Consider the following 144,179-nt stretch of genomic DNA (forward strand, 5'->3'; position numbering starts at 1 on the left):
TCAGCAATGCAGACCTGAAACAGACTCTACATGTGAACAATTGTGTTCAAGCCTCGTTAATCTGGTTGTTAATAAATGCTTGGCAAACCTGTGTTGAATAGTTGAAATTCCTGAGAATCTTGTAGCTATGATGCGTCATTATCTGTGGAGCATCAGGTACCTTGCATAGTGGTAGGGGACCGGGCAGCTCGCATTACTTCTAGCAAATGAGGATGCAGGGGCCCCAAATGAGATGCTGCCAAGTGACTGCTTTGTGGAGGCAGCAAATCATCAGGAAAAAGAAACACGAGCAACGTAGCAGAGAATCACTCCGTCTGTTCTGCTCTATTCTCTATCCAAGATCATAATCAATATCTTTTCACACTGAATAGCCTATCAATAGCAGGAATGGGGAAAAAAAAACACTTCATTTCAGATTCATCTTTCAAGAACCTCCAGCGCAGGAGATTTTGATAAAGAAGAGCAGTAAATATTCTCTGCACTGTGGAACTGAAAGAGGACAAACTCTGTTCACGTTCTGTTACAAGGGGGAATTAAAGCCTTCGGTGGAAGCAATATTTCTATGAAATCCTCCCAGATCATTTCCACCAGAGTCTACCCTGATCAAAAGCCACACTATTTAAAAAGAAATAAGAGCGGATATCACTGAGAATAATGTGAGCGTGTAAGGGGAAGTGCACCAGAGAATAAGTCAAAGAGATAGCATTAAAATGCCTTTTCATACTTGACACAGAAGAAACCTTATCTCCAAAAAAAAAAATAAATAAAAGAGGCTGATGAATATATGAGCCACTGATACTCTGCTAAATCTTAGATTCCATCTTGGAGAGAGAAAGGAATGGTTTCATTATGGTGTTTTGAAAAGAAACCTACAGAGAATGAGGAAGTATCTTCACTTAAAGATTGGACGGCATGATACCACATTCTGAGAAGTTGTCTCCTGTCAGAAGCCATCATAGCTTCCCTGATTTTCATGGGACTCGACACAAACTGAAGGGGGTTTGCAAATAAAGTACTTACTTTCTCTCTCTCCCCCCGGCCCCCGGGTTTAAAAACAATGCAAAGCGTGAAGATGTTGTCGCCATCACAGACAGAGTGGAGTGCTGGGTTTTTGCTTTTTTGAGACAGTCTTGCTCTGTCACCCAAACGGAAGTGCAATGGTGTGATCATGGCTCACTGCAACCTGGACCTCTTGGGCTCAATCAGTCATCCTGCCTTAGCCTCCCTAGTAGCTGAGACTACAGGCATGCACCACCATGTGTTGCTAATTTTTTGTAGAGACAGGGACTCATTATGCTGCCTAAGCTACTTCCAAACTCCTGGGCTCAAGCGATTCTCATGCTTTGGCCTTCCAAAGTGCTGAGATTACATGCGTGAGCCACAATGCCCAGCCAGAGTGCTGTTTTTAAGTTAGTGGTTATTTCAAAGTCATTAGGGACAAAGAATAATGAAAGAAGATATATCACTGAAGACCTTGCCCCTATAGCATAGCAGTGAAGTAGCTATCAACCCATCAGAAATGAACAGGCTGAAAATGGCTTCATTCATTTTAAAATAATTTAAATCCAACTCATTGAAAATAATGAAGTGAAAACAGTTGGCCACACAAAGAAAAATCCGGGCAGTGAAATGGACCATTCTAAAGTACCATTCTCCTACTCTGATATCTTCGGATCACCCTAGCCTACGGCTCCTCAGCCTCACGCTACTGACATTTTGGGTGGGATGAGTCTTTGTTATGTGAGCTTTCCTGCTCACTGTAGGATGTAGAGCAATAGTTTTGAATTTTTACCTCTAGATGCTAGTAGCAACCTCCACTGAAGTTAAGACACTAAAATGTCTCTGGAATGGTCACCTGTTCCCCAGGCAGGGGGAAGGAAGTACAAAATCACCCGTGTTTGAGAACCACTGCCTTGAAGCAGGGGTCCCCAACCCCAGGCCATGGACCAGTACCAGTTCCTGTTAGGAACCAGGCCACACAGCAGGAGGTAAGTGGCAGGGGAGTGAGAGAAGCTTCCTCTGTGTTTACAGCCGCTCCCCACGGCTCACATTAGCACCTGAGCTCCACCTCCCGTTAGATCAGCAGCGCATTAGATTCTTACAGGGGTGTGATCGTATTGCGAACTGCACATGCATGGGATCTAGATTGCATACTTATGAGAGTCTAGCCGGACGCAGTGGCTCAGCTCTTTGGGAGGCCAAGACAGCAGATCACCTGGAGTCGGGAGTTCAAGACCAGTCTGATCAACATGGTGAAACCCAGTCTCTACTATAAATACAAAATTAGACAGGCGTAGTGGTACATGCCTGTAATCCCAGCTACTCGGGAGACTGAGGCAGGAGAATTGCTTGAAACTAGGAGGTGGAGGTTGCCGTGAGCAGAGATCATGCCGTTGCACTCCAGCTTGGGCAACAGGAGTGAAACTCTGTCTCAAAAAAAAAAAGAGAGAGAGAGAGAGAGAGAGAGTGTGTAATGCCTGATGACCTGTCCCTGTCTCCCATCACCCGCCCATGGAACTGTCTAGTTGTAGGAAAACAAGCTCAGGCCTTTCACTGATTCTACATTATGTAATAATAATAGAAACAGCCAGGCACGGTGGCTCCCACATGTAATCCCAGCGCTTTGGGAGGCTGAGGCAGGTGGATCATGGGGTCAGGAGTTCAAGACAAGCCTGGCTAACATGGTGAAACCCTGTCTCTACAAAAAATACAAAAAGTAGCCAGAGGCACCTGTAATCCCAGCTACTCAAGAGCCTGAGGCAGGAGAATAGCTTGAATCTGGGAGGTGGAAGTTGCGGTGAGCCAAGATTGTGCCACTGCAGTCTAGCCTGGGTGACAGTGAGACTCCACTGAAGAAGGAAGGAAGGAAGGAAGGAAGGAAGGAAGGAAGGAAGGAAGGAAGGGAGGGAGGGAGGGAGGGAGGGAGGGAGGGAGGGAGGGAGGGAGGGAGGGGAAAGAAAGAAGGAGAGAAAGAGAGAAAGAGAGAGAGAGAGAGAAGAGAGAAGAGAGAAAGAAAGGAAAGAAGGAAAGTCAGACAACAAATGTAATGCACTTGATCAGTCTGAAAGCAGTCCTTCCCTCTCCCCACCCAAATTGTCTTCCACAAAACTGGTCCCCAGTAGCAAAAGGTTAGGGACTGCTGCACTAGAGCTCATTCTGGTCTTCACTGCTGTGCAGTCTGCAGTCACTCAGAAAGCCCAAAAGACACAGCTGCCATCACCACCAACTTCTCAAATATCTCAGGATTCACCTCTGAATGTGCTAACCCACCCTATTCTTTGTCAATTACCCTAAGCATTATTCCCCCTACAGGGTCCCTCCGCAGACCATTTTGTGTTCTCAGGCTCTTGGCTGATAATTCCACTACTACAGAAGAAATGTTGGTGCCCCTCCCAAAATTCATAGGTTGAAACTCAATCCCCAAGGCAATCAGGTCTTGGCGATCAGGGCATGAAGCATTCATGAATGGGATTAGTGCCCTTATCAAGGTGACCCCAGAGAGCTGCCTCACTCCTTCCACCATATAAAGACCCAGGAAGAAGATGGCCATTTGAGAACCAGGACACTGGATCACTCAGAGCCTTGACCTTGGACTTGCCAGTCTCTAGAACTGCAAGAAATAAATTTCTGCTATTTATAAGCCACTCCATCTATGAGAGTTTGTTATAGCAGCCCAAACAGACCAAGACATCCACCAAAATGCTTTCAGGGACTCTATTTAGAAGACGTGCCTTACAAGAAGGAAAGAGCACTTATTGCAAAGTTGGCCAGCCCTGGGTTCAAATCCTGCCCCTTCCACTTCGCAGCGATGAGTTATTTATTATTATTATTTTTTGGCAAGTCATTTTCCTTTCTGAGTCTTGGCTTCTCATATGAAAAAAATTAGAATAATTATAACTTCCATATGGAAATGTTGCTGCTTAAATGATATTACATGTAAAGCCCCTACCAGCATCCGGAAGTACTGTTTTCACCAGAAATTGAAAATGTATTGCTTCCCATTTGAACGGAATGACAGAGGGCCAGTTGGAGCCAAAATAGCATTTGATAAACTAGGACGAGAATCAAAATTGATGGCACTGAGATGGAAGGAGTGGTCAGGAGAGGCAGGCAGGAACACGGTGGGCACAGATCACCTGGCTCTTGCCAGCAGCTTAATGATCATGATGGTCAGGGACAGGAAATACCAAATTATGAAAGTACAAAGATGGAAACGAAAGTATGTGTGCCTAAAATAAACACAAATGAATCAACCAGTCATCAATCCTTTTTTGCTTCATTGTGTTTTGCTAGCTGACTAATCTCACCTCATTGATCTTCTTACTAATTTCGAAGTCGTCTTCTGTTTGGAAAAGAACCCCCATCTCTTTCAGGTTAATTCGTATCTGCTCAGATTTGTTCATCCCTTAAACAATCAAAATTTATTATTAGTTCGATGTGACATTTCTATAGCATCTATTTTTGTAATACAAGAAAAAAAAGGTACCTACAAATGCCTTTGCCAGATATAAAGTTATTCTTTCTAGCCTACATTTTTAAAGGGAAAGTAAGAGTTAAAAATTCAACTAATTTAAGGAATTCTATTTCAAAAAACTAATGAACAAAATGCATTGCATTGTTAAATCCATTTGTAAAGTGGACTTCTTTATGTCTAGAATAGCACATTAATGATAACGGGGCAAGGTTTGAAGATAAATGCAATCTTCAATACAATCTTCCCTTTAAATCCAATATTAGTATAAAATTCCATTGTTGCTTAATTAGGGTGTAAGATGGTGGGTCGATATATCCTTTTACTATAACAACGGTCAAGAGAAAAATTATTGTATAGCATCAAAATAATAAAGCAGTAGCTGACAATTGCATTTTTCTATCAGATGCACTCCTAATAGTTCCATACAATCACTATTAGACCAAGTCTCGGTGAGGAATGTCGGGAAAATTAAAACAGACAGCCATCTCTTTAAGACACTTGGAACAATTTAGTTTGACTTAATAGGGTCTTTCTCTGGGAGTCTGAATAGACCTATAAGCAGTTCGACCAACATCTTCAGATCTTATTTGCGTTAGAAATGGCAGCTGCTTTTGATCATGGTAGTCACAGAGTCCTTTCATTTGCCTTGCACATAAGGTTGGGGGTCCTACCTGAGAGTGTCTTGTTTCTCTACCCTCTTAAATGTTTTCTCCGCTTTTCTTTCAGTTTAAACAAATGAGCATCTGGCAATAATCCATCAAATTGTGTACTTACCGCAGTCGGCATTCTCTGCACGTGTCTTCAGCCCTGGCTTCTCAGATCCTGCGTGTGTCCCCCTCTGTGTCTATTTTTAGGCGTCACGTATGTTATCTCTGTTATATCCAGCTTTGTCACTCTATTTTTGAACAACTACAAAGGATGTCTTGACACTACAAAAATGACAAAAGGAGACAACTTCTTCATGTTAATAGAAGAGAAATCCTAGACATTTTATGATCAGATGCTACCTCTGTTTTAAAGGGGTACAAGTGAAGTGAACTTCACTTTTATTGCGTCGTCTATTTCATTTTTGAAACAGTTTAGGGTGCATATCTCGACCATGAAACTTCCCATAGCAACAAGGCGTATGAAAGGATATGGCTTTCTTTTCCATTTTCTAGGATAAATGGCTATGAGCTTCTTTGATTCTTGCTTTTAAAATGTATTCTCATAATATTCACAAGTAGGACACGCCCCAAAATGGACTGTGTGTCTCTCAAAACCAACTGGGTAAATTATTCCTATTTTCTCACTTTAATTTTAACTATGACTAGTGTTATGGACTAAATCTCAAAAAAGCAAAATTCTTTTTCTGTGTACTCACATGATATACAGCCCAATACTTTGGGAGGCTGAGGCAGGTGGATCACCTGAGGTCAGGAGTTTGAGACCAGCCTGGCCAACATGGCAAAACCTCATCTCTACTAAAAATACAAAAAAATTAGCTGGGCATCGTGGCAGCTGCCTGTAATTCCAGCTACTTGGGAGACTGAGGCACGAGCATCACTTGAACCCAGGAAGCAGAGTTTGCAGTGAGTCGAGATTGCACCACTGCACTCTAGCCTGGGCAACAGAGTGAGACTCTGTCTCAAAAAAAAAAAAAAAAAGGGGGAGGAAAAAAGTTATCACTGTGATTAAGGAACCAGCACCTGCATGCTCACTTTAGCTGTCTCCCCCCTCACCCCACCCTGACACACACGGCTGTATAATCTGCAGAATCTGAATTATGACTGGGATTTGGTGAAGGAGTGAAGGAAGGGGTGAGGTAATATGATTGTATGCTGGGAAATATTGTAGCACTGTTAGATACAGTGAACCCCAAGTTTCTCTTCAAAGAATCAGTATGTCAATATGTTCAGCTCTCTTATTCTAATCCTCCATTTTAAAGTTTAGCGTCCTTGTAGTTTCAGTAAACAACCTTTCCCACGAGTTCTAATCAGTAGTTCACATCTGTTCCCCCAGTCCCCTGCTCCATCCTGACTCATTCCAGTAGCCTGCTCCGGTCACCTGCTTTGACCCCTGGCTACCTGCTCTGGCCTGCCCATAACCATCCTTCCCGCCAAACTGCCCACCCTGCCACTCCAGCTCGTACCCCTGCTCCCTTTAAAAACAGCCAGTTGGGATTAGTCTACACTGTGGTCTAACCCTAGCTAATAGGGAAATGACACAGCAGTAGGGGCGACCCTCCATCAGGCATAAGAACCCCTCTCCCTCCCTTGTCCAGTGTGCACTCACCATTGCTCCATCTGTGAGCCCCACCCTTCCATAGAAGTAAATTGCCTCGCTGAGGAAACTTATATTCAAATGCCACTTCTTTTGCAGTATTGATAATTCTACTTAAAACACATTGTTGATGGTGAAGTTCCTTAAACTTAGGGAAAAGTTCACAAGTTTTGAAACCTCAGCATTAAATGTTGTTTCTTTGTTTTCCCTACCTCATTAAACATCTTATCTCCTATGAGCTGAAAAGCCTGACCAGCTGCAGTAAGAGAGTGACCTGGACAATTTCACATTTCCTAAAGCCTCACAAGCTACCGATCTCCTGGTGGAAGACTCCTGTGATCCACAGTGTGCCCAGGACATCCACATTCAACATTCATACAACCCGGTGTTCCTTCCAAGAACAGTTGCTGCAAAGCAGCGCCTGGATGATGATGTTTTAAAATGAAGAGTTGCATTCGTGATGGAGGAATTAAGAAAGAGGAAGCCCAAATTTTCAATATTTGTGAATTTTAAAAATATGTTTGCTTTTTTCAAATGGAGGGGAGTAATAATAGATCTAGAGGGTGATGCCATGGAAATCTGGCACGAAATTTCTGTGCTTGCAGGAATGCATACCTCGCGCAATCCCTGTTTATATAGTTCTGGTTTACATTAGCAAAGTACCCGTTACATATTTGTTGATGTTCTGCTACCTTCTGTTTTGTTTTATATGAAGAACCACAGAAGTAAGAGGTTCTGTGTCATGTGTCTCACGAAACATCTGTTTACTTAAACATGGAAGTCTGCAAAGAAATAGAGAGGGAGCATGAAAACGCGTACAACACAGGAGAGAGATTCATTATATATTGAGATATCCATGCCTTGGCCAGGTGCCGTGGCCACGCCTATCATCCCAGCACTTTTGGAGGTCGAGGCAGGCGGATCACTAGAGGTCAGGAGTTTGTGCAGATTTGTAGCTTAGAGCAACAGGCTCTGGCATCTAGCCTAGGTGTGTAGCAGGCCACACCATCTAGGTTTGTGTAAGTATTTTATAGTGTTCACACAATGATGAAATTGCCTAATGACATATTTCCTGGAACCCATCTGCATCATTAAGTGATACATAATTGTATATAACATTTAAATTTTCATGTCCATAAATCAGTAACCTGTACTTTTAACAGCTACGCAGATGACAGACACAAATCACCCAGTAACTTCCTTGAGAAAATATACATAGCAAATGAGCTTGTGCTTTCTATTGGAAAGTGGTTATGAAGATTTCTCGTGGTTGCCAAGAATGCAATCCTGGCTAACACCTTGAAACACCATTTCTACTAAAAAATACAAAAAGCCAGGCATGGTGGCATGCACCTGTAGTTCCAGCTACTCAGGAGGCTGAGGCAGGAGAATTGCTTGAACCCAGGAGGAGGTTGCAGTGAGCCAAGATCGCACCACTGCACTCCAGCCTGGGCAACAGAGAAAGACTCCATCTCAAAAAGAAATTTTTTTTTAAATAAACAAAATGAGGCAAAAAAAAAAAAAAAAAAAAAGAAAAGAAAGGAAGAAAGAAAAAAAAACCAGGACCAATTAGAAGCTTTATTTCTAAACACGTACTAGAAGCCGAGAACTGTGGGAGCAATAGCAAGTCTCCTGGTAAGATTTTTAAAAGAAAAGTGATCAATATCTAAGCATACACCAGCCATTCCTACAGCAACATCCTGTCGCTCACATAGCATGATGTGAATTACAGGGTGCAGCAGATTTGTGTCATTGCTTCATTTTGTCTCATTTCGCTGTTTTGGTTGCCTACATGATCTGGTCCTTTTCCTATACGTGGGTAATAGGCACCATTTGGGAACTGGTAGAAGGCAAAGTCCACCTTCTCCTATGGAAGCCCCACAGTACCAACCCCCTTGCAGGCAGGCACTGGGTCTACACATATCCTTGATCTATCAATACATAAACTCTTCACTCATTGAGATCCAAATGACTCAAAATTTTTGGTAGCAGCGGCAGTAGCCTCCAATTTCCAGAGACGATAATGGCAGACTAGACTTAGGTATTTACAAATTTAAGAGTAACGTGAATTTTCATGCCTGTAATCCCAGCACTTTGGGAGACAGAGGCAGGCAGATCACGAGGTCAGGAGTTCGAGACCAGCCTGACCAACATGATGAAACCCTGTCTCTACTAAAAATACAAAAATTAGCCAGGCATGGTGGTGCACACCTGTAATCCCAGCTACTCAGGAGACTGGGACAGCAGAATCTCTCAAACCCAGGAGGCAGAGGTTCACCTGAGCCGAGATTGCACCACTGCACTCCAGCCTGGGTGACAGAGTGAGACTCCATCTCAAAAAGCAGTAACATGAATTCATAATGCAAAAATGTCCTCAACCACCACATGTCACTATAACAAAGACCACATTAATTTGTGAGTATCACCAGGACTGCAAATTAGGACATGAAAAGAAGCAGGAAAGTAGATGTTCAACATTTCTTTTTCTTTCTTTCTTTCTTTCCTTCTTTCTTTCTTTCTTTCTTTCTTTCTTTCTTTCTTTCTTTCTTTCTTTCTTTCTTTCTTTCTTTCTTTCTTTCTTTCTTTCTTTCTTTCTTTCTTTCTTTCTTTCTTTCTTTCTTTCTTTCTTTCTTTCTTTCTTTCTTTCTTTCTTTCTTTCTTTCTTTCTTTCTTTCTTTTGTACAGACAAGTTTCATCATGTTGCCCAGGAGGCTGGTCTCGAACTCCTGGGCTCAAGTAATCCACCCACCTCAGCCTCCCAAGGTGCTGGGATTACACACATGAGCCACATGCCTGATCCTTGGATACTCAACATTTCTGCTAACAAATGTTGTTTCCTTTGTAAGAATAAATTGCACTGATAGTGTCTGAGATGGATCTGCCTAGTTAATTCCGCACTTCTCCTGCGTTAGTTCTTTTGCTCCTGTTTTTCCCAGTGCTCTGAAGCAGTGCTCATCCCTAATGTTGTCAGGGATGCTGCCTGCAAACATTCACAGCATTGGGTAGAGCAGCCTTTTGTTTCAAGGATGGGGAGAAAAGAGATGTCCGGAAGTGTTTTCCTGGGCCTGATGGCATCAGGAGCATAGCATTCATTGGTATAAATGGCTGTTTGCCTAACAGCAGCAGTGACAATGAAAATGAAAATGTGGACCGGGTGCGGTGGTTCACGCCTGTAATTCCAGCACTTTAGGAGTTCGAGACTAGCCCAGCCAACATGGTGAAACCCCATCTTTACCAAAAAATACAAAAATTAACCGGGTATGGTGGTGTGTGCCTGTAGTCCCAGCTATTTGGGAGGATGAGGTAGAAGAATCTATTGAACATGGGGGGTGGAGGCTGCAGTAAGCTGAGATTGTGCCACTGCACTCCAGCCTAGGCAACAGAGTGATATCCTGCCTGGAAAAGAAAGAAAGAGGGAAGGGAAGGGGAGGGGAACGGAAGGGGAGGGAAGAGGAGAGGAGGGGAGAAGAGGGGGAGCTTTTTAGAGAGAGGGGGACTTGTTGTGTTGCCCAGGCTGCTTTTGAACTCCTGAGCTGAGCTCAAGTGATCCTCCCACCTTGGACCTCCCAAAGTGCTGGGATCACAGGCATAAGCCACCATGCTGGGCCCCCGGCTCTGTTGTCCTGTGTGTGGCTTAGTCTCCTTCTCCCCTTATTCATGGACTTCTTCCCTGCCTTCCTGACAGTTCTTGTTACTGGATATCCATTCATAAAAATGGTTACTTTACAGCTAAAATCCACCAGGGTTTGACACAAGTTCCATAACCCACCCCGATATAGCACAGGCGCTCTTGCATTTGCTAAATCATAGGGTCCAAGTGACAGAATTACTTCCACTGCAGCTTTCATTAGCTAGAAAGTTTCTCTTTCCTTTTCCCCCTGGTAAATACGAGGGAGAAAGAAAACTTCCCCGGATTTTTGCAGTGTTTCTGTAAGAAGTCCTAGCCTCCATCTGTAGCCATTTGTCCAGTTAATTGTTCTGATCTGAAACAGTACTAAGTTCTCATCTCCCCAGATGAGCCAAAGTAAGGCTGTAAGCCTCAGTAGATACCTTAGGCTGAGCCCAAGCTGCAAGAGAAGCAGCCATGCTATCTCCCAAGGTATTTGCATTTCAAAGAGAAACAAGGCTGGACAATTTTTGTTTGTTTATTTATTTATCCGTTCATTCTGAGACAGAGTCTCTGTCACTCAGGCTGCAGTGCAGTGATACAATCTCACCTCACTGCAACCTCAGCCTCCGGAGTTCAAGAGATTCTCATACCTCAGCCTCCCAAGTAGCTGCAATTACAGGCGTGCACCACCACGCCCAGCTAGTTTATGTATTTGTTTTTAGTAGAGACAGGGTTTCACCTTGTTGACCAGGCTGGTCTTGCACTCCTGGTCTCAGGTGAAACATCACCTCGGCCTCTCAAAGCGCTTGGATTACAGGTGTGAGCCATCACATCCTGCCCAGGCTGGGAATTTAAAGAGATCTCAAGGTAATAAAGGCAGAGACACCCAAGATATCTAGCTTCTGGCTAGATTTTATTTACACTCAAAAGGACTGGATATGAAGGAGACTTTCTCAAGAGACAAGGGAGAAACTGCCTCCTACCCTTTTAGAAAAAGAAGAAATCATTTTCCTTGTTCTTGCCTGCTCCTGTAGGACAATTAACCTGGCTCTCAACATGTCATCTCAGGGGTAAGACTGGAGCGAGGGGTCCCAGCTCACTTATTACATTTACTACGAGGTGTTTGATATTATATCTGTTGGGAACAGATACTCAGCGTCACAAAGAAAAATCAGCACTGAGACAAAGGATCTCTCAGCAAGCAATTTTTACTTCCTGTACTGCAGGAAAGGTACCCTCACTAGCCATCTTGCCAGGAGAGTACAATGAACAAAGGAAGAGCAGATGTCTTTATCCCTTATGCATTTGGGATCGTCTTCACTGCTGTGTCTGATCTCCATTAGCTGGAGCCAGAACTCACAATCTAAACTAAAACCCGATTGGCTAACAACTTAAAACTTTTCTAAACAGGTAAGGGGCATAGGCTGCAAGCTGGGACATGCCTGTGAGCATGTCCAGCACAGATATTTTGGTTAAAGTACAAGTACATAGGATGTACTACGTGCTTATAAGCATGGCATGTGTAACAGCCACATAGGATAGGGCTTAACAGAATTATTAGCATACTTATGATTTGTTCTTTTTATTTATTTATTTTTTGAGACAGTGTGTCACTCTGTTGCCAGACAACAGGCTGGAGTGCAGTGGCACAATCTGAGCTCACTGCAATCTCCACCTCCTGAGTTCAAGCAATTCTTCTGCCTCAGCCTCCCAAGTAGCTGGGACTACAGGCGCGCACCACCATGCCCAGCTAATTTTTGTATTTTAGTAGAGATGGGGTTTCACCATGTTGGCCGGGATGGTCTCAATCTGTTGACCTTGTGATCCACCCTCCTCGGCCTCCCAGAATGCTGGGATTACAGGCTTGAACCACTGCGTCCAGCCAATTGATTCTTTAACAAGAAAGGAAACTTTAAAGAGGAACTTTTCTACTTTCCACAGATCTCTGATCCCGAACTCTGCATGCATTTAGGATATATTAGATCAAGATAAATACTAACAACCTGGCAGTATGATGGATGCAGAGTTTCTGGAAGTGCATTTGCAGACCTCTTGCATGGAAACCATCAGAGGGAGTTGGGGTGGGGGTGAGGATAGAAGAGATAGAGTCATCTGTCTTGTTTTTTGGTTTTCTGGCTGTGTTTTTTGGGACAGGGCCTACCTCTGTCACCCAGCCTGGGGTGCAGTTTCCCAATAATGACTCACTGCAGCCTCTGTGGCTCAAGCAATCCTCCTGCCTTGGCCCACTGAGTAATTGGAACTATAGGCATGCATTGCTGTTCCTGGCTAATTTTTGTATTTTTCGTGGTGACAAGAGTGGGAGGTGAAGGCAAGGGTCTCACTATGTTCCCCAGGCTGGTCTCTAACTTGGGGCCTCAAGCAGTTCTCCTGCCTTGGCCTCCCAAAGTGCTCAGATTACAGGCATAAGCCACTGCCCCAGCTAGGGGTCATGATTTTTTTTTTGTTTTGAAATGGAGTCTTCCTCTGTCACCCAGGCTGGAGTGCAGTGGCACGATCTCGGCTCACTGGAACCTCTGCCTCCCGGGTTCAAGCCATTCTCTTGCCTCAGCCTCCTCAGTAGCTGGAATTACAGGCATGCACCACCATGCCAGGCTAATTTTTTTGTATTTTGTGTAGAAACAATGTGTCACCCTGTTGGCCAGGCTGGTCTCGAACTCCTGACCTCAAGGGATCTACCTGCCTCAGCCTCCCAAAGTGCTGGGATTACAGGTGTCAGCCACCTGCCAAGGGGTCATGATTTTAGACTGGGAAAATTCCTAAGCCTTATCCTTAATCAACTGGATCAGAATCTCGTGGTGTGGAACCCACTTATCTGCATTTTAACCCCTACCCCTAGGTGATTGTACGCCCACCCTTTTTCCTATGGTATCCTTTTTCTGCAAGGTCACTGCTCCCCTGGGTGAGCATAAATATTCACCAGAAGAAATCGTGGTCAGCTTGAATGTGGTTGGTAATTTTTAACAATGATAAACTTCTGTTTAACTTTGGGTTAAACGGAAAACATTTTCATTTCAATCCTTGTTATTGAACAACTTTCCAAAATGCATAAATTCTTTACTTAGAAGGTAGAAACTATTCTGTAGCTTGTTCTTATGAATCTAGGGTCAACCAGGGTTTAAGGAAGAGCATTCAAAACTCCATTTCTTGCACTGGAGCGTGGAGACAGAGGCACCGGGAGGCCTGTTGGTATACTGGCATGGGGCCATAGTTATGTTTTTGTGTTTTTTTTTTTTTTTTTTTGAGATGGTGTCTCGCTATGTCACCCAGGCTGGAGTGTAGTGGCTTGATCTCGGCTCATTGCAATCTCCACTTCCCGGGTTCAAATGATTCTCCTGCCTCAGCCTCCTGAGTAGCTGGGATTACAGGCATGTATCACCATACCCAGCTAATTTTTGTATTTTTAGTAGAAACAGAGTTTCACTATGTTACCCAGATTGGTCTCAAACTCCCGGCCTCAGGTGATCTACCCGCCTAGGCCTCCCAAAGTGCTGGGATTACAGGCATGAGCCACCACACCTGGCCTTTGTTTTCTAATCAGAATAGCTTGCTTTCTTATAACTCTTCCCCTAAAAGTAATTTGAATTACTATATAATAATACTAATTTGATCTGCTTAGTATGTGTGTTATATACTTGCACACTATTATAATCCATAAAATTTACTATATGTCCACTACATTTTCCCAGTAAACAGATTGAGTAGAGTTTATCAAAACACTTAGCAGAGTTTAACCTGTACATCTTTAAAATTATAGTTTCTATGAGCAATATTTGAAAGTTCTGAGCAATATTTTTTAAGTCATGTTTTATTTATATATTTACTGATTGATTGAGACAGAGTCTCACTCTGTCACCCAGGCTGGAGTACAGTGGTGTGATCTCAGCTTACTGCAACCTGTGCCTCCCAGATTCAAGTGAATCTCCTGCCTCAGCCTCCCAAGCAGCTGAGATTACAGGTGTGCACCACCACATCTGGCTGACTTTTGTATTTTTTGGTAGAAAGTAAGGTTTCACCATGTTGGCCAGACTGGTCTCGAACACCTGACCTCAAGTGATCTGCCCAAAGTCCTAGGATTACAGGCATGAGGAAAGTCATATTAAAGGCCAAGGAAATACAGACAAATATAATGCTTTTACTTTGTTTTAGGACAAAATTAAGTTTCTAATGTGTGCCATGTTTAACCATTTCTTGTTTGTTGTGATTTTTGGAGAACAGTATCTTCCTTCATAAATTCTTAAATAATGTTCAAGAAAAGCACTATGTGATGGATGAATCTAGTTTTCTTTAGTAAATTATTCCATGATCACTCCTTTGTAAAGCAGTACATACTATTTACTTTTCACCAAAAACTACACACACTAGAGTAGTTGAAACTAACGAATAATTGAGCTTCTATTAAGGTTTTTCTTTCCTATCTCTTCCCAGCTTATAGAGGAATAAAATTATTGCTGCTGTCTTAAGTGAGGTTCAAATTCACCAGGTGATTCTAACTCCCTTAAGAGTGACAGTGTATGTCAGACGGAGTTGCTGATGAGAGAATGTGATATTATGAAATATACATTTGGTCTTCATCCCTGTTTCCTGCCATGCAACTACTGAAATCCTTGAAATCTCCAAAGTGATGTCTTTTTTTTTCTTTTTTGATAGAGTCTTGCTCTGTTGCCAAGGCTGGAGTGCAGTGGTGCAATCTGGGCTCACTGCAACCTCCACCTCCCAGCTTCAAGTGATCTCCTGCCTTGGCCTCCCTAGTGGCTAGGACTACAGGCACACAACACCTCAACCAAATGATTTTTATATTTTTAGAGTAGAAACGGGGGTTTTACTATGTTGGCCAGGCTGGTCTCAAACTCCTGACCTCAAGTGATCTGCCCACCTTGGCCTCCTAAAGTACTAAGATTACAGGTGTAAGCCACTGTGCCCAGCCAGATGGGTTTTATTTGACCCTATATATCGTGACTTACTTTCCAATCTGACTGTGGCATAACACTATGAGACAAGGAAAAAAAAATCAAAATATTTAACCTCAAAATATATTTCCTTGCCATACCTTGAAATTGCCCTGCACATTCTGTTGTGGGAAAAAATCCACATTCTACAGAGAATCCCCTTTCCCCTTTGCTTTCCTTCCTTCCTTTCCAGATCCAGGAGATAATCAACTAAAAGCAGGGACCCTTTTAGGTCCATTAAGAAACATTTTGCAACCTGCTCTTTCTGAAGTTGACTGAGGGTGTCCTCTGCACAGAAAAACTTGGTCTCTACAATTCTCTATCTTCACCTGAACATTTCCTTTCTATTGATCCCAGGTCTTCGGATGAACTCAACCAATTGTCAACCTGAAAATGTTAGATACAGTGAACTCCAAGTTTCTCTTCAAAGACTCGGTATGTCAGTATGCTCAGCTCTCTTAATCTTTAATTCTCCATTTTAAAGTTGAACTTCCTTGTAGTTTCAGTAAACAACCTTTTCCACCAGTTCTAATCAGTAGTTCACATCTGTTCCCCAGTCCCCTGCTCTGTTCTGATTCATACCAGTCACCTGTTTCGGTCACCTGCTTTGACCTAGGTCACCCCTGGCTACCTGCTCTGACCTGTTCTGTAACTGTCTTTCCCCCCAAACTACTGACCCTGCCATTCGGGCTCCTACCCCTGCTCTCTTTAAAGTAACCAATCAGAATTAGTCTAGACTGTGTGGTCTACCCTAGCCAATAGGGGAACGACACAGCAGTAGGGGCGACCTCCGAAGGAATAAGAACCTCTTTCTCTCCTTTGTCCAGATGTACACTTGCCATTGTTCCATCTGTGAGCTGCACCCTTCTATAGAAGTAAAGTGCCTTGCTGAGGGAATTTATATTTGAGTGCTATCTGTTTTGTGGCACCAAAAATTTGCATTTAACAATGTTTAAATGTACCTGTATCCTGGAAGCCCCCCACTGAGTTGTCCTACCTTTCTGAACCAAACCAATGTATTTTTTCAATGTATTTGATCAATGTTTCATGCCTTCCTGAAAATATTTAAAACCAGGCAGTGCCCTGATGACCTCAAGCCCATGTTCTCAGGGCCTCCAGAGGGCTGTGTCACAGGCCATGGTCACTCATATTTGGCTCAGAATAAATCTCTTCAAATGATTTACAGAATTCCACCCTTTTCATCAACACTGTACATAGCTTCTCCATTCCTAATCCCAAATTATATGAAGAAATGGCTCTAAATAAAAGCAAGCCATTTCCTATGCAGACATGCTTGGACAGTGTACCTTTACAGTGACAACTGGAGACCTTGAGACAGCTCCCAGCTCACATGCACAGAGCATCTCCTGCAGAGCTGATCCAGGGCAAAGAGAAACAGATGGCCTGTCTCAGTCTTCCAGATTCCAACAATGACTGTTGGTCCTTCAGAGTTATGTTTCATGGGAGTGACACATTCTGAGCAATGATCCTTGTTATTATGGATTGTCTCCTCTGGGTGTAAAGAAAGGATCAACATTTGGCTGGAAGAAACATGATGAGCCTTTTCTTTGTGGCAACACAGTCCTCTGTCTTGAATGAGCAGCTGAAAAAAGGGGGTAAAGGATATGTAAATGATTTGTTTGAATTAACCAAATAAACAGAAGTGATTATTGATTAAGGTAAACTGGATAAGAAAGCTAACATCTCATTTATGGAATAGAGAGATATTTAAACAGCTGACTTTATAAGTATTGAAAGATTCTCTAACTTCAAAATACTTTATTTTGGTGGGGCACGGTGGCTCATGCCTATAATCCCAGCACTTTGGGAGGCCAAGGTGGGTGAATCACCTGAAGTCAAGAGTTCAAGACCAGCCTGGCCAACATGGTGAAACCCTGTCTCTACTAAAAATACAAAAAAAAAAAAAAAAAAAAAAAAAAACAGCCAGGCATGATGGCACATGCCTGTAGTCCCAGCTACTGGGGAGGCGGAGGCAGGAGAATTGCTTGAACCAGTGAGCCTAGATCACACCACTGCGCTCCAGCCTGGGAAACAGAGTGAGACTCTGTCTCAAAAAAAAATAATAAATTAGCCAGGAGTGGTGGCACTCACCTGTAATCCCAGCTATTCTGGAGGCTGAGGGAGGAGAATCGCTTGAATCTGGGAGGTGGAGGCTGAGAGCCAAGATTGTGTCACTGCATTTCAGCCTGGGTGACAGAGTGAGACTCTGTCTTAAAAAAAAAAAAAAAAAACTTTATCCCACTGGGTGCAGTGGCTCACACCTGTAATCCCAGCACTCTGGGAGGCTGAGGCATGACTTGAGGTCAGGAGATTGAGACCAGCCTGGCCAGTATGGTGAACCCCATCTCTACTAAAAATGCAAAACTTAGCCAGCTGTGGTGGCTCATGCCTGTAATCCCAGCTACCTGATATGCTGAGGCAGGAGAATTGCTTGAACCCAGAGGCATAGGTTACAGTAAGCCAAGATGGTGCCACTGCACTCCAGCCTGGGCAACAGAGCAAAACTCCATCTCAAAAAAAAAAAGAAACTTTATCTCAAGGTGCCATCATCTGACACCTATACCATCAGACAAATCACTACTTTGAATGAAGGCAGTAGATATCCCTAACTGGGCACTCCATGGAACATTAATCTATGTCATACTAAGAAAAAAACCAGATATACACACAGATGTTCATTAATGTTCATAAATCTAAAGAAATACCGGATTTAAACAAATAATTTATTTACCGTAAATTTACTGGCGTTTGGAAAAACTAAGCATTACGAACCTCCAAATAATGCGACACAATAGGCAGCAGTTCTCAAACGTGACTGGCAATGGGACACTGTTTTACAGTGCATCTTATGAGATTGGTTTTACTCAGATGAGACAAGGCGTCTTTCCCAGATGACAGCTGAATGTATCGTAGTCTGCTGGGGCTATTTTAACAAAAGCAGCATAAATAGGGGGGCTTATAAATAAACAAAAACATTTATTGCTCACAATTCTGGAGACTGGAAAGTTCAAGATCAAGACACCAGCAGATTTGGTGTCTGGTGAGGGCCCGTTCTCTAGTTCATAGATGGCACTTTCTCACTGTCACCTGCCATAGTGGAAGGAGCTCGCTAGCTCTCTGGGGTTTCTTTTATAAAGGCACTAATCTCATATGAGAGGGCTCTAGTCTCATGACCTGGTCACAACCCATCGTCTCCACCTTCTAATACTATTGCACTGGGGACTAGGTTTCAATGTATACATTTGAGGGTGGGATGACACAATTATTCAGACCATGGAAATATACAAAGGTCCTAACTAGATGGGCAACTCCTGAATCCATTATCATGCATGAATAACTGAGCAACGATTTTTTTTTTTTGTAGATATGGGGATCTCACTATGTTGTCCAGGGTAATTTCAAACTACTGGCCTCAAGGGATCCTCCCACCTCAGCCTCCCAAATTGCTGGGATTACAGGTGTAAGGATTTTTTTTTCCCCCGTCAAAAACCTTGAAACTTGCAGCAGCAGGGGATTTTCATGTTGGTGTGATTGAGAGAGAATGGTGATACCTAGAGTGCTAGGGCCTAGATGAGAAAAATTGCTGGGCAGCTGAACTCATGTACAGCTCTACTCAGTAAGAATCACAAGAAATCTCAGAGTGAGGAGAGTGCGTAACAGGGAGAACAGACAGCATGTGTGAGAATCATCAGAAAGACAGAAATGGGAGTGAACTGGGAAAACGGTGGGAGACATTAAAGGCATTTTTTTTAATAGAGACAAGGTCTCGCTCCATTGCCCAGGCTGGAGTACAGTCGGGGTGTTCATAGCTCATTGCAGCCTCAAACTCCCAGGCTCAAGCAATCCTCCCACCTCAGACTCCTGAGTGTCTGGGACTACAGGCCTGTGCCACCATGTTCAGCCATTTATTTATTTATTTATTTATTTGTTTTTTTTGTAGAGACAAGGTCTTGCTCCATTGCCCAGGCTAGAGTGCAGTGGGGTTATCATAGCTCATTACAGCCTCAAATTCCAAGGCTCAAGCAATCCTCCCATCTCAGCCTCCTGAGTAGCTGGGACTACAGGTTTGCACCACCATGCCCAGCTAACTTTTTAAACAATTTTTTAGTAGAAACAGGGTCTTACTATGTTGCCCAAGCTGGTCTCGAACTCCTGGCTCAAGCAATCTTCCTGCCTCAGCCTCCCAAAGAAGTGCTGGGATTACAGACCTGAGCCGCCACACCCTGTCAAAAGACATTTTTTATTTATGGAAATCTTTTGCCTGAACTACCCTTACCAGAAAAGTAAAATCCACCATTTTCCATTTCCAGAGGCAGCCAGCCACTGTAGGCTGCCTCTAAGGAAGTCACCCAAATGTAATCCTTTCTGCAGCCCACTGAAAATGAATATAATTACAATGTGCAAAATAGTGGAGAACTTCAGAAATACGAAGTTGCAGCCTAACACCCCGTGCTCTGTGACTCTCCAGTGCTCTGAAGTTTAACAGTCACATTTAAATTCCCCCACCCCTCTATGGAAAACAGGTTAATGTCCTCATTTTAAAACCATTATTCAAAACTACACAATTTTTAATTCTATATTTGGAATTTATTCTTACGACAAGAGTTTCAAATTTGCCTCCAAGGGAAAGTACCTGTAATAAAACCCCTATAAAATATTGATTTCTTCTGTAAAGTGAAGTTTCGGTCAAGACCCTGAATTTACATGTATATACCATTCCAGTTTTAAAATTAAGTTTCTCGTTGTTAACAGATTAGGGACTCTCTTGATCCTAAAAGAACTTTCCAACATCACCTCTCAGTATAACCAAAGAAATTCAAAAGAAAGTGGTGACAGCGCTCTTATTTTGGGAGATAAGCAGATCACGTCAGTGTCATAATTCAGCAAAGACGCTACACACGTGGACTGTTATTTTGAACTGTATCCTTTTCCAAATGAAGGGAAAAATGTGTCTTGCTTTAGAAAGAGGTTTTTTCCCTTTCTTCCCACCTGAAGTCATGTTTTCCACCTTAATACTCACATTCGATGAAATATTTTCATGTGAAGTTTCTGTCACCTGTCAAAAGGCGCAATTTGCCTGTTACATGATGTGCTAACATATTTGTACCTTATCATCTGTTAATTAGTGTGACAGCCTGAGACTTTTTTTTGTTTTAATTTATGGCAGCCCTTGGTCTCTCGGCTTAGGTTAGAAGTGCAGGCTGACATAACTGCTATCCTTTTACACTTACTCTGTGTTCCCTGGATGCTGACAGAAATGTTTTTTTATGCTGATAAGTCAGGCTGCCCTGTTATCTAAAAGGGGAAAGAAGGCAAGCAAAAAAAGTTAGGGAAATAAACATTTCTATGACTTCACCCATGCCAGAAGGAAAGCAATAATGCCATCTCTGAGGGGTCCAAATGACGTCTTATTCCTACAAGATTTCTTGTAAAATATTGAATTTGCCTGATGTCCAAAAAAACGAGGTTGTCTTCCATGACTACCATAAATAACGTGAGTAATTTACCTTGCCCTTTTAAATAAGTCCCTGATTAATTTCAAATATTGTCTTTTCCAACTTTTTCTCTCCTTGCCTTTCTGTCCATCCCCCTACCAATCAGGAAGTCGTCTTTAAATAAGGCTGGTTAAGGATGTTGAAGGTGAAGAGAACCACAGGAACCGCTCAGTACAGGTGCAACTGCAAGGTCAGGTGTGAGCCATTGAAAACCACATTAGGTTTTCATGCAATTCATTAGCAAAGTGCAACTCTCAACCCAGGCAAAGGGAATTCATCCAGTCTGGTAATCAGGCACAGGAATTCTACCGCAACACTCAGCAGCTCATGGTAGCATTTCAGCAGTGCACAACGTCAACAACTGTCTCAGGGCAGGCACATATTAGCCACCGGCATCTCCATTCTGAGACCTTTGCCAATGTTATTACTGGAACACCGTTTCCAGAACACAGAACTAGAGGCAGAGAGAAATGTCCCCAAATTAGCTGCAAAATAAGACACACCAATATTCCTTTTCAAACCATTGATATTAAAATACTCAAAAGAATAAAGCAAGTTATTTAACATCATCGTCTTTATTTAGTGACTTACTTTTTGGAGAGAAAAACAAAGCCAGGACTGCCTTGCATATTCTTCTCTTCTTCATTTCCACTCCACTCTCTGAGAGTCACATGCCTTCTTATCCCAAATCATCATTGGCTCTGGGACTCTAATTCCCAGGCTTCCTTCTTTTGAATGACCTGAATCAAGATGTTTCACTGGGAGAGCCCAAGCAGAATGAAGATGGAAGGTCTACTATCCATGGTATTCCTCGGGCACCATGGGGTTAACTGAGGTTCGGAAGGTTCGCTGTGGCTGGTGGTGGATCCCCTAGATCCTGAAGTCTTGGCGCTTAGGCTCTTTGTCTGCCCCTGTTCTAATTTCAACAGGGATGCCAGTGTGGCCAGAACTGCCCCCATTGAGGTCTTACCCTCTTTGAAGGACTTCCCCAGCCCATGCTGTGCCTACAAAAATAGTCATTCTGAGAAGTACAATATAGAGTTTCACCAGGAAACCCTTGGGATCTCTAATTTAAAGAGCAGAGGAGTAAGCCATGAAGTCTATTCCATCACTCAAAATCTGCCAAACATGACCAGGTGCCCTGGTTGGCACCTGTAATCCCAGCACTGGGAGGCAAAGGTGGGAGCATCACTTTAGCCCAGGAGCTCAAGACCAGCCTGGACAACATAGTGAGACCCTCATCTTTACCAAAAAAAAAAAAAGACAAACACAGAAAAGTCTTTTAATAGGTAAGTACTGTAGACATTAGCCCTTTGGGAATTATTATCCCTAGAAAGCTTAGACAAAGTCAGGCGTACTGATTTGTTATAGCATCTAACTGACACACTATGTGTTGAATATTGTTTATTCTAGTGCTTGGGGGAACTTTCATAAGTGACTTTTGCCTTATGTTCCATGTCTGAAAAGTACCATCATTAATTCTAAAGGTGAGTTAAATTTAAGCAAAACTGCATTAAGAAAAATACCATTTGCCATCACTTTGCAAGTCTGATTCTCAAGAGTGACACTTTCCCACTCTTCTGTATCCTGTTGGAGGTGGTAGTGGTGAAGGGCCTGGTGAAGGGCCTGCAATACTGGTTGTCTCTAAGAATAACAGAATAATAATTAACGTAGGCCGGGCACAGTGGCTCATGCCTGTAACCCCAGCACTTTGGAAGGCCGAGGCAGATAGATCACCAGAGGTCAGGAGTTCAAGACCAGCCTGGCCAACATGGTGAAACCCCATTTCTATGAAAAATACAAAAATTTATCCAGGTGTGGTGGCTCATGTCCGTAGTCTCAGCTACCAGGGAGGCCTAGGCAGGAGAATCGCTTGAACTCAGGAGGTGGAGGTTGCAGTGAGCCAAGATCATGCCACTGCACTCCAGCCTGGGTGACAGAGTGAGACTCCATCTCATAAAAAAAAGAAGAAAGAAAGAAAAAGAATTAACCTAGAATTCAGGAGGGTGGCTGCCTGCAGTGAGGAGGCAGGAAGAGTAGGGGTTGGGGAAATATGCAAAGAACATCAATGGCTTTGAGGATGCTGGGTTGGGTTCAAAGCTGTTTACCTTATTACTAGGCCTTATAAATTACATAATATATATTTCATTATTCTTCGGCATCAATTAAAAAATACTGTGTGCTTGTACTCAAATAAGAGCTACCACATTTATGCTCCTTAGGTTAAACAAGATAATCTTTTTTTCTTTGTCTTTTGTTGAGACAGTGCCTTGCTTTGTCACCCAGGATAAAGTGCAGTGGGCGATAGTAGCCCCCTATAGCCTCTAACTCCCGGGACCCAGCCATGCTCCCACCTCAGCCTTCCCAGTAACTGGGACTACAGTAGGCACCCCCATACCTGGCTAACTATTTTGTTTTGTTGTTGTTGAGATGAAGGCTTGCTCTGTCACCCAGGCTGGAATGCAGTGATGCAATCTCAGTTCACTGCAACCTCCACCTCCCGGGTTAAAGTGATTCTCCTGCCTCAGCCTCCCAAGCAGCTGGGATTACAGATGTGTGCTACCATGCCTGGCTAATTTTTCTATTTTTAGTAGAGACAGGGTTTTGCCATGTTGGCCAGACTGGTCTTGAACTCCTGACCTCAGATGATCTGCCCAGCCTCCCAAAGTGCTGGGATTACAGGCATGAGCCACTGCACCTAGCCTGGCTAATTATTTTATTTGTATTTATTTATTTGAGACAGTCTCTGTCTCCAGACTGGAGTGCAATGGCATGATCTCGGCTCACTGCAACCTCCACCTCCTGGCTTTAAGCAATTCTCCTGCTTCAGCCTCCTGAGTAGCTGCGATTACAGGTGCCCACCACCATGCTCAGCTAATTTTTGTATTTTTAGTAGAGATGGGATTTCATCATATTGGCCAGGATGGTCTTGATTTCCTGACCTCATGTTCTGCCTGACTCAGCCTCCCAGAGTGCTGGGATTACAGGTGTAAGCCACTGCACCTGGCTATGTTTGTAGAGATGAGGTTTTGCTATGTTGCCCAGGCTAGTCTCAAACTCATGGGCTCAAGCCATCCTCCTGCTTCAGCCCCCACAAAGTGCTGGCATCACAGGTGTAAGTCACCACGCTCAGCCAAAGATAGTTCTTTATGAAAATTACCCAATCAATCTCACATCCTATTACCATCTAAATATTAAAATAATGAAATACTCTATTTTTAAACAGTTTAAGGAATCTTAAGAAAAAGAATGCTAAAGCCTAATATGAAAATTTTCCTATTACATCTGTTCCTATTAACACATATTCTAACCTTAATCTCACACATATGCTGTGATTATGAAGTGCTTTCTGACTCACCCTGCTTCTCTGAAACCTCTCTCTGAGACTTCAGATTCTTTGTGTTAAAAACCCTTTGAGTTTGCTTATTTCTCCGCAGATGGTGATTTTTTAAAATCCCAGTGAATGTCCTTTACCTATTTTGAAGAGGAAAAGGTTGGACACTAGATTGTTTTTAAGATCTTCTTCTGGCTCTAAACATCTCTCATCCTGTGATAATCAAGAAGAGTATTAGCTTTTCTTTCCAGCTTCCCTGTTACGAAAGCATCTGGTTCCTTCTTTGCACAAGAGAAAAAATAATACTTGGTATTAGGAATACCTTTGCTTTCTGACTCCTCACTTCTTCACTCCGATGTGAGTCAAGTTTCCTTACTCACCAGAACACCTCCCACTGTGTCCCTCCACCTACACACTGGTCTCCCCTCCACACACCCATGCAACCACACTTGTGTGCACGCGCGTGCATGCGTACACACACACACACACACACACCAGTATATAAGGAGCCTGGCTTCTAGCTTCACTGGGTCTCCAGGTGAGCTCCCACTTTGCTTCTGCTGATCTGTGGCTGACAATCCCTTGTCTAGATAACAGCTAACATCTGTTAATTCCTTTGCTATACACTGTGCTAAACCCCTCACTTAGATTACTGGGTAGTTTGTTCTGTTCTGTTTTGTTTTAAGAGACAGGGTCTCCCTAGATGCCCAGGTTGAAGTACCAGGGCATGATCACAGCTCACTCCAGCCTCAAACTCCTGGGCTCAAGCAATCCTCTTGCCTTAGCCTCTTGAGTAGCTGGAAAAATAGGAGTCTGCCACCACACCCATCTAATTTCTTTTTTTTTCTTAGAGATGAGGTTTCACTATGTTGCCCAGGCTGCTCTCAAACTCCTGATTTTGAGCGATCCTGCCTGAGCCTCCAGAATAACTGGGATTGGATTACAGAGTAGTTCTTAGAGTTTGAGGTGTAGAGTCAGCTCATCCTAGACTTACTGTCTTAGTCTGTTGTCATGCTACCATAAAGCACTGCCCAAGACTGGGTAATTTACACAGGAAAGAGGTTTAACTGACTCACAGTTCTTAGGGCTGGGGAGGCCTCAGGAAACTTACAATTATGGTAGAAGGAGAAGCAAACACCTCCTTCTTCACATGGTGGCAGGAAGGAGAAGTGCTGAGCAAAAGGGAGAAAAGCCACTTATAGAACCATCAGGTATCGTTGAGAACTCATTCTCATGAGAACAGCAGCATGGCGGGTAACTGTCCCCATCACTCAGTTGCCTCCCACCAGGTCCTTCCCACAACACATGGGGCTTATGGGAACTACAATTCAGGACGAGATTTGGGTGGGGACACAACCAAACCATATCACTTTGAATCTTAACTTTGCCATTTATTAGCTATGAGACCTTGAGACAAAAGACTTCACATCTCTGAGCATCAGTAAAATGGGGAACATGTACCACTAATCTTTAAAATGTTTAAGAAGCACCACTAGAATGGCACACAGACTGCCAATAAATGATAGTTATTTTTGTCGCTATTATTATTGCTATTTCCACTATATTGGCCAAGATTCCTAAATCATTGCGCCTAGACTCTCAGTCCAGGGCACTGATAACTTGGTTTTCCTGCCCCCAGTCGGGTTGTTGGATCTCTTCGCCTGACCTTTGGATCCTGGGTTTTTGGCAGATGCTCCCTGCATGGTGATCCCTTAGGCTACTGTACCCTGAGGCCCATCTACCCTCCTGTATAAAAAGCACTTTTTTTTCCTTTCTGAGACAGTCTTGCTCTGTCACCCAGGATTGAGTTCAGTGGTGCAATCTTGGCTCACTGTAACTTTGGCCTCCCAGGTTCAAGTGATTCTCCTGTCTCAGCCTCCTGAGTAACTGGGACTACAGGTGCGTGCCACCATGCCCGGCTGATTTTTGTATTTTTAGTAGAGACAGGATTTCACCATGTTAGCCAGGCTATTGTCAAACTCCTGACCTCAGGTGATCTGCCCACTTTGGCCTCCCAAAGTGCTGAGATTACAGGTGTGAGCCACCACACCCTGCCTTTTTTTTTTTAATGGAGTCTCACTCTGTTGCCCAGGCTGGAGTGCAGTGGTGTGATCTCGGTTCACTGTAACCTCCATCTCCAGAGTTCAAGCAATTCTCCTGCCTCAGCCTCCAGAGTAGCTGGCATTATAGGCACATGCCACCACACCTGGCCAGTTTTTGTATTTTTAGTAGAGATAGGGTTTTGTCATGTTGTTTAGGCTGGTCTTGAACTCTTGACCTCAGTTAAAAGCACATTACTGACTCAATTCTGTTTGCTCTTTCTGACTTCTCTGTACTTAAATTCTAATTACCCTCTCGTCTGGCAAACTCCACAGTGTTGTTCTAAAGACCCCAAACAAGACACTTTCATATTGTCAACCCTACACGCCAACCCTACGAATATATGGGGTTTCTGCCATCCTCAACACTTAAACTCTGGTTTCAAGGCAGCTTCTTCAGTTCTCATCGTCTCTCAGTGGTGTGGGATATGCGCCTAATCTTCTCAGTCATAGGGCCATGCCTAGCTGCAAGAGAGGCTGGGAATGTCATCTTTAACTGGGAGGCCATGAACCTCACTAAATTAGTAGTGTGACAGAAAAGGGAAAAGGATCTTTGGGGCAACCTGGAGTTGACCAGAGCGATGTAATGCTATCCCCGCTTTACATGAAGACATCATGGCTTACCGATATTAAGGGGTCCCCTAGCAAGAAAAGAGAGGAGCAAGGAATTGAAGTCAGGTTTGTCTGACTGCAGAGCTACTTTCCAATGGGCTGGTCTACACCGTCTGGTTTCCCGTGTTCACAGAGAATGCACGTGTTGCAGCATACCCTGGCAGAGGGAGTCATTCCAAGACAAGACTCTGATATTTCCCCCTTATTCTAGCTAGGAGATCGAATCAAACTCTTCGGTTATTTTAGCGGCAACATAATCTTTATGTATTGTATATATGATTTTTATTTTTATGTATAATTTTATATTTCTTAGATGCTTTTATATATCCTAGATATTTTTATGTATCCTGGTAATATTTACTAAGTAAGTGACACAATTTTGCAAACTACACATGCAGAAAGAGTTCTTTAGTAACTAAAGCTGGAAAGGCATGTGTTCCTTACATAGTACAACAAAAACAGTCCTTTTTCTTATTTTTCAAGAGACAGGGTCTCTGATCTGTTGCCCAGGCTGGGGTGTAGTGGCAGAATCACAGGGCACTGCAGCCTTGACCTTCCAGGTTCAAGAGATCCTCCCACCTAAGTCTCGCGAGTAGCTGGGATCACAGGTGCGTGTCACCATGCCCTCCTAACGTCTAATTTTTTAATTTTATAGAGATAGAGTCTTCCTATGTTGCCCAGGCTGCTCTTGAACTCCTGGACTCAAGTGATTCTCCTGCCTCAGCCTCCCAAATCACTGGGATTACAGGCATGAGCAACTGTACCTGGCCTCAAAACGATATTAAACGAAGTTTCTGATTAGAAGTTTTAACTAACTCCATGGCAGAAAAAAAAATTTAAGAAGACCTTTAAGTGAAAACAAATTATTTATACTACTTAAAGAAAAAAGTCAAGTAATTAGATTTTAAAATTCAAGTTATCCTTGCGACGTTTGGTTCCAGGCCACTTTGTTTTTCAACACTGAGAACACCACCATTTGGCGTTCTTCACAAACACACACATGCTTGAGCTTCCAGTTAATAAACTGCTTCCCGGCCATCTTTCTGAGAGTTTAATTCCTCCTGTTTAATTAATACAGCTCTCAACACTGTATTTATTAGAGACCAATAATCACATTATTGTGTGCTAAAAGATGCCTCTAGTATTTAAATAATTCTCCCAAGGATTTGGAAGTCATCCTGGGACCTATTTATTGTTAGTTATGAATTGCTGGCTAAAGAAAGGTGGTTTTCAGTTTGCACATAGGTTCTTCCAATTCTCTGACCAGGACAAATACCATATTAATTAGGGTAGGCTCTCTGCTGTAACAAATAATCCCCATATCTCAGTGACTTATGACAATAAAACCACATTTTTCTTTCTCTTTTTCTTTTTTTTTTTTTTTTTTTTTTGAGACAGAGTCTTGCTCTGTTGCCCAGTCTGGAGTGCAGTGGTATAATCTCAGCTAGCTGCAGCCTCTGCCTCCTGGGTTCAGGCAATTCTCCTGCCTCAACCTCCTGAGTAGCTTGGATTACAGGTACGCACCACCACACCTGGCCTACATTTTTCATTTATATGTTACAGTTGGTAGGAGGGTTCTGCTCCACACAGCTCTTCAAATATAGCTCCCTGCCCTCCTATGGCTCTGTTCTACAGGTCCTAGAGAATCCTCTTTAGCCAGCCAATGGATGGACAAAGAGAGGAAGGATGGTTGTTGATGGGCTGGTTCTGGAAGGAATATGTCTACTTCTCCCATATCCCATTGGCTGGAATGCGGTGGCAGGAACACATCTAACTGCCAGGGAGACTGGGAAATGTAGTATAATAGTCCAGGAGTAGTGGGAAATGGGTTCAGTGAGCACGGTCACCAAATACCATTAAGTCTCTGTCACAAATATCAAAATAAATTGCTAAGCTAAAAAAATATATGGACTGAGATTACACCTGTAATCCCAGCACTTTGGGAGAGCAAGGAGGGTGGATCACTTGAGGCCTGGAGTTCAAGACCGGCCTGACCAACATGGTGAAATCCTGGCTCTACTAAAAATGCAAAAATTAGCTGAGCATGGTGGTGTACGCCTGTAATCCCAGCTATAAAGGAAGCTGAGGCAGGAGAATTGCTTGAACACAGGAGGCAGAGGTTGCGGTGAGCTGAGATCATGCCTTGTATTTCAGCCTGGTTGACAGAATGAGACTCTGTAGCAAATATATATATAACTAATTGAGAAAACTTATTAATTGAATCACCTTGTTGATATGTGTGTATCAACGAAGAGGAGCTGTTGTCAATTTGGGATGATAAAAACGTTCTAGAGAACAGAGGATATATATATATATAGATATCAACAAGATAATTTGATTAACAGGCTTTTTTTTTAAGTATGGTGATATAATTTAAAATTCTGAACCTTTCTTTAACACTAGCAAATATTAGTTCAAGTAATAGGTGTTCTAATTCAAGTGATTGCTGCTTATCTACACAGCCATCTAAAGTCAAATATTTTTTCTTGTAACAAAATATACACAGCATAAAATTTACTATTTGACCCTTTCATTTTTTGGATTTTTGATTTTAACCATTTTTAAGTACAGTTCAATATGGGTACCTTCACACTGTTGTACAAGTGTCCACACTGCTCTCCAGAACTTTCTATCATCCCAAACTGATACCAACCCCTCACTTTCTCTTCCCTCAGACCCCAGTAACCACTATTCCCTTTTCTGTCTCTATAAATGTACTACTCAAGGTATCTCATAGAAGTGAAATAATACATTGCTCTGTGTCTGGCTTATTTCACATAATGTCTTCCAGGTTCACCTAAGCTTCAGCATTATCAGAATTTTATTCTTTTTTAAGCTTAAATAATATTTCATTGGCCGGGCGCGGTGGCTCACACCTGTAATCCCAGCACTTTGGGAGGCTGAGATGGGCAGATCACCTGAGATCAGGGGTTCGAGACCAGCCTGGCCAGTATGGTGAAACCTCGTCTCTACTAAAAATATAAAAATTAGCTGGGCATGATGGAGCATGCCTATAATCCCAGCTACTTGGGAGGCTGAGGCAGGTGAATTGCTTGAACCTCTGAGGCAGAGGTTGCAGTGAGCCGAGATCAAGCCACTGCATTTCAGCCTGGGCAACAGAGCAAGACTCTGTCTTAAAAAAAAAAAAATTAAAGTAATATTCCATGGTGCCTATATGCCATGTTTTGTATGTCTGCTCATTTATTGGACATTGGTTTGCTTTCACCTTTTGGCTATTGTGAATGATGCTATAAATGATTGTTCAGGCTTCTGATTTTACTTCTTGGGTGGAATTCCACCAAAAGTGGAATTGCTGGATCACATGGAAATTCTATAATGAATTTTTTTTTTTTGAGGAATTGCCTCCCTGTAATCCACAGCTGTTATAAAGTCTTTTTTTTTTTTTTTTTTTGAGACAGTCTTGCTCTGTCACCAGGCTGGAGTGCAGTGGTGTGATCTCAACTCACTGCAATTTCCACCTCCCAGGTTCAAGCAATTCTCCTGCCTCAGCCTCCCGAATAGCTGGGACTACAGGTGTGTGCCCTACGCCCAGATAATTTTTGTATTTTTTTTTTTTTTTTAGTAGAGGAGAGGTTTCACCATGTTGGCCAGGATGGTCTCCATCTCTTGACCTGGTGATTCGCCCACCTCGACCTCCCAAAGTGCTAGCATTACAGGTATGAGCCACCACGCCTGGCCACGTCAAAATACTTTTTAAGACAAACTTGTAATTGGCTTCTACAAAAGGGTTGTAAAAACTTGTTGATGAAGACATAGTCCTGGATGAAAGGTTCACTCAGCTGGGGGGTTATGTGTTTCAATGTGGCTCTTTAAGATCTAGAATGATTTTAATTTCACCTTTCCTTTGTTTCTGAGTGAAGTCATAATATATATTGAACGGTTAATTGTATTTTCTTGGGGGTACAGATAATAAGAATTTGATAGCAAAAAGTAGAAAGCCAGGACCCAGTGGCTCATGCCTGTAATCCCAGCACTTTGGGAGGCCGGGGTGGGCAGATCACAAGACCAGCCAGGCCAATACGGTGAAACTCCGTCTCTACTGAAAATAAAAAAATTAGCCAGACATGGTGGTGGGCGCCTGTAGTCCGAGCTACTCAGGAGGCTGAGGCAGAAGAATCGCTTGAACTTGGGAGGCGGAGGTTGCAGTGAGATCACGCCACGGCACTCCAGCCTGGGAGACAGAGGGAGACTGTCTTAAAAAAAATGTGTGTGTGGAAAGTTCTGTTCTGGGTCTCTTGTGACTCTTGTGACATTAGTATCTAATAGATTTCCTATAAATGATAGGAATGGCTTATCACACCATGACTCAAACCAAGAAAATCTCTGCAGCACTGCACATTTCAACTTCCAATTAACAATTAAAATCTAACAGCAACATCGTTGATAGAATTGACATCACAGGTCCTGCTTTTTATTTTTGCTGCTTATCTGATAATGATCTGGATTATTTCATATTTTGTCCTCTGCAGATTGTTTCTACAGACTTCTTTTGTGTAAATATTTAAAACAACTAACTAGGGTGATGAAAACCTGGTGCGTTCTAGAATTTTAACGCAAACAGCAGGGGCTTTGGATGTTTCACTTTGATTTCATTCTTTTTGCCAATTTAGTGTTTCTGGGTACAGGTACTGTCAAAATTCAAAGATACTATGAAAATGAAAAGCAAGTACTGTAAAAACAAGAGTGCATTTGAACTAAACCTTTAACTGAGAGATTGATTTGGAAACTCTCGGTTTCTTAATGTGATTTTCAACTTTGCTATTTCATCACAGACATATGACAGTACATTGATATTCTCGGTTTCAAAAATTATTTCCAACTTAAACTTCTCTAGGAAGAAAGACTGAAAAATGAGTTTGTGCACAAGCTTGATGCCAGATTATCATGTTTTATAGCAGAACATCATAAAGAACCCTTTTCACCCATTCTTGTCCGCCTATCCCAAGGCTGGTAGATTTTCAGACCAGTAGCAAAGAATGTTTATTTCACTTTCTAAAAGATACAATAGCATGTGGTGCCTAACAATAGTGCTTAGTGAAATAGGATTACAGTGTGTTCACAGATGCTATATGCTAAAGAGTTTTCCATTCTTGTGCATTGGATTTACATGATTTTCTCTACTGTTCTTTGCTTGTGTTTGTTTTTGTTTTTGCTTTTTTGAGATGAAATCTTGCTCTACCACCCAGGCTGGAGTGCAGTAGGTTTATGCAATCTAGGCTCACTGCAACTTCCACTTCCCAGTTCAAACGATTCTCCTGCCTCAGCCTCCTGAGTAGCTGAGACCACGGGCACATGCCATTATGCTCAGCTAATTTTTTTTTTTTAATGGAAACAGGTTTTTACCATGTTGGCCAGGCTGGTCTCAAACTCATGGCCTCAAGTGATCCGCCATCCTTGGCCTCCAAAGTGTTGGGATTACAGACATGAGCCACAACACCTGGCCTCGGCACCTGTTCACAATAATTTCAGAAAATTCCTGAAATAAATCTCCTGTGATTAATTTGAAGTTTCTTTGTAGCTGCTTCTTTCAAAAGAGAAATAAAATCTCTTCACCACTATCTTTTAAGTAAAGCTACAGAAATAAGAGCCTGAATATGAAATCCATCACCAATCTTGCTCAGTGGATTTAATGTGGGCAGTGGTGAATGTAGTAACTTTCCTAAAAACTGAAGTCATTTTTTTTTCTCGAGATAGCAGGATCTCTCTCTGTCACCAAGGCTTGAGTTCAGTGGTGTGATCGTGGCTCATTGCAATCTCCATCTCCCAGGTTGAAGCAATTCTCATGCCTCAGCTTCCCTGGTGGCTGGGACTACAGGCATGCACCACCACACCTGGCTAATTTTTGTATTTTTAGTAGAGATGGGGTCTTACCATGTTGGCCAGTCTGGTCTCCAATTCCTGGCCTCAAGTGATCTGCCTGCCTTGGCCTCCCAAAGTGCTGGGACTATAGGCGTGAGATACCGCGCCTGGCCTGAAGTCATTTTTTGACAAGGACTTCGTGTATAATTTAACATCTGGCAGCATGGACTACTAAAATACGTAACATTATAAATAATGGACTTCAAGCCTCTCTTTAATACCCACTGTCAGGTACACATTTATATGGCTCGGTACTTGTAGCACACACGAAGTGGGAGCCAGCCCTGAAATCACTCTAGAAGCCTCCCTGGATCCATCTCCTCATTATAGAATCTCAGTGTGAACCCCAGTCATTGCTACTAATATCCAACTCTCCCAGCACTCACGTCTCTGCAATTCTTAACCACTACATTTATTCTTGTCTCTCCCACTCTTGGGCCCTATTTTTTTCCCTTCTCTGTTACTAGGATTTATCCAGCCACCTTCCTTAAGAACCAATTTTTTCCTCAATATCTTCTCCCTGACTGACCCTTTGCTAAATAACTTCTTGTACTTTTACCGTTAAAAAAAAAAAAAAAAACCAGAAATCAAGACCTGTATATCCTTTTCTCCTCCTTTTTTTCTGATTTAAATGAATTAATTCATTTCTATTAATCTCGTATCAAAGTGCTCCATTCTCATCTGGTACAGTGGGTGGCTCACAATCCCAGCACTTTGGGAGGTCAAGGCGGGTGGATCACTCGAGATCAGGGGTTCGAGACCAACCTGGCCAACATGGCATAACCTTGTCTCTACTAAAAATACAAAAAATTAGCTGAGCATGGTGGTTCACACCTGTAATCCCAGCTACTCAGGAGACTGAGGCAGGAGAATCGCTTGAACCCAGGAGATGGAGGTTGCAGTGAGCCAAGATTGAGCCACTGCACTCCAGCCTGGGTGACAGAGCGAGCCTCCACTTCAAAACAAACAAACAAACAAAACAATAACAACACCACCACCAACAAAAAGTTCCCCATTCTCTACTAAGAAGGTATAGTGCAGTGACTAACATCAACTAGTCTGGGTCCCTCGGCCTGTCTTTGAACAAGGCACTTGTCTAACTCTGTTTTCTTGTCTGTAATTGGAGGGAAATAGCTCAAAAACATAAATAGTTTGCTTAAAAATGTAAACAAAATAAAATACGCTCATTACAAAACCTGGCAGCGTTGGCCCCGATAAACACCATCTATTATTATTATTAAATCTCTACTTTCCTTTGAACTGACATCTGTAGCGTCTGCCCACCTGCATACCTATTTGCTTTTTTCTCAGGATTCAGGATAAAATTAATTGACTAGACCATGTGGTATGGCTGTATTATCCCAACACTTTTAGCTGAGCATGGTGGTGCACGCCTTTTAGCTTGGGAGGCTGAGGTGGGAGGATCCTTTGAGCTCAGGAGTTTGAGACCAGGCTGGGCAACATAGCGAGAACTCCATCTCTACAAAAAATAAAAATATTAGCTGAGTGTGGTAGTGCACACCTGTAGTCCCAGCTGCTCAGGAGGCTGAGGCAGGAGGATCCCTCAAGCCCAGGAGTTCAAGGCTGCAGTGAGCTATGACTGCACCACTGTACTCCAGCCTGGGCAACAGAGCCATTTCAAAATAATAATAAAAACTGATTACACTGTGATATTGTTGGGGTTCAGAAAACAGTACCCCAAAATGAAGGCCTGAGAAGCAGCTCTCTCTAGCCTCATGTCCTCCTGCCTCTGGCTCTTCATTCTAGAAATTGGAATCCCTCTTTTCAAAGGTGATTCACAAAAGCCAGAATCCCATATCCCCAAAACCAAGCATAAAACCTAAAGAATAACTCTACTCGTCCTCTGCCTTTCTGTGTCCAAACTGGCCTTAAAGAAATTCTTTGGCCTGCTTTGTTTGACTGTAGGTCATAAGACCCCCCACTCCAGAAAGGGTCCTACCTTATACCCAGAAGGAGGGAACACTGTACAGAAAAGCCAAAAAGAATCTAAACAGAGTTTGCTCACTCAATTGGCATTCGATCAGACCCATTTGGTCCAATCATAGTATCTATTAGATTGGTGCAGAAGTAATTGCAATTTTTGACATTAAAAACCGCAATTACTTTTGCACCAACCGAATACACGGTGGTCCATACTTTGTTGAACCTAAACATTAAAATGGACCGTTTCCCGGCTCCTTTGGGTTTTCATTCTGAAGGCTCCTGGATCACATAAAGCTACGATCAAGTATGTTTGTATGCCTTTTCTACTATGAAACTGCCTTTTGTCAGTTGATTTTCAGCAAACCTTTGTAGGATGGAGAGGTTTGTCCTTGGTCCCTACAATACCTAACGGTATGACTATTGTAGCAGCTGCTCCAAGCATCATGTTTTGCCAGCAGGCTCACACACACTAAGTTTATTTCAGTCACAGCAAGTACCAGGGCCAGCTATGGAATGTTCCCTTGTTCCAGGCTATTCTATGGAGAATTGGGACCTGGGGGAAATGCAAGTTTTCTTTCCCTTTAGGGTAGATCTCAAATTTTTTCCATTCGGGTTAGATGCCCTGAGGTTTTTTCCATTCAGCCAAACTAGAGAACAGTCAAGACAGCGCCTGCAGGCGGGCGTGGCTGGGCAGAGACCTGTGGGGCGCGGCCCTGGACCAGGTGGGGCGTGGAGAGGATTTGAAGGGCGTGGCCTAGAAAGAGATGGGGCGTGGCAAGGGCCCACGGGGCGTGTCCTAGGAATCCGTGTGAGCGTAGCCTCGGGACGGGGGCGGGGAGAAGACCAGAGGGCGAAGTGGGAGGGAACAGGCAAGACAGAAAAGGCCCGAGAAGTTGGCCTGACGGAAGGTCTCAGGGTAGAAGGCGGCGCGTTGTGACCCGAGGTAAGGCGCCTAGGAGTCAGAGCGGGAGCTGGAGCTGTGAGCCCAGCAGGAGGAGTTGCGCCCGACGGCGCGCTCTGCGCGGCCGCGGCTCGCTGCAGAGTTCCTCGCGAGATTCCTGCGGGAAGGAAGGATTTTTCTGGCCGCTGGCGCTGAGGCCCTGCCGCCTCTCCCAAGTGCTTGAGGGAAGTTGCAAAGAGCGCCGGTCCCGTGCGGCGCCAGCTCCCTGTGGCTCAGTGCAGTGCCTGGGGGGCCTCATCGGGTAGCTGTGCTGGGTGAGGGTGGTTGTTCCCTGCTAAGTCTCCTTTAATAATCTTTTTTTTTTTTTTTTTTTTTTTTTAATTCGGGGTTCTCGCTTTGCTACAGAGGAGGGAGTACATTTGGCGCTTTCACAGCTCACTGCAGCCTCGACCTCCTGGGTTCAAGCGAACCTCCTGCCTCAGCCTCCTGAATAGCTGCGACTACAGGCATGTGCCGCCATGCCCGGCTACTTTTTGTATTTTTTGTAGAGACTGGTTTCGAGCCCCTGGGCTCTATCTGCCTGTCTCGGCCTCCTAAAGTGCTGGCAGTCCAGGTCTATATTTTTTGACAGTAAAAGCTAATCACCAGGGGTCATATGTCTGAGTCCTGTGCACTCTCACTTAATCCACTCTGCAGCTCTGTGAAGGATTCTCGTGATACTGACAGAGCTTAGGTACAGAAAGGCTAAGCCACACTGCTGGAAAGTTTAGAGATGGAAAGAAAGTTTAGAGGTGGAGTCTTTCGGACTCCACAGCCTGTGCTGTTACCCTCTTAGACCACCCCATTCTTTGTACATCACAGGTCAGTGGGAACTAAAGGTATACTCTTACATAGTCAGTAAGAGGGGTTGCCGATTTAAATAATTTTGAACCCAGAATGAGTAGAGCCTAATTCAAATTCTGGTTCCAGCTCAGTGACTTTCAACAAGTTGCTTTTCTTTTGCTTTTTTTTTTTTTTTTAAGACTGGGTCTCACTCTGTCACCCACGCTGGAGTGCAGTGTTGCCATCACAGCTCGCTGCAACCTTCAGTTCCCCGGTTCAAGTGATCCTCCCAGCTCAGCCTCCTACAGATGCACACCACCAAGCCTGGCTAGTTTTTATTTTCTATTTTATTTTTTGTATTTTTGGTAGAGACGGGGTTTTGCCATTTTGCCCAGGCTGATGTCAAACTCCTGGGCTCAAGCATCTGCCTGCCTGGTCCTCGCAAAGTGCTAGGATTACAGGCATGAGACACTGCGCCTGGCCTGCCTGTCTTTTCTAGACACATTAAGGTAAGTGGTCTCAGGCCTGTAATCCTGGCACTTTGAGAGGCTGAGGCAGGTGGGTCACTTGAGGCCAGGACTTCGAGAACAGCCTGGCCAACATGAACCCCTTTCTCTACAAAAAATTAGCCGGGCATGGTGGCAGGTGCAACTATAATCCCAGCTACTGGAGAGGCAGGAGAATCGCTTGAACCTAGGAGGCAGAGGTGGCTGTGAGCTGAGGTTGCATCACTGCACTCCAGCCTGGGCAACAGAGCAAGACATTGTCTCAAAAAACAAACAAAAAAAAAGGTAAGTTGTCTCTAGGTCTCTAGTAGATCTAATAATCTGTGGATTTATGACGATAAGATTATGATTTTATCATGTAATGATACTTTGGGCTATTTTTTTTTCTTTTTTAATTGGGCAGCCCTCAAACCAGAATAGATTCAGAGGGTCTTCCTATTTTGGATCCAATTTGGTGCTGAAATTACAAGGTAGTCAGGAAGGGTCTGTGTATTCAGTTGAAAAATCAACAAATATGTATGTTAGAGGTCAGTGGGGGAGGATCCACCCGAAGCGTGGCTAGTGAGACAGGAGGAAAATCAGGACAGCGGCTATTTTGGAGGGACTTACTGAAAGATGAGTTTCACTGGGCAAATTTCCCCTTCTTGGTGAATAACAGAAGATACCTTAAATATGGCTGAAGTGAGAAGCATTTCTGAAAAAGAATGCAGTTTAATACACTTTGAAGTGTCAGTAAATTTTGAGCCAAATAGGATGGGAGAGCAAGAGAAGACAAAAATAGATCATTTAGAATCTGGAGAAGCACATGCCTGTGTACTCAGTGCCAGGGCTTGGCCATAGGGTCCCTGTGACTATTTTAAGTAGAGTAAGTGGCCCTGATGCCAGGGGTTTAGAGACTGCTCTTGGATTGAAGCTTAGAGACAAAACGATGAACTGTATTGCATGAAAGGAGCTTGGTAAATGTCCACCTTTGCTTCCATGTGCTCTAAAATGTTAATATAGGAGGAATGTTTATCCTCAAATATCTTCTTTTTGAAATATGTATTTATTCATTTATTTTTGTAGAGATGGGGTTCTGGTTTTGTTGCCCAGGCTGGTCTTGAACTCCTGGGCTCAAGTGATCCTCCCACCTCAGCCCACCAAAGTGTTGAGATTACGGGCATGAGCCATGGCACCTGCCAACTTCAAATCTATTAAATGCCTCAGTAAGCCATATCATAACAATACTGAGAATTTCTGATCAAGCTCTAGTCTGCTCAGTATCCCTGTGAATTTGACTGAGATAGTTGTTGAATATTTTTCATACATCAAATGTGGCTTCATTCTGTTTTCTTTAGCTGCTGTTTCAAGTGTATTTTCAGTGGTCCAGGTTTTCCTAATAAGCATTTTTTGTTGTTGCTTTTGGTGGCAAGGTCTCACTCTGTTGCCCAGATTGGAGTGCAGTGGTGCTATCTCTGCTCACTGCAACCTCGCCTCCTGGGTTTAAGAGATTCTCCTGTCTCTGCCTCCCGAGCAGCTGAAACTGCAAGCACACACTACCACGCCCAGCTACGTTTTTTTTGTATTTTAGATAGAGATGGGATTTCATCATGTTGATTAGGCTGGTCTCGAACTCCTGACCTCAGATGATCCGCCCACCTCATCCTCCCAAAGTGCTGGGATTACAGGCATGAGCCAGCACAGCCAGCCCTTAATAAGACTTTTATAACAAAAGGCTTCTCATTCATAGACATCCTCTCTTACTTAAAAAAGAAAAAAAATATCTAGTTCCATTTGGCATAAACCGGCTCTGTGGTTCTGCCTATTCTGTCGAAACAGTAACCACTGAGGAGAAATACCTCTGCCTGCTCAGCGTGGGAGCTGTGTTAGCTATTTTCCCTATCCCCTTCCAGGTAGGTATGTCCATGTGACTTGTTTGGCCAATGAAAGACAAGTGGAGTGACCTGTGTCACTTCCAGGTAAAAGCATGTGAAAAGCCAGTGAAAGATCTGTCACAATCACTTTCCCTCTACCACAGTGACCACCCAGATAGAGGCAGCGCTTTTAGTTCATGTCATAGAAAGAGGACAGTGAGCGGAGCCCCCTTCCATACTGTGTTAGACATATATGATGAGCTAGAAATAAACTTTTGTTGTGTTCAGACCCTGAGATTTGGGGATTTGTGTGTTACTGTGGCCTGCCTGGTCAAGCCTGCATAGTGAATATTATCAGCTAAGCCACGTGTTTGGGGATTTCTGGCTAAGGTTTACCAGACACCTTGGGAGCATCAGGGAGGGTGCTGAAAGAGGCTTGTCCTATGAATCATGCTCCTTATACTGTGTGAGAGTTGGCAGGTTTGCTGTTCCCATCATGCCCCAGTCCACTTTGTGATTTTAATCGAAAGGGGCAAAAACGGCATTTAGATGTTTAATTATATTCTGTAAGGGCAGACCGTGTTAAAGTGTAAAATACGTAAAGCCTCGGTGCGTGGAAGGGATAGGAATCAAGGCTTTCATTTTTACTTTGAAAAACACAATTTATATATTTTTAACAATTTTCAGTGCACTTCCAAGTTTTCCAATACAGAGGAATGTTCGTGGGTGAGCTGTGAAAAGATGATTCTTCCCAAATGCAGTTATCAGTGGATGCATTTCAGAAATTATTTGTCACTGAAGGACATTTGAAATGAATCATCCATACTTACCATTGACTAATACATTTTTTTTCAGGCAGTTTCAAGGAGTATTTTAAATATGATTTCCCGGCTATCTGATTTTGGGTCTGAGTATCAGACTTAGGTTTTGCTATGAATGTCCTGGGGCGATGTGTTCACTCTTTTATTCTGAGTTAAACAGAAGTGAAGCAGGGAGCATTGTGCTTTGGGCAGAGCTGTACTGCATTCTTAAGGGATGCTGGCTATAAATCCAGTCTCCCTAGAGGTTAGCAGTCAAAGTTCTCCCCCTCTCATACTCAGGCAAGTGATATGATGATGATAAATTGCTTGGACATGACTGCCCCAAGCACTAGTGTGATGAATTGTGTTGTTCAGGGCAGGACCGAAGATCTTCTGTTGTCAGTCTGCAATGCTAAGTATTGGCAGAATTCGTAAATAGCCTTTTGCCAGTGGTGGTCTCTGCTTTACATATTAAATTCTCTGTTTTCACAGGTTGTGGTTCGTAGTCATCTGTGTCCCCCACTGAATTCACTTACATAATCAGCCTTTCTTTTTTTTCTCCTGTTCCCTACTCCTTAAAAGGGTGGGATGTGCTCACTTGTATATAGTAAACGTTCAATTCTTTCTTCACAGAAACTGTTAAAATAGTAATTATTAGTTCTTTTCGTTAAATCAAAAGTAATATCAGCTTATCTTGCAGTGGCTTAACTGGGTAATTATTTGGCATTTGAAAAGCACTTTGAAGAGAATATGGGTAAATATTGTTAATTTCATGCTCTTTTGTGTACCTGAAATCCCATTGAGACCACAAAATTCTTGGTTTACTGTGTACCCACAAAATTTCTTCCGTGATGTGGCTTACTGTTTTCAAAATTATGTGTGTATTGATTTTTAAAAGTATTTTAAATATTTTCATAAACTCTCAAAGTTATCTCATGTTTATACCTTCCCAATTCTACATGTCTCATCTCCTACATTCCTTGTATACCTGAAAGGTTAAATGTTATCAGTCTTGCTCTCTAAAAGTTTGGAGCACAGATAAAGCCTGACCATGTAATTAAATAGTTGAAATAAAGATTTATTTGGTCAGAGTCCATACACTGAGCTGTCATCTGATTGTCATCAGAATTTGTTTAAAAGGGTTAGGTTGGCCAGGCATGGTGGCTCATGCCTGTAATCCCAGCACTTTGGGAGTCCAAAGTGGGAGGATTGCTTGAGCCCAGGAGTTCAAGACCAGCCTGGACAACATAGTGAGATGCTCCCATCTCACTAAGTGATTCTCCTGTCTCAGCCTCCTGAGTAGCTGGAACTACAGGTGCACACCACCACACCCACCTAATTTTTTTTTGTATTTTTGATAGAGACAGGCTTTCATCATGTTGATCAGGCTGGCCTTGAACTCCTGACCTCAGGTGATCTGCCCACCTCAGCCTTCCAAAGTGCTGGGATTACAGGCATAAGCCAACATGCCGGGCCCTTAATAAAACCTTTATAACAAAAGGTTTCTTATTCATAGATATCCTCTCTTAAAAAAAAAAAAAAAAAAAAAAAAAAGAAGAAGAAAGGAAGAAAAATCAAATGTCTATTAAATAAGTAAGTAAATAAATAGATTGACTTTCATGTGCCTGCCCATCTCTTTTGACAGATTTTCTTCTCTCTTTATGTGCTGGGTCTGCCCTCTCAAAGTACCACAAACTGGGTGGCTTAAACCACAGAGTTTTATTTTCTCACAGTTTTGGCAGCTGGAAGTCCCAGATCAAGGGGTCAGCAGGGTGGCCTCTCCTGAGGCCTCTCTCTTTGGCTTGTAGATGGCTGTTTTCTCTCTGTGCATGTCTGTGTGCTAATCTTTTATGGGGACACCAGTCCTATTGGATTGGGACCTACCCTAACCATCCCATTTTAACTTAATTACCTCTGCAAAGACCCTATCTGCAAATACAACCACATCCTAAGGTGCTGAGGGTTAGGGAGACAATACACAGATTTTGAGGGAGACACAATTGAGCCCATAATGCTACTCTACAATAGTAATGATCTGTATGGAAACAATGTTTTTGGAGTTATTTTCATTGATTGTGAAATTTGACCTTGCAAGTGACGACTAGGCATCTTTGGAGAATCTCTTTGGTTCAGGAATTTTTTTTTTTAACTAACATTCCTTGGAGGAGAGCTTAATGCTTGTGACTTTAAACATTTATGTAATTGGGTTAAAAGGGAAGCAACCTTATTAAATGAATTGGCTATAGTTCATCGAGCAGTTAAGAAAAAAATGTACGTAATCAAGCGTACCTTGCAGTCTGAACGACAAACATCCAAATATCTGTTGTTAGAACTCACAGATATTTTTACCCAAAATTTCCTCACCGAATCAGAAGCTGACCATGATTAGTCCATGTCCTTTCTTGTACCATCAGAAAGGGTAAATGGAGCCAAATGATGCTGTGGTCCTATCTCAGCTCTTGCTATAAGGTGGTATCTTCTGCTCATCTTGCTTAAATATATTGTGTCTTATTACTGTCCTGATATTATCGACTGAAAACAGAAAGGTCTGAGGAGAGATGTGAGCCTAAGAAGCGACAACAGCTCTTTTCTTTTCTTTTTTTCTTGAGACAATGTCTCACTCTGTCACCCAGACTAAAGTGTAGTGGTAATCATAGCTCACTGCAGCCTCGAGCTTCTGGGCTAAAGCGATCCTTCTGAGTAGCTGGGATTGCAGGAGCTCCACACTGCCTGGTTCATTTAATTTTGTTGTTGTTGTTGTTTTGGATAAAAGACCTACAGGGAACTTTGTTATCTTGCTTTTATCTTCACTAGGGCACTACCCCTTGAGAAGACCAGGTTGGCTCCTGGCACAGGTATATACCTGGTTAATTAAAAAAAATTTTTTTTTGTAGGGATGGGGTCTCACTCTGTTTACCAGGCTGGTCTCCAACTCCAAGGCTCAAGTGATCCTCCTGCCTTGGCCTCCCAAAGTGGTGGGATCTCAGGCATGAGACGCCACACCTAGCTAGCAAAGCTCCTATATTCAAAGAAATATTGGAGTATGTGAAGGCACAGAAGGCCTCAGTTTGACATTATCTATCCATTCTATGATGCATACTATCTTTGATTCTGACAAGCTTTTATAGTGTTCTTTCCGAATAGAATAATAGGTTTTTTTTAGTCCTTAAAAAAATGTTTTGTAGTAAATTGGTAGTTGGAACTATTAGAGGGTTGTTACATGGGTATATGAGTATATAGGTAAAATTTGGGGTTTTGAATGGGCTGTAAAACACTTTTCCCTTTAAAACTGTTTTAAGTGGAAATTTATTGTTGAAGCTATGTGATGGATGCATAGGGGTTCACTATACTATGCTCTCATTTGTGAATTTTTGAAAATGTCCATATTAAAAAGTTTAAGTAGAAGGTTTTTTTAAAGGAGAAGAAATGAATGAAATATATGGCCTCCTGTGATGCAAAATTTGATAGTTATTTAAGGGACAGATTAAATGAGGTGTGCATACCTATGTTAGACAATAGTAAGTTGAATATGGTTTTGACTACCAATCACTCTGGAGAAAAGTATTATTGATGCTGGGCATGGTGGGTCATGCCTGTAATCCCAGCTACTCAGTACGCTGAGGCAGGAGAATGGCTTGAACCTGGGAGGCGGAGGTTGTAGTGAGCTGAGATCATGCCACTGCACTGCAGCCTGGGCTAGAGAATGAGTGAGATTCTCTCTCAAAAAAAAAAAAAGAAAGAAAATTACTGTTTAAACCCTTATCCAAGAGTAGCTGGAAGACCATCTTCCCCAGTTTTGGCATAGATTATTTAAGACATGTTTTTATTTATCCTTCTCTGGCATATGACATGCCTATTACTTCCATGAGTCAGTGCCTTTTTCCCAGTTAGCATTTCCAGGCTCTCAGGCTGCAGTTTCTCCAAGTTCAGTCTTTGATTTCAGAGCCTGTCTGTTAGCTGTGACACAAAGCCAGTGAATATAGAAACTTACAAAGAGGCCACTTGCCTCCAACGCACCAGTACACCATGCGTGTCTAGTGCCTTCTGCCCAATACCTTCTCTAAAATCATTCTCCACTGTTCCAGGAAGGATCCTACAGGCTGACATCAAGGAAGCCATACTCTGTCCTTGTTCTTCAAAGGACAGTGCCTCCTGAGGGGCTGGCATAGCCAGAGCCCATCCAAGTCCTCCAGCCTCCACTTCTAGGATTAGACGTTGTCTTGGGCCTGTGAGTTTCGCTCACATTTCTGCATAAGTGTCGGGCCTGACATAGATTCCCTTTTGCTTCTGTGCTGCTTTGAGCTCGCCCCATTATCATTTAGTAAAGTGCATCTTCAACTGTGTGCCAAGTATTTGGAGCAGTTCAGTGCGTAAGTGGCAAAGAATTTGCTATTTCAAATACTGACATTACTGAGACTTTGACTTGCAGTCATAGTTGATCTTGAATGTTTGGGGGTGGGGAGAAGGCTCTTACAAATAGAGTTGCAGTGCGCCGTGCCCCGCAACTTTTTTCTGAGACGGAGTTGCTCTGTCACTCAGGCTGGAGTACAGTGCTGCAATCTCGGTTAACTGCAACCTCCGCCTCCTGGGTTCAAGCAGTTCTCATGCCTCAGCCTCCCAAGTAGCTGAGATTGAAGTCATGTGTCTAATGCCTGGATAATTTTTTGTATTTTTGCTAGAGACATGTTTTCACCATGTTGGTCAGGCTGGTGCAGTGATTCTTGCTGATGTTCAGATGTTAACTTTTCACTCTTTGCCTGTTAGTGTAGTTGGATAGACAGATGAAAATATTTCAAGTTAAAAGTTCAAGTTTAAAATATTCTCCATGCAGATTCCACATAGTTCCATTTGTTTATTGAATTTAGTTGTTAGATTTGTTATATAAAGAACGTATACAGTTTCTTAGCATTAGGAATATTTCATGGACCATTGCTACTAGTTATTGTTGCTATGGTAAGGTCAAAAGGATTAATTTTTTAATTCTTTTTTTTCTTCTGATAGACCATCAGGATTGTAAAATATTTTTTTGTTTGAGACAGTGTCTCCCTCTCTTGCCCAGGCTGGTGCAGTGGCATGATCTCAACTCACTGCAACCGCTGCTTCCTAGGTTCAAGCAATTCTCATGCCTTGGCCTCCCGAGTAGCTAGGATTACAGGCGTTCGCCACCATGCCCAGCTAATTTTTGTATTTTAGTAGAGATGGGGTTTCACCATGTTAGCCTGGCTCATCTTGAACTCCTGACCTTAGGGACAATCTGCCTGCCTCAGCCTCCCCTAGTGCTACAGATTACAGGTGTGAGCCACCATGCCAAGCTTTTTTTTTTTTTTTGGCAAGGTCTTGCTCTGTTACCCAGGCTGAAGTTCAGTGGTGCTATCATAGCTCACTTCATCCTTGAACTGTGGGGCTCAAGCAATCCTCCCACCTCAGCCTCTCAAATAGCTGGGGCTACAGGTGCATGCCACCACACCTAAATATTTTTATTTCTTTTTACTTTTGTAGAAATGAGGTTTCACTATGTTGCTCAGTTCGGTGTCTTGAACTCTTGGCTTCAAGTGATCCTCCAGCCGCTGCCTCCCAAAGTGCTAACATTACAGGTGTGAGCTACTACAACCAGCCTGTAAAATATTTTTTATGTAGAATTTTCGTCATGCGTTATGTAGTGACACCAGTTTTCTTTAACCTATTTTCACTTCTCTTTTTTTGTGTGTTAGTAATACCTTGGTCAAAATAGGTTTACATTAATTATTATTATATAACATAACACTTTCACTACTTTAGCATTAAGGGCAATTTTTTTATAAGTTGTTTCTATACAAAGAATGATGTATTAAATTTAAGAGTTGTTATCTATAAATATGGGAAATCTCTGTAAGTGGCTATATTATCTCTGAATCTAAGGTCTTGGTCCATATTCTTAACGCCATACATCATATTTGTATATATGCCTGTGTGTTATTCATGTCTGCATATTGGGCAGAACCATCTGTGAACCAGGCCCTTGCCTTCTCTTCCTCTGTCAGCTGATCATAGGGAATTCTCCATGATGCCATTGATGCAGGCTTGAGAGAGAAGGCAGGGTGGCAGGAGTGGAGACCATGGGCATTTGAGCCATTTCCTCATATAACTTACTTGTGTCTTCAGGACCTGCTTGAGCCCAATCACTTATATACCACTTCCATTTGATGATGGAATGCTGCTGTGCACACCCCGTGTTCCTGCTGGGTGCCTCAGAAAGCACCCAATTCATGATAAGCAGTTCAGGTCACATGGTGACTTGAAAACCCAGAGTCAAATGTTCAGTTTCTACCAAGTAACAAGCCAAGAGCTGTCTCTCAAAAGGAGACTAGTTATCTACAGAAGATGGCAGGGCCTTGCTCCAAAATCCTAGAGGCCTCCGCTGTGATTCACCTCTGGGGGCCTGCCAAAGGCCCCAAACAGGGTTCCTATCTGCCACTGACACCCCAAGCACCATTGGATCTGCTGGGTCATATGTCCCAAGTGGCAGAGCAGCTTGTACAGCAGCCCGGACCTGTTGCAGAGCCTTCTCCTGTTCTGGACCCCACTCAAAACTGGCTGACTTTCAGGTCACTGGATAAATGGGCTGGAGTATCACACCCAAATCAGGAATGTGTTGCCTCCAAAAATCCAAATAGGCCCACTAGGCATTGCCTAGTGTACGAGGGGCCAAATGCAGCAACTTACTGTAATAGCTCTACAGGCCCCACACCACTGGACCCCTAGACATTTTACTGAGGTAGAAGGCCCCTGAATTTTAGTCAGATTTATTTTCCATCCCCTGGCATGCAAATGTCTCACCAATAAACCCAGTGTGTTTGCTACTTCTGATTCACTGGGTCTAATCAGCATTATGTTATCAATGTCATGAACCAGTGTGATATCTTACAGAAGAAAGAAGCGATCAAGGTCTCTGAACAAGATGATGACACAAAGCCAGAGAGTTGATACACCCCTGAGGTAGGACAGTGAAGGTGTATTGCTGGCCTTGCCAGCTGAAGGCAAATTGCTTCTGGTGGACCTTTTGGGCAGGCATTGAGAAAAATACATTTGCCAAGTCAATGGCTGCATACTAGGTGCCAGGAGATTTATTAATTTGTTCAAGTGATGAAGCCACATCTGATATAGCAGCTGCAATTGGAGTCACCACTTGGTTAAGCTGATGGTAATCCACTGCCGTTCTCCAGGATCCATCTGTCTTCTGCACAGGCCAAATGAGAGAGGTGAATGGGGATGTGGTGGGAATCACCACCCCTGTGTCTTTCAAGTCTTTGATGGTGACATTAACCTCTGCAGTCCCTCCAGGGATGCAATACTGTTTTTGATTTATTTTTTTTTTCTAGGTAGAGGCAGCTCTAATGGTTTTCATTTGGCCATTTCCACCTAGTAGCCCTCACCCTACCAGTCAGGGAGCCAATGTGGAGATTCTGCCAGCTGCTAAGTATGTCTATTCCAATTTTGCATTCCGGAACTGGGGAAGTGACCACAGGATGAGTCCGGGGACCCACTGGACCCACTGTAAGTCAGACGTGAGCTAAAATTCTATTAATTACCTGACCTCCATAAGCTCCTACTTTAACTGGAGAACGAGAATGATGTTTTGGGTCCCTTGGAATCAGTGTCAGCTCAGAAGCAGTGTCCAGTAGTCCCTGAATGGTCTGGTCATTCCTCTTTCCCCACTGCACAGTTAGCCTGGTAAAAGGCCAGAGGCATCCTTGGGGAAGGATGGGAGAAAGATTAACAGTATAAATCGTCAGTAGTGCAGTGGTGTACTTCCTTAAGCGACCTGGCCTCCCCTTCATTCAAGGGGTTTTAGGTTTGTAAACTGATTCAAGTCTGGAATTGATTGAGGAGCTGTGAGTCTCTGTTTTTGTAATTCACATTAGTCATTTGTCCACTTGACCTGGAAGTTTTCTGTTTATACAAATTAAGTTAGAACGCGGTAGGCTTCCTATCAGTTTCACTTCTAGGAACACTGACTAATTAGCCAATACCAGAGTTCTATGCAAGTCAGACTATTCTGATTGCTGCTTTGCTTCTGTCCATTTCAGTAACAATGCCCACCTTGTCTTTGATGGTTGGGTGTCGCCACTTGGCCCCTGCCACCTTGAGATCCAATTATTCCCACTGCATGTAAATTTTGTAGTTAAGTGATTGTGGTTCTCACTGTAAGATCTGGCGCACAAAGAGCAGTCACGGGGCTCTTCAAGGATGCAGATGCTCCTCTCACAAATCTATTTCACAAGCTATTATGGTAAAGGGCATATCTTCTGGGCCCTCCCAGCTGGGATGGGTATGTCTAAAGTGACAAAATCGCGATAGCATCTTAATCTCCCTAAGCCCTTGGATCCCTTCCTCTACATTAAACCAAGGGAGATCAGGCATTTCTAGCTCACTCACGGTGGGCCATCTTTTGATTCACATTTCAGCTAACCAAACAAATAAACTATTAGAATCTTTTCTAACTCCCTGAGTTGCAACATTAAATGCAGAGTCCCTGCTTAGTGGGTCCAAATCAGTAAGTTCAGCCTGATCCAACTTTATGTTCTCTCCACCATTATCTCACACCCCTAATATCCATTCCCATGCCTGTTCTCCAGATTTCTGCTCATATAAATCAGAAAGCTCAAGCAGTTCTTTTGGAGTGTAGCACATCTCCTCATGGGCCATACTAGGGGCCTATTGGGATTTTAATCTAGTTATAGGTCTAGAAGCAAACAGGGGTATTATGGGTGGGTCCTGAGAAGAATCAACATTGTCTTGCCTAGCAATGGCCTCAGGAGAGGCCATCACTATTGTCTCAGGTAGTGCATGCTTAATCTCCTCAGACAAACGTGGAAAGACTGATGGCAGTGTGGGTGGTAGAGGGAATGTTGTCACCACTGGGGATGGGGAAGCTGTTTTCTCTGGCAAAAAGACTCATCAGAGTTTACAAGATCAGTGTCCCCAGCTTCATCAAGATACTCTCACACATCCCCATTCCAAGTTGCAGGGTCCCATTCTTTTTCAGTCAGTGCCCTCACTTTGACATAGACGTCTGATGAGACTGAGGGTGCACCTTTTATTGCAGGTCAGCCACTCACAGGATAAGAGCTTGTGTCTGATTTTCCACAATTTCAGCCCATTGTCTGTAGAGATAAGACTTTCACTCTGGGCAATCTTAGAAGACTTGCGGCTCATTATTTGCTTCTGGAGCTGGAAGTTAAAATCTCTAATCTCATCCTTTGCTTTCATTACCTTGTCCAGCGAACATGGTAGCAACCAACCAACTTTATTATATTCCTTGGTTCTCCACATATGGTCAAAGATACTATGTACAGAGTCAATAAACCCCTTCCCCTACCCCTTAAGTGGTGAATCAAGAGTATCAAATGCATTTATTTTGCATAACTCTCTAATCAGTTGACACTAAGGATTCTCAGTGTTCTCCATACTTTTGGAAGTAGAGTACTTAGCATTCTTGGGTGTCATCAGATTAAGCAGTCAACTTCAGAAACCCCAAAATGAACTAAAGAACCCCATCCTTAAGATTCTGTCTGTGGCCAAAGGCCTGAGAGCCCCTGGTAAACCACTGGTGTAAGTCCAAGAGTCCAGAAGCTGAAGAACTTGGAGTCTAATGTTCAAGGGCAGGGAGCCTCCAGCATGGGAGAAAGACGAAGTCCAGAAGGCTTAGCAAGCCTGGCCTTTCACCTTCTCCTGCCTGCTTTATTCTAGCCACACTGGCAGCTGATCAGATGGTGCCCACCCAAATTGAAGGTGGATCTGCCACTCCCAGTCCACTGACTCAAATGTTAATCTCCTTTGCCAACATCCTTACAGACATACCCAGGAACTATACTTTGCATCCTTCAGTCCATTCCAGTTGGCACTCAGTGTTAACCATCACAAGGTCTGAGAGTTAAAATTGGACAATAGGCTGAGCATGGTGGCTTACACCTGTAATCCTAGCATTTTGAGAGGCTGAGGTGGGCGGATCACTTGATGTCAGGAGTTTGAGACCAGCCTGGCCAACATGGAAAAACCCTGTTTCTACTAAAAATACAAAAACAATTAGCTGGGTGTGGTGGCATGCTCCTGTAATCCCAGCTACTCAGGAGGCTGAGGCAGTAGAATCGCTTGAGCTTGGGAGGTGGAGGTTGCAGTGAGCCAAGATCGCACCATTGTACTCCAGCCTGGGTGACAGAGCAAGATAAATCTCAAAAATAAATAAAATTGGATAATAGCTTTGTCTGCCTCATTAAAAGTTAAGTTTATATATCTGATGTGATGGGAGGGCTGTTACCCTCCAGAAAAGGAGTTAGTTCTTTAACAGATGAAGGAAAATGAACATTACAAGGCATTGTGGAGATGTTGCTAAGCTCTTTAATATTTGGAGACTCAGTATAATTTTCATCTATTCTTGTGAAACTTGATTTATGCTCATATCATCTTCAAGGGTGTTTGCTATGCCTAGATACTACCTTTACCACTAATTACTTCATAGTTTTTCTTTAAACCAATCCATTTTGCTTTAGGTCCGCCCTAAGCAATAATATCTATGAAATCACAGGCTTGCAATATTGATTACTTTCTTTTCTGAAACACATTAAAATAAATAAAACAGTTTTAAATGCCCATATATCACCTAAAATCAGTTTGAACCACTGGTGGGTTTTATATATATATATGTATATATATAATACACATATATAATATCACAGTTTTTGAAAGCACCGAAAAGAAAAACCAAGCAGATTATTGACTTTTTTTTTTTGAGATAGAGTCTTGCTCTGTCAACCAGGCTAGAGTGCAGTGGCATGATCTTGGCTCATGGCAGCCTCATTCTCAGGCTCAAGCAGTTCTTCTGCCTCAGCTTCCCAAGTAACTGGGACTATAAGTGCATACAACCACACTCAGCTAATTGTTGTATTTTTAGTAGAGATAGGGTTTTACTATGTTGGTCAGGCTGGTCTTAAACTCCTGACCTCAGGTAATCCATCTGCCTCAGCCTCCCAAAGTGCTGGGATTTACAGGCCTGAGCTACTGCACCCAGTTGTGACTTTTTGTTTCTCTTCTTTTCCTCCTCCTCCTCCTCCTCCTCCTCCCCTCCTCCTCCTCCTCTCTTCCTCCTCCTCCTGCTCCTCTTTCTCCTCCTTCTTCATTTATTAGTATTGTTATTTTGAGACAGTGTCTTACTCTGTGGCCCAGGCTGGAGTGCAGTGGCATGGTCTTGCCTCACTTCAACTTCCACCACCCAGGTTCAAGGGATTCTCCTGCCTCAGCCTCCCAAGTAGCTGAGATTACAGGCATGCCATCACACACGGCTAATTTTTGTATTTTTTTAGAGATGGAGTTTCACCATGTTGCCCAGGCTGGTCTCAAACTCCTGACCTCAAGTGATTTGCCTGCCTTAGCCTTCCAAATGACTGGGATTACAGGTGTGAGTCACCGTGTCCAGCCATTTCTTCTTATTTTTTTTTAATATAATAGAGGTGGAGTCTCACTATGTGGCCCAGGCTGCTCTTGTATTCCTGGGCTCAAGTGATTCTTCTGTCTCAGCCTCCCAAGGTGCTGGGATTATTGGCTTGAGCCACTGCACCTGGCCAGGTTATTGACTTGTTTTTTTTTAAATACTTATTTCACCATCCACTAAAGAGTAAAATTAATTTTGGTTAAGTTGGCACAAAATTTTCAGAGTAGTTTCTGTAGTTGTGTTGCGATTATTGGAAACTAAAAATTATACACACACACACACACACACACACACACACACATATATACATCCATGCTTAGACAGATAGTGGGTTATATAAACTCTAATTTGGGATAGAGCCAACCATTTTCAGTTGCTTAGGCAGTCAGCAATATTTATTTGAGGGCTACTATGAAGACACCATTATTTTATATTTGTGCCTCTATTCTTACAAGCGGTATGAAAAATGATAATGAACAATCTGGAACTTCTGGGTTGTGAGGTATTTTTATTTTGTGCATCTGTTAGTAATAATCTGTTGTTTATACTAAGTTTATAATAAAGTAAATACTGTAATATGGTCTGTTTCAGTATGGTTTGCCTAATGGAACATAGGAAAAAGACTTCATGTAGAGAAAGAGATCAGTAGGTTTCACAGTCGTAACAAAATGGTCTGTCTGATTTTCTATTATACATCCATCCCCATTCACTTAATATTTAAACAAATGTGAACAAATGGAGAAGCTTCTGGAGAGGACATTTAGAGCCCATGTAACATCTCTCCACGTAGACTCAGAATTTGTATCTGGAAGGAAGTTGAGAAATCGCTTTTTTCAACTCCCTTGTTTTATTAATGAGAAAACTGAGGTCCTCAGACTAAGTGATTTGCCCAAAGACATGCTTCTGGCCTATCTGCTTTGTTACATTTATGCAGTTGGTAAAGTTTTACCTTTTCTTCGTCTTGGGAAAATTGGGATATGTTAGAAAGCATTATGTTGTCCCACCTGTGTCCATTTTTTGGGGGTAGGGTGGACAATGAAACAACATCTATTTTATTTTAAAATACAGAAATCCCATGATCAGCCAACTCCACTTTGCGTCATTTTTGAAATACAGTAAATAAACATTAATTTTTGCTGACACAGAACATACTTTACTATCATTTGTACCAATAAAAAATTAACCTGCCGGGCATGGTGGCTCATGCCTTGCATCCCAAAACTTTGGGAGGCTGGGGTGGGTGGATTGCTTGAGACCAGGAGTTTGAGACCAGCCTGGGCAACATGGCAAAACTCCATTTCTACTAAAAATACAAAAAAAATTAGCCCGGCGTGGTGGTGCACACCTATTATCTCAGATACTCGGGAGGCTGGGGCATGAGAATCACTTGAACCCAGGAGGCAGAGGTTGCAGTGAGCCAAGTTCACACCACTGCACTCCAGCCTGGGTGACAGAGTGAAACTGTTCCAAAAAAAAATTTAACCTATTGAATTAGAGAATTAACCTATTGAATCAGGAAGTATTTATGTTTCTAATATACTTGAATGAGAGAGGAAAACATTTCTAAGCAATGTCAAGATATATTATATATAATAAATATTTCTGTTTTTATGGCAAGTAAGTATATGTACATTTAAACATTCCAAGTTCTTGATTTTTAATCTATAATTATGTCTAATAATAATAATAGAACAATACAAATACATATTATAAAGTGATAAATAATAAGTACTATATAGTAATGAAATGAAAGCTGATAATCAAATGTAACATAAAAATAAAATTTTATATTAAGGCATAATAAAAACTGTTATGAAATAAGTTACCTAAAGAATAAGCTGGCCAGGTAGAGTGGATCACATGCACCTGAAAAAATCGCTTTAAGAAGTGATTTTTCACTTCTCAGCACTTTGAGAAGCCAAGGCAGGTGGATCACTTAAGCCCAGGAGTTTAAGACCAGCCTGGGTGACAGAGTGAAGCCCTGTCTCTACAAAACATACACAAATTATCTCTGCTATTGGGAAGGCTGCAGTGGGAGGATTGCTTGAGCCTGGGAGTCAGAGGTTGCAGTGAGCTATGATCATGCCACTGCACTCCAGCCTGGGTGACAGGGAGACCCTGTCTCAAAACAAAACAAAGCAAAAGAAGAAGCGGAGTTGTTCTCCTGAAGCATCAGACCAAGGGTCAGAAAACAAAAGAAACTTCTGTGCAGAAAAACACTGCCCAGGCCCCAGTAGTCTTCTTGGTTTGCTTTTCATAATTGCAACCATAGTATAAAATGACTGTCACATGACAATGACAAACATAAATTAACAGGTGCAGTGACTCATGCCTATAATCCCAACACTTTGGGAGACTGAGGCAGGAGGATGTTTGAGCCCAGGAGTTTGAGAGCAGCCTGGGCAATATATCAATACCTCATCTCTACTAAAAATAAAAAAATTAGTGAAGTGAGATGGCATATGCCTGTTGTCACAGCTTCTCAGGAGGCTAAGCGAGGTGGATCACTTATATCTGGGAGGTTGAAGCTGCAGTGAGCCGCGATCATGCCACTGCACTCTAGCCTGGGCAACAGAGCAAGACGCTCTCAAAAAGTAAAAATGAAGACTGGGTGCGGTGGCTTATGCCTGTAATATCAGCACTTTCGGAGGCCAAGGTGGTGGATCACAAGGTTATGACTTTGAGACCAGTGTGGCCAACATAGTGAAACCCCCGTCTCTACTAAAAATACAAAAATTATCTGGGTGTAGTGGTGGGCGCCTGTAATCCCAGCTACTCGGGAGGCTGAGGCAGGAGAATCATTTGAACCCTGGCGGTAGAGGTTGCAGTGAGCCGAGATTGCTCCATATCACTCTAGTCTGGGTGACAGAATGAGACTCCATCTCAAAATAATAATAATAATAATAAAATAAATACAAATAAAATGAGCAAGCCAAGAAGTAAAGGTTTAATTTCATCTGATACCTAAACAAGAAGTCAAAGAAGAATAGGATAGCAAGTGCCATACTTTACCTAGGAAGTTAAAAATAACTTCAAAGGAAGGACAGCTAATTTTGTTTTTCTAATAGGTTTATACTGGATTGCTCCACAGCCTATTGGTAAAAGTCACTTTGAGCACTTAGAGAACACATCTTTATCCTTAGTGTGTTCCAATTTAAAAAGTGTTATTACTTCTTTTTGGAAACTGAGCCTCCGAGTAGTTCTGAGGTCTCCCAGGCCAGCAGAAACTGAGACAGGGAAAATGAGCAACCATTATCCCCAGGATGCGGTGATTTGCCGTAACTGAGAAGGCAAGTGAGTTTTCACAGTACAAAATGCGTTGCCAGTTGTTAATTCTTCTGTTAATGTTACCAGAGAGTACATATTCTAAATCTCTTCACCTGTGTTTTCAGACTCAAAGCAGCTCTAAAACATGTACATTCTTTCCAGTCAAGTTCACTTATCCATCCATCCATAAACGTTTATAGAATCCCGCTATGGGCCATCCACTGTGTAAGTGCTGGCTGTGATGCTGTTCTCTCTTCAACATTGAGAAGAGATGATTCTCTAAGAGTTATGATAATCCTTTTGCTGTTCTCCTGTGGTGACCCCAGAAAATGCCAGATTAGAGGCCTCTCAAATGAACACAATATCCTCCCAGTCTCTGCAGTGTGTGTCATTTGTCATTGACACAGGATAGTCATTTTATACCATGGTTGCAACTATGCAAAACAAACCAAGGAGACAACTCTTGGAGCCTGGGCAATACTTTTTGTTTGTTTGAGACAGAGCTTCACTCTCGTCGCCCAGGCTGGAGTGCAACGGCGCAGTCTCGGCTCAGTGCAACCTCCGCCTCCCGGGTTCAAGCAGTTCTCCTGCCTCAGCCACCTGAGTAGTTGGGATTACATGTGCCGTCACCATGCCTGGCTAATTTTTGTATTTTCAGTAGAGATGGGGTTTCACCATCTTGGCCAGGCTGGTCTTGAATTCCTGACCTCATGATCCACCCTCCTTAGCCTCTCAAAGTGCTAGGATTACAGGTGTGAGCCACCATGCCTGGCTGGCAATGCTTTTCTGCACAGGAGTTTGCTTTTTTCTGACTCTTGGTCTGATGCTTCAGAAGAAAAGCTCTGCTCATTCCTCTCTTAGTAATCAAGAACAAGGTCCCACCTTCCAGTCTCTCCAGTGACAGCAGCAAAGGTACCTGCAGAGGAGAAGAATTCTGCGCATAACCTGTTCTTGCTCTCTTCTTGGATGGGGCTGTGGCTGTGTCCATTGCTAGTGTCTTTGGTGGCTGATATGATTTGGCTGGATCCCCACTCAAATCTCATCTTGAATTGTAGCTCCCATAATTCCCAGGTGTTGTGGAGGAATCTGGTGGGAGATAATTGAATCATGGGGGCAGTTCCCCTATGCTGTTCTCATGGGGAGTGAATAAATCTCATGAGATCTCATTATTTTATAAGGGTTTCCCCTTTCACTTGGCTCCCATTCTGTCTTGCCTGCCACCATGATTGTGAGACCTCTCTAGACACATGCATCTGTGAATCCATTAAGCCTCTTTTTCTTGATGAATTACCTAGTCTTGGTTATATCTTTATCCACACTGTGAAAATGGACTATTGCAGTGGCCTTCCCTCTTCCCAGAGTTAGTGAATACAAAGACTTCAGCCAGTTACAGGCACTTCATTTCTGCCTCATAGTCATTGTCTTTAATATGTTTAACCCTTTAGTTGATCATTAAGCATTTCTTCTTTAGGAAAGCCTTGTTTAGTTACTCTCACCACTACGTAATGCCAGTGACTTCAGAGCACTTCGGTTTTGTTTTTTTGAGACAGAGCCTCACTCTGTCACCCAGGCTGGAGTGCAGTGGCATGATCTTGGCTCACTGCAACCTCTGCCTCCCAGGTTCAGGAGATTTTCCTGCCTCAGCCTCCCCAGTAACTGGAACTATGGGTGCTTACCACCAAGCCCAGATAATTTTTGTATTTTTAGTGGAAATGAGGTTTCACCATGTTAGCCAGGCTGGTCTCAAACTCCCAACCTCAGGTGATCCACCCACCTTGGCTTCCCAAAGTGCTAGGATTACAGGCGTGAGCCACCACGTGTGGCCCTCTAAGTACTTTGTTGATCATAAATGTATTCATTCTGTTTACTAATATGCCCTATACAATTTGTTATAAACCCGATTAAATTGCAAACTCCTTGAAGACAGGCACCATGTCTGCTTTTCCTGTCTCTATGGCAGAGAAGCTACCCAGTTTATTACTGTTATATGACATAAGCAAACAGAAAAACAAAACAACAGAAACCGTAATGTCTTGTGGAAAGACCTTATATTCAGTTAAGGATTGTAGGACGACCTCACTGCAGAATGCACTGACCTTTTGAGAAGTGCTTTGCTGCTTACAGCAATTTTTTTTTCAAGCTCTCATATCACAACAACTTGGCTCCATCACAATTAATCTTATATGGTAATGCAGTGACAATGAGATGATTTCTCTGGAGAATCTATGCTAATACTATTAAAATGCTCTTACAATGTCAGAGTAAGAGCAAGTGGGGACTGTGCTTATGCAATTATGATATTATAGTGATGGGCGATTACCATAGGAAACTACTAATTCAAGCCTGCAGGGACTTGCATTATGAAGCCATTATAACATGAGATTATAATGACACAATAACTTGGCTGCACCTTCGTGATGTGAAAACTAAAAGCTAATTTGAATGCAAGTTGTATTTCCATTAAATTGTAATTAAACACTGAAAGCCATGCTTGTTTAAATTGGAGCCGGAGACTTGCAATCCAGAAATGGAAGTTGTGGGGAAGGAGTGCATGGTGAGTGCAAGCTTCGAGGGGTCTAGAAACCATTTGCAACTCTGCCCTTTAGTATTTTCTGGGTGTGAAAGCTGTCATTGAAGGTGCTTCTCCAGATTTCCTCCCTCTCTGCTGGTCCTCTAGAGCAATCAAAAACAGTACCAAGACACAGGAAGCGTGGGTCCAATTTCCATTCCTATCATGACCACCAACTAACATTTAGAGCCTTTTTCGTTCATTTTTGAAGTGGGCATAAAGCACCTTACCTCCCTCAATACAAGAGACTAAAGCAAATTTTTTTCCATGAAAAATTACCTTTTGTTATATACCACAAAATTAATCCATATTCAAAATCAGACAGAACAGATAAGTACAAAGGGAAAAAAGATTTTTTTAAAACTTTAAAAATTCCACCCCCAGAGATGACCTATATTAGCATCTCTGGGTATTTTCTTTCAGACTATTCTCTGTGCATCGTATCAACATACTATTCTTCAGAAATTTGCATTCTACAACACTTTTAAAACCTACTTACTGATTCTTCTCACCCTTTCTAGTTGCAAGATCTATTTCTTATCCAAGAGATTCCAGTTGATAAGTTTTGTTTGTTTTTTAAAGGTCAGCTCAAGCTGGACGATTTTACATGTCACTTGGGAAAGTATATTTTACTATTAGAGAATCATATTTGGAAAGGTTTATGCTCTGCATATATCAGTTATAGGGTGGATCAATAGTAAATTCTTCAGATTCTACTAGCTGTGCTGTAGGTAATCCATATTTCTCTCTGTTTAGGAATCAGTGGTGCCTTTGAGAAATCATAGGGTTCTAATTTGTTCTCAAACAGATTATTATGTGGTTTAGATAAACATAGATTATTAAAAAGAAAAACTAGAAAAAGTTAGGAACTACAGAACTTGTTAGATACACCCCTACATCTGCTAGTTCAAATCTCCTAGGGTCACACAGCAGCTTGTATGTATTCCCTCCTAATTATGACTCAAAGTAGTTACTGCTCGTTGTTTTCAATATAGTTGAGTTTTTGATATTAGGTATTTGGTTTGCACTTAGATATGCTATATACTTCAGAGTTATTTTTATTACCACTTTTCGCAATGACCAAATGAAGAAGACAAGTCTAAATTTAACTAGAGTTTTTGGTTTTTTTTTTTTTTTTTTTTTTTGAGAAGGAGTCTTGCTCCGTTGCCCAGGCTGGAGTGCAGTGGTGCAATCTTGACTCACTGCAACCTCTGCCTCCTGGGTTCAAGTGATTCTTCTGCCTCAGCCTCCCAAGTACCTGAGACTACAGGTGCACACCACCCACCTGGTTAATTTTTGTACTGTTTTGGTAGAGATGGGGTTTCACCATATTGGCCAGGCTGGTCTTGAACTCCTGACCTCACGATCCACCCCCCTCAGCCTCCCAAAGTGCTGGGATTACAGATATGAGCCACTAGAGTCTTATTTTTATCATTAGGAAAAGGAAAGCACAGTGCAGTTAAAGGGCTTTCTTCATGTCACTCAGTGAACAGTGAAATCGGCATTAGGTCTTCTGTTCCTGGGGAATTACAGGTGTGATTTTAGGCTAAGATATGATGTTACCTTGGGTTAATACTTCCATACGAATGGAGACAAGAATAACTAATTTTGATGATCATGGAAAATATCTATGTAGCTTAGTGAAACAAACACTGGACAAGCTGAGAGACTGGGATCTAGTTTAGGCTATCTGACCTTCAAAGATAAAAGATTCTATTTTAGCATCTTAAAATGAAGTCACCAAATTAAACAATCTCCATGGTTTATTCCAGCTCAAAAATTCTAAAACCAAGTAGTATTTAATATTAATTGAAATGCAAACATTTTAAGAATTATACATTTTAATATTTAACAATATAGTTTACCTACTTTAAAACCGTTAATCTAAATTCAAAACCAGTCCTTACTTGGATGGCATTTAATAATTTGACATTTTTTAGCAGTGATTTGAAATTTATTAAAATTATTAAATTTGCAGATATTAATCTAATCCAAAAAAGAGATGAAAATTACAGTTTTCTTTCTTTTTTTTTTCTTTTAGAAACAGAGTCTCACTTTGTTTCCCAGGCAACCTACTGCAACCTCCACCTCCCAAGTTCAAGAGATTCTCTTGCCTCAGCCTCCCAATTTCTGTGAATTCTTAGGAAGCAGGTGATAGTAATGCTTGAGGTGTGAAATTTAGCTATGGTGCCAGACAAACCTTTCCTGCCTTGGATTATAGGTACCCACCATCACGCCTGGTTATATTTTTGTATTTTTGGTAGAGGTGGGGTTTCACCGTGTCGGCCAGGCTGGTCTTGAACTCCTGACCTCAGATGATCTGCCCACTTCAGCCTTCCAAAGTGCTGAAATTACAGGCATGAGCTACCCTGCCGGACTGAAAATTACAGTCATTTGATATATGAGCAATATTGTTAAAGTACAGTTAAAACTACAGTGAAAAGAGATTTTTGCTTGTATAACTACATAAGTGTATAGATAAATCATTGTGTCAAATAATTTTTAAATATATGATTTTCCTGTGAATTCTTAGGAAACAGGTAAAAGCAATAATTGAGGTGCTTTTAAATTAAGCTATGGTGCTAGACAAACCTTCTAAATATTTTAATGCAGCTTATTTTTATGGGGACAATATATAAGCAAATTAAATATAATTAAATTTTCTTTATATTATATATATATATATGTTACTTAAAATTTGTTATTTGATGGTAGAGATTTTTTCTGTTTTTGTGAGTTTTTTTTCTCTAGAGAACATAGAATTCAGAGTATTTTCTCATTCGTCTCAAAGCCTGGGAAAGAGTGATTATTGCTCTATGACACGTGTAGTCATTATGGATTTGCCCTTGACCCCATTGTAGTAAATCAGCTTTCAGGAGTTGAAATAAGCTGTTTGTTACTTTACTTTTAGTACTAAATATAAAGTAGTAAAATGCCATCAAATACTGGTCTCCCCAAAACACTTCCTGTGTCAGGTGCTATGCTCCCTTAGGACCAGACAAAATTTGTTACCTTGAGTTCTTTCTTAGATCATTAATAAAGGCTACCTCTAAAGCAATTTTTCTCAAACTTAGAGTTCCAGAAACTTTCAACAAAATTTTTTATTCTGTCTTTCGTTTGTATAATCATCAAGCCATGTAAGCATATTCTGAATCAATATACCTATTTTATAACTGTATATGGCCCTAGGATTTCATTATATGCATTTCCATTACTTTTTAAGACTTGAGCGATACCAAATTATTACCTAAAATAACAACATTTATCTTTTTCATGACTTTTTTTTTCAGACTGGGATCTCTGTTTTACTGGGAGCCATGACTGTGTTTCCAAGGACTTTTTTTTTTGAGATGAAGTCTCGCTCTTGTCTCCCAGGCTGGAGTACAGTGGCATGATCTCGGCTCACTGCAATCTCCACCTCCCGGATTCAAGAGATTCTCCTGCCTCAGCCTCCCAAGTAGCTGGGATTATAGGTGCCTTCCACCAAGCCCATCTAATTTTTGTATTTTTAGTAGAGGGAGGGTTTCCCATGTTGGCTAGGCTGGTCTCAAACCCCTGACCTCAGGTAATCTGCCTCACTCAGCCTTCCAAAGTGCTGGGATTACAGGCGTGAGCCATGGCACCCGGTCGGTTGTTATACTGTTTTTAAAGATCTCCCACGTGATGCTTACAGAACTTACAGCAGTGTATTCTGCCTTTAGTGAAAGTGTAATATAGCTCACCATCCTTGTCTAAATAATAACCCCATTTCTTCATTGGTGAAATGGGAATAATAATAATAAACGTGGATTTCATCTCAAAGTACATCCTATGGTCCAGTCTTCCACTGTTTTTGATGACTCGCCTTCTGTTGATCCCTTGCCTACTTCACTGGGACATTAGGAGATTTAATTAAAGTGTGTAGATTGTCTAAGCTCTTCAGAGAAACACACAGCGTTATTATGGTAGATAACACTTCTGATCTTCCATAATCTCTTGAAGGTAATGAAACCAGCAATATAGAAAGCTGAGGCTTGAATGTAGTCAGAATTTTATGAAGACACATCCATACAATGCTTTATTAATAGTGGTCATCGTTGTGGGCTTGAGAGTTCAGAATTCGGTTCCTGTGAACTTTCTAATTGTTCTAACCATTCTGATATAACTTTTTTCCTGTCAATAAATAACACGTTTGAGAGATGAGTTAAGTATTTAGGTCCTGCTGGTTTTACTCAACTTTCAAGGGTTTACTATTTTGTTTTCAAACTATGATTATTACAAAACTTCTGTAAGTTGGAGCGGCAGGGGCTGAGGAGTAGGGGAGGCAGTATTTATCCAGGCTTGTGTTTGCCCTGAAACGCAGTCCTGCTTTTAAGATCCCTGAGGAACAAGGAAAATTGCTTTCATTTCCTGACTTGTCTCCTGGTCTCCGGTTTCTCCAGCTTTCAGCCTATACTCCAACTGCCTACTTAATGATCTCCCTAATATAGTCCTCATCCTCTGGGCCAAGTCTGTGTGTCAGTATTTTTCACTGTAAACTAATGTGCAACCTACAATGAGCCTTTACAGGATGCTTTAAGGTCCTGAAACATGCTCCTCATGGCTCCTATCATCAGAAAGTCTCTGTGACATGTGACCTCCAGGAAGCCTTCTCATTCCTCCAGTATCAGTGAATGTTGTCCATACTGATCTCACAGGGCACTTGCTTTGTACCTGTATCAGTCCATTTTCACACTGCTGATAAAGACATACCTGAGACTGGGTAACTTATAAAGAAAAGGGGTTTAATTGACTCAGTTCCACATGGCTGGGAAGGCCTCACAATCATGGTGGAAGGGAAGGGAGGAGCAAGTCACATCTCACATGGCAGCAGGGAAGAGAGAGCTTATGCAGGACAACCCCTCTTTATAAAACCATCAGATCTTCGGAGACTTATACATTATCACAAGAACAGCATGGGAAAGACCCACCCCCATGATTCAGTTACCTCCCACTGAGTCCCTCCGATGACACAGAGGAATTGTGGGAGCTACAATTCAAGATAAGATTTGGGTGGGGACACAGCCAAACCATATCAGTACCTCTCTCCGAACATTTACTACACTCTGCTTTATACCCTAAGTATCATATTAATATATAAAAACAATCAGTGTCTCATTGCATGCTTACCATGTATGTGCCATGCACTGTGTTGGGGGCTCCTGTCTTAGGGGCAGGATTGTTTCTTTTTCATCTTTGTTTCCCTGCATATCTTCTGTTGGAGTTAGTAGATTCTCAGCTAACATTTGCTACAATAAATTGAAATGTATGCAGGTGAAATTAGCACATGCCTGGAAAGCCGACTTCCTTGTAGTGCCTTCTTATGCCCTGAGAACTTAAGATCCAAGTTGCCCCCTCAGATCTGTCAATCATTGCAGTTTTTCTTAATATTTCAGGAACTGTAAAGATCATTGGTCAGAAGCCTATAAAGAGGACCTAATACCAATGAAAACATAGGTTTGCTTGTGGCTGAAATTACATTCCATCAGTGTGGTGACGGGTGAGTAGAACAGAACTAAATATTTGCTCATTGGTTGAGCAGACATTTATCTGCCTCTGTGCAATCACTGTTTGTATTAGTTCATTCTCACACTGCTATAAAGATACTACCCAAGTCTGGGTAATTTATGATGAAAAGAGGTTTAATTGACTCGTAGTTCTGCCCAGCTAGGGAGGCCTCGGGAAACGTACAATTATGGTGGAAGGGGAATTAGGTATGTCTTACATGGCAGCAAGAGAGAGAGAGGGCGGGCGAAAACAGGTAAAACTGCCTCATAAAACAGTAAGATCTTGTGAGAACTCACTCAGGAACAGCATGGGGAAAACCGTCCCCATGATCCAGTCACCTCCCACATGGTCCTTCCCTCAACATGTAAGGATGATGAGGATTACAATTTGAGATGAGATTTGGGTCGGGACACAGAGCCAAACCATATCACTATTACAGCTGGGAGTTGCACTTACTGATCCCAGTATGGGAATGGAGTTAGTTATCCAAACAAAGTCTAGTTACAAGTACCCCTCTCCTTTTCATCAGTTACGTTGTCGAGTTTCCCAGACAGGTGTCCAGGCAGGCAGCAGACCAGAGCAAGGCAAGGGCCAGAGGCAGAATGGAAAAGTCTCAGCTCCCTGCAAGTGGCTCTCAGGACTTTTTCTATTATAACTACCATTGTTTACACCAAACAGGCGAGGTTAGACCATCTAAAAATGGGTACCTGCACTGATCATTTGTTTGTTTGTTTAAGACAGAATCTTGCTCTATCACCCAGGTTGCAGTGCAGTGGCACCATCTCAGCTCACTGCAACCTCTGCCTCTCCAGTTCAAGTGATTCTGATGAGTCAGCCTCCCAAGTAGCTGGGATTACAGGCGCATGCCACCACACCCGGCTAAGTTTCGTATTTTTAGTAGAGATGGGGTCTTGCCATGTTGGCCAGGCTGGTCTCAAACTCCTGACCTTAAGTGATCTACCTGTCTCAGCCTCCTAAAGTGCTGGGATTAGAGGCGTGAGCCACTCCACCTGGCCTGATTCTTTTAAACTCTGGATTAGCAAAACCTAGTAGCCAAAATCAAGACTATTCTCAGAGAGTCTAGTGTGTGATCTTCAAAGGACCTCAGGAAATTTGTGGGGAAATACTTTTTAGATATAGTGTATAGTTATTTGTGCAACTGAATCACACAGCCTTTCTGTGATTCAAAGTTTATTTCAAAATTAAACAGCCTTAGAAAGAAATTCCTGTGGATGGTCTGTAAATTTACAACATTTGCCGAAGAGCCACTATCGTTTTACTTCTTATAAAGGAAGAGCTATGGCCATGAATTACCTGCAGTAATTTTACTAAGTATTTTTAGTTTTCTGATTTTCAGTTGACTTCCACCAATGCAGATAGAAAATGTCTATGGTGATGAAGTCACTTGCTGTTATTTTTTATATGCTCAAGATTCTGGCTCTTACACTGCTCTCCCCTTGTCCATGGTTTTGCTTTTTGTGGTTTCAGTCACCCGTAGTCAACCACAGTCTGAAAATATTAAGATATTTTAAGACAGACAGAGAGCGAGAGAGAGAGAGAGAGAGAGAGAGAGAGAGGAGAGAACCCATATTCACATAAGTTTTATTATAGCATATTGTTACAGTTCTTCTATTTTATTATTAGTTATTGTTGTTAATCTTTTACTGTGCCTAATTTATAAATTAAACTTTTTCATAAGTTTGAATATATGGGGATAAAACATAATCTATACAGGGTTAGGTACTGTTTGTGGTTTCAGGCATCCAGTGGGGGCCCTGGAGTAGATTCCCTGTGGATAAGAGGGCACTTCTGCAGATAGGAAGGAAAATTGTTTTTGGTTTTTTTTTAAAGGCTACGTGTTTTTATGTAGTTGGGTACAGAAGAATAATCTAAAGTAGTACATTTGTGGCCGGGCGTCATGACTCACGCCTATAATTCCAGCACTTTGGGAGGTCAAGGAGGGTGGAGTTCAGGAGGTCAGGAGTTCAAGACCAGCCTGGCCAGCATGGTGAAACCTTGTCTCTACTAAAAATACAAAAATTAGCCAAGTGTGGTGACATGCACCTATAATCCCATCTACTTGGAAGGCTGAGGCAGAAGAATTGCTTGAACCCGGAAGGCGGAGGTTGCAGTGACCAGTTGTACTTCAGCCTGGGCGACATGAGCAAAACTCCATCTCAAAAAATGATAATAATAAAGTAAAATAAAATAGGATAGTTGCTGCCTTCTGAGAACTTGGAGTGTGAAGATACAGGCAAGTTGAAAAACCAAACACAGCTTCAAAATCCAGAGCCCAAAAACTTGGAAAAACATTTTCCATGCTTTTTAATAATTTTAAGCTCTTCCAACTTGGGAAAATAATGTGATATTCCCTAAAAGGACTGTGCTGTGATCTCAGAATTATTGATTTTCAGAAATATGTTAAAATAAAGATTCCAGGAAAATGGCTAGGCCTGGTGGCTCACACCTGTAATCCAAGCATTTTGGGAGGTTGAGGCAGGCAGATCACTTTAGGTCAGGAGTTTGAGACCAGCCTGGCCAACATTGCGAAACCTCATCTGTACTAAAAATACAAAAATTAACTGGGTGTGGTGGCAGATACCTGTAATCCAGCTACCTGGGAGGTTGAGGCAGAGAATCACTTGAACCTGAGAGGCGGAGGTTGCAGTGAGCTGAGATCAAGCCAATGCACTCCAGCCTAGGTGGCAGAAAGAAACTTCATCTCAAAACAAAAAAGATTCTAGGAAAATGTTTAGCCGTTTTTTTTTAAGCAACTTTTAATCTCTATTGACTACACATTTATGTTTTTCTTTTCTGGTGCTAATTCCACTATTTATAATTTCTTTGATTCTGCATTAATTTTGTTTTCTTTATTATATGCTTCCTTTGTTAAAGTCTCCTCAAATCCTTTGTGGATAAAGCTGGACTAAAACAAGCAAGCATCTAGATGTTCATTAAATACATGCTACGTAGCAGGCACTGGAGGGAACAGAGGACTGCGTGGCAAAGAAGTTGTGACTCACCCCAACAAGCTCAAAGTCTGATGCAAAGGCATAAAACAGAAAGCAGCTGGGTGTGGTGGCTCATGCCTATAATCCCAGTACTTTGGGGGCCAAGGTGGGAGGATCACTTGAAGTCAGGAGTTTGAAACCAGCCTGGGCAACATAGGGAGATCCCTTTCTCTATAAAAAAAATTTAAAAATAGTTGGAGGTGGCCACGTGCACTTGTAGTCCAGCTACTCAGGAGGCTGAGCTGGGAGGATCGCTTGAGCCCAGGAGTTTGAGGCTGCAGTGAGCTGTGATCATACCACTGTACTCCAGCCTGTGTGAGAGTGAGACCCTGTCTCATGAAAAATAAAAATCAGAAGAACAGCATTATTAAGGTGAAACTTGGGATGCTATGAGTGTACCTAGAATTGGCATCTTACCTGTATTGCTTGAGCAACGAGGAACCACAGGACAATCTTCTCGTTAGGAAGGGTGCTGAAGGCCAAATAGAAGTTGGCCAGGACAGGGTAAGGGTTAGGGAGGCAGAGTGGGAGTGGGTCAGATTTGCAAGCTGAGAGCAAAGAAACAGAAACCGGCTCAGAGACCTTGGGACAGGGGAGAAGATGTAAAGTCCAGGAAAGGGCAGGCTTTTTAAAGTGCCAGAGTAGAGCAGGTTCACAGGGTACCATCCAGGCTCTCCATTCAGATTTGTTTTTTAAGGTCAGAAGAAGACTCAGGGAGAGACATGTTCATGTCCGCGTTTTAGAAAGAGTACTGTATAGGCTTCCTAAGGTGGATTGGAAAGGCAGAGAGACGGCTGAGAAGCTTTTACTGGAATCCATCTGTGAGATGACGGTGGTTCCCACTAAGGTCGTGACTGTGAGAATGAAGAGGAAAAGATGAATCAAAGAGCTATTAAAGTGGTGGAATTTACAGGGTTTAGAAACTGAGTGGATGTGGGTGAGGCAGGAGTCTTGGATGAAACCTGTTTGTTTTGTGTTCTTGTTTGTTTCTGAGAGGGTGAACATGGCTCGCTACAGCCTTGAGTCCAGGCACAAGTGATCCTCCTGCCTCAGCCTCCCGTGTAGCTGGGACCACAGGTGTGTGCCACCACACCTGGCTAATTTTTGGAATTTTTTTCTAGAGTCGAGGTCTCACTTTATTGCCCAAGCTGATGGCGAACTCCTGGGCTCGAGCAATCCTCCTGCCTCAGCCTCCCAAAGTCGTGCTGGGATTACAGCATGCGCCACTGCATCCGGCTTTTTTTTTTTCCAAAATGGAAGCATTTGTAGATGTTGCATCAGAGAGAATGTGGAAAATGTAGACATGTCATGTAAATTACCGAGTGCTGGGCTTGGCACATGGTAATTATTCAATAAGGTTGCTATCTATTATTGCCATTGTCAGGTAAACTGGTCTAATTAATCTTAACAGAACTGTGTATGAAGTGCTATTCATAGTCAATATTTGGCATTCTCTATGCAGATTCAGATTGGAATTGCAGCCTTTCAGCCCAGTGGCAAGTTTCTTAACATTTCTTGGCCTCAATTTCCTTATAGAATATCAAGTCAGCAATGCATTCGTGAGAATTTGAGGTAAGAGATGTAAAGTGCTTTAAGCAACACATCGTAGGAGCTTAGTCAATGAACAAAAGGCATTATTGTCGCTTCCCAGCCTCCAAGTGAGGCCACGGGACTCTCTTATTTATCTTTGTAACTCCCATAGAACTTACCTGCTTAACATAGCACCCTATACTTATTAAATGCTTCCTATGTATTTATCAAATCCAGAATAACTTTTTATTTCATCTTGTTGTCAGTGTTGGTGCTCCATTAAAAAGGCTTCTTGGGCCAGAAGCAGGGGCTCATGTCTGTAGTATCAGCAGTTTGGGAGGTCAAGGCAGGCAGATTGCTTGAGGTCAGGAGTTCAAGATCAGCCTGGCCAACAGAGTGAAACCCTGTGTCTACTAGAAATACAAACATTTGCTGAGTGTGGTGGCGGGTGCCTATAATCCCAGCTACTTGGGAGGCTGAGGCAGGAGAATTACTTAAATCCAGAAGGCGGAGGTTGCAGTGAGCCGAGATTGTGCCACTGTACTCCAGCCTGGCCGACAGAGTGAGACTCTATCTCAAAATAAATAAATAAATAAATTTATTCTTTGGTTCTTTTCTTTAAAAAGGTTTCTTTTTATGGTTCTATTTTTCTAGTTTATCCTTACTTAAAATTTATTGTTCTTGATTCTTTTTTTTTGAACTTACAAATAAATGATGACTCACACTTCCTAATTTCTGATACTTTTCTATAAAAATGTTCCCTTTATGATGCCCCTGGCTCCATTTCTGCTCCTAACCCCACCCATGAGTGTGTTCAGATGAGATCTTGTTCCTGGTCTGGCTTAACTATGATAAGAATTATTCAGGCCATGGAGCTTTTTCCAGAATTGTCACTGGGCTTCAAGACTTCCACCGAAGTCAAAATCAGTCAGCTATGGACTGCCTCAAACAGCTTGAATTGAATTAAAATGAACCATAGCACTAGAAAGGCATGTAATTTGATCTGAAATATTGCACAGGAACATATCAAATCTCAGGCAGGACAGGCAATTAGCAACTTCGTGATAATAAAGAATTTGAAATAGCTCTTGAGTGCATAAATCTTTGCCTGCCTGTGTGTTTCTGTTGGAGGATTCAAAAATCTATATTTTACTATTTTACCTGTGAGTATCTACATATAAGTAGGACTTAACAGCCAGAGATATTAAAATGTTGTGTTTATCTTTGAGCAGGAGTATCAGAAATTAGAAAGTGTGAGTCATTTATTTGTAAGTTAAAAAAAAAAGAATCAAGAGCAGTAATAGTATAGGTATCTCATGGATTTATACTAGTAACATTGATCTTTTCCCATTTTACTCAATTTACTAATAATACATTTTATAAACATTAAAAACTGGAAAATACATCAAATTGTAATAAAGGAAAAAATGGTCTATCTTTACTTCTCCTGCTCAAAGATAAACGTAACAGTTTAGTATCTCTGGCTGTTAAGTCCTACTTACATGTAGATACATACACTCTGTATAAATTTTTATCACACTCAAAATATTTAATCTAGTTTTGTGTTTTGCTTTTTCATATAATAAAAGCATTTTTCTTTATTTTCCTTTTTTCTTTACATCAAAGAGCATTCAGAATATAAGAGCATGTTTCTATGTCATTAAATATAATATAACTGAATGGTGGCATGATGTTCCATCAGTATAGATATAAACATTCCTTCGGTTTAAGACATTTTGTTACCATTCTATGTAATGCCATAATGGATCTTTGAGCATAAATCTTTTTTACATATATCTAAATATTCCCATAAGACAGATTCCCACCAGCAGAGTAACATGTTTAAGACTCGGGATACTTACTGCTAAATTACTTTTCAGACAAGTTGGGCAAATCTGTGCTTTTGCCATCATTGTGGCTGGGAGGTTGTCATATCACCACGCTCACTGCAGTCTTCTTATTTTCACAAACTAGTCAATGAATGGGCTGGATTTGTAGTAACTGCCTCCCAAGTGATGCTTTCTATTGGATTCCTGCAGTATGACTACTGCCAGCTTTTAAGGACTAAGTTACCATTTTAAATGGAAAGATTTTTTTCTTGAATGTGAAGCTGGATGTCTATACATAAGAATTTCAATTGGTTATTTGGTGTTTCTTGCATTTCTGGTATAAGTTCCTTAAATATTATATAGATATTATTTTTATTATTTAGCATTTATCCCATGATAAAACTGGAATCATGTATCCCTGATATGGATTGAGTGTGTCCCCACCCAAATCTCACTTCGAATTGTAATCATCCCCACGTGTCAAGGTTGGGGCCAGGTGGAGATAATTGAATCACGTGGAGGTTTCCCCCATACTGTTCTCATGGTAGTGAATAAATCTCACAAGATCTGCTGGCTTTATACATGGGAGTTCCCCTATACAAGCTCTCTTGCCTGCTGCATTGTAAGTCATGACATTGTTCTTCATTCGCCTTCAGCCATGATTGTGAGGCCTCCCTCACTTGGCTTTGGCATATGGAACTATGAGCCCATTAAATTTCTTTCCTTTATAAATTAACCAGTCTCAGTTATATCCTTATTAGCAGTGTGAGAACAGACTAATACAGTCCCTCTCTCCCACCATATTTTGGAACTTATCTGGGGATAGAATTCCTAATAAATACTTTAGTTCTTGGGTATTTTGGACTTTTGAACAGCTTATTGGAATATGAACAGTTTGCTATGATGTTGTACCCTCTGAAATTTATAAAAATAAAATACACCATGCTTCAGGTTTAGTTTGTAGGCATGAGAACTTTATGTATGTAGCTTCTGTTCTCTTCATTTTTCACTAAGAAGTCAAAATGTAAACCAGACTTCATCTTTGGACATACAAGAAAAAGAAATTATTTGTAGAGTATTTTAATTGAGTGAGCCTTGGGGCATAGCTCTACATATTACATGCCCAATTTCCTTGCAAACTTCAACAACAACAACAAATTTTTTTAGAATTTTAGAGTTAGAGCACATTGTACTTTTTTTTTTTTTTTTGAGACAGAGAGTCACTCTGTCACCAGGCTAGAGTGTAGAGGCGCGATCTTGGCTCACTGCAACCTCCACCTCCTGGGTTCGAGTGATTCTCCTGCCTCAACCTCCCATGTAGCTGGGATGACAGGCACGTGCCACCCAGCAAATTTTTGTATTTTTCATAGACATGGGATTTCACCATATTGGCCAGGCTAGTCTTGAACTCCTGGCCTCATAATCCACCTGACTTGGCCTCCCAAAGTGCTGGGATTACAGGCGTGAACCACTGCGCCCGGCTGAGCACGTTGTACTTTACTCACTTTGGGATAAACCATTTGGCTCTTTCATTCTTTAATTAAGGTTTAAACTAGTCATTATGCTTTTCTCTCTATTCAGTTCAATTAAGTCTTACTGATACAAACAAAACACTAGATACTATATAGCTATCGGGGATAAAGGAGACCTTCTACCCACCCCACCTCTAACCTGACAAAGCCTCTGATGAAGTCAAAGGAAGACAAATCCATGCTGTGATAGGATATACTGTGGAATCTCATGATGTATTCAACACGAGTCCTCCTCTCCACCACACTCCTGGTAGTAAGTTACTTGGAGAAACCAAATCTTTGCACAAATGAACTTACCATTAAAAATTACTTTTCCCCAGCCGGGTACGGTGGCTCACGCCTATAATCTCAGCACTTTGGGAGGCCGAGGCGGGTGGGTCACAAGGTCAAGAGATCGAGACCATCCTGGTCAACATGGTGAGACCCTGTCTCTACTAAAAATACAAAAATTAGCTGGGCATGGTGGTGTGCACCTGTAGTCCCAGCTATTCGGGAGGCTGAGGCAGGAGAATTGCCTGAACCCAGAAGGCAGAGGTTGCGGTGAGCCGAGATCATGCCATTGCACTCCAGTCTGGGTAACAACAGTGAAACTCCATCTCAAAAAAAAAAAATTACTTCTCCCGTAAAGCATTCCTGTGTCGTTAATATCAGTTTCTGTTCCTGCTTTGCCTCATCGTATCTTTTTCTTCATCTCTGGCTGAATGCTGTAAATGCTCAGAAATATCAAGTAATATGATGCAAAGAGATTGCAAACTAAAACTGAAAACCTTAAAGAGGCAGTTTCTCATGAAGCTGCTGAAAGTGATATTGGAGAAATGCCAAAATACTTCCAAAGCCAAGTGAAGATATGGCAGAGTTAGAGCCTTAACAAACCAGGAGGAGAAATCGGTAGTAGTGTTATCAAGACAAGTACTTCCAAAGAGAATAAGTTGCATAACTACTAGTTAACAGAGGAACTTGGTAAAAAAACGACGAAGCCTTCACAAATATTTTTGCAAAACCTTTTTCATCACTGGGGTACAAAAGTCAAGTAAACAGTGTTGTCTTACATAATTTCATCTGAGAAGTGATCTTACCTCCCCCCAAATCTAGCACTCAACTAATTCTTTGTTTTAATCATTAGTATGTATTTATAATGATGATTTATTTTGATTTTTCTTTTTTGTGTAAAATCTTAAACAAGCCCTTTAAAAATGATGTATTATTCGGTATTGGTCTCTATATTTTGATTGTCTATTGCTGTGTAACAAACCAACTACCTGTGCGGGCCGCTCTAACAGAATATCATAGACTGGGTAACTGATAAAAAACAGAAATTTATTTCTCATCCTTCTGGAGGCTGAGAAGTCTAAGGTCGAAGCGCTGGCAGATTTTGTGTCTGGTGAGGGCCTGTGTCCTGGTTTGCAGATGGTCACCTTGCTGTGTCTTCACATGGTGGAAGGAAGAAGGGAACTCTTTGGGGTCTCTTTTATAAAGGAACTAATTCCATTTATGAAGCCTGTACCCTCATGAGCTGATCACCTCTCAATGGCCCCACCTGCTAATACAAATTTTCACCATGTGAATTTTGGAGGGACACACATTTAGTCTATAGCACCATCCCTAAGCCAGAGGTGGCAAACAACCAGCATTTGATTGTCTCTCATCATTCTGTGGGTTGATCAGACTCTGCCAGTTGCATTCATCTGGGCCTGAAGTCATTTGGGATCTTGGCTGGACTAGAATGTCCCAGATAACTCACTTCTCTGATATTTTCACAGGGATAGCCGCAAGGCTTAGATGAATGGGGACCCTGGAATGGCTGGGGCCTCTCTCTCTCTCTCTCCATATCATTTCAGGGCCTCTTCTTCTCCGTGTAGGAAGGAAGCCAGACTTCTTACATTGCAACTCAAGATTTCCCAAGGCATTAAAGCAAAAGCTACTTCCAATGATATGGGTCCCAAACCGGCATGGCATCACAGTTTGGGACCCATATCACAGGTCAGCTCAGGTAAAGGGTGGAAGGGTCTACACAAGGATTTGAATATTGGAAAGCACTGAGGGCCATCATCACTGTAGGAAGCACATTCTTGAAAAAGTCATTTCCAGTACTGGTTATCCCTGGATAATGAGGACCTACTGCAGCTATAGTCACTTTGGTACATCATTTCCAAAACCCTAATGAGTTGTGATGTCAGTTGCAGCTGTCAATCTACTTTTAATAATCACGGGCCTCAAGTGAAGAAATTCATTTACAGGATAAGCAGATTACAGCTTCAGTGTGGTTCATACGCTTTAGCCCCTTCTTGCTTATTTTCTGAAAGAACAAGCTCAGATTGATTTGTCCAAGGATACTCAGCAAATATTTGGAAAATAATTCAAAGTTTAATGTATAGTAATTATAATTCTGGACAATTGTATGGTACTTTATTATTATTATTATTATTAATATTGTTATTATTGAGGCACAGTCTTGCTCTGTCACCCAGGCTGGAGTGCAATGGCATGGCCTTGGCTCACTGCAACCTCTGCCTCCCAGGTTCAAACAATTTTCCTGTCTCAGCCTCTCACAGAGCTGGGGTTACAGGCAGTGCCACCACACCTGGCTAATTTTTGTATTTTTAGTAGAGATGGAGTTTCACCATGTTGGCCAGGCTGGTCTCAAACTCCTGACCTCGTGATCTGCTGGCCTCAGCCTCCCAAAGTGTTGGGGTTACCATGTCCGGCCCAGTACTTTATTATTTAAGTAGTACTTTTAGGTATTGTTTTACTTGCTTTTTATGTCAAATCTTATGTGGTCAATCAGGCAAATGTTATTCCAGTTTTCAAATAAGGAAACTAAGTCATGAGAAGCTTTTAAATGTTCCACAGTCACACAGCCAGAAAACACTGGAGCCAAGACTCCAAGTTTTGGGTTCTTCCATTTTTTAAGACAAGGTCTTGCTTTGGAGTGCAGTGGTGCAATCAAGGCTCACTGCAGTCTCAGCCTCAACCTCGCAGGCTCAAGTGATCTTCCCACTTCAGCCTCCAGAGTAGCTGGGACCACAGGAGTGCCCCACCATGCCCAGCTAATTTTTGTAGAGGCAAGGTGTTGCTGTGTTGACCAGGCTGGTCTCAAACTCCTCGACTCAAGCAATTGTCCCACCTCAGCCTCTCGAAGTCCTGGGATTACAGGAATGAGCTGCTGTGCCTGGCTTTGGGGTTCTTTCAAACCACCCATCTGTCCTAGAATTCTTTCTCTCTCTCTTTTTTTTTTTTTTTTTTTGAGACAGGGTCTCACTCTGTCACCCAGATTGGAGTCTACACTCCAGTGGTGTGACTTTGGCTTACTGCAGCCTCTACCTTCCAGGTTCAAGCAATCCTCCCACCTCAGCCTCTCAAGTAGCTAGTACTATAGGCACACACCACCATGCCTGGCTAATTTTTGTATTTTTAGTAGAGATGGGCTTGCCATGTTGTGCAGGCTGGTATCAAACTCCTGAGCGCAAGCAGTCTGCTTGCCTTGGCCTCCCAGAGTGCTGGGATTACAGGCATGTGCCACATGCCATGTCTAAAATTCTCTTTTAAACTTTGAAGGACATGAAAGGGAAATTTGTTCTGTCTTTTCTCTCTCTCTCTCTTCATATATATATATAGAGAGATGTTTGTCTGCACATGCGTATAAAATATGCATTTTATTTATTTATTTTTAATTAGAGACAGGCTTTCACCATGTTGGCCAGGCTAGTCTCAAACTCCTGACCTCAAATGATCTACCCACGTCAGCCTCCCACAGTGCTGGGATTACAGACACGAGCTACCACACCCAGCCTAAAATAGACATTGAAAAATCCATTCTTAAAGTGTAGCTTTCATTGTTAGTTAACGATCTATAGGTGGTCAATAACAATCCATTTCAAGTCAAAGGAGTCGCAGATGCATGGATGCCATCTGGAAGTTATCTGGTCCAACCCCTTCATTTCACAGATGGGAAAAGCAAGTGTGGACTGGATAACTTAGTTGCCCAAACCCACACAACTGTCTAGTGAAGAGCCGTGCATTCTGGACTCCAAACCCATCGCTTTACCAACTAGACCACACCACCTCAAGAATAGCCTTCCGGATGAAACTGTGAGAGGAATGTAGATATTTTCCATGTTTAAAATATTTGTCTGTGGTTCTCCAGGACTTAAAAGTAATACAGCTTTTAAGCTCTTTACTGGCCAAATGCAGCTAAGGACCAGCTGTGCATCTGGCTCAAAGTATTGCTATTTCTGGGAGGCAACCTATGGCTAGGGATCCATGGGACGGAAAAGCCCCTCTAGAAAAAGCTGAGGACAGACTTCAATGTGGAGAGTTCTTTGTGAAGAAAAGGAGGTGACAACTGTTGTATTCCAGTAACTCGGCGTATGTTTCACTTGCAGGAATAAGTGGCTAGCAAAATCAAAAATTTTACATCAAACATTCTCCAGGCATTGAGTGTGGAACCTTCTGAGAATGAAAAGGGCAGAGATGAGAGCTCAGTTTGTCAAATTAAGTAAAATTTAAAGGTCAGTTATTCAGACAGTGTCTTGACAATAATATTGCACTTGTCCCAACTCTGGTATGTTACTGTAGTGAGTAATGTTGCATTTTGATCTGTGTTGAAATACAGTTATCGTCCCCCCCCTTCTCTTTTCCTTTCTTTTTTTGGGGGAGCGGGGAGACAGAGTTTTGGTGTTGTTGTCCAGGCTAGAGTGGAATGGCGTGATCTTGGCTCACTGCAAGCTTGCCTTCTGGGTTCCAGCAATTCTCCTGCCTCAGCCTCCCAAGTAGCTGGGAATAAAGGTGTCTACCACCACACTTACCTAATTTTTGTATTTTTAGTAGAGATGGAGTTTCACCACATTGGCCAGGCTAGGCTCAAACTCCTGACCTCAGGTGATCTGCCCACCTTGGCCTCCCAAAGTGCTGGGATGATAGGCGTGAGCCACAGTGCCTGGCCCCCTTTTAAAGTGTGTATATCTATATATACTGTTTAGTTGGCCACTAAACAGAGAAATTTGGGGAGTGAGTGGTACTAGTTACAAGTTTGTAGACCACAGTCTACACAAAGGCCATCTGCTCAACCCTGCTGACTTGAGATTGACCAGATGGCCCATGTTAAATTGAAGAGTTAATGAAGCCACAAGCTGATTTTTTTCATTCAAGCAGCCTCATGTGTTTCCTGGCTTTTTGAATGGCTTCAATGGATTAACTTATCAGTTTAAGATGAACTGCTCACATCAAGGTGTGCAGGATGGTGAAAGCCTGAGCAGACACAGAGGAGGGGACTTATCCCACGCTGACCTGTCTGCAAAGGCCTTTTTCCAGCACGGTCACTTCCTGGGTATGTCACTGCCATAGTCCTCATAATCGTTTAGAATTTGCACACATCCCCAGGTTTTCTTATTACATTCTTTGTCAATTTGAAAAAAAAAAAATGCTTGGCAATGAAACCCAACATTTTCTTCTGAATACAAGCTGCTCATTTGTATCTCTGAGCAGTTTTGCTTTATTTATGTCACAGTTGAAAGAACTTGCTCGGTCCCATTATTGCTCTGTATCCTGAAGTGGTGGGATTTCTTTGTCTTCATTCAGGCATGGCTATTGATTCTTTTGACAGTGTTCAATATTAAAAGTTATAAATCCACATGCAGTAGGACCATTACGCCATAAATATCTGAGAAAGTAGAAGTGTGGTGGTGGTGACTGTGTCCAAGGAATGACTCCCGGTGTCGCTGTTGATTGGTGTCCAGGCCCAGGCTGCTTTAAAGAAAACACATTGCAGGTCTGAACCTGTATGCACCGTGGAAGTATTCAAACAAACTTTAAAAAAAAATGATGCATTTAAAAAATATTTCTGTCGCAAATCAAATGTCAGTGTTAAATGCAGTGTTTCTAGAGTGCAGCCGCAATCTGTGATGTAACACATCAAAAAATAGACGTGCTGATATATTTGGGCCAGACAGCACTTTTTTCTTAGAAGTCCATTTATTTGGAGGAGACTTTTATAGTGCCAGCAAGTCCAGTTAGAAAGTTCCATCTGCTCTTCCTCTTACTGCTTCTGCTTCCTTGCCATCTCCACTGGTGTCATCTCAGACAAGACACTACCTGACTTTTTCTGGATAATAGCGACATCCTATGGGGCCCCCTGCAGGTACAACGGGCCCCTCCCTTCATCCATTTGTCACACGGCTGCCAGGCTCTTCACTTCCTATTGTCTGCATCAAACCCTGAGGTCCCTTCCCCTTTTTTGTCAGTTAGGGTTTGTGCAGAGCCACAAAACTATTAGATTGGTGCAAAAGTAATTGCGGTTTTGACCATTACTTTCAGTGGCAAAGACCGGGATTACATTTGCACAAACCTAATACTATGAGTAAAATGAAATAAGCGATGTGTGCTAAGAATTAGACCTTTCATGCTTGAGGGAGGAGTTGAGAAAGTCAATTGAAAACTGATCCACCAAAAATCAATTTTCTAATTTGACCATTGCATGTGTTTTTTTTTTTGAGACAGAATCTCACTCTGTTGTCCAGGCTAGAGTGCAGTAGCCTAATCCTGGCTCACTGCAACCTCTACCTCCCAGGTTCAGGCAGTTCTCCTGCCTGTGATGACAGGCACATGCCACGACATCCAGCTAATTTTTGTATTTTTTTATAGAGACGGGTTTCACCATGTTGGCCAGGCTGTTCTTGAACTTCTGGCCTCAAGTGATCTGCCTGCTTCAACCTACCACAATGCTGGGATTACAGGTGTGAGTCACCGTGCCTGACCTAATTTGACCATTGCATTTAAACTTGTTAGATGAGTACCAGGTCAAGGGCTGGGTGTAGCAGAGTCAGGGGTGGGAGAAGAGCCTATGTTTATGACATAAGGACAGTGCATTGCAGTTAAGAGAAGCTATCCTCATTCACAGGTAAAGTAGAGTTCTGGAAAGTCCTGCCCTCTAAAATTCAAAATACCACTGAATAAATATATTTAATCTGCATAGACAGAATCATCTTAATTATAATGGCCAGGGTGAAATAGCTGTGAGGAATTCTCAGTGAAACTAAACTAAAATTGCCCCCAAACTACCCTCCTGCACACCAAATTTTCAACAATTAGGTGAATTTCCTAAATATTGCATAGAAGTTGATTTATGCACATATTTTTTCAAAATATGCATAGTTTAAACATGCATATTTGAAATAAGACAAATCCTTTTTATCATCTCTGGCTTTCGGCTATGCTGGAGGACTGTCCTCTGATTCTCTTCTTTTGTCCCTTTTATTTTTTGTCTTTAAAGGCTCTGTTCTTTTGCAATTCTAGATCCATCAGAATTAGAAAGGTTGTTTCCCTTGGCTAGACTGTAATAGTAATTGCAGTCTGTCCTCCGTCTCTCAGATTGTTCACATTTCACATTTTAAGTGCAACAGAACTTTTGACCAATGTGTTTATAATAAGCTCTAGCTACTCCCTTTTTCACTAGCTTCTGTGCAGGTACCTGCATGCAATGCTGAAGCTTCTCGGGCATACTCTGGAAAATACCAGAAGCCTGCTTTGTTTCTTGGTAGCCACTCCTGTTTGCACCATGGCGTATTGCTGCTGTCATCAATCCTTACCTTCCTCCTTGTTCTGTGAACTCTCTTCTCTGTGAATAGCCCCTTGCCTGTATGTGGAGAAGAGAGCAACCTCCAGGCTGAATGCAGACCGAAAAGCACTCCTTCACTGCACAGGAAGCATGTATTCTAGATACACTTTCCACCCCACTCAAAGACATGTTCCACCTTGGAGCAATATTGGCTACAGTTTGTTCTTTAATCGTTTCTTATCCTTTGAGTGGAGGTTACAGTGTGTGTGATCATAGAAAGTGCCAGCCAGTTCTGCCTGAGAGCATTAGAGGTATTTCCCAGAAGGGATGACATTTCTTTAGTGATTTTTTTTTTTTTTTTTTTTTTTTTTTTTTCAGAAAGACTCACAGCTTGTGAGCTTGAATCGTACCAACATTGCTCTTTCAAATATACATCAATTAAATACGCAGTTTGGTACTTTTCAAGCAAAAGTGATAGAATTTATCAGTTTAGCTCAGTTTCTGCCCCTCTGTGACTCTTTGGAACACGTCTGTAAGATCATCAGCCAGAAGGAAAGAAATGGCAAATTAACTCATGTGGAAGATTGCATCTATTATTAATGGTATTGTGATTTCATCAACAGAAGGCACAAACTACATATTCCTTGCTCTTAGTAGCAAGGAATAAGATACTGAAGAGTAAATTCCTATCCATCATCAACGAAACATATTGCCCCATGTAGCACGTGGCAGCTGTATGGTGATTCCCTGAGCAGATACTGCCTGTTTTTCTCATAGCCACCACTGGAACTGCCTAGCTGATAGAAGCTTGGCTTGCAGAAGGACACTATCAAACAAAATCAATGGCCACACTAACCACAAGTCCTATGTTCTGTCCAAAAGTCTAAATCCATTGTTTATGCCTTATGAGCCAGTACATCTCAAACACCTGAGTTCCAGATAATTGCAATGGCTGGCTATAAATTGGCCTATAATTCTGTCACCCTCTGACCTGTGACATTGTTTTCACCTTATCTTATGTGTATACTATACCCTTCACAAATTTTCCCCTGGTTCTGCAAAGTCATCTCCCCTCTTATCACCCACTCCCTCTGAAAAGAGATAACCTTGGAAATACATGAATGGTTCCTAGAATTCACATAACAAAGCTACTGTTTGTTGAATATGGGCTGCGCGCCGAACCCATCCATCTACAGGTATTTTTACCTATGGTATCTAATTTATTTTTATGACAGTCTACGAAATGTGCTTTGTTATTTTAACTTACAGATGAGAAAAATGTGCTTTCAAAGGGATGTGGGGGGAAATAGTGACTTCAGAACATCATCTGAAGGAACAGTTTGAGAGCTTGGAAACACGTGATGCCCGTTTTCCTCAGTTCCCAGAGAGTGGGACTTGAGTCCTGGCTTTGCTCTTGGCAATGCTGCAGTTTTTCCTCGCTACTTTCAGTAGTTCTCATTCGTTTAAAGCCTTCATTTAGGAAACGTACTTTCTTTCTTTATTTTTTTTTTTGAGACACTGTCTTGCTCTTCTGCCCAGGCTGGAGTGCAGTGGCATTATCTCGGCTCAGTGCAACCTCCACCTCCAAGGTTCAAGCAATTCTCCTGCTTCAGCCTCCCGAGTAGCTGGGATTACAAGCATGCACCACCACACCTGGCTAATTTTTGCATTTTTACTAAAGACGGGATTTCACCATGTTGGTCAGGCTGGTCTTTATGGCTTCTTTATGGCTCTAATTTCTGGCACATAATGGGCCTTCAACCGAATTTTGTTTGCTTGAGTAGTGAGTGAATAGTGGAAAGATCAGGCACAGTGGCTCACACATCTGTAATCCCAGCACTTTGGGAGGCCAAGGTGGGAGGATCACCTGAGGTCAGGAGTTCGAAACCAGCCTGGTCAACATGGGAATACCCCATCTCTACTAAAAATACAAAAATTAGCCAGGTGTGGTGGCTTATGCCTGTCGTCCCAGCTACTCATGAGGCTAAGGCAGGAGAATGGCTTGAACCTTGGAGGTGGAAGTTGCACTGAGCCGAGATAATGCCACTGCACTCTACTTGGGCAACAGAAAAAAAAAAAAAAAAGGAAAGAGCCATTGCTTCGGGATATTTAATTTAGCTAAAAAGCGACAAATGAAATTTTAAATTATAATTATTGTTGATTTATTCAAGAATACATAGCTGGCCAGGCGCAGTGGCTCAAGCCTGTAATCCCAGCACTTTGGGAGGCCGAGGCGGGTGGATCACGAGTTCAACAGATCGAGACCATCTTGGTCAACAAGGTGAAACCCTGTCTCTACTAAAATTACAAAAAATTAGCTGGGCATGGTGGTGCGTGCCTGTAATCCCAGCTGCTCGGGAGGCTGAGGCAAGAGAATTGCCTGAACCCAGGAGGCGGAGATTGCAGTGAGCCGAGATCGCGCCATTGCACTCCAGCCTGGGTAACAAGAGCGAAACTCCGTCTCAAAAAAAAAAAAAAAGAATACATAGCTATGACTAAGAGATACAATTAAGTTAAAGAAAAATGCAAACTGAATATCAAAGAATTTGCCCAGTAGATAAGGTTAGCACTCACTCAGGAAGAGGACTCCCAGTGGAAGTGGTGGGAGGCAATTAACACCATGCATGTCACTTAGATCTGCAGTGGGGGTAGATTCTGACTTCAGCAGGATCATAAGTGAGATCATCTCTCTAGTTTTATTGATTTGCCTTCTTACATGGGTGTATGTTCACAGCCTCCCACCCCTTAAGGACGAGAGTTTATGCATGTGTAAAGTTTTCTGATTGTAGTTGTTTGTTTTTAGAAAAAAAAAAATCCTCCTTTTAGAACTTCTCTTGGTGATACCGTCAGAAATGTCTTCCTTAAGTGGAAAAGTCCAAACTGTTTTAGGCCTTGTCGAGCCAAGCACACTGGGCCGCACCCTGACCCATGAACACTTGACCATGACCTTTGACTGCTGTTACTGTCCACCTCCTCCGTGCCAGGAAGCTATTTCCAAAGAACCTATCGTGATGAAAAATTTATATTGGATTCACAAAAACTCTTATTCCCATAAAGAAAACCTTCAACTGAATCAGGAGACAGAAGCCGTAAAGGAAGAACTGTTATATTTCAAAGCTAATGGTGGAGGGGCTTTGGTGGAAAACACAACCACTGGGATTAGCCGAGATGTGCAGACATTGAAGAGGCTTGCGGAAGAGACTGGCGTCCATATCATATCCGGAGCTGGGTTTTACGTGGATGCAACTCACTCCTCAGAGACCAGAGCCATGTCAGTGGAGCAGGTAAAAAGCCTAAGCTCTTTGACGATATCTGTTCATAAATTCAAAACAGCCAGAACTTTGAAAAATGCCCTGGGCCTGGAGGTAACTGGGCATACTATGGAAGTTTGCTAGCTAGCAAAGACATCTGTCAGTTGGGACCCAAATTAGTAATACTGTATTTCACAGAGAAAGTGCCAATTTTGCAAGCAAGCCTTGTGGTAAGGAAAATAATAATATTAATAAATAAAGTGTCAAGGAAGAGATCTTAATGCAGTGGTCATTGAAAAATTCACCGTGGTAATAGATTGCGTATATCATATCTGTCCTCAGTATTGGTGCCACAGTCGGTTTGTAAACCTCACTTTTCCGTCTTCAGTCATGCAACGTCAATTTTTGTCCCCCTGGATTTTATAATAACCAGCAATGAAGATTCACTGTAGGGTGAAACTTGGCAGGCAGAGACTTGGCACGTTTGTGAATGTGTTTCACTTTCCTTTTACAAAACACGAGAGGTGGAAGAAAATTCGTTCTCCTGTGTGTTTTCATAATGTGGTCTCAAACAAGAATGGGCAGAAGGAAGCAAATTGTTTAGGGACAAAAAGAATAAGCTGCAAAACATTTTTGTACGTGTGTGTTCTCTTTCTAAACACACATGTATCTGTTTATACCTGTTTATGCATATATGTATATATTCATATGTATCCTCCATTGCCTGCATAACAGGCATGGGGTGTCAGCTCAGTCTTTGCAAAAGATCACTTACTCTCTAGAATATTTTGTATTTCAAAATTTTGTCTGCACTGCTTTCCAACCAGGGCTTTATTTTTGTAAATATATTTATGGTATTTAAAGACTCTGCTGATGACGAGCATTATACACTTTTCCAACCACTCTGAGCAGTAACTATACACATGAACCAAAAAGTGTAATAGTGGTACTGTGTGCGTAAATTTTCCATGCTGTCTTCGGTAAAACACTGAATAAATAGGAGAGAATTAAAGCATTACTGGAAGCCTTGTGCAGTGGCACAAGCCTGCAGTCCTAGCTACTTGGGAGCCTGAGATGGGAGGATTGTCTGATCTCAGGAGTTCAAGTCCAGCCTGACTTGGTTAGACCCCTGCTTCTTTAAAAAAAAAAAGAAAAAGAATTACTGGATACAGGAGACACAGATTCAATTCATTGGCAGTTTTTCTATATTCCTCTTTTTTTTCTTTTTTTTTTGAGACAGAGTCTCGCTCTGTTGACAGGCGCCAGGCTGGAGTGCAGTGGTGCAGTCTCAGCTCACTGCAACCTCCGCCTCCCTCGTTCAAGCAATTCGCCTGCCTCAGCCTCGCAAGTAGCTGGGACTACAGGTGTGTGCCACCATGCCCAGCTAATTTTTTTGTATTTTTAGTAGAGATGGGGTTTCACTATGTTGGCCAGGTGGTCTCCATCTCTTGACCTCGTGATCCGCCGGTCTCGGCCTCCCAAAGTGCTGGGAAGTTTTTCTAAATTCTAGATGCTGCTCCCCAGGTTAAATTTTAGATTTTTTTCCCTTCACTCTGAATGCACTGTCATTAAGCCACTTTTCCCCACTCCAGCTTCCTAAAGCTGTCAATGTCTCGTTAAATAAACACTTATTGTTTAATCTTGGATTTAGTGTAACTTGTTGATTTGCGATTTGGCCAGCAAAATGCCTTTTTCCTTGGCCAATATTAATTGATAAATATTGAATACATTTTTAAAAGAAGGAAGGACTAAAGAAATAAATTCATTCACATACTGTCACGGATCTATTTGGATACATTTCACAACCTTTAAAATATATTCCTTCTCACTCTTCCTTAGCTTACCGATGTCCTTATGAATGAAATTCTCCACGGAGCGGATGGAACCAGTATCAAGTGTGGCGTTATTGGAGAAATTGGTTGCTCCTGGCCTTTGACTGAGAGTGAAAGAAAGGTTCTTCAGGCAACCGCTCACGCCCAGGCTCAGCTTGGTTGCCCTGTTATTATCCATCCTGGACGGCACTCCAAGGCACCATTTCAGATTATCCGAATATTGCAAGAAGCAGGTGCAGACATCTCCAAAACAGTCATGTCACACCTGGATAGGTAAGCAGGCTATCTTACATGCCATATAATTAATGCATGATCAAATGAAGAATCTACAGTAATCAGGTCAGTGCAATACTAATCATGTAGAAAGAACCACTAACTACATGGAAGATAGTATTTAAAAAGTTTTACAACTGACATTAATTAAAGTTGTTGCTGGCATTTTTGTGTCCCTCCTCCATGTCAGTTAGTATCCTAGGTATTTTGCATAAGTCATTTCCTTTCATTAGCTCAATCCTTTATAACTCATCATAAGAGGTGTCACTGTCTACTTCATTTTTGTCTCATGGGATGATATCAAAGTAGCTGCCAATTCCCCTCGCTCAATATTTCCCAGTAGTTGGAGTAATAAAGTTACACAAATAGAAAGGGAGGGGAAGTCAATGGTTTCACCCAGAGAAGAAAACCACAAATATGAAAGTTCACATTTGTATCACTTGTGGTTTGAATCATCTGAATTTTGGAAAATGCAATTATAAAAAAGAATAGTAAGAAGTAGAGTATTTGCTTTGGGAGGCCGAGGTGGGTGGATCACAAGGTCAAGAGATCGAGACCATCCTGGTCAACATGGTAAAACCCCGTCTCTACTAAAAATACAAAAAATAGCTGGGCATGGTGGCGCATGCCTGTAATCCCAGCTACTCAGGAGGCTGAGGCAGGAGAATTGCCTGAACCCAGGAGGCGGAGGTTGTGGTGAGCCAAGATCGCGCCATTGCACTCCAGCCTGGGTAACAAGAGCGAAACTCTGTCTCAAAAAATAAAAACATAAAGAAGTAGAGTATTACTTCTTTAATGCATGTTAGGTGGTATCATGCATTAGTTCCCTACGGCTGTTGTAACAAATTATAACAAACTGGGTGCCCCAAAACAACAAAAATTTAGTGTCTTAGAGTTCTGGAGGCCAGAAGTCTGAAACCAAGCGTTGTCAGGGCCCCGCTTCCTCCGCAGGCTGCAGGGAGAATGTTTCCTTGCTTCTTCCTGAGTCTGGGATCCATGCAGCGTCTGGCTGCATAACTACAGTTTTTGCCTCTGCCTCCGCATAGCCTTTTCTGTGTCTATGTGTTCTTCCCTGTTTCTTACAACACCAGTTGCCATTGGATTTATGGCCCACCCAGATCAACCAGAATAATCTCATCTCGGATCCTTGACTTAATTATGTCTACAAAGACCATTTCAGCAAATAATGTCACTTTCAGAGGTTTCCAGAGTGAGGATATGGGCATATCTTGTTGGGGTTCACCATTCAATCCCTACATATTATTTTAGATGCATAAGGGCCAGTAAAACAAATCACTAAATGAAGAAATGCCAGCTGCTGTTAATTTTATGAACAAGTCTAACAGTGTTGCTAAGGCTACTCGTTAGCCTTAAATTGAATTTATTACAGAATTAATACAGCACCAGTGAGACTACTAATATATTACAGTTACTCCTATCTTGCCTATTAGAGTAAAGCCATATTAACAAATTGATAAATCCTGATTATCAGACCAGGCACATGCTGTTTAATAAACTAACAGTCCTATAGAATGTATTGATAAAATGCCTCTCCTTTTGAGGCTGCAGTGAACTATGATCTTACCACTCCAGCCTAGGCAATGCAGCAAGACCCTATCTCAAGATGAAAAAAAAATCTTCAACTTAATAAAATATTGTAAAATCATGTGCAGGAAATATAAAAAAGTTGTAGTTATAGCAGAACAGAGAAGTCAGTATTAATGGGCATACTGAGGCACAATAGAATAAAGGCAATTCTCCTGGCCACTGGGTTGATATCAAGATCCATACTTGGCTACCTTCAGGAATCTTCTAGTTGCACTGAGAAAATAGAGGCATGCTTCCTGTATACTGGTCATAGAGGAAATGCATCAGACTGTGAAGACTAGACTCTTTGGACACAGAGAGAACTTCAAATTATGACTCTCATTTGCTCTAAGATCTTGGACAGCCTCATTTGAATTTAAAACAAGGTATTTTTTAATGTTGCCTTGGATGATATGGGATATATGTAGCACATTTATTCAGTGAGTATGACCCTTTTCAAACATTGTTAAATATGTCATATCTTCAAAACGGTATAATACTAATATTTTAAAATTTTATTTAAAAAAATTTTTGCTCTTCTTTCTTTTATATTTTTTATTTTTTAAATTTCTTTTTTCCTTTTTTTCTTTTTTATTTATTTATTATACTTTAAGTTCTGGGGTACATGTGCAGATCATGCAGGTTTGTTATATAGGTATATGTGCCATGGTGGTGGTTTGCTGCATCCATCACCCGGTCATTTTTAGATTCTTAAAAACATTGTGTTCTGCAATTATTATACAGTGTAAGTGTTCTATATGTCTGTTAGAACATAACTGTTTATCATATTGTTCAAGTATTCTGCATTTCTACTAGTTTAAATATATTGAGACAAGGTCTCTCTCTGTTGCCTAGGCTGGTGTGCAGTGGCATGATTTTGGCTCCCTGTATCCTCAACCTCTCAAGTTCAAGTGATCTTCCCATCTCAGCCTCCCAAGAAGCTGGGGCTACAGGCATGTGCCTCCACACCTGGCTAATTTTTGTATTTTTTTGTAGAGACAGGTTCTTGCCCTGTTGCTCAGGCTGGTCTCAAACTCTTGACCTCAAGCAAGTCACTCATCTTGGCCCCCTAAAGTTCTGGGACTAAAGGCATGAGCCACTGTTCCTGGTCATGAATTTCTTTTAATTGTGTGCTTGGCATTCCTTGGAATTCCTGAATGTGAGGATGTTATCTTTCATTGTTTCTGAAAAGCCTCAGCCATTTCTCTTTAAATATTGTTTAACTCACATGTTGTTTATCACCTGTATCACAAACTTCAATTTGATATATGCAGGACTTTCTTACCTGTACTCCGTATCTCTCGTATTTCCATCCATGTGCATCACTGAGCTGTCAATTCTTCAGCTCGATCTTCCTATTTACTACTTCTCTTTCCAACAGAATCAATCTGACACTTAGCCAGTCTGTTTGGTTTATAATATTAAGAACTATATGGTTTTTTTGTTACCCATTAAGTTCTAGTTGGTTACTTTTCAAATCTGCTTGGCTAATTTTGATAATTGATTTTCTCTTCCACATGGTTCAATTCAATCTTTAAAAAATGTTGAGCACACAGTGTTTAGCTTGTAATGGATAAATCTAATTTCTACTATCTTTTTTTTACTGTGATATAGTTTACTAGTTCTTCTGGCTGTCATTGATATGAGGCTATTTCCTTATGTTTTAGAGTAAAGTTTTTTATTGTGAGATCAGACTTCTTGGATATTATGAGGGTTAGGTTGGTTTCCCCTTACCCCTGTTTTTTTTGGTTATTTATTTATTTATTTTTTTATTTCTAGTAGGCAGAAATAATGTCTGAAAAGGCATGTCTGAAACATTTAAAAAATTTTTTTTAATTTTTTACCACAATTAAAATTAAATGTCTTAAAAACACGTTAAATTTTTAAAAAAATTTTTTACCACAATTAAAAAGTTTGGTATAAAATGTTTCAGGTAGGTTACTGGAACATTTTATACCAAACTTTTTAATTGTACCTACATGGAACATTTTATACTAAGCTTTTTAATTGTGGTAAAACATTTAAAAAAATTTGTCATCTTTTAAACATTTTGAAATGTACAGTTCAGTAATGTTGAGTGTATTCACTCCTCATGGCCTGTGGCAACCACCATTCTATTTTCTGTCTCTATGAATCTGACTGCTCTAGGTAGCTCATGTAGATGAACTCATGTAAAGCTTTCTGTGAGTGTTTAAACTAAATTTTAGACTTAAGATACTTAGATCCACACAGGTGCTATGAATTTTGACCCCTCAGCTTAGCAAGTGCAGGATCGTGGCTATGGATTCTCAAGGCAGACTTTTTCTCAACTTACCTTCCTTTCACTAGAAGACAAGACTGAGAAAGATACATGTATACAGAGACCCTTGACTTCTGATGGGTTATGTTCCAATCAACCCATTGTTATTCAAAAATATTGTAAGCTGAAAGTGCATTCAATACACCTAAGCTACTGAACTTCACAGCTTAGCGTAGACTAGCTTACACATGCTCAGAACACTTACATTAGCCTACACTTCCACAGAATCATCCAGAGCAAAGCCTATTTTATAATAAGGTGTTGAATATCTCATGTAATTGTTGAATACTGAACTGAAAGTGGAAAACAGAATGTTTCTCTGGGTACTTGAAGTACGGTTTCTACTGAATGTGTATTGCATTCACATCATTGTAAAGTCGAAAAAGCATTAAGGTGAACTAGGCAGGGACCATTTGTAATCTCCAAAAACTGTTTGTAGGCCAAGTTTTTACCTACTTCATCCTCAAGGGTGTTGCCTTCCATATGAAGGGAGTAGCCCTTTATGTGTCTCCAGTCTGATCTCCCACTCAGTTCAATCCCAAGCTCTGTCTTACTTGGCTTATTAAAACCTTTCAGGCAAATGCTAGCTCTAGGTCTCACCTTATTCCTTATGTTCTCAGCTGTCTTGTTTCTGTCCCCTGAGCAAGTAAGTCTTACTTTCCCACCAGCTGAACCAAGCATTTCAAAATAGGGTTTTTTCCCCCTCTCTTCAATGTAATGTAGTATTTTACATGTACTCTGCTGGAAAGGTTTTCTGTGAACATCTAGTCTGCCATACTGCTTGAAACTGACTCAAGATGATTCTTAAAGAGGAATCTTTCTGTCTCCATCTATTTACAGTTAGACATGTATGTAAGTTAGAAAATTATGCTTGGCACAAACAGAAAACAAGCTTTCATTGGAAAATGTGAAATAAACCTTTACTTCTACCACAGTAGTATTTCCCTGCTCATAAAATCAAACAATATATAAATTGCAAATGTTTTCTTTATTGCCTAGTGATATACATATATGTATACACTACACCTATATATACACACATATGTATATATTTATATATACACACACATATGTATTTTTTTTCTGTTAAACAATACAGATACATTACTAGATTTCCGTTTGGATGCAGTTTCAGTATATCTCTCTAGAATGACTCAGAACAGAATGGAAAGGTTGACCTGACATTAGACAAACTCAGGACATTCTAGAAAATTCTGAGACCATCACTGGAGCAGCCATCCATTCTGTACCTAGCGGATGGATTACTCAGTGTTCCAGTGCATGAAAAAGGCATACATGGAAATATGAGCATTTCAGTAGGGAAGCAGCTAGGGAACATGGCTTTAGAAAAAGCAGTGCATTTGGAAAACTATACCGAATAAAGTAACAGAAAACAATAATCAGGGAGGCAGATGCAGGCATCGTTAGCTCTTTGAAGTGGCTGTTCACAGCAAGACAGTGGCCATGCTGAAGTTTGACTGGGTCAGACTGTGAGGTCTGCTGGGCTATGCATACAATGTGAGCCGTGCTGGAAGGGCAAGGACTTCAGCTTTCTGTAATGGGGACACATCACAAAGGGCATGTATTTCATGCAACGAAATGCACAGAAGCCTCACATCAAAGCGTCACAAAACAGACGTGTGTCCCCAAAACAAGGCCTCCAAAAATTAAAAACCAAAACAAAACGGCAAATCATTTCATTTCCCCCATCATGCCTTTTCAGACATTAAGAACCAAAAAAGGCTCTGAAGCTACCTGTGATTGAAGGTAATAAGGTGGCAGCTATGCCTCATAGCCCCTTCCAGAATGCTCGGACTCTCCAATGAGACTGATGTCAGTCTTACCTACCCATGATCAGTTTATTTTTCCCCTTTATAGTAGTATTTCCATCATTTGAGTATACAAAAATAAAATATTACAGTATACCCCAATCACATTGAAGCAGGTAAAATTTTTTTTTGAAATGGAGTCTCACTCTGTCACTCAGCCTCCCGAGGAGCTGGGACTACATGTGTGTGCCACCACACCGGGCAGATTTTTGTGTTTTTCATAGAGACGAGGTTTCACTATGTTAGCCAGGCTGGTCTCAAACTCCTGACCTTGTGATCCGCCCACCTCAGCTTCCCAAAGTGCTGGGATTAGAGGCGTGAGCCACATTTTTGAAGATATACAATCTTCATTACGATTCATGCATTTGCATGGGTGCACACACACACACACACACACACACGCACACACATACACATACACACATTGCAATAACAACAACAAATTGCTACATGGCTGTCCAAAAGGGTCATCTGGGACCCTGAGAGGGAAGAGTTAATGAATGGCCATTATCTTAGGAGACCTCTGAACTACTTGTCATGTGACCACTGGTGACCTGCTTAAGGTCATTTGCTAGGAGATAACAGCTTGAGGAGATAAATCTGCTTCTGTGGCTAGGTCCTCCCCTAACCATCTGTTCCCTTTAAGAAGCATGGGCCTGTTGACTGCTGTGAATTTAACCCTAGGGAACATTGCAGGGGGCTGCCCTTGATGGTTACAGCCCCTGAAAGTCAACATTTATTGGAAAAGAGCACCAGCGCTTAAGTGTTCCTGCTTGGTCTTAATCTATGAAGGCTTTCTGCCTTTCAATCATTTATTGTTATTCTACTACCTGTTAAAACTCTACCCACATTTCCAGGTGACGTGTAATGATGGCACTGCCTCAGCCTCCGGTCTAAAACAGGCTAGATGTGATTGAAAAAAACCACCCCACAGATATCCTTTGTGCTGTTCATCTTCAAGGAGATTTTATCCTTAATGGACTATTAAAGTAGCTGTAGGTATTTTTATAACAGCCAAATTCTTTACCAATGAAAGCTGAGGAGAACAGCATGGCTGGCAGGTATTTGGGAAGCAACTACTTACTGATGAAATGTTTGAGCCCCCTGGAGAGGCCATAGACACGGGCTGTGCCTGAATTTTTTTTCTACTTGGTTGTCTATTTAACAAGCCAAAGGGCTTTTATAGAAATCCAGGGCCTAGAGTTTGTTTAAGGGCCCAGTGATAATTAAGTGAAGGAAAATAGCACATCACTGTCTTTGAAAATTCCTAGCTGAGGAAGGTAGAGAAATTCTACCTAAGGGTTTCTGAAAGACAAGAGGGAAATGTTTAGGGAACGGGCCAACAGCATATTTTATTCCCTTTGCCTCTGATCATTCATGCCAAATTGGCACAACTCTAGGAAAGATATAATTTTGATATTTTCTTCATACTCTTAATTAGATGAAATAAGAGGGTAGACTATCACATCATTCATTCATTCCACAAATATGTGAGTGTCTAATTACCGTATACCAGACGCTGGGCTGTAGCCTGAAGAACAGCGCACTCTCTGCCTTCAAAGTCATTATTTCATTATAATTATGGTGATTTTTAACCTTAAGGTTTTCTGTGTAAAGCCACAAAAAATAATTATGTGGTTTCCTTGGAACTTGTACACATTGAATCCCTGTGAATATTAGTGAATTAATGTGAAGTCCTTCAAAAACAATTCCAAGCAAATGTTTCACAAACTGAAATTGAGCAAAACATCTTTGTATATTTGAATCCTACAGTGGTGTTTAAGAACAATTGGAATGCTATGTGCTTGTATTTGTTTTTAACATCTAGAATCCTGTGAATATGGCACTGTTTCTTTTTTTCTTAAAAACAATTTGAAGAAAACTGTTAAGAGTAAAAGAGATAGCAAATTGCTGTGTTTCCCAAGCTGATTTCAAACTCCTGCCTCAGCCTCCCAAAATGCTGGGGTTACAGGCGTGAGCCACTGAGCTGGCCAGAAAACTTATTTTCAACCCTAAAGTGCTATGCAAACTTCCCCCACCCCTGCCCTAAAACTTGCTTACTGTGTATTTTCTCTAGATGTGTAGAACCTATGGAAGGAAGAAAGGGAAATGGGGAGGGAGGGAGAAAGGAAGAAAGGGGAGGAAGGGAGAAAGAAAGGAGAGAAAGAGGAAAAAAGGAGAGAGAGAGAAATCCAGGCAAACATTTGACAAAGTGAAATGCACCAAAATTCTTTATATTCATAAATAGTGCCAAATAAAATGCAATGAAATTATGGTGATAATTAATAACAAATTGTGGAGTATCTCAAATTAGTCTTTTGGGCAGACCTGCCTTCTGGGTGAAAGGGAAGCATTTGCCATGTGCTCTATCCAGTACATTGTACCCACCAAAGCCTTCCACTAGTAATTTTTTTTCTAAAGCAATTTTTCATGACTCTGACACCATTCCCATGAAATGTGACATTTTAACAAATAGGATTGCCATGTCTATGAGATTTATCTTCCCTCTCCTCAATACCGTCATTCCTCGAACTCTGTATCGCCCTACATGAAAAACGCAACCTCTTCTGTGCTCTGTGGTAGCTGAAGAGTTCATATGGTAAAAAGCTCTTCCCGGGATGTATAAACTGTGAAATGCATTCTAAAATAAAGTTTTAATTACACTTTGTAATTCAGAGCCAACTTCTGGGTTTAGTCTAATTTAAACAAGGGTTTTTCTCTCTTGCAGCCATCTGTTCCTTTTGCTTAAGCCCACACTTAAGTCATAATATTGAAAGGGTGACGTCATTCCTTCCTATGATGTCATTAAACATTTCTGTAGCGACCCAAGCAGTCAGAGACCTGAATCAAGTTGTGGGGGGAGATGCTTGTAAAAATACAGAGAATAGCAAACTGAATTGTTTTTCTAGTATTTTCCATTTCCAGTTATTCTCCAATATCAGAAATATTTTTCAATAGTCATGCCTTCATGCAAAAAGAATCCCATAAAGAATAAATCTTTAAAAGCCCTGTATATTTGGCATAAACTAGCATATTAATGCAAACGTACCATTCTATTTCATGGCTTGAGTCTAGATCAAACTAAAATTCTTGACAAATTGTTCTTGGAAGTAGCAAATTATATATTATTAATTATAGGCAGTGTTTAGCCCACACATTAAAAACTTATATCGTCTCTATTTACTTCCTATTTTTGACATTTAAGTTTATGTTTAATTAATTGAGATCAGTTAAATTCCATCAATTAAGAATTTTTCAGATCTTATAGTTGCAGTGGAGCTGTCATGAGAGCGGTGTAAAAATGTACATGCATAATGTTTTAAAATTATGTTAATTTCAAATTAGAGTAGAGTCAATTAGGTTATATTCACTTGATTACAGTAATTTTTTTTAAATATTGCATTATAAACATTTTAAAATTAATTATTGGTTATTAAATGTATAATTCTAGTTGGGTTTAGTAATTATTTTAAACAGTTATTGAAAAACTTAAAATTAGAGTTCCACATAGTTGTGTAAATATTCATTGGTTCTAAATTGATAAACTTAAGGGAGAGGAGGACAGAGATTTTTTGGAATTTTTTTTTTTTGTTTTCCGAGACGGCCTCTTGCTCTCTCATCCAAGCTAGAATGCAGTGGTGTGATTTGAGCTCACTGCAACCTCCACTTCCGAGGTTCAAGTGATTCTCGTGCCTCAGCCTCCTGAGTAGCTGAGATTATAGGTGTGCACTACCACACCAGGCCAATTTTATAATTTTAGTAGAGACGAGGTTTTGCCGCGTTGGCCAGGCTGGCTTCCAACTCCTGACCGCAGGTGATCCACCCGCCTTGGCCTCCCAAAGTGCTGGGATTACTGGCATGAGCCACTGCACCCAGCCTAGAATTACTTTTTGGTAAACAATTTTTATAAAGATCATTGAAATTCGACTGTTCTCAATAAATCAGTTGTATATATAAGTATTCTGTTGTTATTTTATTTGTATGCCAATTTTTAAAACAAACTTGATCAAGTCTGTAAGTTGTATCAGGGAATGCGGCTTATGTTTCTTTGGATATCAGGGTCTGAGTTCGCGGTATGAGCCACATAGAGCCGCCCTCGTGGGTCCACCACTTGCCCTAGGGATTCACAGAGTGAAGTGGCTGATGAGTTACAATCAAATCAAAGCTCAGCACAGTGGAAAGCGCACTAGATTAGGAGTTGGAATATTGGGTCGTCGATCCCTTTAAAGAAGAGCCGTGTTTTAGTTTCTTTATTTGTGCAATGACATTAATATGTGACATAATTATTTCACCAATCTATTGTGAATTTCACAACCTATTCATTGTTCTTGTTCTTGTTATTTAATGGCACCAACATCTAATCAATTGCCCAAGCAAGACAGGCTTGTGATCCTCCTCCTGCATGGCTGTCCCTGTGGTGCCTGTGCCCCATCCCCATCCTTCACTCTTGCTGCTTTACTCCATACCCCTCTGGCTAATTACAGTGCTATTCACCCAGCTGTTAGCCTAAAGACCTGTGTACCTCCCTCACATCCCCAAATACAAGCTCTTCTCTCCTCTCCTCTGGTGTTCTGTGAATTCAGCCCCCCATTTATCATTTGAATTATTGTAAGTCTCCAAACATGAATTCCTCCCTTAGTTTTGGTCCCAGATCTAGCCTCCACAATCTACCCGATCTTTCCAAAAGCAAATCTAATTATATCCCTGATCCTGACCTAAAACCCTCCAAGGGGTCACCTTTGTCTGAGGCACAAAATCCAAAGACCTTGGTAGTCCGGTTCCCTCCTCTCCCTCCACCCTATCTCTCCTTACTCCCACAGTCTCTGGGCCAAAACTACACTGAGCATGTCTTTGAGTGCCCTGTACTGCTTGTTCTTATATGCATCTCACACGTGCTATTCTCTCTGCTGTGAATGTCCTATTTCCCCTTATCTGTTTGGCAGAATCTTTCTTCAAAATGCAATTCACCAGGGGTTTTCTTCTCTATGAAGCTTTTCCAGAACTAGCCAAGCACTGTTTGCTATCTCCTTCTCTTTGCCAACCTAGTTCCTAGTAGCACTCTTACCACCACATTTGGTAAACTCTGTACAGCAAATATTTGTTCCCGTGTCTCTTTTCTGTAGTTGAGATTGAACTCCTTCCAAGATGGAACTGGTGTTATTTGTCTTTGTTTTCCCAGCTCATGCCTGATTGCAAGTAGGTGATCAACAATTTCTTGCTAAATGGATGGATGGATAGATAGATGGATGATTCCCCTCTCTTCTCTCCTCCTCTTTGATAAACTACACCCTTATATTCAGTAATGGCAAGCTCCCTTTTTGCCTCTCGGCAGGTGGGTCTCTGGATTTCTTCTTCTTTTTTTTTTTTGGAGATGAAGTCTCACTCTGTCACCAAGGCTGAAGTGCAGTAGCGCAATCTTGACTCACTGCAACCTTCACCTCCCAGGCCCCAGCAATTCTCCTACCTCAGCCTTGTAAGTAGCTGGGATTATAGGCACCTGCCACCCCACCTGGCTAATTTTTGTATTTTTAGTAGAGATGAGGTCTCACCATGTTGACCAGACTGGTCTTGAACTACTGACCTCAGGTGATCCACCCACTTTGGCTTCCCAAAGTGCTGGGATTACAAGCGTGAGCCATGTGCCTGGCCTCTCTGGATTGTTCATCTTGAACGCTACCAACATTTGTCTGAATAGTGTCCTTTAAGACACAACTCAAGTGAATCAAAGTGTATCAAGTGAAAAAAATTAAGTGCATCATTCTTCTTTTGTAATACTTCGTATTTATTTGTACTTAAATGTTTTGACACATTTAATTATAATTATTAGCTTAAATATCTCTCTTCTGCAGACTTTACGTTCCTTGAGACAGCGTCTTAAATTTCTTATTCATATCTATATTCCTAACGCAGAAAACAGCACAAGATAGGTGTTAGTAGATGTTCACTGAATGAATTTATGAAGGTGTGTTTCAATGTGTGAAATGAAATAATGTACCTGAGAGTTATTTGAAACTGTAAAGCCCAAGACAAATGGTAGGTGTTTTTGTTATCTTGCTCCTACCCACGGATCAAATTCTTGCCTCTGCTCCTTAGCTCTTTCTACCTAGGGAGCTCACAGACCCTTGTCTAAATTATCACTTCGTGCAGACTTCCTTTCTCCACTCAGAGTACATTTTGACATTAAACTAAACCCCTCAGCATATGGATAAGATCTGGAGTATAAAAGGGGGTTGAAAAATAGAATCGAAGGTCTTGCATTTTAGTACCAGCCTTAAGAAACTGGGTAAATGATAACTGCATTCTGAAAATAAAGAGCCAGATCACTTTGGACACCCTATTTATTTTAGCCGATGGCCATATATTTGCCCTAAATTTATGCCTGTTTCTTATATACAGGAAAATTACTTATTAGTTGAGCAAAAGTATAAAATATGCAGAAGAAAGGACACCATAGGAATGACATGAACAAGTACTTATTACAAAATCTCATCTTCCTTCTGGGAAATCCCAGGATATTTTGTAAATGACTTTGCAGTCATTTCATCCAGCTTGAAGAAGGAACTTTTCTTCAGTGTGCAGTGTGGTAGCTGTTCTGTGTGTCACAGTCACTTTACTGACTTTTCAGGAGAGGAAGCGAAAAATACCTACCTTAAAAGCTGGGAAAGATTGGAGTAAGAAAGAATAGAAGTATTCATGGATGGCCAGGCGTGATGTCTCACACCTGTAATCCTAGCACTTTGGGAGGCCAAGGCAGGCAGATCACCTGAGGTCAGGAGTTCGAGACCAGCCTCGCCAACATGGTGAAACCCCATCTCTACTAAAAATACAGAACTAGCCGGGTATGGTTGTGGGCACCTATAATCCCAACTACTCAGGAGGCTGAGGCAGGAGAATCACTTGAACCTGGGAGGTGGAAGCTGCAGTGAGCCAAGATCACATCACTGCACTCCAGCCTGGTGACAGAATGAGACACCATCTCAAAAAAAAAAAAAACCTCTCAAGAATTATTCATGGATATAGAATGCAGAATGAGGAAAACTGGCTGAGGTTAGCACCTCTACTGTTCTAAGATGTGCTATGAGATCACTGGTGACTGGGAGGGACAGGACCTCTGTTTAATCTTCAGCTGCTGGGCGGCACACAGATTTCATTTTCCTATGCTGACATACTGACATTCGGGGTCAGTCCTCTCCAAGTGAAAAAGAATGTCACTTGCATAAATGCAACTTGAGTAGCATTTTGTTAGTCCCTGGAAGCCATCCAGCTGAATGTCAATTTCACTTGGGTAAGTCACCTTGTTAGACGTTCATTGTGCCAGGTGCTTGCTCCTGGATGTCATTGCGATGGTGAGTGTGTCTCCGTAGAGTGAGTGCCTTGGAGGAGGAAGGGAGCTGCCATGGTGCCTGGGTGCTCTCACCCCTAGAGGGGCAGCCTGGTCTAAGAACATGGCCTCTGAGCACAAAAGCAGTTTGGGTTTCTTTGAAGCTCTTCAAGTTGAGAGTTGAATTTATCTTTTCTGAGACTTGAAGACCTCATCTGTAAGATGGGGACAGTCACACTTTCCTGATAGAGGTTCTGTAAGGATTAAACAAGCTAGGGCCGTATTACATACCTGATGATTATCAGGTATTGATCTTCCTGTTTCCCGTTCCACCTCTCAGTAATATCTCATACCACAGTCTACTTATTTTCAGGACTTTGCTTTGAAAAATATGTGTGATCACTCACACTGTCTTCGCCTGGATTTTCCACTCAGTTTGCTTTGTCAATAAGAAGAATTTAAATGAATTCATTTCCTTTATTTTTAAATCTAATTTATTTATTTATTTATTTATTCATTCATTCATTTTTTAGAGTCAGGGTCTCACTCGCTGTGTCACCCAGGCTGAAGTGCAGTGGCTTGATCATGACTCACTGTAGCCTCAGCTTCCCAGGCTGCAACAATCCTCCCACCTCAGTCTCCTGAGAAGCTGGGACCACGGGCATGCACCACCGCACCTAGCTAATTTTTGTATTTTTAGTAGAAATGGGGTTTTGCTTTGGCACCCAGGCTGGTCTATACGCTTGACCTCAAGTGATCCGCCTGCCTCAGCCTCCCAAAGTGCTGGGATTACAGGTGTGAGCCATCATGCCCAGCCTCCATTCCTCTAGATGAGGGTTTTCAACACCATTGTGCCCCATAAGGCCTTGGCTTTTACTCTTGCGGGAAATAGAAAGTCGTTGGTGGGTTCTAAGCAGGGGAGGGACCTAGTCTGACTTAGGTATGGAAGTGGCACTTTAATTGCAGTATGTAAAATAGACTGTAATTGAGCAAAGGTAAAAGCTGAGAGAATAATTTGGTATCTATTGCAGCGATTCTACAACGGACGAGGGTGATTTGGGTCAGGAGGGTGGTATGGGAGCTCATGTTATATCTGGATTCCGGTCGTATTTTGAAGGTAGAGCCAAAATACTCTCCTAATAGATTAAATTTAGAATGTCAGAGGAAGAAAGCGGTCAAGAATGGAGCAGCCAGTTTCAAGGGTAGATGAAAGGTCCAGTGTGGGCGATATGAAGGTTGAAGTTGCTTAGGCATCCAAGTAGCGATGGCAAGCAGACGGCTAGATTTCAGGTCTGGCTTCAGGAGAGAGGCCTGATCAAGTGATCGCAGTTGCCTCTGTGCCTCTTAATATTTGTAATATTCATTTCTTTTCTTTTTCTTTTCTTTTTTTTTTGTATCAGAGTCTCCCTCTGTCACCCAGGCTGGAGTGCAGTGGTGCTATCTCGACTCACTGCAACCTCCTGCTCCTGGGTTCAAGCAATTCTCCTACCTCAGCCTCCCAAGCAGCTGGGATTACAGGCATGTGCGACCACACCTGGCCAATTTTTGTATTTTTAGTAGAGACAGGGTTATACCATGTTGGCCAGGCTAGCCTTGAACTCCTGACCTCAAGTGATCCATCTGCCTCGGCCTCCCAAAATGCTAGGATTATAGGCATGAGTTCCCATGCCTGGCCAATATTTGTGATATTCATTTCTTAATTGACTTCACACTAGTGTTTAGTTATCCAGAGGGGATCATATCACTAAATGTCAGTTAAAAAAAATGAATAACTACATACACACATGCAGACACACACACACGCATATATCACACATATATATAGCCCACAGTAAGAAAGTAAGCAGTTGTCATGATTACCATAATCCCTTTCTCTTTTGATTATGTCACTTAAATTGTCAAAAATAACTGTAAAGACTTAATCCTGCTTATTATATGGAGTAACCCTCTGACTTAGCAACTAAAAATCTCCACAAGTGAATCCTTTCTTACCTCTCTGGGATTTTCACTTTCTTCCCCCCATACTACATTTTGATGGTAAATTCTCCATTTTCCAAGTGCAGTTTGAAGGTACCATGGGGAGGAAATCAAATTTCAAGTTAAAAATTAAAACACACTCTGTACACATTCAGTCATTGTAATTCTGGAAAATGTCCTTTGAGTTAAAAAGTACATATATTTAACAATAGGAGAAGCCATATAATATGGTGGTTAAGAGAGTAAGTTCTAACCTGGAGATGAATTTAAATTCTAGCACATTACCTTGAGTCAGTATCTAATCTCTTAAGTCTCAGGTTCTTGGTCTTTAAAATTGAGACATGCTAGGGTTATGGAGAGTATTAAATGAGATAATAAATGTAATGTCCTTTGCACAATGTCAGACACATGGTAAGTTCTTACAGTTGTCAGTATGATGATAATGTTGCCAAGTGACTTTATTTTTATTTTCAATTGGCGCTAAGGGTAAAGACTTTTCTATGACTTTACATTTACCGTGGACTTTTCACTAAGTATATGCCTTGATATAGCACTGAAAATTTAGAAAACTTAGTCTCAAGGCATTGGGCCAAAAGAAAGAAAAAGACATTAGGAACAGATATAAGAGTATGCTCCAACCTGTAACTGGTGGCCCATTTCCGTCCTGACTCCTCCCCTCCCCCCCTACCTTGCCCATATTGGGTAATTAACACATTGAATTTACTCAAAAGGAAAAATACTAAACTTACCTCTTCCAGCTTACGTTACTTTGTGTATATTTTGTTTTTTTTTTTTCAAGAATGGTTCTTTGGGGAAAACAGAATATGTTTTCTATGGAAAAACACATATTCTTTCAGCCTTGTAATTTTGGAAGCAAAAGATGGTCTCCATGGTAAGAAGATGGAAAACGAGTAGTATTAATAGAAGATAGCACAGAACTAATGTACATTTTATAGTATAAAGGAAAGATTTTTTAGCCTCCCTGCCTAAAACAACATCATGAACTCTACGTTATGCTAAACTGGTGAATAAAATGAAAAGGAGCCAGCCAGGGTATGATAGCTCAGAATGAAAGTCAGTAGTCAACTCCCAGGAAAGGAGAAACCGCTCCAACCCATGGCACATGGAGGCTTAATTAGTCCTCCTATGATCTGTAAGAAAAGCTTCGAAAATTCTTCTGTCCTCTTAGAAACAGATCTATAGACACATCATAGTGCTTTTTTTCTTTTTCTCTTTGTATTTTTAGTAGAGATGGGTTTTCACCATGTTGGCCAGGCTGGTCTCGATCTCCTGGCCTCAAATGATCCACGCACATTAGTCTCTCAAAGTGCTAGGATTACAGGCAGGAGCCACCACGCCTGGTCACATAATAGTGCTTTTTTTTTGAGACAGAGTCTTACTCTGTCACCCAAGCTGAGTGCAGCAGCACAATCTCAGCTCACTGCAACCTCTGCCTCCCGAGTTCAAACAATTCTCATGCCTCAGCCTCCCAAGTAGCTGGGATTACAAGTGCCCGCCACCACATCCAGCTAATTTTTGTTTTGTTTTTGTTTTTTGAGACAGTCTCACTCTGTTGCCTAGGCTTGAGTGCAGTGGTGTGATCTCAGCTCACTGCAACCTCCGTCTCCTGGGTTCAAGCAATTCTCCTGCCTCAGCCTCCCAAGTAACTGGGATTACTGGCACCCACCACCATGCCTAGCTAATTTTTAGTCGACATGGGGGTTTTGCCATGTTGGCCAGGCTGGTCTTGAAATCCTGACCTCAGGTAATCTACCCACCTCGGCCTCCCAAAGTGCTGGGATTGCAGGCATGAGCCACTATGCCCTGCCACAACATAATGCTTTAATCCTCACGTTGTGGAGTTGCCGATGTACTAGAAATATCAGTGTGGATGAAAAGCCAGTAAGACAATGACTGTCTAATGTTCTCACCTCATCTCCAGGCCAGTTTCAGATCCCAAACAATCCCTTTCTTTCTCTAGGTCCTTCATTCCCTCCATGAAATGTCTAATGGGCTATATTTTTCCTTCATTCCCTTCATGCAGTGTCTAATGGGCTATATTTTTCCTTCACATTTTTTTCCCATGTTGTCTTCTGCTAGGATGTTTTCATTTCTTCTTAGCTCTCTGCGTGATTGGATCTCTACAGTGGTATTTTGGGGTTACCTTAATGCATCTCTTTTTACTTGTTATAATGTAAATTTCTTGAGATAATCTACTCTTGCTCTATACTCTACTCTCGTCTGTAGCCTGTACTTGTCTTACATTTCTCTCCTTTCCCATTCATTTACATAATCTTACATCCTAAAATATATTCTTTATCTGATATCTATTGAAATGAGAAGATATCCATAAAATTTATCATAAAATAATAAATTTTATTTAAAAAATAAGTACTCCAGAACTTAAATGTCTATATGAGTGTTCTGCCTTAAAGAAAATGTTGGAACGATGTTCTTTAAAGGCTTTAGAATTAATTTTAGAATCCCTTTACAATCTTCACAAGAAAATCACCCTGCTACCATAAGGCAAAGCTTCATGCGTTACCCAGATTAGCATTACTCACCTAATTCACCAGACCTGAGGCCAGATTTCCTTCTATAGTTTTCATAGTTCATAGCAGTCCTTAGAGGATGAAAATTTACCCCATTAAGGAATCTCAAGAGTGGGGGGGCACATTCTGAACACGGTTCTGAGGGAGAATTTCAGGCTTGCTTTGGAATAATGGAAGCTTCATTAAACTAAGTCTGTAGTACCCACGTACTTTAGAGGGGAAATCTCCCTTTTCGATGAGTAAGTTCTGTCATTTCTGGTAACAAATTGAACCTACTGTTTCATAGTCACATCATTAAGAGCCATTTCAGCAGTTTCTGTTACTTGACTTCAACTGTGTTCTTGTACACAGTGTGCTTAAAACTTCTCCTCTGAACACGTGGGACATGGGCTCTTCATAGTAACAGTGTGTCTTCATATTATCTCCAGGACTATACTTGATAAGAAGGAGCTCTTGGAGTTTGCTCAGCTTGGCTGCTACTTGGAATATGATCTCTTTGGTACTGAACTACTTCATTACCAGCTCGGCCCAGATATTGACATGCCTGATGATAACAAAAGAATTAGAAGGTAAATATGGTGAAGTCTCCTGCAGCATTCTCTTTCCCATGCCCTTTTTGATTGTCATATCTGGGGAAGTATTAGCAGAGATTCAGAAAACAGTAAGGAGACTGAACCACAGACTTGCAGAGAAAAATATATCTATGCTGTTTCAGGGAGAAAAATCTCTCTATATTATTTTAAGGAGAAAATGAGTCATCCTAAGTAGGCTAAAGCTTAGCAGAGCCTTAGAAGTTCAGTGCAGATGGGCAGCTGACAGGAAACACAGATAATACCCAACCCCTGCCATGAAAATCAGAGAACAAAAGACATTTTCCTCTATCTACCCCTAATGAAATAAGCTGTTCTTCTCTCAGGTTGACTACACTACAGCCATAACTTCCTACAAGTAATATTTAAAATGCTTTATTAAAAGGTTTTATTAAAAAGGCAATCTCAAGTTAAATGCTAAAATATAAAGTCTAAAGACCAAACATCATGTAAAATGTGCAACCTTCAAAAACTGTGTAATGTGTGATGCTAGTAGATAATTGTAGGAGTCATTCTTTGTAATCAAGTAGAAAATTTTAGGCATCAAGGATAGCTACCTACTTTTGTCTTGGTCACATGGTGATATGAAGATTGAATGAACCAAGTTAGAAAATCTAGGAGGAGAAATAAACTGGTGATTGACAAGGAAGACTTTTGTTTGGGAATATCTATTTGTTACTATCCAGTGAAGCTGTAAGATAAGGTTTGTATATGATAGTTGAACTGTGGGAATGAATGACATCACTCAGAGAAGAGGGTGAGGACAGAGACCTGGGGACAGAGACTTTTAAGGAATGGAGTAGGAACCACCACTGAAGGAAAGCTTGAGAAGTTTTCGAAGTGATAATATCAGGGATATGTGTTGTTATGGAAGTCAGTAGAGAGGAAGGCTCAGGGCAGAAGGGCTTGAACACGTGTAATATGTGACAGATATCTAGGGAAGTAAAAACTGAAAAGCATCCATTGTTTTTCACAATTAGGAAGGTCACATTTTATAAACAGTAAGTGCAGTCTCAGGAGAAAAGCCTTGAAGAATGGGTGGGCCATGAGGAAGAGGAGAGGGATGTTTAGGTGACTCTTTCGAGACACATGGCAGTGGAGGGAAGCAAGGAGATGGGCTGGAGCTAGAAGAAAACAAAGGGTCAAGGGAAGTTTCTAGTAAGAGTTGACCAGTGGTTATGTGACTAAGAGCAAGAGCAGAGCCAGAGCCAGATAGAATGAGTTCAGGGAAGCAGTGCCCATTCCGCAGGGCACTATAGAATTTACATGAAATGACACATGCCAAGTTTTTATCTGAGTGGTGCAGAATATGGAAGTGTTCAATAGATGCTGATTTTTTAAAAATCTGGATAGATAAGAAATACAGAGCAAGGCTTCTAAGGTGGCAAATTGAGGGAATCTAGGGAACAGACAGCAAGTTGGTTGAAAGGATGCTTTCTCCATCGAAATGAGAGGGCACGACACAAGCAATGGGGTGAATGCAAATAAAAGTCTTAGTGAGGGGAGCAGGAGACTGAGGACACATGGCCACATGTCCTCTAGTGTCTCTGTGAGGTAGACATAATTATCTCTCGAGAAAAAAAGAGTGGCTTTAGGGCAGGACCATGTAGAGCAGGAGGAAGGCTGGGGATGGCTCTCAGGTCAATGAGAGAGAGATTGACATGGATGTGTTATGTGTGAGACCTCGTTGAGTGTAGAAATCATGATTGCATGCCTGCATACTGGCACCAGTGCACATGATTTGGTGATTATTTTCCAAAAGCTAAAATGTTTTGCATTTCGGTAGTGGAACCAGAGAAGCTGTATGCATACAAGCAGGACATGGGAACAGTTCAAAAGATTGAAGGTTGAGATTCTATCTGAAAGAAATGGGTAACAAAGGAGGGGTTGAGATTGAGGGTCATGGAAGCCAAGCTGGAGGGAAGAAAATATACAGAGGAATGGGCAGATCGAAGGGAAGTATAGCAGGGCAAATAACTGGACTGCAGGCTTTAATGAAGTAGGTGGAGTATGTGTATATGCATATGTATGTGTATATACTTGAAGAAGTGAGTGGAAAAAATAGTAAGAGTAACATAATCGGAATAGGAAACTGAAGATTGAGATTGCAGAGGGGGAGCAGTAGTTCCCTTTGATGACAAGAGCTAGAATTTGATGGTGAGTACAGAAAAAATGGTTACAGTGGAAGGAGCAAAGCTAGAATTGAGAAGTGATGTCCAGGAACTGTGAGATTCAAGTATCGATAGTTGAATAAGGCACACTGGGTTGAGGGGAAGATCTTGAGCCAGTGGCCATAGTTGGGACATCCTGAGGATCTTCGCTTGAGAAGTCGACATTTTTGTCTGTATGCCTTCTGCTGTCTCCATGTATTGGCATTCTGCCGTGACCACCTCATTAGTAGGAATATGTTCAAGTTTAGTATCATTAGGGAAAGAGAGTTAATCAGTGTTGCACTAGTTATGTAATATGGCGACACTCAACTCTACATGAGCAAATGACTTCAACTGCCTTGACCAATGAAGCGCCGCCTTTTTTTTTTAAGACTCAGATCAGTTATTTGACAAGTAGTTGTATTGTCTCTTTGTTTATTTTTATTTTATTATTTTAATTTACTCACCCAGGAACCCCATTCAATACAGGTGAACCAGTTTCCCCAGAGCCCTTGTAGTTAGTTTATACTCAGAGGACACTACTCCTTGCCTAAAGGCATCTGGAATTTAACATAGGGCAGTGCATTCAGTCATTCTCATCTTTCACAATCTCAAAAACATGATTTCCTGATCAGTGTCCTCAACACATGTCTTCCACATTGTCTTGGAAATGGGAACTTTGCACTCTGAATCGGCTTCCTTTTCCCAAGCCCCTTTTTGGCAGTGAGGTGCATCTTTTGTACGCCTGTGTCTTACATGAGGCTCCCAGACCTTCCCAAACAAGAGAAAGAAGGTCTGTAAAAGGTCGTCTATGAAGGAGATAGAATGGTCGGATGGGCCGGGCACGGTGGCTCACGCCTATAATCCCAGCACTTTGAGAGGCCGAGGCGGGTGGATCATGAAGTCAAGAGATCGAGACAATCCTGGTCAACAAGATGAAAACCCATCTCTACTAAAAATACAAATATTAACTGGGCATGGTGGCTCAGGCTGTAGTCCCAGCTACCTGGGAGGCTGAGGCAGGAGAATTGCTTGAACCCAGGAGGCGGAGGTTGCAGTGAGCCGAGATCGTGCCATTGCACTCCAGTCTGGGTAACAACAGCAAAACTCCATCTCAAACAAAAAGAATGGTTGGATGACCGATGGCTCCCCAGCATTTCTTCTTAGCTTCTTTTGGCTATTTGTTTATCTGTACTGTGCTACATATAGCCATTCTGGATATATGGAAATAATAAAAATTATTATAAATATGTTTATACACACATTTATGTGTATATAATTTATTATAATATAAATGTGTGTGTGTATTTGTGTGCAATCTAGTGAAGCCCTAAGATAAGGTTTGTATGTGATAGTTGAACTGTGGAAATGAATGACATCACTCAGAGAAGAGGATGAGGACAGAGACCTGGGGACAGAGACATTTAAGGAATGAAGTAGGAACCACATATATTATAGATATAAATGTATGCATGTATATATTCACACATTTATATCTATAAAATGCCTGTGTGCTATTCCATGCATATGTATATGTATGTGTGCTTAATCTTCCTTAAACCATGCATTAGGTCACTTGACCCAAGCGCAGCCCGTGGTAAGCACAGAACACCCTCTTGGGTTGCACGTGTTCCAGTGCCCCACGGTCTTACACACTTGGTGTTCATCATGCATCTGCGGTCCTTTTGTGAGCCATCGTAGTCTTAAACCTCTGAAGTGCAGGAGCACAAAAGCACGCTTCTGCCTACCTCTGGTGCTCAGCACCAGAAATTCTGTGTCTAACACCTGTTTTCAATCTTCTGCTCCATTTCTCAAATCTTATTATATCTCTGCCTTTTCACACTTTGTAGTCTCTCTCTAATATTTGTTTGCAAACACTAACTCATTTGTATTTCTATAATTACCGTGGTTTTTTGTCTTCTCATCTGTAGTGGCTCCCCCTTTCTGGCAGCATCTCTGTAGCTCCTGTTCTTCCGTATAACGGCACAACATAAGAGATGATCTTTTAGTGTAAGCGGGACGGGGCAGGTTTTCTTGATAGTCAGGATATAATTGTGTGTCCAGAGCTGTAACGTTATCTTTCTCGTGAGACAGCTAGTCTCTGGATACTTGACTTGATGGGCTCTAAGGATTCCCAGTTTTAAATATGAGTATCTTGTCCTCTGCATTCTTTGATTACTACTTCACGATTTGATAACGTTGTGTTTCAAGGTCTGACACAAGACATCTTAGAGGAATTTGTTTATCCACATGATATGCCTTTATAATATGAGAAATCATATTTCTCAGATAAGAAAGAGAGGCGCAAATTTTAGAGAATGCCCAGAAAATATCAGGGAGAAATTGTTTCCTCAAACCTCCTATACCATGATGCTTCTTTGCAGCTGTGGTCACACTAAGGTTCAGCATTGTGTATGCATTCTGTCAAATTGTCCTTTTTTTGTGTGTGATCATATAACTTAGATAATTCCCTTAAACTGAGTATGTTCTAAAAGTAACTGCAGATCAGAACTTTAGGATATTACACAAATTTCAATGAGGCAGAAAGTCTTAGTAGCACAAAAGTCATTCCATGCACTTAGAGGACAGCCATGTCTGTTGGCACTGGCATTCCCTTTACCTGCAGATACAAGGCCTATTCTTCCATTATTATTTATTTTAAAATATATGTTCTGTGAGGGCAGGGCTTTGTGCTTGAGTTTTTTTGTGTGTGTAGTGTCCCACATTTTTCTCACTGTAGTAGTTATTAAATATGACTCATGTACTAGGACACCAATAAACGCTTTAGAAACAAAAAAGATGCCTTTCAAATAATCAGCTTCTGGAGGAAGGCACTGTTCATCCATCTAGATTCGCTTTAGAATCTAGATGCTGAAAAACTATTCAGAGAATCCCAGAGAAGAGCTATTGTCTGTGAGTGGCATCTTCCACCATCAAAGACCCATGGAAGTCACGACAGACAGTGCCCAGAGTCCAGACACGTACAGATGGTGGCTGTCAGGAGGTGACTCACACTACAGATTCCAGCATTCAACAAAGCAAAGAGGAGTTCATTTTTAGAGAATAGTCAGGAAACTGTCCTTTAGTTCACCGACTATAAATTTAAAGAAATAGCTTATTATTTTAGCAGTCTCGCTGACATGGGAGGAAGACAGAGTACATTTGTATTGGTCGGTTTAATCCAATGCTCAGAGACTATAACTAAATCAAAATTGCCATAGACTTCAAAGGGGAAAATGGTTAAAATACTGAGGTACCCTTACCAGCCTTTTTCAGTGGCTTGCTTTGTGGCTTATCAAATGTCCCTCACTTCCAAACCGATTGATCTTGCTCTCAAAATATTTTGCTTGTAGTGAGACTCCTTTTGTTTCCCTGTTTTAATCGCAAATAGTCATTGATTTTTTTTTATGCTAGATAAAAGGAGAGAGAAAGAATGAGATCTGAAAAATGAGCCCACCAAAGAGGCATTTGAGAGAGGAGAGCTGAATACAAATCCAGAACAAAGTTATTTAGTGAAATGCTAAAGTGGTCCTTGGTTCAAAATGGCACATCTATTAGAAGCTGTCTTTAATGCAGTATTGCCAGGCATTGTCATAAATATCACCGGTTAGAAATTTCTGTGTGTGTGGAATACGGCTATGTTCCTACCAGGATGCAGCAATATTTTTATCATCACCACACAATATTTATTGAAGGTCTCTCAGTATACACGCCACAGTAGAAGGCAGTATCTTTACCACAAGCACAATACGTTAATGACTAAAAAGTCAAAAGCACCCTGAACAGAGAAAATGAAAGACAAATGACATCTAATGAGTTAACATTTTTCACAGGGTGCGTCTTCTGGTGGAGGAGGGCTATGAAGATGGAATTCTGATAGCACATGACATACATACGAAAACCCGGCTGATGAAATATGGAGGTCACGGCTATTCTCATATACTCACCAATGTCGTTCCTAAAATGCTACTTAGAGGTATAACTGAGAATGTGCTTGATAAGATTCTAATAGAGAACCCTAAGCAATGGCTGACTTTCAAATAGGATGGTTGCTTATGAATTCACACCTTGAATATACAACTTGCGGAGAACATTCAGCGATTTTCAATCCACTGTGAGATATTCATCAGTTACCTAGGACTAATGACTGATCATTTCCTTCTTATGAGAACTAGGAGAATTTGCCTTCTCTGAGACCAGCTATTACACCTGTGCCTCTAGGGATTACTCAGCCTAATTGAGCCCTATTATTGTGCCTTAACAAAATAAATACAGAAGTACCTATTTCAAAACAGTGATTTAAAGTCTGTATCCCCTAAGTGGAGTTGCTGTTTTTCTCCCTAATCTATCAGCTGCACTACTTGAGAAAATTTAAAGTGTTTCTAGTTAAATTATTCCCTTCTTGAAAATCTAACGTTTCTTGTAATATTGATGATCCTACTAATTACCCTGCTGTTCTTTAATTAATGCTTAATGAATAATATGGCACTTTAAAATAGCTTCTGCAACAAGGGAAGTTAAATCTTGAGACTTTTTCCCCAAAGGATACTGACTGTAATATGGTTACCAATTCACAATGATAAAAATATTTGGAAGGTCATTTTATGCTGTCCACCTAGCTATATATTCTTCTAATAAAATGGTTTTAATATCTTTGGCTTACTGGTATCCATTTTTGCCATAAATTTTGCTGTTTTGCAAAGTTTGTGTAAGAACACATACCACTACTGAATTATAAAAATTCCATCATAAAAGTCAAAATATATTACATAATATAGTTTAATGAATCATTACATTTATAATAACAAAGGCCACAATTTAATTAATTGATAAGATATAATGCAAAAAAAAAAAAGAGAGAAATGTTTGCCTTTTATATATTCCCTTTATTTCCTTTACCTTTTGTTTTTCCTTGGCCCTACACAGAGAAAATCATGCTTATTTATCTGAAGAAAAGGTCAGATCTATTGGAAATGACAGCTCGATGCTAGAGCCTACTCTTTAAAAGGTATCCAGCCCTAATATTTTGTGTGAATAAAGCATCTTTAAAAACTCTTAGTTAAAACACTTAGGTCATGGGCACTGACTGCTACTTATAAATTAATCTTTTGGTTAAATCCTCACTATGCTATCTGGAACCTACAAATATTATCCAAACCCTTGCTGCCAATTCCTCTTGGATAAATATATATTGTTCATTTGAAATAAAACCCATTGTGATCCATTTATGAGTTATCTTACCTATCACACAGGCCAATTAGAATTAGTCATTATTTTTGATGAAGTGTCTGTTTTTAATCCTATAAATCATGACAGTTACTCAGACCCAGGCATTTCAACAGAACTCACATCACCTTCAGATAGGAACACCATCATACCTCTTGGAAAGTTGAGCTTTGCTAAATAAAATATATTTATGCTGCTCAAACATGATCAAGCTTTCTGTGTATCGGAATAGAAAGTACCAAAGAGGAAGGAGCCAGGAGAACAAATTAATTCCTTTAAATAAAAAATGCAAATGTCCTTACCAGAAAAGCAAGCAGATTTTTTTTTTAAATCTCTGTTTTTGAAATCTACATGTCAAAGAGTCTTCAAAGGCAATTGGAAGGGGAACAGATTTTTCATTGTAATCGTGGAAGTTGTGTGATAGTTAGGAGATATCAACATGCATTTTTAATCTTTTCCTTACATGAAAGAGATGGCTTTTGGCAGTGTGTTCTAACCAGAAAGAAAGGATTTGTATTACTCTCCAAATCTACTGTACTGTCAGCTTCAATCCACCTGAGAAAAAAGAAAAAAATGGATAGCTCCCATGCATGTAATTCATAAACACTGTGAAGGAGAGCCACTTGGCATCTGCAGTCCTCGTATTAAGTCTGCCACGGAATGCAGTTACAGTATTGATTGGCGTATGGTCATAGAGCGACCATAGCTTACCTTACAGACCTGTGAAATCAAGGGCTTTTTAACCTCATAAAATTAATTTTCTGGAGAACTCTTAAAGAGAAGACATTGTAATTGTTTTTGCTACTTCACATATTGCCATTCAAAATATCTTTCAACCCAAAAGAAGTTAAATAATTTATGCAGGTTTTTGTGTGTATATATGCATATACTTTTTATATTAAAATTTTGAGGCTGTACAGCCACTGTACCCTATGGAGTAAAGCCATATATGTATATATGTTTTATGTATATATAAAACATTTCATCTAACGTGTGTGTGTGTGTGTGAGTGTGTGTAGCAGATATTTGTATAAAATATAAGCACTCTTGTCATATTGGTTATATGTGAAATTATTAATTTTGAAATAACCTCAGGCCACAGACTTGTAGTAACCATTTGAAGGCTTTACCTAGTGTCCCCTTGGTGACATATGCAGCAGCTCAAATTAAACCTTTGTGAATTGGGTTATGAATAATCTTTTGTTCCAAAGATGGCAAAAGCCTCGGTTTGATTTGATACTGAAGAATGCATTTCTCTGACTTTCCCAGTGAATCTAAATGTATTCAGTTGACAAAATGGACACATAAGGGCTTTTTCTAAATACCGTACATAATTACACATTTTCACACTTGCAGGGTAATCCTATGATACACTGTCAATCTCTATTTTTAAAGACTATCACCAGAAAAGAGAGAAAAGAAAATTCATATAAGAACAAGAAAATGTGAAAATGATCATAGGCTTGGGAATTCCCTCAAATCCAGAAAATTCCAGGTTAAGGCTTGAAGTTGAATCATTCCCAGGTCTAGCTCTAAAGTTAACAAGAGTACAAGGCAAACAATTTCTTTGGGGACAAGCAGCATTATTTCAATTAGACCTTCTCCTGCAGGGTAAAAATCATTCTTCCCCACACTATGAATGGACTCCAAGTATCATAATAAGCAGGTAAACTCACAAGAACCAAAGCTGACATATGGATAAAAGCAGCAAGATCACAGTACACCAAAGTATCATATATATTGAAGAAATAATTCAGTGTCTCAGATTTGTCTATAAAAATTTGTGATCTATATAGGACTTCATTCACATGGACACTAACGATAAGGAGTATTTGCTTTGGCGGTAGTGGGTCACACATCTGTTTATCTTGCTTTGATATTTTTTACATAATGTTTCTGAGTGATACAGATGTGAGTCAGGTAGCATTTGATTTCCCCACATATACACAACTGAGGTGCCCCGCAATCGGCATCCCTTGGGATCCTTGATTCACTGACGTTAGCCATACGAATCCATTGTTCAAACTCAGAACAATAAGCTTAGTTTCTGCATCATCATCAGTCAGCATAAATAATAAATCCAGAAAAGGTGCTGTATTTGTTGTTGTTTCCTCCATGGGCTTTCCCGCCATCTAATTTGATATAGACTTCGTCTCCCGGCTCCAAATGAAGAACCACACTGTTACTGGCATAGTCGTAATTCTGATCAGCATCTTGAGCAATCGCACTCGCACGCACCTATGTGAAACAGACAAGAATTAGGATGTGTAAATGAGAATTCTCAAGTTTTCTTTTCTGCCATTCATGTAGCATCCCAAGCTGCCATGCAGCCATAGCACAGAATTTGGCACAGGAAAGTCCATGTTGACCTCAAAGCTTTGTGAGGACAGTGCTGTGGCAGTTTCAGCTATGTTAGTGAGAAGGAGGACAGAAAGGGAGAAAATAGTGCTTCAGTGGGAACCGTTCTAGCAGTCTTATCTAACCATAGATTGTAAACTGTGCATATAATTTATTCTCTTCCTGTATCACTCATTTTTCTAACTCCTTCAATCCCTGTGCCCAATCACATTTTGAAATGAAACGAACAGTATTTTTTTGCATTTTAATTTAAGCCAAATTACAGTATTCTAATCAGCTGTTAATGAGTACAGAAGTTCAAGTCTAACTTCAGCTGTTCACCACAATTATTAGAAAACTGAGGTAGGTAATAGGTAAATATCGGGAAAATACCAATTACTCTACTACCTAGAAAGAAAAAAAAAGAAAGAAAGTCCTTTGATTTAGGGCTTTCCAAATCTAGTTCATGTAAAGCCCCCTGTACCAGGCTGGTTCAGAAGCTTAGCTCATTTATACATCTTTGATTATATCATCTGAGTTTTCAGAGTTCTTTTTTCCATTCATGTCTTTTTCTTACTTAACTACGATCTATGCATTGAAATTAACAATTTAATCTTAACATATCTAAAAGTTAAAGAAGGAACTAAATTTTCATGCTCTGAGGCTTCTCCAGTTTCAAGAATTTTTAAATGATTTCATTGAATATCCATTTATACTTAGGAGATTGTAAATACATGGCTTGATTTGAAGACAGAGGCTGCTTATAATCTGCCCATGTTAAGCCTGTGATCTCATTAGTGAGTTCATAGACATTTACAAACAGTCAAATTGCCTATCATCTCATGCAGTGTGGACATTCTGTCAGATTCTTAGCTCAAATTGGGCTTCATATTCATTTAGATGTGTTTTGATTCTGCCTTGGAAAATCTTTCAACAGGCAGACTTAGATTTGATTTATTTCAGTAAAACATCTTGTTCTTTGGCTTGTTTCATTTCTATGCCACTATAATGATATTTCCCTGAATAACATAGCAAGTGATTTAGTGGTTTTTGTAAACCTGCACTATGTAATAATGCATGACTTGGGGTACAATATGCTGGATTTTATCACTTGGCAAAAGGAGAGAAATGAGACAGAAGTCAAGAATTTCCATGCATTTCTTTCAGAATTTAAATGATAGGTTTTCCAATTAAATTTTCATGTGATATGTTCTCGCATTAGTGCTGAAATGTTAAAAAAGGAGAAGGCTCTTTGACACTGCTGAACTTGTAAAGTCATTTGAGTAGTATCTTTAAAATTTCTTTCTGGGTATCATATAGCAGAAGGAGAAAATGGCTTAAAGGATTTAGAATTGCTTAACACTGTGCTACAGGCCCTAATATAATGAAAGCACTATACCATGTAATTATGCTCGGAATCATTGACTCCAATGTATATACCGATTTAGTAAAGTGGTCTGTTTTGACCATTAAATAATAATGCAATTTAACTTCATATCATTTTCTGAAAATTAATCATGAGTTTGTAGGAGTTGGATGCTTTGATTCATTAATTTCATCTAGTCACTAATTCCCAGGGAAACAAATCTACAAGGAGAATATTGCTATTATGATTGTGTTTCTTCTAATCTGTGGATTTTTAATGGGTGAGAAAATTTTAAAACAAAATATTTATGAGCTACATTAGTAATACATTAATTATCAACCCATAATATACTCCTCAGCTATTACTAACAACCAGACACATTTTATTTAGTGCTGTGGGTTAGGACATGCTCTGTGGTTATTGGCCTTTAACATGGTGTTCTACATGAAGGTACTGGAGAAACAGAACACATTAAAATCACTTGATTTTGACACAGTAATCTTTTGAAAAATATAGTGCCATTTTTATACTCCAGGGTGTAGCCACAAAACTAAGTAAACGTCACCATTTTTATTCAGCAGGTGTAACCACAAAAACCTGCAAATGCATTAGAATGGTTCCACAGACTGAAAGGTTCCCCTCACCGTTTCTACCACCTTTGTTGGATAAAGCCAGTGCGGCTGCTTTTTAATGAATGTAATTCTCTGAGATTTTAACCTATACTGTACAGTAAGGCTGTCCCAATTAAAAAAATGCTATACTCTAGTGTAAATACATGATTTCGGTATGCCTACTCACCTGATCATATTCCAGAGATATAATAGGGCTTGAAATTTCAAGCTCTAGTACCCAGCTCAGTGACTTTAACAATTCTTTCAAGCCATCAAACTATTGAGGAAGGTAATGCATTCACCCTGGAGGCTATCTCCAGGTTCCTAAATGTACCCTGATTTCAGCATTTTGTCTGGGAACACGATCCATCCTGTCTTCAGCGCAACAGACCCATGGCTAACTAAATTTTCTCTAGTATCTTTTTCTTATTACAAGATAACTATTTAGATTCTGCTTTATCTTTAGTCCATGTTTCTTTAACCCCAAAAAGATTATTAATTTGATGTCATTAATCTCGCTAATAAATGAATACCAACCCACAAACTACTCATTCTTTTAAAAATATTTACTTTCATTGGTGCCATAACTAATACATTTTTAAGAGTACCAACTGTTCTTTAATTATTTTATGCTTTCAATCTTGAACCAGCTTTAGTTTTCCTTAGAGTGGCTTATTTATTATAGTGGCATTAGACTGATTATATTCAAACAGCAGTTTTTCTTCATGTTTCCTGTTAAAGGGATTACAAACATTAAAGAGATTTCCTCTTTCCAGATGTAAAGCTATTTGAGTCTAAGTTTTACCTTTAATATGCACTGCCATGGGCTTTCAACAAACGGTGAGATTAAATTTAGGCTGATGGTTTCATGGGGAATAGGAGAGCTGCGGTCCTTTTAGGGGTATGTTTCTGTGTCTGTAATAGGTTGTGTAGTTTTAGCATTATCTTATTAGTGAGGATTTATCATTGGAGACAATATTTATGGTGACATTTGTAATTTAATTAATTGCTACTGATGTTCTCATAATTTCATTTTCATTGTACTTCTGTGGAATCATAAACAAAAGGTTAAGTGGCACATCAGGTTAATTTACTGGTCTTTGATGTTTCCATCTGTGATCCTATGTTCTACACAAAGCATAAATAAAATGGCTCTCCTATGGTTACGATCCAGAGCATTTCTCTCTCTTAGAGGGAACTGCATTTTTAGTTTAATTTTTGTGCTTCTCAAAATCCACTGAATCCATAGAACATTACACTGACATGGATCTCCAAGTTTGTGTTTTATGAAAACAAATTAGGTCAGCCAGAGAGGGAACCTACCACTCTGAGAAGTGATCAGACAAGAATATAATTGAAAAGCAAGAGTGAAGTGTTATTTAAAATTAATGAAAAGATTTTATAAGATTTCTCATTTGTAACCACCTGCAGACTGGACTTGACGAAATAGTTCTAGTCTAGAGATAAAATTCCTAAACAGTAGTAGTGTAGTAATCATTTTCCAAAATAGTCCACACCGAACTAAGAAAAAAACATTGTTTACAACTATAGACCTATTTTCTGAATTACCTGTTGCATACCTTTTTGCAAAAGTAGCAGCTTAATATTACCCACGAAAAGCATTATACACTAGAAGGTCAGCTGTTTCACCTTGTTATTTTTCCTGATCTTCATGGAATATGTGTGCCAGAGTGATACAAAGAAAGATTTTACACCCCAAACAATGAGATAATTTTAAAAACAAAATGCACATAGAACATCTACATGGTATTGTCTGTTTGGAATCAGTATAATATACACAGGCTCAGCAGTCTAGACATCAACATTTAAACTAATTTAAATGTATTAATCCCTGCTTTTTTCCTGCGATTGCAATTTCCAGATATTTAAAGATGTGAGCGTTTTTATACATTTGCTGATAAAATTGGAATCCTTTCATAATTGATACCTCTAAAAATCATCTCTTTAGCAGGATAGTATTTTCCAGACCTAACCTTTGAGTCAGAAGAGAGCCAATTTGCAAATAAAGGGGTGTCTCATGGCTGCCTGCTGAGGGCTCTTCATAAGCCTTTTTGTCAAGGTGATTCAATAGCTCCATTCTGGTACAGTGAGTCATGCCCGTTTTAACCCTTTGCCTATAACTATCTTACTGCTCTATGAATAGTTTTTATTTATCTTAATATTATTTTCATGCATAATAACTGTAATAAACAACCCTGTCAGTGCCTCCTGGTGGCCATTTTTCCTCTTTTTGTTCTGTGTCCTGAGGGTCCCTTAAGCTACTTGTAGGAAAGGGTAGGTAACAGGAGGTTTTGTGTCCTTGGTCTCTCTTATACATTTAGGACATTTATTTTATTTTATTTTTTATTTTGTTGCCTTTCAGTTTTGAAAGAATTCTGACATTGAATTAGGTCTTTGGAATACGGCTTGAATGGTGCTTAATAGAAACCTGGGTTGTAGCTAAGAATCTCTGAACGTCTAGGGGGCGAGTTACCTAAAGCCCAATAGACCTCGCTAAGTCAAAGTTGCTGCAGGAGAGGAGGTCTCTTGATGGCAATGCCGGGGTCTCGAGCCATCACCCATGCCACGCAATAAGCAAAGTTAAAAATCCAGAAACTCACCCCCACATCGCAGGCTGCAGGCTGCAAGGCCTCGCCCCAGTGGCTGCTGATTCAGCGTGCACAGAAGGTCCCATTACACTTTTAGATAGTTACAAATATTATTTTCCTCCTCTAAGAGATCAAACAAGCTTCGGTTTTGCAATGACCTCGAATTTCTCCACAGTGGCCCCAGCAGAACACGGCAGACCCATGCGTGGCCCTTGTGGCGGCGCTGACCCGCTCAGGGGATCAAATCCTCTTGGCCGGCTGGTCCAGAGGTCGATAGACCCGGGGGCTGCGCTCGAACCAGTTGCCCCCCAGGCCACCTGCCTGAGCGTCCTCCGACTCCATAGTCAGAGTTTGGGTTCTATGTCTGGCTGCGCGCTGTGTTTCACCGCATGAACCCCCGAATCTCAACTATTCCTTTTGTTATCAGCACTCCTTGCCTCTCCCCTCCTCTATTTTTTGGCTGAAAACGAAACTGGAGTTTGCGCCTTGAAATTGATCTATGTGAGTTTCACGACCTGGGACGCCGCAAGGACTCTGCGACGGCGGGCCCCACGGTTGCTCCTCCGGCTTGGACTCACTCCTTCCGGGCCCTGGTTTCTCCCTCGGGCCTCTGTATACCACCCCGGAGTCGGTCACCCCGGCACGCCCGTTCCGGACTCTCCCAGCCCTCTCCCTTCCCCAGAAAGCCCGTAAGCGACCCCACGCTGTGGAGGATCCCATGGCCAAGGGTCGCTTCCCGCGCCGGGACTCCCCAGTGCACGAGCTGCCCCGGGAACCCAGCCCCGGGCTTCCCGCCCCTCGAGGGTCGCTCTCGCAGGCGCGCGCACTGTTCGAGGGTCCCAGACTCCGGGACCGCCCTCTCCAGACCGCGGGGCGCCCTCCTGCGCACACGACCCCCACCTCTCCAGGGTGGGACGGGGTCCTCCCTCGCCGTCGCTCTAGGGAGCCCGGCCGCCGCGCCCTTCCTCCGCGGGCTCCCACCCCCATTTCCGGGGTCTCCTCCCTCTCACCCGCACCTTCCCGCGCTCCCTCCCCGCCCTCCCCGCCGCCCGCCCGCGCTCACCTGGTTGTTTTTGCAGAGATCAGCCCACATGCTGGTGCCGTCCCCTCCGCGCATCAGGACGTGGTAGGTAAAGAAGTAGATGCCCGGGATGGAGCAGGTGAACTTGCCGGTGGTGGGGTCGTAGTGGTTTCCGAGGTTGGTGACCACGTCGTCGAACTTGAGCACCTCGTAGCCTTCGTGCTGCCGCTTGAGGCCGGCGTAGAAGGCGATCTTGGGCACCGTGCTGTAGGTAGCGGCGCTGATGGCCCCGGCCGCGTTCAGGCCGGGCGCCCCGGGCGGGCCTGGCAGGCCTTGGCGGCCCGGCTCGCCCTTCTCGCCCGGGGGCCCCACTGGTCCCGGCGGCCCCGGCTCTCCTGGGGGCCCGCGCGGACCCGCCTTCCCGGGCCGGCCGGCCTCGCCTTTGGGGCCCTGAATAAAGGTGGGCAGGGACTGCATGAGGCCGCGGTCGGGCGTGGCGGCGGTGCTGGGAGCCTTGGTGCCCCCGTAGGGGTCGCAGACCATACGGCAGGTGCCCAGCATCTCGTAGTGCGCCGACGTGCCGGCCGAGCTCACCAGCACCGGGATGAGGATCACCAGCAGCAGCACCATCACCACCCCCAGCGCCCCGGCGGCGATCAGGCGCCTCCTGCTGCCCACCAGCCGGCTCAGCGCGGGGCGATCCTCTTGTCTGCTTTTGGACAAAATTTTGAAGGTTGGGCGGGGACCTCTTCAGAGCCGAAAACAACCCCCTGCGAACCCCAACTCCCCTGGGCGGGCGCGCGCCGGCCTCTGCTGCCGACTCCTGCTCCCCCCGCGGAGGCTGCGGCTGGGGAGGGAGCGCGGGCGCCTAGTGACTTGAGCCGAAGTCCCGAGCCCGGGGTGGGGGCCGGGGGAGGGGTGCGCCGGGCGCCCTCGCCTCCCGCGAGCTCCTTCGCACCTGTGGCTGCCGCCGGCGCCGCCGCGGCCACCGGGAGGGCAGAGCCAGCCGCCGCCTCCTGCGCTCGCCCGGGCCGCTCACACTTTTATGCCGCCGCCGCCCGCGATCGACTTTTCCGTTTTTGCAGACTGCGCCAGTTCGCACCAACTTTCCGTCTGAAGTTGCCTTTTTCTGCCTCCTCCTCCTCTTCTTTCGCTCGCTCAGTTCGCCCGTCCGCTGCCTTTTTTTTTTTTTTTCTGCCTCCTTTCTCTCTTCCTTCTTTGCCACCACCACAACTCGAATAGATGCGCACCCCAAAGCCCCGCGCGGGCCCGGGTGTCCCCGGGGTTCACCCGGAGGCGGCGGCGGCGGGCACGGGCGGCTCGGCAAGGCTCGGGGCTGGGGCGGAGGAGCGAGCGAGCAGCGGCGAGCGCCTCACGGCCGGGAGCGGAGAGAGAGAGAGACTGAAGGCAGAATTCTGCCTGGGTACCACCTGCCAGGAGAAGAGGAGGCTGACAAACGCGCGCCGGAGCAATTTATAGGCACCCAAGGCACAGAGGAAGGGGAGCCGCTTTGGCATCTCATTGCAGCATCTGCTCTGCTCATCCCACTCAGAGAGAGTTTGGCATTACTCTGACAATGTGGGATTTTTTTTTTTTTCGGCCTCTCTTTTTTTCTCTCTCTGCACATGGATGAACAGTGAGATTCTGAATACTCCCTGGCTGAACCAAGCGATGGCAGGTCCTGCTGGACCCACCTGGGGGAGGGAGACAGCTGTGCGACAGCTTTCAGGGCTCAAGGGTCACACCTAAGTCCCAGATTTCCCCACTGCCAGCAGCCCCAGTCAGAGGGTGGAGGTGAAGGTTGAAAGGAGGTAGCCGAGTTGACAATGTTTCTCTGCTGGCTCCCCCACAATCAGTGCTTCAGGTGTTTTTCAAAATGCCACTTTAACAGAGGGAGGGCCTTTTAGAATTTTCCAGATGGTAGGTGTGATTTTCTTTCAACCTGATGGTTTTCGTCCCCTGCCTTCTAAATGAATGTTACTCCCAGAACTGAGAGGAGTGTTGAAAAGCCAAAGAATATTTCTCCACTATTTTAAATGGACATGTCCACCGCATGGGGTGGGGGCAGGGGAGGAAGGGGTTGGTCTTTTTTACAAACGCTGCACCCTGGTGAGTGCATACATATGTACTCTACCTGCAGGCTTACCGTTCTAGCAAGCTTTCAGGAGAGACCGCCAATGGACCTGAAGTTGCATTTACTTATCGGCGCTAAAGGCACGAGAAATAATCACTTGTCAAAATGGCGTCAAAAGATCAAGCAAGCAGCATTTATTTTCACAAGTGCTGGGCAAGGTCTTTTTCAAGATACGCAAAGAGTTCCACAAGCTCCGTAGCAGATTTCCCAAATGGACATTGAGGGAGGGGAGAAATAGGAGAAATACAAGAAAGAAGAGCCCCATTCTCAGTGGGTGAGCTGGAGAAGGAACAGCAGTTTATCAAATTACTGGAAAGCCCCCAGGGTAGATATTAGGCAGGTGATCCCACCAACAAATACGTAAGACATATGAGAATGGCTTTAAATAAATAAGTGGAATTGATTCCTAAATCATACTTCTGCATTCAGGAGCAACAGATGTCAATCAAACGTGGGTGACATTTGCTTGTCAATACGAGGATGATGGCTGGGAAGACAGTGACTTATTACATCAGGGTGAGAATCTGAAATGAGAAGCAGGAAGAAATAAGACTATAGCAAGCAAACAATGACCTCCTGGGTGACGATCAGCAGCCTGTGATCTTGTCTTCGGGTTTCACAGCAGGGGCATCTCCCTTTCTCCCTGTGCCTCAACCTCCCCACCACCCCCCAGCCTGCTCCAGCCCACCCTACCAATTTAGTTCTTTCTTTCCTTCTTCTCTGCTTCAAAACAAAATAAGGTCAAATGAGCAGATAGAAAGAAACAAAGATTCATTGATTCTTTTAAGAGAAATGTGGTAGCTCCTTCAGGCCTTGGCTGGGAGAATCACCCTAAGAGTTGTGCTGCATGGCTCAGCGGGGTGGGGGTCTCCACCTCCTGGCTACTGATAGAGCCACATTGCTCCTGGTATTGGAAAATAGTCCTTCCCACTTCTCAAGCCTTTAACTTTTATTTTAGGGTAGTGGTTTTATAAATGAGCGCCTATTGCTTGGGCATAATTAGACACATATTTCCATAATATTTTTGTTCACATTTTTATATTTTTAAGGAGTAAACATGTAGTAAGTTCTCTCCTGGCCATAATACTTTCCTAAGACATCTTCTAGATTGCTTCTTAAAAGTCACCTTCCTTTTGGAGGACAAAATGGTGACGTTTGCTGCCAGCACCGGGGGGTAGGGTATTCATAAAACTCTGATGCACCAAATTATAAATGTCATAAGGCCTCTCTATTGCTAAGAAGAGTTCTGTAGGTGACACAAAAGGAGTTTTTTTAAAGGTAGAGATGTATAGAGAAACTCACATCAAAACCTCAAGATATGTGAAGCTTTCCCATTGATGAGTGCTTAAGATATGTTAGAGTCGAATGCTCATAAAATGCTTATCAATGCTCAGAAAATATTAGAGTTGAAATGGACCCTGCAAAGCTCATCTGTCCGCTGCTCATGCAGATGATGAGACTGAAACAGAGCTTCGGGACAGTCAGCGCCATTCAACAAGCTTGCCCCTGCCCTCTCCTCTGCACAGCATATGGATACCTCCCATCCCAGCCTGTGACTGGCCATGCTAGTTCTAGTAACGGAGGCTTTCCTACTTCTACTTTCTCTGACGCCAAAGGAAATGTGATTTTGCAAGTGAGTGCCCTTACATTTTAAAGCTCTGCTGAGATTTAGAAAGGCACTCAGCAGCCATCATTCACCATGAAGGGGATTCCCTCCCAGGCCACATGGCTGACCCCAGACTTTCTATTAACTGCACAAGCCTGGGCAACACATGGAAATGTGGATTTGTAGTGAAGCAAATTTAAATTCTCAGTCTCCTTCTTCTCCTGTAAAAGTGTCTCACTATGCACTTTGGGGAAACCTTTTTCTTCCCTCACGATTTTCAAGGATGACTTGGTAGTAGATGAACTTATGGCTGGTTACTGCCACTTTCTCCTGCTTGAATTTCCCAGAAGGTTCTCTGCAAAGTTACTCACGCTTCAGCTCTTGTTCCGACAGTTTGGATAAACCATCTGATATGGCATATTACTCATCATCTTTATATGTATATAATAATAGAAAACGTGTCAATTAAAAAAATATTTGATTTTCTTCAGTCCTCATTAGAGAACCAAGTTTTTTTTCTCAGATTTGATAAGAATCTTGGAAGCAGGCCCTGGAATCTCATTTCTGCAGCACCTGCCAACTATCTCTTAAGAAAACACCAGGCTCCATACTCCCGTTCCTCTTGAACCCGGACCTTGCAGACCCTCCAGAGGATGAAGTCCAACCCAGAAAGCCGTGGTGGTGGCTGGATCGCGATCCTGTGATTTTCATCTTCCCCACATTGTTTCTGTTGCTTTCGGAGAGGTGGGCAGATCCTAATCACCCGACTCCCACCCCGACGTGCACGGCCATCCATTAATCATTATTGAGTATCCACTGACAGCACAGCCCTATGCTGGGCTCTTACCAGGCAAACAAATATTTAGTCATGAAAATGATTTCCAAATCCAGCAGCACTTAAGCAGAAATAGCATTTCTTAGAACAGGAAAAAATAATAATAAATTAACAAACCCAACGGCTGTCTAGAGAATCAGACATAAAAAGTACAAAACATTGGGACTGGATCCGCTATTTATCTTGAATGTAGGGGGTCCCCAAATTATATTTCAGAACCTATACTTCTTTGACTGAAGAATTGTACATTTCTAACCAGAAAGAGTCTGCCTAAGTTATGTAGGGAAGCCGTATATCCTTATGGCTTTGGAATCAGATGAGTCTTACTTTGAATCCTAGCTTCCTCATTTAGGAGCTGTGAAAGTTACCTAATCTCCCAGAGGCTCAGTTTCCTCTGTGGTAATGTGGAAATAACACTAATACCTAAATCATAGGATTATTGTGAAGATTAAGTGAGTTAATGCATGAAATTACAATAGTACCCAATTTATAATAAGAGCCTGGTAACCGCCAACCGACATCTGGTATATTGTAGGACTACTGAGTAGTGTATGCCTATGAATTGAATGGAAGAATACCAGGCTTAGTAAAGGAAGCTGAAACCAAAGGGGCCAACAAGACAAATGGCATAATATGAACGGTAAATATGATAGACTTAGCCAAAACAGGGGCGGGGGAACACAAAAGTTCTCCAGGAGAGTTGCTGAGGTGTCCTCTCCTGTAATATCAAGCAAAACAAAACTCAAACCAAGGATCACGTTACCCTTTTCCAAAGTAAAAAACCAAAATTTTCTATCAAGACCATTTGAATTCATTGTAGTTTGAGAGCCCAAGACCTGGTGGGATGTATTACCACGTGCCTTTTGTCCTCTGGGAAGTTCCCAAGTCAACAAGCTACAAGTATATTTAAAAATTATTGCGATAGTTATTCAGGAGCTGTTTCTGTGAATAACAAGTCTCAAAATGGCAAACATTCCAGAGAGGGCCGCTTGGTTTTGTTGTTGCTGTGTTTTGTTTTGTTTTTTTCCACGTAAAAAATTTTTTTAAATTTTGTTATTATACTTTAAGTTCTGGGGTACATATGTAGAAGGGGTAGGTTTGTCACATAGGTATACACGTGCCTTGGTGGTTTGCTGCATCCATTACCCCATCATCTACATTAGGTATTTCTCCTAATGCTATCCCTCCCCAATCCCCCCACCTGCTGCTATCCCTCCCCTAGCCACCCATCCCCGACAGGCTGTGGTGTGTGATGTTCCCCTCCCTGTGTCCATGTGTTCTCATTGTTCAACACCCACTGATGAGTGAGAACATGTGGTGTTTGGTTTTCTGTTCTTGTGTTAGTTTGCTGAGAATGACGGTTTCCAGCTTCACCGTGTCCCTGCAAAGGATATGAACTCATCCTTTTGGGTTCCAACCCAAAAGGAGTTTTGCTCTGTCACCAGGCTGGAGTGCATTGGCGCAATCTCGGCTCACTGCAACCTCCGCCTCCTGGGTTCAAGCAATTCTCCTGCCTCAGCCTCCTGAGTAGTTGGGACTGTAGGTGCATGCCACCACGCCTGGCTAATTTTTGTACGTTTAGTAGAGATGGGGTTTCACCATGTTGGCCAGGATGATCTCGATCTCTTGACCTCGTGATCCACCTGCCTAGGCCTCCCAAAGTGCTGGGATTACAGGTGTGAGCCACTACACCCAGCCTTTTATTTATTTATGTTTTCTTGAGACAGGGTCCTACTCCATCACCCAGGCTGGAGTGCAGTGGGGTGATCTCAGCTCACTGCAACCTCTGCCTTCCAGGTTCAAGTGATTCTCATGCCTCAGTCTTCCAAATAGCTAAGGTTACAGACGTGCACCTCTGTCCCAGCTTTTATATATAAATATGTGTGTGTGTGTGTGTGTGTGTGTGTGTATTTATATACACATATATATTTTTTAAGTCGAGATGGGTTTTGCAATGTTGCCCAGTCTGGTTTTGAACACCTGACCTCAAATCATCCACCTGCCTCACCCTCCCTAAGTGTTGGGATTACAGGAGTGAGCCACTGCGCTAGGCCCCACTTTGTACATGAACCAGAAGAGCAGTCACTCTGAAAGAGACCTAAGTCATAGCTACATCTGTAGGGAATTTTCAACACAAAACTCTCCATACAAGACACATTGGAAAGCTAGCTTGGCAACTGTATTGTCAAAAATTATTGAAACGCCAAATGGAGATGGTTGCCAGCATGTTACATAAAACTCAATGTTCAATGTATGGCTTCATATTGGTCCAAAATTCTAACCACATCAGTCAATAGAAGGATGAAATCTCAAGTATGGATGTGACACTTTGTACCTGCCATGGGCAGAACGTTCAATTGGAATGACCCTACTTGATGTAGAACTAAGGAAAAGCTACTGAGAATGAAATTTGAGAGCGTAGCAAGTCCTCCTAAGCTATGACCGTGAAAACTCACCATACAAGGAAAATCAGCGAGTTCACAGAAAAGCAGCTGCCATTAGATTACAGGGAACTTTCAAACAAGACATGTCATAGGAAGTTAGGTGAGAAACCGTCAACTGGGCAGGCTGTGATGAAACTCGTCATTGTCTCACACTGTTTTGTTTTGTTTAAAAAACCTAAAGCATCATGCATTTTGAAAGGAGAGTTTGCAGAGAGCCCCTAACAAGAGGCAGAACTTATCAAGAGCGAGCGATATTTCTAGAATCTGCCCCTCAAAGTAATAAGGCTGGAGGAGACATGAACACCAAGGCAAAGTGTATTCAGCCCCACTCCTGTGTGAATGCAGCCTCAGAGCAAGTCACCTTCAACTGGGAGCAGTACGTCCTGCGAACAAATGTCGTGCCCCTAGGGAACTTATGTGCAAATAGACATATCAGCTTTTCCCTAACGCAGGCAGTCTCTTGGGGATGCTTCCATGCCTTGTAAAAATAGGTATAATTTGAAACCACAACCCTAAAAGTAAAGTGCAAAGGTATTTTAGATTTGTAATAAATTGCGAGAGAAGAGAGAAGACAAAAGTAACCTATTCCACGTAGTTGTACGGCCCATGTAAGTCGTTGCATGCCTCAGCGCTTCCCATTGAAAGGAGCTGTAACAATTCATGCTTTAATTGATTATTCAATCATTTAATCTCTGGCTCTGGAAACTGGAAAAAGTCTGTAAAACGTAGTCCTATGTAGATGGAGAGTTTGAGTTTTCGTTTTTCCTGCATTAGTCAAGTTACAAGTAGAAGTCCTTACACCTGCGATATCCACAAAGGCGTCTGTGTTTTCACGCAGGCCCCTCTAATTACACATCAGCAGTTAAGAGGTTTCTCCCATTTTGGCCGCGTGCAAGATGCTAATGATCTTGGGAATCTCAGCCTTTTGTTGCCTGCTGCTGTGGCCTTTGAACCATTCCAGTAAGCCAGCGACTTTGCAGGGACAAGGACAAAGGTACGACTTCTTTTGTCCGGTTGGTTTTGTGTTTGTTTTTCGTTTTGTTTTCAATGAGCGCCTTTGTGAAAAAAGTTAAAACTATGGATTAAATTAGGGGATTACCTGAACATGTCTATTATCCAGCGGCGACCATTATGTATTTACATTTGTGTGTGTCCCTTCCATTATACGTATGTGTACATAGTTTCCATTTACTGTGAAGAGTTTGTTTTTGTAGGTGAGCAGAAGGTCTCAGTGGCTCAGAGGGTCACATATTGATGACCCATGATGGTTTATTTTTGTCCAAAGCCCTAGTACCTAGGGACATAGGCCTGTCATGACACAGACCACTGACCGGTCCCCTGCCCATATCCCCTGGGACTGAGGGTGGCATACAGCCTCAGTGGCAGTTTTTGTCAAAGTTCTTGAATAGAAAAGAGGAAGAAAATTAGGAGCAAATTAAAAGAGATTATAGGAGAAGTGTTCTCAGCAAAAATCATGCATTGGGCCAGGCACAGTGGCTTATGCTTATAATCCTGGCACTTTGGGAGGCCAAGGCAGGAGGGTCACTTGACCCAGAAGTTTGAGACTAACCTGGGCAACATAGGGAGACTTCATCTCTATGAAAAATGAATAAAAAAAAAAATTAGCCGGGCATGGTACTGTGATAGTGTCACTGTACTCCAGCCTCAGCAACAAATTGAGACCCTCCAAGTCTCAAAAATAAAACATTTTTAAAAAATCATGCACTAAGTCTAAACTATACAATCAAGTTTCCTTCAGAAATTCTGAAAGAGCCAGAAGGCCCTAATCCAATGTTTGACTGCACTGGTTAGAATGAATTCTCTGGGTATATCCATTCTATTATCTTCTCATTAATGTGTACTATTTAGTTCAATTTCATTTAAAACATGCAGAAGAGAAGTGGACTCTGCTATTCAGTCCCTTCCTTCAGTCTTTCCCATCTCCAGACTGTCTCACACCAGGCAACAGTGGGCATCTTCCTGTATCAACTGCTCGCAGCCTGTGCCCACTTGGCTCAGGGACAGTGATGTCCATCTTGCCCATGTTGTCAGAAGGTCTAAGTCCGTGGCCAGGCTCTGCACCATTGGCACAAAGATTCTCTAACCTCCCAGGTTTCATTTTCATAACTGGCCCTCTCTTCTCCGTTGTCCAGGTATCAGGTATTTACGCCTTAAATGGCCTTGTCAGTTCTCATTTTGCCTTCCCCTTCACTCCTTCAACCCACCTCCTCCCTCTTGCTCTTTTTTTTTTTTAAGACAGCGTCTCATTTTGCTGCCCAGGCTAGAATGCAGTGGCACGATCATGGCTTACTGCAGCCTCCAGCTTCCAGGTTCAAACAATCCTCCCATCTCAGCCTACCAAATACCTGGACGCAGAGGTACTCACCACCTCACCAGGATTTTTTTTTTTTTTTTTGAGACAGAGTCTCACTCTGTCACCAGGCTGGAGTGCAATGGCACAATCTCGGCTCACTGCAACCTCTGCCTCCCAGGTTCAAGCAATTCTCCTGCCTCAACCTCCCGAGTAGCTGGGACTACAGGTACGCACTCTCATGCCCACCTAATCTTTGTATTTTTAGTAGAGAGAGGGTTTCACCATGTTGGCCAGGATGGTCTCAATCTCTTGACCTTGTGATCCGCCTGCCTGGGCCTCACAAAGTGCTGGGATTCCAGGCGTGAGCCACTGCGCCCGGCTGGCATTTTTTTTTTTTTTTTTTTTAATTTTATAGAGATGAAGTCTCACTCACTATGTTACCCAGGCTGGTCTCAAGCTCCTGGCCTCAAGTGATCCTCCCCCCTCTACCTTGCAAAGTGCTACAATTACAGCCGTCAGCTACCACACCTGGCTCTCACTCTTCCTGATCTTATCCCTCTTTCAAGACCCTGCTGCACAGCCACCTCCGTCCCCTGTCTCTCCACCCTGAGCCCCGAGCTCCCAACCACTGGACCTTTCTTCCCTGTGTTCCCAAGCACGTTGAGTGTCTCTTCCTCATTCTGCTCTGTCCTAAACTCTTGTCCTTTTACGTGTTATTCAGAGAAATACCAAGTGTCTTCATGTCTGGTCCCCCACCGTACCCTCACTCCCACACCCAGGCACTAAAGATATGTTTACTAGGGCTAAATATACGTTTGTTTATTTGAATGGCTGAATTGGGAACAAACAGCCAAATACACTATCAATTTAACACATCTAGATGTAGTGAACAAGCCTGGACTGAAAATTAGACATTTCTATGACAATCTTCCCTAAAGGACTGGACACTCTTTCAACTCTACCAGAAAGGTTAGATTAAGAATCAGCTTAACGTCAACGCTTCACAAAACAAGTAAAGAACAGAGAGATCGCTTGTACAAGAGTTGGAGTTTAAAATGTATTAGGGCCTTGGATGTCAGACCTCATAGGTGCTGGGAAGGGATGCTTGCAGATCCGCTGATACTTGGAACTGATTCTAATAGCTTAAATATGTGATTAGAGGTGTTTATTGTATTTTCAAAATGTCTCACACCATGTGTGTGGTGGAAGCAGAAATTGCACTGTGATCCCTGGAAGAGAACGTGAATTTCTCACCGATTTCTGCCCAAGATGGTGTCCGCATGAACCACCTAAATATGTACCTCATTGACTATTCTATGAGGTTCTTCACCTCATCTCTTTAAGGTTTGTGCACAAGCATTTTGTCTATACCCTAGACATATAAAATAGGGTTTTTTAAAATAAAAATAAGAGACCTATAGTTATGTGGCTGAAAGAAGGGCCATGGAGAAGAAAGACAGAATTATGCCAGAAGTGCTACGTCAAGGACGATAGCTCCTGTATAGAAAATAAAAATACTTTCTGAGTTTCCCAATAGCCAAGGCAAAAAGGGAAACACTACAAGTTACCCTTATCTTAGGATTTTTTTTAAATAAACATTCCAGTCTTTCATGAGACAGGAGATATTTTAGCTGTCACAGAATTCTGAGACTAATTTATCAAGTGAGGGATATAAAATAATATCATGGTTACTAATTAAAGGCGGCTTTATAGAAAATAAAGAAATGTGCGGCCGGGCGCGGTGGCTCAAGCCTGTAATCCCAGAACTTTGGGAGGCCGAGGCGGGTGGATCACAAGGTCAACAGATCGAGACCATCCTGGTCAACATGGTGAAACCCCGTCTCTACTAAAAATTACAAAAAATTAGCTGGGCACGGTGGCGCGTGCCTGTAATCCCAGCTACTCAGGAGGCTGAGGCAGGAGAATTGCCTGAACCCAGGGAGCGGAGGTTGTGGTGAGCCGAGATCGCACCATTGCACTCCAGCCTGGGTAACAAGAGCGAAACTCCGACTCAAAAAAAAAAAAGAAAATAAAGAAATGCTTCTCAATGGCGAACTAAAGCAGTTCAAGTCTTACCCAGTTCACCATTTCTTAGAACACACTGAAATTCATTCAAAGAAAGCTGACATGTTGAATACAAGGTAAATACTACTCCCAGAAAATGCACAATTAGCAGGAACAGAATGGATGGGATAGAGTGAAGAGCAGAGACTGAAGTTTCCACCAGAAGGAGTGACAACTCGTTTTCAAATAAAAAGCAAAGTGCAGTAAATGCTATCACTGGGGCCGTGAAACTCAGCTAGAACGAATGCAAATAAATTCCACTTTTCTGTTTCTTCTCAGTGAGTAATTTGAAAAGATCAGTCAAATGTGTGTGACTAGCTACAGGAAAAAAAAAATTAAACAATTTGGCAGATTTGTTCCCAAGTCATGCCTACAATATTTTGACCCATGAATTACTACAGATATCAAAGCGTTACTACTTGTAGTATAAAAACACAACCTTGAGCAAATTGGAAGTTAACAAAATCACACTGAAACCTCTAGTTTTGAAAATAGAAGATGATTATCTACACTATTTGATAATAATATTCATAACTGCTGGGAACTCCTCTAATAAAAAATTAATACTTGTATGCACCGCCTTTGAATTTGCAAGCACTGAGCTACTTAACGCAAATATAAAAGCCATTTTCCCCTTGACATGTAATTTGTAACTTAAAATTAGAATATTTATTTCAACCTCAGTGACTCCTGAATTTACCCTCTAGTAAGTCATTGCATAATTACTCAAAATCTCCAAAATATAGACGAGTTTATGCAAGATAAAGGCATCATGGTATTCTAGAGACAGCCAATGAGTTTTCTGAAGACTTTGGAGCATTCAGTGTAGTAAGAATTTTAATGATCTTCGGCTCCTCTTGGATCTACACACAAATATAGAAATAAGTGTTGTGTGTGCAAGTGAACTGACAGGGGGTTCAGGGGAAGACAATGTCATCCCGTGGTAGTTGCATTCATACCCAGGACCAAAAACTGCTCAAAAGGTAACACTCTTCCATCAGCAAAAGAGAACAGCAAAACCATAAACTACCTAATCCAAACAGGGAAAGTAAATGCTTTTACATAACACAAAAGAGAATGGAGCTATGGAGAGAAAAATGCGGGAATCTGCCAGGGATGGCGGCTTATACCTGTTATCCCAGCACTTTGGGAGGCCGAGGCAAGAGAATGGCATGAGTCCAGGAGTTCGAGACCAACCTGGACAATATAGTGAGACTCTCTCTACAGAACTTTTTGTTTTAATTAACCAGGCACAGTGGCATGTGACTGTAGTCCCAGCTACTTGGGAGGCTGAAGTGGAAGGTTTGCGTGAGTCTGGGAGGTTAAGGCTGCCCTGAGCCATGATTGTGCCTGTGTGACAGACCATCCTCTGTTTAAGAAAAAACAAAAAGCAAGAATAAATATGTGTAGCTTGCATTAGTAAAGGAGAATCTAAATGAGGGAGAAAAATGATTTTGCTTTATTTGAGGGCTTTTCAGACAAGCTTTCTCAGAATAACTCAAGCTTCAAAAATGGCAGCATATTTAAGTTCAATGTTTGAATCCCACCATGGTCAAGGAAAGATTTTGAAGCACTGTGAACATATCAAAGAACAGGAACCTCTTTGAAACAATGGTTCCACTACTTTTCAGTGCAATTAACAGTATTGAATAGGCAGGCCAGGTGCTGTGGCTCATGCCTCTAATCCCAGCCCTTCAGGAGATGGAGGCAGGTGGACCACCTGAGGCCAGGAGTTTGAGACCAGAATGGCCAACATGACAAAACCCTGTCTCTACTAAAAATACAAAACAGTAGCAGGGCATGGTGGCGCACGCTGTAATCCCAGCACTTTGGGAGGCTGAGGCAGGCAGATCACTTGAGCACAGGAGTTCAAGACCAGTCTGGCCAACATGCTGAAATCCCATCTGTACTAAAAATACAAATTACTTGGTTGTGGTTGTACAGGCCTGTAGTCCCAGCTACTTAGGAGGCTGATGCAGGAGAATCGCTGGAAGCCAGGAGGTGGAGGTTGCAGTGAGCTGAGATTGCGCCACTGCACTCCAGCCTGTATGACAGCAGGAGACTGTGTGGGAAAAAAAAAAAAAAGGAAGTTAGGAGGGAGGGAGGGAGGGAGGGAAGGAAGGAAGGAAGGAGAGAGAAAGAAAAGAAGGAAAGAAAGAAAAGAAAGAGAGAAAGAAGGAAAATAAATAACCAGAAGGGAAGCATGAGAAGAAACGTAAAAGTCTTCCATGCTGTCGTCTGCCACTTTCTTAGACCAATTCAAAATCTACTGTCATCTTTAATGAGCACCCTGGTGGCATGATAAACCACGGTCTTTTTACTCTTCAGAAACTTGATGAATGTGTGCTCTGAGTGGAGGGCCAGGAGCAGGCAACTCCAAATTAAAATCTCCGCTGTTTTGTCAGCCAGGAGATTCACTTTGGCTGTCATCCTGTTTATATACTCCTCCCCTTGTTTCCTGATTATTAATTTTGGAATCATTTGTGATTGAATGTTTTAACCACTAATGCAACCATTTTAATTATTCACCTGCGTGATATTTTTAAATTTAAAATAGGAGAGAGTTTAAACTGGCCTGTGGTAGATAGCCTGTTTTAAGGGGAGTTGGAGTTGTTGGGAGGAATTTTGCTGTAATCCTGGAGCCCAAGATAGTGGGATGATTGAGGCATATCTTCATGGACTTAAATGAAATGTACATGACTGAAGTTGGAACAATCTTTTTGGATAACTATTCATGAAAGTGAAAAATGATAGGATTTTTCTCAGTAACATCAAATCTGGGGCCATGGGAGGATAGGGTTACTACCATTCCTGATTCGGGCTTTAAGATCCTCATCAAGTAAATGGGATTCTTTGAAGAGAAGGCCTCAGGTTCCAGGGCTGTTTGTTTTGTTTTGTTTTTATAATGATGAAGAGAAAAATCATAAAAATATTTCTTAAGGCCGATAAGGTAAGAAGAAGCAAAGAACCCAGTGAGGCAGCCGCCTTTCAGTTCTCAAATTGTTCAGTTTTGGATAGAGCAGGTCTGTATTCAGGGGTTGGATATATTTGTAACAAAACAGATCTTCTTCCCTGTTATATGTCCCAGAGCATCTATTCCAGCACCTGTGTACCCAGTAAGGCCACAGTAATTGCTTTTTTTTCCAGATGAGTGAAAAGAAACAGCATGTTTGTGTAAAGCTAAGATCAAAGCATTTGCAGTTCTTATGGCACAATGAAGCGTTCTGGATCAGCCACTAAGGGGACACCTTCATCCAGTGCTCTGGGTCCTTGTGGAGGTGACAGCCCCACTCACAGCGACTTCTTGTTCTCCAGGATCATTGGGAAGACACTGGGATGGGCAACTGGTAGCCATGCTGTCCTCGAGGATCCAGGTGCCACATTTTCACCAGCCACATTTGACCAAGTGAACCTTCGTCTGACATGGGCCAATCAGATTCTCTTTCCTGATTTTTGAGCCTCAGAACAAAAAAACATGGGAACTTAGCCAGGTGCAGTGGCTCATGCCTGTAGTTCCAGCACTTTGGGAGGCTGAGGAGGGTGGATCATGTGAGGTCAGGAATTGTAGACCAGCCTGGCCAACATGGTGAAACCCCGTCTCTGCTAAAAATACAAAAATTAGCCAAGCGTGGTGGCGGGTGCCTGCAGTCCCAGCTACTGGGGAGGCTGAGGCAAGAAAATCACTTAAGCCTAGGGATGGAGGTTTCCGTGAGCCGAGATCACACTGCTGCACTGCAGCCTGGGCGGCAGAGTAAGTAAGACTCTGTCTCAAAACAAAGCAAACAAACACACATGGAGGAAAGGCCACAAAAGCCTGCTGCCAAAGTCATCAGAGCTGCCCTTGGTTCTTCCAGCTGCTATTTTGATCTCTTGGGATTTTTTTTTGCGATGGAGGGAGTGCAATGGTGCAATCTCGGCTCACCGCAACCTCCACCTCCTGGGTTCAGGCAATTCTCCTGCCTCAGCCTCCTGAGTAGCTGGGATTACAGGCACGCGCCACCATGCGCAGCTAATTTTTTGTGTTTTTAGTAGAGACGGGGTTTCACCATGTTGACCAGGATGGTCTGGATCTGTTGACCTCGTGATCCACCCGCCTTGGCCTCCCAAAGTGCTGGGATTACAGGCGTGAGCCACCGCGCCCGGCCCTTATGGGATATTTATATCTCCCAATAACGCCCATCACTACCTTCCTACTCCACTTTAAAAAAAAATATCTACCTTGAGCAGGTTTATGTCGCTTACAGCTGAAAGAACCTTAACAAATACAACCAGGTTGGGGTGTTAAGGGAGGGGATTTAAGCTTTCTTCTGTAGCATGTCCAAGAGAAGCTTCTGTGATAATGGAAATGTTCTAGATGTGCCATCCAATAAGTTAGCCACTAGTCAACACTTAAAATGTAGCTACTGCAATAGAGAATCTGGATTTTATATTGTATTTCATGTTAATTAGGTTGAATTTAAATAACCATAAGTGGACCAGGCGCAGTGGCTGACGCCTGTAGTCCCAGCACTTTGGGATGCCAAGTTAGGTGGATCACCTGAGGTCAGGAGTTTGAGACCAGCCTGGCCAACATGGCAAAACCTGTCTCTACTAAAAATACAAAAATTAGCCGGGCGTGGTGGCACGCACCTGTAATCCCAGCTACTCGGGAGACTGAGGCAGGAGAATCACTTGAATCCGGGAGGTGAATGTTGCGGTGGGCTGAGATCACACCACTGCACCCCAGCCTGGGCAGCCAGAGTGAAGCTCCATCTAAAATAAATAAATAACCGTAAGTGGCCAGTGGTTACATATTAGATGATGCAGCATGATGAGGATGATAGGAATTCATTTTCCCTACTGAAGGACAGAAGAAGAGAACATGTATGTAAGAGGAAGCAATAAGGCTGTGTATTGGCCATGAGCCAAATAGCAAGACAAGAAGATCAAGAAAGGTTCCCGGAAGCCCTCGTCCTGTTCAGAAGTGGCCATTGAGTAGAACGGTGTATTCTTTTGCTCGGGCTGCCTTGACAAAGTATCACAGACCGGGTGGCTTAACTCCAGAAATTACTCTTCTCGCAGTTCTGGAGACTGTAAGCCTGAGACTAAGGTGTCAGCAGGTTGGTTTGTTGTAAGGCCCGTCTTTGGGGCTTGGACATGTCCGTCTTCCCGCCCCCCGTGTCTTCCTTCACACGCTTTTCCATCTGTGCATGTCTGTGTCCCGATCTCTTCTTAGAAAAGTGCTCATATGATTTTATTTTACTTGAGTTACCTCTTTAAAGAACCTATCCCTAAATACAGTCACATTTTCAGGTACTGGGGGTTCGGCCTTCAAGATACACATTTGGGAGAGACACAATTTAGCCTATAACAAGTGGTTTAGGTGTGAATAGGCCTGACAGATAAAGGAATGATGAAAATTCCAATCACAGCATGGCCGGGAACTTGCAATCTCTTGAGACCAGAGACCTGGTCAGCATTTTCCAATCTGAGTTTGGCTGCGCCTCTTGTATTTTAATTGTGGTGTCAGATGAGCTGTAGATACGGCATAGCTCTTTTCTAGGTTACCATTTCCAGGGAGTTTAATGAGTGTGACTTAGTTCATGTAACTAAGAGATTTCAATGCCGGTTTTGACTCAGTCTATTCTTCCTTTGAAATTATCTCCAGTTTTGTATTTTTCACACTTCAGTTGCTATCTAAAGCCTTTATGACCATGTACATGGGGTCTCAGAATAGCTTCCTGCATGGTCATCTGGCCTTTCAATGTATCCCAGTTCTCATTCATTCTGTATACCGAGTTGAGATTCTTCTTCCCATGAGACCATGTTCGTGATTCCTCCCATTTCCCTGAAATTTCAGAAAACTGTCTCAACCCAGTTGCCTTAAGATAAATTCCAGATCTCTAATTTTTCACTAGTTGTACTTTGTCACCTAACGATGCCTTTATTTAGTCTTTGACTTATGACTCTAATTTCTATTGCTATGACTTTAGAATATGACCCTGCATATGACATTAATTTCTATTGCTTCAGAAAAAAACAGAAACAAAACAAAACTCTTCTATGACCCCCAGCTCTATTTCCTTACTTTCCACAGATATTTCTCACACATGTCAAGGCCCAGGTTCTTGTTTATGCTACTCATCTAGAATGCCTCCAAGAGCTCCAGGTCTCAAGGCACTTAGTCATCACAAGAAAATTTTTTCATTCATTCATTCATTCATTCATTCATTCATTTGTTTGTAGAGCCAAGGTCTTGCTAGGTTGCCCAGACTGGTCTCGAACTACTAGTCTCAAGCAATCCCCCCACCTCAGCCTCTGAAAGTGTTGGGGTTACAGGCACAAGCCACTACACTTGGCCAAAAAGAAAACTTGTATTCAAATGTTACTTTCTCAGAAATGTCTTCCCTGGTCATTCTGTGTAAAATAGTGCTCCATCATCCAAAATACTATAACACTGCTTTCCTTTATCTTTATGATATTATGGACTGAATTGTACCTCCTCACCCCAGATTTGTATATTGAGCTCTAGTTGGCTCAGAACGTGACTGTATGTGAAGAAAGGGTCTTTAGAGAGGTAATAAGGCCAAATATGGTCATATGATGCCCTCCTAGGAAGAGATCAGGACACAGACATGTGCAGAGAGAAAACCGTAGGAAGACAGAAGGAGAAGGTGGCCATCTGCAAGCCAGGGACAGGGACTTTACAAGACACCAACCTGCAGATGCCTCGATCTCAGACTCAGAAGGGAGGTGATTTGGTGATAGGGTCTTTTCTTATGCATTTTTTATTTTATTTATTATTATTTTTCTAGAGCCCCATCTTGGAAGGAAAGGAGAGGGTCTTTAGACTGTATTTGGCACACCATTCTATGTGCCTGGTCCTACCCATCCCTGCCTCATTCTAGGGTTTAGCAAAAGAAGCCCATCAGCGCGGTGGCTCAAGCCTGTAATCCCAGCACTTTGGGAGACCAAGGTGGGTGGATCACAAGATCAACAGATCGAGACCATCCTGGTCAACATGGTGAAACCCCGTCTCTACTAAAAATACAAAAAATTGGCTGGGCACGGTGGTGCGTGCCTGTAATCCCAGCTACTCAGGAGGCTGAGGCAGGAGAATTGCCTGAACCCAGGAGGCGGAGGTTGCGGTGAGCCGAGGTCGCGCCATTGCACTCCAGCCTGGGTAACAAGAGCGAAACTCCATCTCAAAAAAAGAACAAAAGAAGCCCATCTGCCTGCAGCTAAAATCTACATCCTCCAACCTAGGCTTTGTTAATCACAGGGGCTTTAGAGAGGTTATCTTTACAATGAGGTCATTCATGTGGGCCCTGGTCTGGTATGACTGGTGTCCATATAAGAAAGAGGCGATTACAACACACACACATGCACGGAGGGAAGGCCGTGTAAAGACACAATGAGAAGACCATCTGCATGCCTGGAAGAGAACCCTGGAAAAGATCCTTCCCTCGGGACTCTCAGAAGAACCCAACCCTGCCAATACCTTGATCTCAGACTTTCAGCCTCCAGAACTGAGAGAAAATTTCCTTCTTTCTTCATCCCTCCCTCCTTTCCTTCCTTCCTTCATTCCTTCTTTCCTTTTCTTTTTTGAGACAGAGTCACACCCAGGCTAGAGTGCAGTGGTGCAATCTTGGCTCACTGCAACCCCCATCTCCCAAGTTCAGGTAATTCTTGTGCCTCAGCCTCGCCAAGTAGCTGGGATTACAGGCGCATACCACCATGCCCGGCTAATTTTTATATTTTTAGTAGAGATGAGGTTTCACCATGTTGGCCACGATGGTGTTGAACTCCTGGCCTCGAGGGATCCACCCATCTTGGCCTCCCAAAGTGCTAGGATTAGAGGCGTGAGCCACTGCACCCAGCTGAGAAAATTAATGTCTGTTGTTTAAGTTGCCCGGTCCATGCTACTTTGCTATGGCAGCCTGAGTATGTCACTGTGTTACCTGAAGTAACACAGCTGTGTATATCACTATCTAACTTATTTTTTTGGGGGGGTTCTATATTCCCTTACTAGAAATAAAGTTCACAAGGGCAGAAACATAGTTTTGTTCACTGCAGTGTGTTTATATCTAGAGCAGTGCTTGGCATGTAGGAGGTGCTTAGTGAATGGAGTTTGGAAGATCATTCTGTGTACCCAGCTCTGCCTGTCCGTATGTGCCCAGCTCTGCTTATCCCTGCCTCATTCTGGGGTTAAGAACAGGAAGCCCATCTGTCTGCTGCTATTAACTACATCCTCCAGCCTAAACTTTGTTGGTCACAGAGGTAGTGCTTTGGTCTCTGTTGGCTTTATCTCATTTCTCAATTGTCTTAGAACTTGGGCAAGGAGGAGGGGTGCTAGTTCTTGGTTCTCTTGCTCCCTAACTCCCTGCAGTATCTTGTTTCCTAAATAAGGTCCTATTTACATGTTTATGTTTCCTGACTATTTCATGCATGCATGTTTTGATTCCCAGCTAGCACCCCAGCTTCTAAAGGAGAGGGTTGTCCCTAAGGCCTGAAATTCTGCTGTCTTGTAATAGTGGCTCAGTAGATCTTTAATGAATGAATGACACATCTACCCATTCCGTGGGACCCTTGGGGAATACGAGTTGAGCTTCCAACAGCTGCCTTCTCTGAGGATCATCTCACTTCCCTGTCTTTCCATTTCTCCTCCACAGTGTGCAAAGCACGGAGGGAAAGTAGGAGTGCTTGCACCATGAGTCCCTTCCCAGCCCTCATCTTGGCCGCCGTACACTGGACCACAGATGGACACTGTACCATGCAGATTGCTTCTTCCAGGAACTTGAACTGAGACCAAGAGTCTCACATCATCCTCTTCTGGCTGCAAGGCTCCTATTTTTATATGTAGGCAATAGAAGAGGGGCGGCAGATGTCTACCTCGTGAAACAGAGAAAGGAAGACAGTTCACAGAGAAAGATGACTAGACAGTCGGGCAGAGGGAGCGGGCATGGGAGCTTCCTGAGGCCAGTGTCTATCCCTGCTCTTCCTTTCCACTCAATGCTCTTGGGTCCCTGTTGTCAACCGCCGCTTCTTTGCTTAAACTGGTTTGAGTTTGTTTGAAAAAAAAACAAAAAACAAAGAAATCAAACATAAAACAAAACCATTAGCTCACTCATCCCCGTGATCGTGCTTTGAGAAATAAGGGTGGTTTCCTTTAGAAAACAAAGCGTAAAAACGCCGTCCTCCTCCTCTATGTCTCCAATCGCCTATTAAAGCCCATTGACTCCACAGTAATGTAGGAGCTGTTCCCATACATCAGCTCATGTACAGTGTTGGACAGCATTTCTTTGCAATTCTTTCCAAATCAAAGATAGTACACCTGTGCTCCCAAATCTACCAGGAACACTCAGTGTTTTAAAATCCATTTCTTTCTAAATTACCTCATAAATTCTTGCTGTTCTCAGGATCACCTTTCTCAACTCTACCAGCTGAGATCAAGTCAGGTGGTTACCCTAACAGTTTCAAGATGTTCAATCAGAAATGCTAAACAAAGATCTTTCTGGGAAGACGGGTGTTCAGAGAGAGAGTGTGTGTGTGTGCATGTGTGTGTGTGTGTTTACAGCAAGATTGTTCAAGAGGAAAAGGAAAAAAAATCTTTGTGCATTAAATTAAATTCAGGTTGCAGTGAAAAAACAAAATTGTTGGACCAATCTGGAAGGACTTCCCCCTGTTTTCATTAATCTCTTATTGATAACCAGTGAGATGCAGTTGCCGTGGATCAAGTTAGATGGTAGCTTAAACCAGGAGGTCTTGGTGGAGACAGAGGGGGCCCAGTGAGCGCAAGAATCAGACAGAAAAGGAAGGAACAGGTAATAGACGAGGGAATCAAACCTAGCAATGATAAATTCTGTGAGGAAAATGAGAGCTGGGGTATTGCCCTCTCTAAAGACTGATAGGTAAACCAAGACCTGGAGAATCTGGGGAGAGAAAATGATTCCAGAAAGAGGGAACAACTTTGTGTAAGGCCCTTGGTTTTAAACAAGACTGTCAGGCTGTAGAAACAGAAGGAAGGTCAGTATGGCTGGCATGGAGTGATGTGAAAGGGAGGAGAGGTCACAGAGGGAAGGGAGCAACTCTCCAAGGTCCCTGGAGGCTGTTATTGTAGCCAAAGATACATTTTTTCCTGTTTACATAGAATTTTTCCTTTAAAAAAATGGGCTGGGTATGGTGGTTCATGCCTGTAATCCCTGCACTTTGGGAGACTAAGGCGGGTGAACTGTCTGAGGTCAGGAGTTCAAGACCAGCCTGGCCAACATGGTGAAACCCCATCTCTACTAAAAACACAAAAATTAGCTAGGCTTTCTGTTGTGCACCTGTAATCCCAGCAACTCAGGAGGCTGAGGCAGGAGAATCGCTTCAACCCAAGAAGCAGAGGTTGCAATGAGCCAAGATCGTGCCACTGCACTCCAGCCTGGGTGACACAGGGAGACCCCATCTCAAAAAAAACTTAATAGACTATTATTAAGAGCAGTTAGAGATTTCCAGAAAAATAGAGAGTACAGAGTTCCCATGTATCTTCTCTCCTCATCCTCTGCCTCAGTTTCCCCTGTTATTAAACATGTTAACCTTTGCCATTAGTGGGCACATTTATTACAATTGGGGAATCAGTGCTGACACATTATTATAAAATCTGTAATTTACATTAGGATTCAAGCTTTCATTGAAGGGATCTTAGTGTAGGTGGGGGATGGGACTGACTTGGTCTGATGTACAATTTTGAAAGACCCAAGTTCACAAAAGTTGTTACGGGCTGAATTATATTACCCACCCACCCCCCCAAAAATCCTATACTGAAGTCTTAACCTGCAGTATCTCAGAATATGTGAGCCTTTTTGGAAATAGGGTCGCTGCAGATGCAGTTAAGATGAGATCACACTGGGGTAGGGTGCGCCATAATCTGACATGACTGGTGTCTTTATAAAAGGGAGAAATAGGAACATAGGCACATACAGGGAAGATGCTGAATAAACCCGAAGATGGACGTGCACAAGCCCAGCAGAGAGGCCCCGATCAGGTCTTTCCCTCACTGCCCTTGGAAGAAACCAGCCTTTCCAATATCTCGAATTCTGAGTTTCCAGCCTCCAGAACCAAGAAACAACACATTTTTGTTGCTTAAACCCCCCAGGCTGTGGTACTTTGTTATGGCAGCCCTAGTAAACTCCTGACAGCTGTGAAGACCTGTAGGAAAACCTACCGAAGCCCCGGCGTACTGGCTCACACCTGCAATCCCAGCATTTCGAGGGGCCAAAGTGGGAGGATCGCTTGAGGACAGGAGTTCAAGGCAGGGCCTCACTCTGTCACCCAGGCTGGTGTGCGGTGGTACAGTCACAGCTCACTGCAGCCTTGGCCTCCTGGGCTCAAGTGATCCCCGTGTTTCAGCCTACTGAATGCTGGGATCACAGTATGTGCCACCATGCCCAGCTAATTTTTTAAAAAGAATTTTTAGGCTGGGCGCAGTGGTTCATACCTATAATCTCAGCACTCTGGGAGGCCGAGGCCGAGGCAGGCGGATCACCTAAGGTTAAATGTTGAAGACCAGCCTAACCAACATGGAGAAACCCCATCTCTATTAAAAGTACAAAAATTAGCCAGGCATGGTGGTGCATGACTGTAATCCCAGCTACTTGGGAGGCTGAGGCAGGAGAATTGCTTGAACCCAGGAGGCGGAGGTTGCAGTGAGCCGAGATCACCCCATTGCCCTTTGGCCTGGGCAACAAGAGGGAAACTCTGTCTCAAAAAAAAAAAAAAAAAAAAGAATTTGGAGTAGAGACAAGGTCTTGGTATGTTTACCAGGCTTGTCTTGAACCCATGGTCTCAACAGATCCTCCCAGCCATCCTCCCAAAGTGATGAAATTATAGGCATTAGCCACTGCACCTGACTTCCAAATTTATTTTTGAAATCACCTAAATAAAAAGAATAGCTACAAGCAAACAGATATCATGTTTTTTTCTCCCATTCTCACTAGAGAAGTCTCTAGGGACACCTGGTTCTCTAGTGGGTATGCAGCAGGTAACTGTATGCTCCAGAGCAGCGCTGATATAGCAAAAAATACCCTATTACCAGAACTTGAGTTTACAGAGTACTAAGAGAAAATGAAAGGCGTCATCTTTGTTCTGTACAGGTGATATGATTTGGCTTGTGTCCCCACCTAAATCTCATCTCCAATTGTAATCCCCAGGTATTGAGGTGATTGGAGCCTGGGAGTGGTTTCACCCATGCTGTTCTCATTATAGTGAGGGAGTTCTCACGTGATCTGACGGGGTTTGATGGTTTTACAAATGGCAGTTTCCCTGGGCTTCTTTATTACTCCTGCCGCCTCGTGAAGAAGGTGTTTGCTTCCCCGTCCACCGTGATTGTAAGCGTCCTGTGGCCTCCCCAGCCGTGTGGAACTGTGAGTCAATTTCCTTTATAAATTACCCAGCCTCCAGTAATATGTGTATCACAGTGTGAAAATGGACAAATACGACAGGTTTCAAAGCCTGTTTATGAGATGTTTAAGAATAACAACACTCTCTGTTCCAGGGAGCAAATAGAGCTCTCTACCGCAGCCCTCACCTGTGGTGCTAGGCTTACCTGGAAAGAAGAAAGCCTCTCTTGAGCAACTTAGGCAAAGTGGCATAGAGCATAAGAGCACATGTGGACTACAGCAAAAACCATTAGGAAGAGAGGCGTGTTCAGAGACAGACGTTCTGCTGGCTTTATTATCTGGTCGGGGTATGTTCTCTCTTAAGTATCGCTTCTTGTTTCCCGTTTTTTTCATTCGCCTGTAGGTCCTAACTGACCCTGCCTTTATGTATTCTTCGATTCTGGAGACATTTCGTCTTCTTTGCTTAGTCCATTAGTAAGCGACTTTGGGAAGAGTCCTTTGTATAAGGTTTTGTCAGGTCATTGGACATGCTTATGGCCAGGCTGTCTAGGGCACTTTGTGGGGCTCCATGGGTTGTGCCCAGTGGCACTGGGGCAGTCTGTGGGCCTCTGACAAGCTACTGGTCTGGTCAGTGGCCGCCGTAGCAGAAGGAACGGTCGAGTTGTCTGTGACCATGCTGTGCATCTGGGGTGCCTTGCTTCCATACTCTGTTCACTTGACTCTCTTATCACCTGAGTTCTTTAAAGCTCATCAGTCTATAATGGCGTAAGGGTGTGACGAAAACAAAAGCAGGGAGCCGGAGCGTTGCTGGAACCGCAGTGATGGTCTCTTTATTGCTTATTTTCGTATCTATTAACTTTATTTCGTCTACTTCGCAAGTTACATTTCACTTGCACATTGGATATGTGCAATCTTGTTTGAAAACTTCAAGTATTCAGTAACTTAAAGTTTGAAAGCTTCAGATACTGAACTTAAATGTAATATATTGGTAGTAATTTTTGTTCTTGTTGTTGGAGACAGAGTCTCACTCTGTCCCTCAGGCTGGAGTACAGTGGTGTGATCTCAGCTCACTGCAACCTCCACCGCCCGCCTCAGCCTCCCGAGTAGCTGGGATTACAGGCACCCGCTGCTACACCCAGCAGATTTTTTATTATTATTTTGTATTTTTAGTAGAGAGGGGTTTTCACCGTGTTGGCCAGGCTGGTCTCAACCTCCTGACCTCAAGCAATCTGCCTGCTTCTGCCTCCCAAGGTGCTGGGATTACCTGCGTGAGCCACTGCACTTTGTCCTGGTAGTAATTTTTAAATATCTATCTTGTCAACAGATGCTTGATAACAAATGTAAAGTGTAACAGTGGACATGCTGTTCAAACATTGTGAATAAAACCATCTTTTTAAGAAACCAACAATGAAACTGACATTTCTAGTTCCCTTACCATGTAAATAAGAGCCCCTAGGACTGAATTATCTTTTGGGGGGAAATAAAAGGAAAGAAAAAGTCTAAAAAGAAAATGAGAGCCCTGCATTGGCTCACAACTGGAGGAAAATGGAAAGTTTTCAGGCACAATCGGCATAACTCTCTGCCCCACCCCTGTCCTTCCCACTGAAAAAGGACGCGATGTCATTTCGCCTCAGACAAACCCTGTTTCCCCAGTCCCTTGGCCTCGTTGAAAGGTAGGCAAGGAGGGAGCAGCGTGTCTCCTGATAACCAAATGCAGAGGGTTCCAAATATCATCTTGAAGAGCCTAATTTATTTTCCAGCAACTTCTCACAAACCCGAGGGCTACATGGCTCACAGTAAAAAAAAAAAAAAAAAAAAAAGATAGTGTACAAACCAAAAGCACTGAGATTTTAAGAATTATAAAAACATTTAGTCATTAAAAAGCATAGAGACAGTACTTGATAGATACATAAATATTTTATACATAAAATCTTCTTGGTTATTGGAAAGGAAAAAGGTGCCAAACATGGAAAATGGCAGCTTTTACCAAATGTGTGAACTAAGAGAAAAGCTGGTTTGCTTCTCAGTGCCTTTGTGAATCTTGTTTTCGTGGGGGAAAGCCTGCCCTGTTTCTCTTTCAGTATACACGCAGCAGCCCTGCAGCCAGATTTCTTTGAGAGGAATGAGGGAGATTGGTGAGAAGCAAAGTATGAGTTTTGCAGCCATTTGGCTGGCACTGTGTTTTTTAAAATGGGCTATACCGCTTCATGTTTCCCAAGAACCCCAGTTCATCCATGTAAAAAGAAAGATGAAGACAGAAGTCAAGGGTTTCATGGCTTTGTTGAAAAAAGAATAAAAATAGAAGGTAGATTTTTAACTTGATCTTTGATAGTTGGACTTTGATCTTAGATGTCCGTTATCTTGTTTGAAAACTCACCCGATAGAAACTAGGAGTCGTGATTTTGTCTCCTTTCCTTCCTGTTTAGCTTGGATCTCTTTGGCAAGAACTTTTCTATTTGCCTTAGCTCCTGCAACAACATACGCCAGTTATGGTGTTTTCTCTAGATTTCCTGGTTGTCAGAAGCGACGTTGGTAGACTGTATCTTCAAGCGCCAGTGTTGTGTTAAGGGAAAGGGTTGTAGACAGCAAAAAGTAAGCTCCCTCTGCCGGTTGAGCGCTCCCTCTGCAGAAACGAGTGTCTGAATACCCATTTAGAGACTGTGTTGTTTCTTCTTCCTACCCAGACACAAAAGCCTTTCTCATATTGGAGGTGAACCTGAGACCTGGAAAAGCCCATCAGGACATGCTGGAGTGGATTTCTCTGAGGAGACTCCCCGAGGTTTTACATGCAAACCTTGGGGCTCTGGACAGTGTTAAATGATAAGGCTTGTCACTCTGAAAGGGACAGATGGCAGACCTTCCTTGAAATAGCTTTTCTGGAAGAGAAACACATGGTAAATTGCATTAATTGCAATAATTGCTTTTTATGCCTTGATGAAAACTGCCAAAGACCTTCAAAGATCTTCTAATCATGGCAAATTAGCATCGTTCCCCTTAGAGTGACAGAGGTATAGTGCTGCGGCTTGGGGTAATACCTAGAGAGGCTGCAGAATTAAGAGCATAGGAACCCACAGGCTTAGGAAAGAGATGGGCAGGTGAGGCCCTGGGTATATCACAAGCTGGAGGAATATCTAGTCCTATTTGGGGGCCAAGTTGTGGGTAAAATACCCACAACTTGGGTATTTTACATGTTTGGGTCATGGGGATGCATTTTTCATGAATGGCTTGATGCCCTCCTCATGGTAATGAGCAAGTTCTCACTCTGTTCATTCATGCAATAATTGGCACTTTAAAAGAGCCTGACATCTCTCTTGCTTCCATTCTTGCCATGTGACATGCCTTGCTCCCCCTTCATCTCTACTTGTATAACACATGTATGGTTAATTCAATAGTCATGGTACATAAGGGTTTAGGGAGGCGCCCCACTTGGCATGAACTGCAGGTGAGGATCACGTTGGTGTCTCGTCTTCCTTCTTTCAAACTCAACAGAAGAGCAGAGGCGGGTAGAGGGTCGACTTTCCTCCTACATTTCTACAGTTTCCCTCTGACATCGAACTAGCCATGTAACTCCAGGAGAATTTCTATTCTTTAACAGAGCTTTCCAGTTTTTCTCCTTTGATACAATTTGGTTATGTGTTCCCTACAAAGCTCATGTTGAAATGTGACTGCCAGTGTTGGAGGTGGGCTTAGTGGGAGGTGTTTGGGTCATGGGGGTGGATTTTTCAT

At 42.1% G+C, this 144,179-nt stretch overlaps 2 protein-coding genes across 8 annotated transcripts; one reads left to right on the top strand and one right to left on the bottom strand.

Annotated features, from left to right (window-relative positions):
• Window positions 1-35,543: 35,543 nt before the first annotated feature.
• PTER (phosphotriesterase related) lies at window positions 35,544-108,180 on the top strand. 7 transcript variants are annotated; one of them, XM_002750064.7, is made up of 6 exons: window positions 35,544-35,641; window positions 62,298-62,401; window positions 80,667-81,147; window positions 82,954-83,219; window positions 101,213-101,353; window positions 107,358-108,180. In XM_002750064.7, the coding sequence occupies exons 3-6, from the start codon at window positions 80,716-80,718 to the stop codon at window positions 107,566-107,568; spliced, it is 1,050 nt and encodes a 349-aa protein (XP_002750110.1). In that variant the 5' UTR covers window positions 35,544-35,641; window positions 62,298-62,401; window positions 80,667-80,715; the 3' UTR covers window positions 107,569-108,180. The 7 variants fall into 7 exon arrangements, with proteins under 7 accessions (XP_002750110.1, XP_054114458.1, XP_008998234.1 ...); XM_054258483.2 differs by having other exon boundaries at window positions 80,921-81,147; XM_008999986.5 differs by lacking the exon at window positions 101,213-101,353.
• A 107-nt stretch (window positions 108,181-108,287) lies between these two features.
• C1QL3 (complement C1q like 3) lies at window positions 108,288-118,142 on the bottom strand. Its single transcript, XM_035306862.3, has 2 exons — window positions 116,737-118,142; window positions 108,288-110,988 (listed from the first exon to the last, which is right to left on the bottom strand). The coding sequence occupies exons 1-2, from the start codon at window positions 117,322-117,324 to the stop codon at window positions 110,809-110,811; spliced, it is 768 nt and encodes a 255-aa protein (XP_035162753.1). The 5' UTR covers window positions 117,325-118,142; the 3' UTR covers window positions 108,288-110,808.
• Between the last annotated feature and the right edge of the window lie 26,037 nt (window positions 118,143-144,179).

The sequence above is a fragment of the Callithrix jacchus genome, chromosome 7 (genome assembly GCF_049354715.1).
Source record: "Callithrix jacchus isolate 240 chromosome 7, calJac240_pri, whole genome shotgun sequence".
Classification (NCBI taxonomy): domain Eukaryota; kingdom Metazoa; phylum Chordata; class Mammalia; order Primates; family Cebidae; genus Callithrix; species Callithrix jacchus.

Bases quoted from the DNA above. Each gene is read 5' to 3' on its own strand.
- PTER (XM_002750064.7), top strand. From the start codon at position 80,716: ATGTCTTCCTTAAGTGGAAAAGTCCAAACTGTTTTAGGCCTTGTCGAG. The intron at 81,148-82,953 runs GTAAAAAGCCTA...ACTCTTCCTTAG, and splicing joins GAGCCATGTCAGTGGAGCAG to CTTACCGATGTCCTTATGAA. The intron at 83,220-101,212 runs GTAAGCAGGCTA...TATTATCTCCAG, and splicing joins GTCATGTCACACCTGGATAG to GACTATACTTGATAAGAAGG.
- C1QL3 (XM_035306862.3), bottom strand. From the start codon at position 117,324: ATGGTGCTGCTGCTGGTGATCCTCATCCCGGTGCTGGTGAGCTCGGCC. The intron at 110,989-116,736 runs GTGAGCGCGGGC...TGTTTCACATAG, and splicing joins ATCTCTGCAAAAACAACCAG to GTGCGTGCGAGTGCGATTGC.